The sequence below is a fragment of the Palaemon carinicauda genome, chromosome 18 (genome assembly GCF_036898095.1).
Source record: "Palaemon carinicauda isolate YSFRI2023 chromosome 18, ASM3689809v2, whole genome shotgun sequence".
Classification (NCBI taxonomy): domain Eukaryota; kingdom Metazoa; phylum Arthropoda; class Malacostraca; order Decapoda; family Palaemonidae; genus Palaemon; species Palaemon carinicauda.
Genome location: NC_090742.1, coordinates 60,708,438 through 60,813,437, shown reverse-complemented (window position 1 = coordinate 60,813,437; position 105,000 = coordinate 60,708,438). Strand labels below are relative to the sequence as shown.

General features: G+C 38.2%; 2 protein-coding genes across 5 annotated transcripts in view; one reads left to right on the top strand and one right to left on the bottom strand.

Moving 5' to 3' along the window:
• LOC137657083 (troponin C, isotype gamma-like) overlaps positions 1 to 10,358 on the top strand; it is a 35,614-nt gene extending 25,256 nt beyond the window's left edge. Inside the window, exons 1-6 of one of the 2 annotated variants that reach the window (XM_068391447.1) lie at positions 1 to 128; positions 1,899 to 1,923; positions 7,152 to 7,295; positions 7,807 to 7,926; positions 8,849 to 8,980; positions 10,117 to 10,358. The exon at positions 1 to 128 is cut by the window's left edge and continues 29 nt beyond it. In XM_068391447.1, the coding sequence (XP_068247548.1) occupies positions 1,902 to 1,923; positions 7,152 to 7,295; positions 7,807 to 7,926; positions 8,849 to 8,980; positions 10,117 to 10,145 (447 nt within the window). In that variant the 5' untranslated portion in view covers positions 1 to 128; positions 1,899 to 1,901 and the 3' untranslated portion in view covers positions 10,146 to 10,358. The remainder of the gene's footprint in view (positions 129 to 1,898; positions 1,924 to 7,151; positions 7,296 to 7,806; positions 7,927 to 8,848; positions 8,981 to 10,116) is intronic. The other variant, XM_068391448.1, reaches the window with a different exon arrangement.
• Positions 10,359 to 42,201: 31,843 nt separating this feature from the next.
• l(1)G0289 (lethal (1) G0289) lies at positions 42,202 to 102,965 on the bottom strand. Of its 3 annotated transcripts, XM_068392416.1 has the most exons (13): positions 102,856 to 102,965; positions 90,895 to 91,022; positions 86,005 to 86,310; positions 82,163 to 82,365; positions 77,976 to 78,099; positions 76,530 to 76,722; positions 69,310 to 69,383; positions 67,564 to 67,699; positions 67,032 to 67,186; positions 66,291 to 66,507; positions 55,290 to 55,382; positions 50,786 to 50,922; positions 42,202 to 44,562 (listed from the first exon to the last, which is right to left on the bottom strand). In XM_068392416.1, exons 1-13 carry the CDS (start codon positions 102,938 to 102,940, stop codon positions 44,485 to 44,487), a joined length of 1,929 nt encoding a protein of 642 aa, XP_068248517.1. In that variant the 5' UTR covers positions 102,941 to 102,965; the 3' UTR covers positions 42,202 to 44,484. The 3 variants fall into 3 exon arrangements, with proteins under 3 accessions (XP_068248517.1, XP_068248518.1, XP_068248519.1); XM_068392417.1 differs by lacking the exon at positions 55,290 to 55,382; XM_068392418.1 differs by lacking the exon at positions 86,005 to 86,310.
• Between the last annotated feature and the right edge of the window lie 2,035 nt (positions 102,966 to 105,000).

The window sequence follows — 105,000 nt, the reverse complement described above, 5'->3', positions numbered from 1 at the left end:
GGGTCCTATCTCAGTTGGAGCTCATGCAGGGCTGAGATCGGGAGCGAGAGAAACAGTCACTTGCGGATTTGCCAACGGACGTCCAAGTCTCTCATTCAGAAGAAAAGACAAAGACCACATAAATACCAGTATGTTTTAAATTGTTTTTTTTTTATGTGTCTTAGTGTTGTGTTTCTGCAGTTACTTTGATTTCCTTTGCCAGTGACCTAATATTTCAGGCTCCAATAGTATTCTGTGAGCAGTTGAATATAAATGCTTAGCTCTCTTAATGGCATAGTGGTATAACAGCGCCCATCTAGCAATTTTACTGTCTATTTACTGGTGTCCAATTTAATTTTCTGTGAAGCTTTTGGATTCCCAATGAGATGGGTTAGAGTCGGGTTTAAGTCTTGAAGAAGTGGACATTTTGCATTTATCATACAATGCCTCTGTTCTGGAATCTCCTGGAAGAGTGGTTTGGAAATTGAACACGTTCGTATACTGCTTATTTTGGGTTTAAATCCAACCCTCCACTGAAGCCGAGTGAACTACTTCTCGGGCGGGTCCATATTAATCATCTAACGAAACATTTTAATTATAACTTATACAATTCCTTGATTGTAGCATCTTCCAAATCATATGATCTTGTGAAATGTAATGTCTTTAGTTTCTTCTTAAATTCAATTGCTCCCTTTAGATCCTTCATTTCAGTTGGCAGTTTATTATAATGTTTAGGCGCACAGTAGCTAAAAGCCCTTTCACCAAATTTACTATTTGTCACTCATGTGTCTTATGGTAACATTTGTTTCTAGTTCTAGTTTGATCAGGCATTCTTTTAGATATTTTGGTTCAGTATCTTAAACGTTAGTAAGAGTAGCTTGTATTCAGTTCTCGCCTTTACCGGCAGCCAGTGTAATTTAATTAGTGCAGGGGTAATTCGATCCATATTGTGTACTGCCTTGGTGTATATATACACACACACATACACACACCTTATTCCCCTTAAAGGGTATTGATACCAGAAGCTTTCAGCCTTCTGGTATCTCAACGAGCTAGTAGGAGTGAGGTTGCTGGTACCCATTTTACAGCTGGGGTGACTTGTGAGCGATAGTCTGGGATCGAACGCGATCCTAGAGATTCACAGCATTGAATATATACCGTGCATACACACATATATAGGTATACTGTATATATAAAGGTTAGACATGAATAAATTAAAGCAAGAAAGGTAGTGGAGTATAAGTTATAGATTGGTAGGAGATTGATATTGTCTACGGAAGCCATTGTTTTAATGTAGGTATAGACTTCTAAGCGAGCTGTTCTTTATATGTGTAGTGTTGAATTTAAATGAAAAAAGAAAAGGGGATCTTTTGAAAAGAATTACGGGTGAGAGGTGAAAGAAATGAGTACCATTCTTAAGTATAAGAAGGTAGGATTAGAGGTTGAAGATTTTTGTAGGGGACATTCATCACAACTCATCAGTTTAAGTATGAATGGGATAGTGGTTATTGCGTTAATTTTCTCTGATGCCACCCCCATTTGTGGGATGACATGTCAACCATGTAATCTTTCGACAGCTAATTTTTTTTCTGTACAAAATAGTTTTCATAATCTAATTCAGAGATGAATTATTTTATCAACATGATTTCATACATAATCAATTTCTTTTTTTGCCTCTCATTTTATTATTATTATTATTATTATTATTATTATTATTACTTGGTAAGCTACAACCCTAGTTGGAAAAGCAGGATGCTAAATGCCAGCGGCTCCAACAGGGAAAATAGCCCAGTAAGGAAAAAAACTATTTTAGGAAGAGTAACATTAAAATAAATACCTCCTATATAAACTGTAAAAACCTCAACAAAACAAGAGAAACCCCATTTTTACATATCTAATAAATATATTACTCATTTCAGGTCATGGATGGTGAACAGACAGCGAGTGAGTATATGTTTCTCCAGCTTATTTTCGCGTGTGTTTTTATCAGTGTTGTGAAAGGGGGTTGATTTATTGAGCCAGTCCATCCTAATATAGACGAAGAACGATGGTTGGTTGCCAAGGCCTTGTTTATAGAATGTTGGCGGATAGAAACTTTAGCGTTTGTCATCAAGAGAAGAATAAGAGTTTTTGCTGTGTGACTCGTCAAAACAGTCGAGATTTGGAGCTTTTGTTTTATACTTTTAACTTCATAAAAGAGACAACGAGAAGATGAAACCTTATTTGCTGCATAAGCTCCTAATAATTTAATGATTTATCTCTAAGTTTAGGTTTGTTATATAAAGCATGACCAAGAATTTCATGCTAAAACTGCCTGATTGTCGTATGGGACATTTCAAGGAGCCAAATTTGGATGAGAGCACATATATAGTCCATTTCTTTTAGCGATGCATATTTGCACTGACTCCCAGCGGTGCCCCTTTAGCTCGGAAAAGCTTCCTGATCGCTGATTGGTTAGAATTATCTTGTCCAACCAATCAGCGATCAGGAAACTTTTCCGAGCTAAAAGGACACCGCTGCGAGTTGGTGCAAATATGCATCGCTAAAAGAAATAGACTATAGTTATAAGTTGTATATTATTTTTCCCAGAATCTCTTAGATTTTTCCCCCTTGGAAACGTAGCAGGAATGAGTGGTTTCCTCTGGAATTAGTATTTGTAGAATTATGTTGTAATAATTAGCAATAATTTCTAGTAATTATTATTAGCTTAAATAGTTATCACCATCTATATCAGCTTCAGAAGATCATTTTTCTGATACAATATATTAATGTTTGTGCATGAAATTATTTTAAGTAGCAGAATGTTAGTAATTAGATGGGTATTACAGTATTTTGATAGAGTAATATTAGTCATGTTGAATTTAGTGAAATGTCCAGTGTAGTTTTTAAGTAGATACAACATTGGCGAAGACCTCTGATCAACGACTGTCCTCCAAAATCAATTTCTGGGTAAGAGTCCGTGCAGGCACAAACTTGGCTTGTTTAATCTGAAAAGAAACAATTTTATACATATGTTTAATTTATTTTTTTTAGCTAAAATTAACAGAATCAAAATCGGGCATTAAATTATCATCAGTTTTAATTCTGTTAAGGCGTTTTTTTTTTATATACGTCTAAAGTTAGTTAAATTTTCGTTCAATGTCCTTTATATATATATATATATATATATATATATATATATATATATATATATATATATATATTGTATGTATATATATGTATATTATATATATATATATATATATATATATATATATATATATATATATATATATATTTATATATATATATTTTATATATATATGTATATATATATATATTGTATATATATATATATATATATATTGTATATATATATACATATATATATATATATATATATATATATATATATATATATATATATATATATATACATCTTATATATATCTTATATTTCTTTAATAGTCATGGTGAAGATTTTAAGTTTTTATCTTTTAAGAAGGATTTTAAGCTAATTTTTAACTTTTATCACTTTTAAAAACTTCAAAATATGACAACTTAAGATGCTTAAATTTAGCAAAAAGCATTATTGGAAACACGTCGGATAACCAGAGGTCTTCCAAAGAATTTGAAAAGCATGGATATCTAAACGGATCGTGCAACTTATTTCAGCTGTACTACCACGGGGTTACCCAACGCAATGCTCCCGCTGGAGTATGAAGCCCCCGGGGTGAGGGCTGGAATGCTCAAAAGGGTCGCTTTTGTGAGCTATTTAGGGACTGCGCACGCCTCGATAAGTTGAAGATTAAAATCTAGTTGTTTGAATCTACAATAGATTAATATTATCATTACTATAGTCCATTTCTTTTAGCGATGCATATTTGCACCGACTCGCAGCGGTCAGCGATCCGGAAACTTTTCCGAGCTAAAAGGGCACCGCTGCGAGTCTGTGCAAATATGCATCGCTAAAAGAAATGCACTATAGTCAAGCTGCAACACCAGTTGAAAAAAAGGGGAGAATGCTACTAGCCCAAGTGCCTCAGTACGGAAAACAGCTCAGTACGGAAAAGATATCGAGAAGTAGGGAATAAAATTCTAATAATCTATAAAATTACATTTAAGATTAATAAGAAATTGAAATAAGTAGATGCCTGATTTTAAACTGGGGTTCTAGTGCCACTTACAAAATTCTTTGCTGGCATACGGATACCGGGATACAATTCCTGTTTAGTTCATTGCAGGGTGAACTACTCAAATGAGGTGTTTATGACATGTTTTTTTATTTTTTCAAGTTAACGTTAATTTTGATAATTAGAAAAAGTCGAGAGGGTCAATTTAGTAATAATGTTCGTGTTATCATTCGCTCAGTAGTCTACGCTTGTTTAAAAACCCTGGCTATATATACAGTATACTTTGGAGTCGTATTCCTGCTCATAGTCGTAATATTCTTAGCCATTTACAATTCAGTATTGGTGAACGAACTAAAGGTTCCAATATGTGAATCTAGATCATAAGCTGCTGCTGTACGGAAACAACTAATACTCGCGTTCAGGGCTGCAACAGCAGACGAAATAATTTTCATCTTGGTAATATTCTTCCCAACATGCAATACATTAAGATGTAATGTGATCTTTTGATTATTAAAACATACAGCGAAATGGGTCGTATCAGTAAGTGTCTGTTAACAGAAAAGGATTTTCCCCTAGTTTGTAGAAGTTAGCGAATAGAACTAATGGGATCCCAATCTATTAATGGTCATTGAAGAGCATCCTTCTTTAGGAATTATAATGCCGAAATCATCACTGGCTAATATGAAGAAGTCGCCTGTCGCCAAGAAAAAATGACCACCCTTCCTTTGCGCATGAATTAAAATAGACCCTCCTGAGCCCTGTCAGAAGCGCTTTGAATGTGATATATCTTCCTGATGAGCCAAAGCACGTCTCCTCTCAGCCTTAACATTATTTGCTAAGACCCTTCTTCATAACCAGTGAAGAGACGGTTGTTCTAAATTTAACCGGTCGCCCGTCAGAATGCCGTCAAATAGGTCAGTCGCCTCATGACAAATTGCTAGCTTGGGATTCCGTATGCGATGGAACGATGATTCATTGTTGGAGAATGTTTATGTAATTGAGAATTCTTTCATTTATATCTTAGATCGCAGGGAATATAATCGTCCTATTATAATCTATTGAATTTTAAAGGAAATAATGTACTGTAATTAGTTGTCTTTCGAAATTTCTTAATAAGTGTGGTTGCATTCGTAAACTACATAGATTTTAATCTCATTTATATGATCTTGGAAAATAGAAAATAAATAATTGCCTTCTCTAATTCTGAAAAAAATTAGCAGTAAAAAAATAAATTATTATTAGTATTACTAGCTAAGCTACAACCCCAGTTGGAGAACCAGGATGTTATAAGCCCAAGGGCTCCTACAAGGAAAAATAGTCCAGAAAATTTTGATAACCCCCAAAAATATAACGTACAAAAACACACACTGGTGATATATGATCCGATATTCATAGCCCCCTTCTTCGTCATATGAGAGCGCGCAGTCCCTAATACAGCCATTGATCCTGAAGCCCAGGAGTAGCCACAGCAGATGTTAATAGTTGTGAGTATGTCATTTCTAGCGAAGGCTCTCTCTTTCTTGGCTATTTATAGCGAGTGACTCCAACGCCAAATCTGACGGTGGCGGGATGTCGCCAAGGCTTATTATTAACCTTTTTTTATGATTTCTCGATATTTTTCCCATGTGTCTTTATTTCTTTAATTTTATATGATTGAATGTTATTTATTTTGCCTTTTGGAGATTTTATTCTTATTTGACATAATAATTTGTTTTCTTAATTTCCATTATTCAATCTGATTTACTTTTTGAAGTGGCATTAAGGTTATTTTCAATATTATGTTTATTTCAGTAAGCATGATTTGGTTGAGCAATTTATTTTCGATGACTGTGTATTATAATGCCCTAAATATCTTTAGTTATGTTTTCATTAATTTATTGATATATAAGCCAGCTCTCTCTCTCTCTCTCTCTCTCTCTCTCTCTCTCTCTCTCTCTCTCTCTCTCTCTCTCTCTCTCTCTCTCTGTTGTATATATATATATATATATATATATGTATATATGTACATATATATATATATGTATATATATAATATATATGTGTATAAATATATATATATATATTACATATATATTATATATATTTTATATATATATATATATATATATATATATATATATATATATATGTGTGTACTTCTTTGTTAACACCAAAAATCCACTGTTATCTATCACTGGCAATCACAGCTAATATAATTATCTAACCGTATTTATCCTATTACGACATATAACTGCAACACGATAGTTCTATCTGTCACCTGTAATATCTCATAAATCCGCATAACATTGCAACAACATCAACAACCACAACCTACATAGAAGTCTGGTTTCCTTTACCTTGGGGAGGGTGGGAGAAAGGGAATGGTCTTCTCTATAAATATTCATTTAGGGGGGAGGTGGGAAGAGGAGTATAGGTTGGCCAAGGGGACCAGCCCCCTTTCCACAGCCTCATGAAGTCAGGTTATATGAGGGGAAGTCTAGCCATTCAACTTCAAAGCAGATGACCCCCTCTCTCTCTCTCTCTCTCTCTCTCTCTCTCTCTCTCTCTCTCTCTCTCTCTCTCTCTCTCTCTCTCTCTCTCTCTCTCTCTCTCTCTCTTTCCTGTTTCAGTGGTGTGTCTCATGACAAACCGGTATTTTATATATATATATAAATATATATATATATATATATATATATATATATATATATATATTATATATAATATATGTATAAATATACATATATATTATACATTTACGTATATTTATATATATACACGTATATTTATATATATATATATATATATATATATATATATACATACATATATATATATATATGTAATGTATGTATGTATGTATGTATGTATGTGTATGTATGTATGTATATGTATACACACACACACACATATATATATATATATATATATATATATATATATATATATATATATATATATATATATATATAACCGAATATAAAAAAAGGGAAAAGAACTGAAAGGAACTTTAGTCACACACACGCAAAAAAAAAAAGAACCAGCCAATCAATTAACCCTGCATTTGCTCTTTCGCATAAGCCATGCGCAAGGTTTTCCAGATGTTCGACCAGGGCAAGACTGGCTTCGTGGAATGCAGCAAGTTCGTCAACATACTGAACACCTTGGGCCAGGCCTTCGACGAGGACGAGCTGAAGGCGAGAATCGCTGAGAATGACCCAAATAGTGAGTGATTGGAAACGTTCTTGGTGGAATTTTTGGTTAGATATCAAAAAGGGTTTCTATTGTGGTGTCCACTGTTCTATAGGTATATTTTTTCCTAGTGTTGCTGTTCTAAGTGGATGTAAGGGTATATTTACTTCTTATACTGCATTTCATAGCTTATGTATTATAGCCACGAAAGGAAAAATGAAAAGACTTGATTGGAGGTAGTGCTTTCGTCCATTAGGGACATCAACAGTCTCAACAATGAGAATACATATACAAAGACATCGTATTTATACAGGAGAAAGGGATCCAACAGCTGTCAATTTCTTAATAATTCCGGAAAAGTCAGATTTTAGATAAAAGGATAATACTGGATTAGTTTATATATTTTTGACTGCATAGAGTGTGAATACACAATTTTAACTAGTTTTTAGAGTAAAGAAATTCCTCAATCCTCTTCCGAAGATATATGTTATATTGCTTTTTCTACGTAAACAATTGTGAATGTGTCTTTCTAATTGCATTGCAGAGGAAGGAAAGGTAGACTTCGACAAGTTCTGTTCCATTGTAATGCCCTTCCTTGAGGAGGACGATGACGAGGCGATGCACGAAGAGTTGAAAGAGGCCTTCAGGCTCTACGACAAAGGAGGTAATTCAGAAATAAACTTCGTTCATTCCAGGTTGCTGAGTTTTACGACACTGTTGTTGACCTGTGCCCCTAGGATGAAGAATTCTTTCCTCTTCTCTCATTAGTAATAACATTGTAAAATAGAAGATATCTTGCACATCGCTTATATATATATATATATATATATATATATATATATATATATATATATATATATATATATATATATATATATATATATATATATATATATATACTGTACATGTGTATATATAATATATATATATATATATATATATATATATATATACATATACATATAATGTATATATATCATCAGTCATTACTAGTAAATTCCAGGACAAAGTCCTCAGATACGCCCTTCCATTCGCATCTGTTTTTACAGTCTTTGTGCTAGTCTATACCCTTAGATTTTCGTAGCTCGTCAATCCATCATCTTCTCTTACTTCAGCGCGCTTCTTTTGCATTATGAATTTTCTCCCTAAGGAAATTAGCTAGTAAAAGTGTTCACCTCTCAGTGATCCCCAAAGTATTTTAGCATGATGCTGGTCCAATTGTCATATGTATAGTTTTGTAAAATCGTGCATATTGCTTATTGGTTAGAATTAGTCTCTTGATGTTCGTTATACATTTTGTTTATGAATTATTTCCTGTATTGGTTAGATTTAGTCTCTTGATGTTCGTTATACATTTTTCATAATTCTGACCATTCTTTGCTTTCTGATCTTCCCGGACAGTATCATCCTGTTCATATTTTTTATATTAATAGCCATGTCTTCTCCATCTTAAGGCTCAATACTACATAGAATGACAGAAGTTTTATTCCAGCTGTTACCAAATTGTGGAATGATCTTCCTAATCACAAAGTTGAATTGTTAGAGCTTAGAAATCGCTAAATTCTTCTTCTCGCGCTCTCCTGCAGGCGATGGGTACATCACCACGGGTACGCTGAAGGAGATTCTCAGAGAACTGGACAACAAGCTGACGGAGGAAGACCTGGACGGCATCATTGACGAAATTGACGAGGACGGCTCCGGTACTGTGGACTTCGACGGTACGTTTCTGTTTTGACTTCACGTAGCATAGATGACTTTAGTTTCTCTTCCTCTTGTTTTGTTAAAGTTTTCATAGTTTAAATATGAAATATTTGTTTTGGTGTTGTTACTGTTCTGGAAATATTTTATTTTTCTTCATTTCCTTTCCTCACTGAGCTATTTTCCCTGTTGGGGCCCCTGGGCTTATATCATCCTGCTTTTCCAACTAGGGTTGTATCTTAGGATTTGATAATAATAATAATAGGACTTCGGTATTTCTATACCAAAGTAGATATTTAATACGTTTAACCTTTACTTTTATATAAAGTTTATATAACAAATATCTGTTTTAATGTTGTTAATGTTTTTTAAAATATTTTATTTTAATTTTTCATTACTTCTTATATCGTTTATTTATTTCCTTATTTCTTTTCCCCACTCGGCTATTTTAGTGTTTTTAGAATATTTTATTTTGATTTTTCATTACTTATATCGTTTATTTGTTTCCTTATTTCTTTTCCTCACTGGGCTATTTTTCCCTGTTGGAGCCCTTGGCCTTATAGCATCTTGCTTTTCTAACTTGGGTTGTAGCTTAGCTAGTAATAATAATAATAATAATGATAATAATAATAATAATACATTTTTATGTGTTAATCATTTTATATTCATTATATTATCCACTTGGTTAGAATTCGAAGTAACTTTCGGGTAACTTAGTTTTTCAGATTCGTTTTTGTAGTTTTTTCCTTATTGAATTTTCTTGTTTACTTTCAGTTTGTTATTTAGCTTATTTTGATATATATTTTTATATTTTGTATTCTTGCGGCAGACTTTTTTTTTCTTTTTTTTTTCTTCTTAGCTTCATTATAAGAACATATTTTATTTATTATGCAATTCGTTTAATCTGTTTAACCTAATTTTTTAATTCACTCAGATTATTTTCAGTTTTTTATTATTATTAAACTTATTTTTTTTTTATTTCTTTCTATTTTAACATTTTTTCTTAATTGCAGTTTCTTTTTTATTTTTTTCATATGTGCAATATTTTTTTTTCATTTTCTATTTTAGAATTTTTTCTTTAATGTAATTTCTTTTTTATCTTTTTTTTTCATATGTGCAATAGCTCCTTATAAAGATTCAGTTTATTTCATTACAGAATTCATGGAGATGATGACTGGCGAGTAAATGCGAAGACACTTATCCGAATGCAAAGAGCCTTCTTCCAGGTTCTCCGGCTGGGTAATTTGTCCTTTGCATCGGCTCTCCTTCTCAGTCAGCGCACATCTCTTCTTTTTCTTCTCTCGACTTAATTTTTCCCTTCCGTTCTATTTAAAGTAACACATTGATTGTGGCTGTTGTTGTACAAGAATTTCTCTAAATAAAGTTTATATTTCTGAATGAGTTTCAATGAATTTTCTTTTGGGGGAGGTAAGCATTAGAAGTTGTGGTGGTGGTGGTTGTAGTGGTTGTAGTTATAGTATTGGTAGACCCAATGGTTGTTGAAGTGGTAGCATAAAATGTGGTGGTGGTACTATTAGTAATAGTAGTAGTAGTAGTCTAGTATTTGAGGCTTTGGCAGTATTAGTGATAATAATGGTCATGGTAATATTGATAGTTAATGTTGGTGGTGTTAGGGTGGCCATTTCCATGGTCCCCCCCCCAAAAAAAAAAGGACATTTTTTTTCTTTTTCTTTTTTTACAACAATTTTTAACCTAAATTAAACATGATAATTGAAGTTGAAATATAAAATGTATAATATATATATATATATATATATATATATATATATATATATATATATATATATATATATATATATATATATATATATATATATATATATATATATATTATACACCCAAAAGCAGGACAAATTGGAGTCCTTGAGGTGAAGCAGGACTGAGGACAGATTGTTCAAAAACTGGAGTGTCCTTCGTAAAAGGTCCTAGGACGACTGGTCACTCTAGGTGTTAGACTTCGGCTTTTGATTAAAAAAGAAACACGTAATTTTCTTAATTTTTTTGAATGAAGCTTTGTATTTATTTTGAAAAGGCAAAACGACAAAGCCACCGTTGAATACCGTGTTTTTTCCAATCAACGTATGCAAAGGCAATCTAATACTGTATATCCTTATCATTGTTGCTCTCTGGTGCAAGGAAAAATTAGTCTAGTTATGTTGATTACTATAAATCTGATATAAATAATAGTCAAAGAATTTCATTCTAGGTAGATTTGATCATAACTGTTTAAGATTCAACGCGTAATTTTTATCAGTTTGGATGCTCTAGGAAATGACTTCTTAAAAAGGAAGTAAATATAAAATCCGATGTTATACAAGTGTCTCAAGAAGGCTACTATTGTGAAAATCGAACTTCTGCTACCTGTGGTAAATTCAGCTACTGCAGCTTCATTATCCATGATCACTAGAGATTGGGGTTGGTTGGGGAGGCAGCCATTACCTGGCCCTCCCTGGTCCTAGATTGATGGAGATTTGGCTTGAAGGCTGATCATATATGTACATTGTTAGTTTCTAGGACATTGTCCTGTCCATTACCTCTGCCATTCATGGGCTGCTTCTTCTTTAGATAGCCAAAATACAAATCTCTCAAATTTGAAGCTATTTGAGACACTGAATGGCCTTCGTGACCTTGCACCGGGCTGTATATAAATTCATTAAAAAAATCGTAACTCTTACAGTCATATAGCCCAAATATGTCTAGGAAGTTTAAAAACAGGGGAGTCATATAGCCCAAATATGTCTAGGAAGTTTAAAAACAGGGGAGTCATATAGCCCAAATATGTCTAGGAAGTTTAAAAACAGGGGTGTCATATAGCCCAAATATGTCTAGGAAGTTTAAAAACAGGGGACATTAAATTTAGACAATAATAAGACGAGACTACGAAAAGGACGTTAACAATTATTTATGTACAACTGAAGGATTTGAAGCAGACCTAGGTATTTTGGGAAGTTTTTAATGTTTTTTTATGTCGAAAGGAACACATTTTTGGTGTATGTATGATAATACTAATAAATTGAAATCAGTAAGCATTTAATTTGTGCTAGAGCGTAAAGTATGTTAGATTAGTTCTGATATGGTACCTGAAAAAAGGAGTTGGTCTGATATGTGTGCAAAGGATATAATTGATACAGAGATGTTTAGTTCATAATACTGTATGGTAGGAAAATGAAAGCAAGCTAATAAAAGAGGAATGAAAAAAAGTAAAATGGTGGAGACATTTTATATATATATATATATATATATATATATATATATATATATATACATATATATATATATATATATATATATATATATATGTATATATATATATATATATATATATATATATATACATATATATATATACATATATATATATATATATATATATATATATATATATATATATATATATATATATACATATATATATATATATATACATATATATATATATATATATATATATATATACATATATATATATATATATATACATATATATATATATATATATATATACATATATATATATATATATATATATATATATATATATATATATATATATATATATATATATATATATATATATATATATATATATATATATATATATATATATATATATATATATATATATATATATATATATATATATACATATATATATATATATATATATACATATATATATATATATATATATATATATATATATATATATATATATATATATATATAGCGTTTATATTAAAGTAAAATATAGCTACACATAAACAAACTATTTGAATACTCTACCGAATAGGGTACGGTAATTATTCGTCATAAACAGTGTTGCCAGATGGGTTAGTCTAAAAATCCCCAAAACTCATGATAAAAAAAAAATCCTCAAAATAACCCCAAAATCCCAATTTCTTCAATTATATCTTCTGATCCTGTAGGCTTTACTAACATAGAAATTATTCCCTAATCTTCATATAAGTGCAAGTAAACTAAATGCAACAACATAAATGTTTACTCATCTTTGTACCGAATATCCCCATCAGACACCCCAAGTCTAGGGATAAATCCCCATTTCTGGCAACATTGGCAAAGACAATGCCTTTGCCCTCCATGGAGTTTCTGGTATTTAATACTTTTTATCTACCAACCAATTACCAAGTGTCACCCGGTAAAGTTTGGTTACAAAGTTTGAAGTTTGAACAACACGAGCCACTCAAACAAGAAACTTAATCTGTAAATAAGCTTTTGTTTCTTGCCATGATTCTGCATGAGGTAAGATGTATCTGTGGCGAGAACAATGGTTTTGTTATAAATACCGACCGAGCAGCCATACATGGTTTTATTATAGATACGGACCGAGCAACCAAACAGGGTTTTATTATAGATATGAGCAACCAAACGTTGGTTTTATTATAGATTTGGACCGAGCAACCAAACATAGTTTTATTATAAATACGGACCGAGCAAATCAAACTTGGTTTTATTATAGATGCGGACAGAACAACCAAACATGGTTTTTTTTATAAATACGGACCGAACAAACCAAACTTGGTTGTATTATAGATACGGACCGAGCAACCAAACATGGTTTTATTATAGATACGGACCGAGCAACCAAACATGGTTTTCATTATAGATACGGACCGAGCAACCAAACATGGTTTTATTATAGATATTGTGGCGAAATTTCACCGGTTTATACAAAATAGCCCGTTAGACTGGGCTGAATCACAAGGTCTGAGGGACAAACTTCACAAAACCCTCGGGGAAGTAATTAGAATATGGTTATATTTTAACAAATTTTATTACAAAAATAATAATCTAATACGAAAGAAACATGAAAAATTAACCTTTACTTGACATACAAGAACATGTGACCGAAAAAAAACTATGTCCACTTCGGACTCAAGATATTAACAAAATTAATTGAACATTTATAAAGTTATCTCGATAAACCTCTTACCGAGACCTTTAGAGTTACTTAACACAATAACACTGATCCCCTGGCACAAGGATCGACAAAATATTTATAGATACAAACTTTACAACAACTCTATCAAGACCTACACGGAAACCGACCTGGGTACACTAGGCGTGGGGAGAGAGAACAATTAGATAGGACTTACTGTCATTGGGGACGTCGGATCAAAGAGGGCAAGCAAGCCTTGCAACTTCCGACGTCACTTTTTTGGCGCGATTTGTCCTGAACCTAAATTTCTAGATTGGATTTTTTTATCATGTTACAATAGAATGACGTTATTTTTCCTAATTTTAAGTTACTAGTAATTGATTTCATTAGTCTCAGCGCCTTCCCTACCAGGCGGTTTCTCTTTTTGGTCTAAACATTCTCGTCTTGAACGACATTCATTCGCCCGCGAGTCCTCTCCTTTCCCTCCAATTTGACGTAGTCGTAGGCGGAGTCAAATGGCGGGAATTTCGATTGATCAGGTCGAAATTCCCGACATCCTCCACGCCCCAAAATAAGGAGCGATGAAACGTCGGTCAATTGGATGGAGCTAGACTCGGGGTGGGGGAGTGACTTACTCCGAGACTCTGTTAGGCTCGCTGCGTAGCGCTCCGCAACGACTCGAACAGAGTACGCACAATATACAACAGCAATGTTACCCCGGGGTAATAAACACAATCAATAATATACATAGTCATACAACAGTTCAAATTAGGCAATGGGCCTAGCAATTCTAATGCACTCGTGTATAATACACATAAGGAACAGCAGAAATCAGTGATAATGTACACACACATTTTACAGAATTCAAATGGCAAGCAATTAGGCAATGGGCCTAAAACAAACAGAAAATGGCAATGGAAATGCACACAATTCAAATGCAAAGGCAATTAGGCAATGAGCCTAAAATAATCAGAAATGGCAGAAATGCATACATAACAATTTAAGTGCAAAGGCAGTTAGGCAATGGGCCTAAGACAATTCAGAAAATGGCAGAAATGCATACATAACTATTCAAGTGCAAAGGCAATTAGGCAATGGGCCTAAGACAATTCAGAAAATGGCAGAAATGCATACATAACTATTCAAGTGCAAAGGCAATTAGGCAATGGGCCTAAGACAATTCAGAAAATGGCAGAAATGCATACATAACAATTCAAGTGCAAAGGCAATTAGGCAATGGGCCTAAGACAATCCAGCAAATGGCAGAAATGCATACATAACAATTCAAGTTCAAAGGCAATTAGGCAATGGGCCTAAGACAATCAGAAAATGGCAGAAATGCATACATAACAATTCAAGTGCAAAGGCAATTAGGCAATGGGCCTAAGACAATCCAGCAAATGGCAGAAATGCATACATAACAATTCAAGTGCAAAGGCAATTAGGCAATGGGCCTAAGACAATCCAGCAAATGGCAGAAATGCATACATTACAATTCAAATGCAAAGGCAATTAGGCAATGGGCCTAAGACAATCAGAAAATGGCAGAAATGCATACATAACAATTCAAATTCAGTCTGTCTCAACTCACAATAATCGAGACTTCTATAGCGCTGCTACATGCAGGCTGTTACTTAATGGAGTACAAGAGGGAGGGGTTGGTTCTGTGCAACGCTCGGTCTGTACGCACGAGAGACCATCCCGTCCCCGTTCTCCACCCCCTACGCACTTCCAACCTCCGCAGATTCACGCACACCTCACAAACTCCACCCTCCCTACCTTCCAGATAGGACACGCCCCTTTTCCACTCATTGTTTACAGCTACGTTTATATCCCGTCACCTTTCAGCAGACAGTCCATTAGTTCTCGCTGTTTCGCGGCAGCCCTTCTCAATGGGCGTGCAGAACGTCTTTGTGCGTTCGTCTGCTCTGATTCTGTTTCATTTTCATTTTCATTTTCACTTCTTTCACTAACTGCATAGTTCTCACCTTTCTCGTCGTTGTCGTCCATTCCTGTGGCTGGTTGTTGAGTTGTCGTAGCTGTTGCCATACCCTGGTCTTCCCCAGACGTCTCCGCTATCCCTGGCATTCCGGCTGTCGAACTGTACGCGCCCTCTTCTCCGTCATCGCCGTCGTCGTCGTCTTCTCCTCCATCGTCATCCTCAGAGGGGGCTATTTCTAGGGGAACCAGGTGGCTGACAGCTCGCAGCGATTCGACACCCTCAAACAACACTTTCGCCGAACGCTCGACTCCGTCGTCGTCAGGATACGTCTCCACGACACGTCCCAGAGGCCAAGTCGCTCTTTTCTTATTCTCCTGCTTAACTAGCACGATGTCTCCGGGGTGCAGCTTGGAGGGTTCCCCGGGCCGACAGTCGTGCCGGGCTCTCAAGGCACTCAAGTATTCTCTTCTCCATCGTTCTCTGAATGTTCTTAATGAATCTGTCAATCTTATGTAACGATCACGTAGCTTCCGAGAGGTGAAGGTTGCGTTGAGATGGTCGTCCGGTAAGATTGGTGCCATGAGGTGGACTTGGTGTCCTCTTATCAAATGGGAGGGGGTGAGGACTTCATCCTCGCGCTCGTCACCGCTGTACCTGTACATAAGCGGTCGATTATTCACCACTGCTTCTGCTTCTTTCACGAGGGTTAGCACGTGGGCGTCCGGCAGGTACTTCTTTCCGAGGGCTATCTGGAGGGTCCGTTTCGTTACTCCTATCAAACGCTCGAAGAACCCACCTTTCCAAGGTGCACGGGGCGTCTGAAACCGCCACATTATGCCAGTTTTCCTCAGGAACTGCTGGACTTCATCTTCTTCATAGAGTCCCTGCAGGAGGTGGCTGGCAGCCTTGAAGGTTTGATGGTTATCGGACATGATGAGCTGTGGGGCACCGTGGGTGGCACTAAACCGTCTAAGTGCCAACACGAATTCTTCTGCTTCCAAAGAGGGACAGAAGTCAAGGTACACGGCTCTGCTAGCCATGCAGGTTATGATAAGTACGTATATATCTTGGCCGTGTCTCTGTTTGAATCGCTGCTGTGTGGTCCACTCCGACCGCCGTGAAGGGTTTTGTGAGGGTGATCCTTTCCTTTGGCAGGGGGGGTGGTGGTGGCTGTCTCGTTAGAGGCTGGAAGGCTAGCTTGCATTCAGGGCATTGCCGCACGGTTCGCTTCGCAATGTAACGTAGACCCGCCACCCAACATTTCTGTCGAAAGATACCTATTAGAGTATTCACCCCACAATGCAAATGTAACTGATGTAAATAATTTAAATACATCCTACATGGGACACTCGTCCCCTGGTGCAGATGAGATTATCTACTAAAACTAAATTCAATTGTCTGACAAAATTAGCAACTTATCGAGGGGGTCTGACTCCGCCCTCTAAGTAGGCATAAACAGTAGGCAAATAATGTTTTTGCTCTAATTGTACAACAATACTGAACGGATGCCGTTCTATCTTAGCAAACTTTAAAACTAGTCTGGCTACTCTTAACAAGAATTGGAACCCTACTTCCCCTTTCAGGATGTCCCAAATCTCGCCTGTGGGGGTAGGACACATCTCCTCCCTCAACTCCTGCACCGCCGCTACTACGTGAGTTTGATGTAGTGGATCTTCCTCCTTGTAAGGAACAGGCTTTCCCGTGGTCCTGAGGAATTCTGGACCGTTCCTCCACAGGGAGTTAGCTTGCAATTGTTGAGCCGTTTCACCTCGGGATAGGATATCGGCAGGGTTCTGATGACCAGGGACATGGTTCAGACTGAAACTACAAACCTGCTGAATAAAAATAATTTCCGCCACTCTGTTAGAAACAAACACATTTTTATTAGACCTGGCATCGGGAGATGCTACCCATGCCAACGTTACCTTACTGTCGGTCCACATTACTATTTCTCGTGAATCGATCAGTTCCTTGAGCGTTCTTGCTAGTCTGCTGCCTAACAACAAGGCCAGTAGCTCTAGCTTAGGGATCGTCAGCTTGCTCATCCCTTTCGGAGTGATCCGGGTCTTACTAGTTACCAGACTTACCCGATTGCATTCGTCCCTAGTATATGCCACTGCTCCATATGCCTTACTGCTGGCATCGGTGAACACATGAAGTTGTAAGCCCCTTCTTCCTATCGATCTTTGAAAGGTGATGTCGCTCACCGCTTTCAAATCATTCAACAATTCACTTGCCTCTTTAGCCCTTTCTTCTCCTAACACATCATCCCAACCTACATTATCCTCCCATAGTTGTTGAAGGAAAAGCTTTCCCCTTACAAATAATGGGCTTATCAAACCTATCGGATCATAAATGGAGACTAATAGGGAAAGTACCCTACGCTTCGTAGGCACCCATCCCTCCCCCAACTCACAGATCCTTTTACTTTCTTTCACACACAATCTGTCCATGTCCCGGGCCCATCGCAGCCCGAGCACGTTCACACTCACAGGCTCACTCCACTGTTTCTCGCTATCGAAGGCCAAGTGATTGCTGGCCCACCATTCTAAGGGCATACCCGCCCCTTTTAAGATGTTATGAACAGACACATACTCTCGCCTCATATGTTCTAAATCTTCAAACGTGGCTAGATAGTTATCGACATAAAAGGATTTTACTAAATCTGGGCGCCCTTCCTCTTTAAAATGACAATTTAATATCTGTTGTAGCAAAAATGGACTAGCTGTGATGCCGAACACCACGACTCTAAAGGCGAAGGTAAGCGCTCGACCAGCTGCCTCGCGCCACAGAAATCGTGTGTATTTGGCATCACGAGGATCTAACAAAACACGATGGAATGCTTTACTTATGTCGGCTAACATGGCATATCGGTTCAACCTAAACCTTATAATTAAACTATATGCTACCTCTACCAAATTGGGCCCAGGTAAGAGACATTCATTCAATGACTTGCAACCCTTTGACTTGGCCGAGGCATTGAACACGATTCTAAGGGGTGTGGTACGGCTGTCTTTCTTAACACCAAAGTGTGGCATGTAATAACCTTCCACTACGGGATTTTTCACCTCTGATATAAAACCTGCTTCGATATATTTATCTATCACTCCCTGATATTGTTCAAAATATTTCCTATCCTTTCGGAATTTGGTCTGCAACGACTCTAACTGCGCCACAGCGTTACGATAATTTGTTTCTGGCCTAGCATCCGACCTGAATGGTAGGCTAACCTGATATCCCTCAGGTTTTCTTACAACACTTTGCGATACCTTTCGCACGGCCTCGGCCTCGCAAACAGTGCATTGCTCAGATGGGGCGATGCCAACACGGTCTAATCGCCACCACTCATCTACATCATACAGATATGGCTCGTCCGGGATTCTGCACACTCTCAACGTTCTTGCTTGTTCGACCTTTTCCCCTTGGAACAGCCACTGTGGCACCTTCCCGTACGGGGACCTACCATTATGCGTCAAGAAAAGATTTATCCCATCTACCTTTTCAACACCTATGATCCATATACCAAAGGCACTTCCCCCAACTTTGGGGGGTAGCCGACAACAACAAGAAACAAAACAAAAAAGGGGACCTCTACTCTCTACGTTCCTCCAGCCTAACCAGGGACTCAGCCGAGTTCAGCTGGTACTGCTAGGGTGCCACAGCCCAACCTCCCACATTTCCACCACAGATGAAGCTTCATACTGCTGAGTCCCCTACTGCTGCTACCTCCGCGGTCATCTAAGGCACCGGAGGAAGCAGCAGGGCCTACCGGAACTGCGTCACAATCGCTCGCCATTCATTCCTATTTCTCGCACGCTCTTTTGCCTCTCTCACATCTATCCTCCTATCACCCAGAGCTTTCTTCACACCATCCATCCACCCAAACCTTGGCCTTCCTCTTGTACTTCTCCCATCAACTCTTGCATTCATCACCTTCTTTAGCAGACAGCCATTTTCCATTCTCTCAACATGGCCAAACCACCTCAACACATTCATATCCACTCTAGCCGCTAACTCATTTCTTACACCCGTTCTCACCCTCACCACTTCGTTCCTAACCCTATCTACTCGAGATACACCAGCCATACTCCTCAGACACTTCATCTCAAACACATTCAATTTCTGTCTCTCCATCACTTTCATTCCCCACAACTCCGATCCATACATCACAGTTGGTACAATCACTCTCTCATATAGAACTCTCTTTACATTCATGCCCAACCCTCTATTTTTAAATATTTAACTTAGCCGGTGAATATATAATAGCTGCAACTCTGTTGCTCGACAGACAAAAAACAGTAAAAACTCGCCAGCGATCGCTATACAGGTTGCGGGTGTGCCCACCAGCGCCAACTGTCGGCCAGATACCACTCTCGATGTAAACAAAGACTCAATTTCTTCTCTGTCGACGTGTCGACAAGACGTACTTTACTCGCTGTTGAAACCTGGAGTTTTTTCCCATCATATTTGGTGAAGTACTTTATTTTGGTTTGAGCTTTCGCAGTACAGGTGTTTTTCTTAAAATAAATCCTTGAACTCTTTTTTGGATCGGATTAATTGTTGATGACTTAGATCGTTTTTTGGAATTTTCCCTTGACCAATTCAAAATGGCTGACCTTTCACAAGTTCCCAAGTTCAGAAAATGTAATGCTAGGGACTGTCATAGGCATCTTCCAAAAGCTTCTCTCGACCCTCACACTGTTTGTTCCAATTGTCGGGGTAAAACCTGTCAATTGGAAGATCGGTGTGAGGAATGTGTGGGCCTTTCGGAATTCGATTTTATCGAATTTGAGAAGTATACACGCAGACTAGAGAGAGATAGGGTAAGGAGAAGCTCTTCTAGGTCGGTAGATTTTTCCTCTCCACATGCCCCTGAACCTAATCCTTCCCCTGTAGTGGTTGTTCCTAACCCCCCTCCTAGCACTCAGGAACCATCGATGGCAGACATGATGCGTGCTATCCATGCCTTGGGGGAGAGAGTTGAGGCCCTTGCAAGTGACCGCAATCAACTCATGGCGGACGTAAAGGAACTAAAGTGCCAAAGTGCTGCGGCGGAAAGTGTTAAAGTGCCTAGTGTTTCTCAAAGTGTTGTGAACAGTGTTGCACTTGAGGGTTCGTCTGTTCGTGCCTGTCGTCCTCCTAGTCCGGGACCTCTTGCAAGCCCAAGCCCAGGGGAGAAGCAATGTCGTACGACTCATGGGTTCGAGAGGCCTTGATCAGCGAACAGACGTTCCCTCTATGGTATCAGGCGTATCTCCCCAAGATCGCCCCTACCAACGTAAGACGAGAGAGCCCATTTTTACCTCGTCGTCCGAAGGTGTTTCTCGTAAGAAACCTTGGACCAAGGTCTCACGACCTTTGAAGCGTAAGTCGGTCCCTTCAGGACAAGTCCAACGTCCCGGTTGTAGCCACTGGGTCAGTTCGGACTCGTTGCCGTCATCTGATGACTGCTCGCCGACTAAGAGAGGCAAAGCGGTGCCGCCTCAGTCGCTCACCCCGTCTGTTGCCGCACCTGCTGCCGTAGACCCTAAATGGGTGTTGCTGCAGGACATGCAGTACAAGCTTGCGTCCTTGATGGAGGACTTCAATGCGGAGAAGGTTGCTGCTGAACCTTCTGGCCAACAACCATCCAAACGGTCTGTTGTGCGTCCTGTTGACGCTGAGGTAGCTTTCTCGCGTCTACCAGTTGGGGTTGTACCTCCACCGATGCGACCCAGTGTGGATTGCCAGCCGCACGTTGACGTTAGGCGACGCACGGAGGTGGTTGTTGACGTTCAGGACGTTCATCAACCATCAGAGGTGACTTGTTTTGACGTGGTGCGTCAACCTCCGCAACCCGGTATGGTGTTGACTGCACAACCCAGACGGTCTAAACAGTCTCGGGTGGACGCTGTGTGTCCTCGCGCACCCATGGTTGTTGACAGTTCCCAGACTGTGCAGCAGTTCCATGACGCTGCGTCCGGCTCCGTCACGCATGCACCAGTGCGACCGGACTCGGCGAGCCAAACGTTGCCCACTCCTTTGCCGTTTCCTCATCAGTTATCGGATGAGGAACTATCAGATGAGGACGTTGCTGAACCACAAGAGGATCAACCTTCAGAACTTGACGAGCCTAAGGCAACTCAACCATCATTGGACTTTAGAAAAGTCATGGCTGTATTTAAGGAGTTGTTCCCTGACCACTTTGTTTCTGTGGCTCCTCGTTCGCCGCCGTCAGAGTTTGTATTAGGCGTGCCTGCTACCGCACCTGCCTTTACTAAACTCGTTCTCTCTCGCTCATCCAAGAGAGCTTTGCGGCTGTTGGGAGATTGGTTAGAGACCAAGAAGAGTTTAGGAAAGACAGCATTTGCCTTTCCCCCATCTAAACTCTCGTCTAGATCGAGCGTCTGGTATGCCACGGGAGAAGTTCTCGGCTTGGGAGTTCCTGCCTCTGCCCAGGGCGACTTCTCAAGTCTTGTAGACTCTCCCCGCCGCCTTGCCATGAGACGCTCGAAGATTTGTTGGTCACCATCGGACCTGGACCACCTTCTTAAAGGAATATTTAGGGCTTTCGAAGTCTTTAACTTCCTAGACTGGTGCTTAGGAGCCCTGAGCAGGAAAATCTCTTCTGCAGATAAGGATGTTTCCTTGCTCATTATGTCCTGCATGGACAAGGCCGTCCGTGATGGGTCCAACGAGCTTGCCGCATCTTTCACGTCCGGAGTCCTGAAGAAGCGAGAGTCTCTATGTTCTTTCCTGTCTGCTGGAGTGACGCCATGCCAAAGATCTGAGCTACTCTTTGCTCCCCTTTCCAAGTGCCTGTTTCCTGAAGTCTTGGTAAAGGAAATTGCCTTGTCTTTAGTTCAGAAGGACACCCACGATCTAGTTGCGTCCTCGGCTCGCAAAGCTCCCCCTTTGCCTACATTGTCTGCTAGACCAAGGATAGACACTCCAGCGTCTCGCTTTATTCCGCCCTTTCGTGGCAGAGCCTCCAGCAGGGGAGGTGCTCGTGCCGAAGGGAAGCGAGGGAAGAGGAAAGGATCCAAGTCCTCTAAGGGCAGAGTCTGACTGCCCGCAACTTCAGACAGCAGTAGGAGCCAGACTCAAGAACTTCTGGCAAGCCTGGGAGAAGAGAGGCGCAGATCAACAATCTGTGAGGTTACTCAGAGAGGGGTACAAAATCCCTTTTGTACGCAAACCCCCTCTAGCGACGCCCCCCATCGATCTCTCTCCCAGGTACAGAGAGGAAGAAAAGAGACAAGCCCTGAAACTGGAAGTGTCTCTTTTGCTAGAGAAGGGAGCGGTGGTCAAAGTCTCGGACCTTCAATCACCGGGGTTTTACAACCGTCTCTTCCTAGTATCAAAGAAGACAGGAGGTTGGAGACCGGTGCTAGACGTCAGTGCTCTGAATGTCTTTGTCACAAAGACGAAGTTTTCCATGGAGACCACAAAGTCAGTCTTAGCAGCGGTCAGAAAGGAAGACTGGATGGTCTCGCTAGACCTAAGGGACGCCTACTTCCACATCCCCATTCACTCAGACTCCCAACCTTTTCTGAGATTCGTCTTCGAAGATGTGGTTTACCAGTTTCGGGCCCTGTGCTTTGGCCTAAGCACAGCTCCTCTCGTATTTACGAGGCTGATGAGGAATGTGGCCAAATTCCTCCACTTATCGGACATCCGAGCCTCCCTTTATTTGGACGACTGGCTTCTCAGAGCCTCTTCCAGTCGTCGCTGTCTGAAGGATCTCAAGTGGACTCTAGATCTGACCAAGGAATTGGGACTCCTAGTCAATTTGGAAAAGTCGCAGCTGGTCCCATCCCAAACAATTCTGTATTTAGGGATGGAGATTCACAGTCAAGCTTTTCGGGCTTTTCCGTCGGCCCCCAGAATAGATCAAGCCCTGCTCTCCATCCAGAAGATGCTGAAGAAGGAACGCTGCTCAGTCAGGCTGTGGATGAGTCTGGTAGGGACGCTGTCATCCCTGGAGCAATTTGTATCACTAGGAAGACTACACCTCCGTCCTCTTCAATTCCATCTGGCTTTTCACTGGAAAAAGGACAAGACGCTAGAGGCGGTCTCGATCCCGGTTTCCGGAAAGATAAAGTCTTGTCTGACTTGGTGGAAGGACAATATCAACCTAAGAGAGGGTCTTCCCCTGGCTGTTCAGATACCCAACCACGTTCTCTTCTCGGACGCATCGGACTTGGGCTGGGGCGCGACGCTGGACGGTCGGGAATGCTCAGGTCTGTGGAACTCAAGTCAGAGGAGCATGCATATCAACTGAAAGGAGCTGTTGGCAGTTCATCTGGCCTTGAAAAGCTTCGAGTATCTCCTTCGAGGCAAAGTGGTGGAAGTAAACTCGGACAACACCACGGCCTTGGCGTACATCGCCAAACAAGGAGGTACCCACTCACTGACGTTGTACGAGATCGCAAGGGACCTGCTCATCTGGTCAAAAGGTCGAGGCATCTCCCTAGTAACGAGGTTCATCCAGGGCGACTTGAACGTCCTAGCAGATTGTCTCAGTCGGAAAGGGCAAGTAATTCCAACCGAATGGACCCTCCACAAGGATGTGTGCAAGAGACTTTGGGCCACTTGGGGCCAACCAACCATAGATCTCTTTGCAACCTCGCTGACCAAGAGGCTTCCAATCTATTGCTCTCCAGTCCCGGACCCAGCAGCAATACATATAGATGCCTTCCTCCTAGATTGGTCACATCTGGATCTCTACGCATTCCCACCATTCAAGATTGTCAACAAGGTACTGCAGAAGTTCGCCTCTCACGAAGGGACAAGGTTGACGTTAGTTGCTCCCCTCTGGCCCGCGAGAGAATGGTTCACCGAGGTACTTCGATGGTTAGTAGACGTTCCCAGAAGTCTTCCTCTAAGAGTAGACCTTCTACGTCAGCCACACGTAAAGAAGGTACACCAAAGCCTCCACGCTCTTCGTCTGACTGCCTTCAGACTATCGAAAGACTCTCAAGAGCTAGAGGTTTTTCGAAAGAGGCAGCCAGTGCGATTGCTAGAGCAAGGAGAGCGTCTACCATTAGAGTCTACCAATCGAAGTGGGAAGTCTTCCGAGACTGGTGCAAGTCAGTTTCTGTATCCTCGACCAGTACCTCTGTAGCCCAAATAGCTGATTTTCTCTTATACCTGAGAAAAGGACGATCCCTTTCAGCTCCCACTATCAAGGGCTACAGAAGCATGTTGGCATCGGTCTTCCGGCATAGAGGCTTAGATCTTTCCAACAATAAAGATCTGCAAGACCTCCTTAAGTCTTTTGAGACCACTAAGGAGCGTCGTTTGGCTACTCCTGGGTGGAATTTAGACGTGGTACTAAGATTCCTCATGTCAGACAGGTTTGAGCCTTTACAGTCAGCCTCCCTGAAAGATCTCACTCTTAAGACTCTTTTCCTGGTATGCTTAGCCTCGGCTAAAAGAGTCAGTGAGATTCATGCCTTCAGCAAGAACATCGGATTTTCGTCGGAAAAAGCTACTTGTTCGCTGCAACTTGGTTTTCTAGCCAAAAATGAGCTACCTTCTCGGCCTTGGCCTAAATCTTTCGATATTCCCAGCTTATCGGAGATCGTAGGCAATGAACTAGAAAGAGTCTTATGCCCTGTTAGAGCTCTTAAGTTCTATTTAGATCGTACTAAACCTTTACGAGGCCAATCTGAAGCTTTATGGTGTTCAGTTAAGAAACCATCCTTGCCTATGTCAAAGAATGCTTTGTCATACTTTATCAGATTGTTAATACGAGAAGCTCATTCACATTTGAGTGAGGAAGACCGATCTTTGCTTAAGGTTAAGACGCACGAAGTTAGAGCTGTAGCAACTTCCGTGGCCTTTAAGCAAAATAGATCTCTGCAAAGTATAATGGACGCAACCTATTGGAGAAGCAAGTCAGTGTTCGCGTCATTTTACTTGAAAGATGTCCAGTCTCTTTACGAGAACTGCTACACACTGGGACCATTCGTAGCAGCGAGTGCAGTAGTGGGTGAGGGCTCAACCACTACAATTCCCTATTCCATATCCTTTTAATCTGTCTCTTGAAATGTTTTTAATGTTGTTTTTATGGGTTGTCCGGAAGGCTAAGAAGCCTTTCGCATCCTGGTTGATTTGGCGGGTGGTCAAAGTCATTTCTTGAGAGCGTCCAGATTAGGGGTTTGATGAGGTCCTGTTGTATGGGTTGCAGCCCTTGATACTTCAGCTCCTAGGGGTCTGTCAGCATCCTAAGAGGATCGCGAGGCTCCGTAAGGAAGACGAACTTACAAGGCAGAGTAATCGTCTAAGTCGACTTCCTTACCAGGTACCTATTTATTTTGTTTTTGTTATATTGATAACTTCCAAAATGAAATAAAAACTCTTAGCTTGTACGATGTAAACATATTTAACTGGTCTCTACCCACCTCCTTGGGTGTGAATCAGCTATTATATATTCACCGGCTAAGTTAAATATTTAAAAATGATATTTTAATTATAAAATAAATTTTTGAATATACTTACCCGGTGAATATATAAATTAAACGACCCTCCCTTCCTCCCCAATAGAGACGCAGTGGGATGAGAAGAAATTGGGTCTTTGTTTACATCGAGAGTGGTATCTGGCCGACAGTTGGCGCTGGTGGGCACACCCGCAACCTGTATAGCGATCGCTGGCGAGTTTTTACTGTTTTTTGTCTGTCGAGCAACAGAGTTGCAGCTATTATATATTCACCGGGTAAGTATATTCAAAAATTTATTTTATAATTAAAATATCATTTTTTACTACTCCCTTAACTGCCCCCAACACTTTGCAACCTTCATTCACTCTCTGACGTACATCTGCTTCCACTCCACCATTTGCTGCAACAACAGACCTCAAGTACTTAAACTGATCCACCTCCTCAAGTAACTCTCCATTCAACATGACATTCAACCTTGCACCACCTTCCCTTCTCGTACATCTCATAACCTTACTCTTACCCACATTAACTCTCAACTTCCTTCTCTCACACACCCTTCCAAATTCTGTCACTAGTCGGTCAAGCTTCTCTTCTGTGTCTGCTACCAGTACAGTATCATCCGCGAACAACAGCTGATTTACCTCCCATTCATGATCATTCTCGCCTACCAGTTTTAATCCTCGTCCAAGCACTCGAGCATTCACCTCTCTCACCACTCCATCAACATACAAGTTAAACAACCACGGCGACATCACACATCCCTGTCTCAGCCCCACTCTCACCGGAAACCAATCGCTCACTTCATTTCCTATTCTAACACATGCTTTACTACCTTTGTAGAAACTTTTCACTGCTTGCAACAACCTACCACCAACTCCATATAACCTCATCACATTCCACATTGCTTCCCTATCAACTCTATCATATGCTTTCTCCAGATCCATAAACGCAACATACACCTCCTTACCTTTTGCTAAATATTTCTCGCATATCTGCCTAACTGTAAAAATCTGATTCATACAACCCCTACCTCTTCTAAAACCACCCTGTACTTCCAAGATTGCATTCTCTGTTTTATCCTTAATCCTATTAATCAGTACTCTACCATACACTTTTCCAACTACACTCAACAAACTAATACCTCTTGAATTACAACACTCATGCACATCTCCCTTACCCTTATATAGTGGTACTATACATGCACAGACCCAATCTACTGGTACCAATGACAACATAAAACACACATTAAACAATCTCACCAACCATTCAAGTACAGTCACACCCCCTTCCTTCAACATCTCAGCTTTCACACCATCCATACCAGATGCTTTTCTTACTCTCGTTTCATCTAGTGCTCTCCTCACCTATGATAAAATAGCTAAAATAATCAGCACCCTTGGTCAACAGATGCTGTCTGACCTTTACATAACCAACGTTATGTATCGGGACGTCCACGTGTTCGTGTGCCACCAACTTCATACGCACGATTCTTTTCCCCATTTCAACCCTGCAACTTACTACATCGTATTGTCTGCTTATTTCCTCGGAACCAAAAGGAGCTATATTCAAGGATACTCTTCCTACCACCGGTAGGCCTAATTGACGGGCAATTTTTGCTGAGATGAAGCTCCTCTGGCTTCCTGAGTCAAGAAATAAGCAGACTCGCTTACTACCTTGCCTTTGTTGAATACCTGCCATGGCTGTTGGCAAGATAGTGTATGGGAGGTCCACATCAGACATCTGCGCGATCTTTGCGCTTGTGCATGGTTTAGATTCTACTTTAACTTTGGATGGACGGGGAGCAGTTTGGTTCTGCGCAGGCGTCGCATTTACTACGGGGCGGGACGTTGTTGATTGACTATTACTACTATGACTAGTGGTTGATTGCGGTCTTCCCGCATCGCAAATTGCAGTGTGATGGTTAGCATTACAGTTTCTACAGGAATTTGAAACGGGACAATTATCGCTACGATGGCCTGATTTCGTGCAATTAGAACAAAGACCCCTTTTTAGCAAAATGCGACGTCTAGCAGCTACGTCAGTCACTTGGCGACATCCGTGAGGCGGATGCCGTTCGCTACAAAATGGGCAGGAATTATGGTGGATGGGATGGGTTTTCGGTCTTACACTACTGGCTGGTCTTTGTCACTCTCAAGACTGTCGCCTCTCTGCAACGCATCGTCTTCTAACATTCTCACAATAAAATCTATTGCCTCAAAAAACTCGTCCAACGTATAGTCGCATTTCCTCAAATGCTCTACCACTTTGCGGTATAGTTTTCCCTCTGAAAGTTTTTGATTAATGAGGCTCATGACCATGCCCTGGCCTAAGTCATTGGTACTAAGTCTTTTGATTTGTTCAATAATGATGGTCAACTCAAAACGGAACCTTTTGAGTTCTACTGGGTTTAGTGACGGCACAAAGATGTTGGCTAATTTACGGTGCAGAATCACGAGTGTCTGATGCACGTTGCCATACTGCTTATCTAATAGGTCTAATGCTACACTATAGTTCGCGGCAGTTACACTTAGAGATTTGATGATCCTAAGCGGCTCTTTGCCCAACGTCCCCAATAAATATGTGAATTTAGACACTTCGTCTATATCAGCTCTTCGATCCACGTGGATCGTGAATAGTTCACGGTACGATGCGTACTCTTGCACTTCCCCTTCAAACGTGGGGAGAGGCAGCGGCTTCAACCTGGGGAGGGCAACATTCCCCGTTGAAGGGCCTTTCACTTTATCTATTCTATTATACAATAGAGTGGAAGCACGTGTCGCTTCACCTAACATATGCCTAATTCGGGCTTCGATATTAGATTCTAATTTAACGCGCTGGCTTTTGTATAGCTCTTTAAGCTGTCGGACCTCTGCCTGCAACTCCGTTACCAAATTCTGGTAAACGGACTCGGAGTAGGTCTCTATCAGCGCCCTTTGCGTTTCGCTTAGTAAATCCTCCAGTAGGCCCATCGACGCCTCGATATGAACGATCGTGGACACAGCCATCTTAATTAACTTTACTTTACGTTTGGGGGGGTTTGGCAAGGCAAGGAAAGGAAGGTATTGTTACTTCTCTCCCACCCTTAAAAGCTCATATTCTAATTACTCCCGTTCGGCTCTGGGAAGCACTTGTGATCCGGTTCGAAGGACCAAATGTGGCGAAATTTCACCGGTTTATACAAAATAGCCCGATAGACTGGGCTGAATCACAAGGTCTGAGGGACAAACTTCACAAAACCCTCGGGGAAGTAATTAGAATATGGTTATATTTTAACAAATTTTGTTACAAAAATAATAATCTAATACGAAAGAAACATGAAAAATTAACCTTTACTTGACATACAAGAACATGTGACCGAAAAAAAACTATGTCCACTTCGGACTCAAGATATTAACAAAATTAATTGAACATTTATAAAGTTATCTCGATAAACCTCTTACCGAGACCTTTAGAGTTACTTTACACAATAACACTGATCCCCTGGCACAAGGATCGACAAAATATTTACAGATACAAACTTTACAACAACTCTATCAAGACCTACACGGAAACCGACCTGGGTACACTAGGCGTGGGGAGAGAGAACAATTAGATAGGACTTACTGTCATTGGGGACGTCGGATCAAAGAGGGCGAGCAAGCCTTGCAACTTCTGACGTCACTTTTTTGGCGCGATTTGTCCTGAACCTAAATTTCTAGATTGGATTTTTTTATCATGTTACAATAGAATGACGTTATTTTTCCTAATTTTAAGTTACTAGTAATTGATTTCATTAGTCTCAGCACCTTCCCTACCAGGCGGTTTCTCTTTTTGGTTCTAAACATTCTCGTCTTGAACGACATTCATTCGCCCGCGAGTCCACTCCTTTCCCTCCAATTTGACGTAGTCGTAGGCGGAGTCAAATGGCAGGAATTTTGATTGATCAGGTCGAAATTCCCGACAGATATGGACGAGCAACCAAACGTTGGTTTTATTATAGATACGGACCAAGCAACCAAACATGGTTTTTTTTTATAAATACGGACCGAGCAAACCAAACTTGGTTGTATTATAGATACGGACCGAGCAACCAAACATGGTTTTATTATAGATACGGACCGAGCAACCAAACATGGTTTTATTATAGATATGGACGAGCAACCAAACGTTGGTTTTATTATAGATACGGACCGAGCAACCAAACATGGTTTTATTATAAATACGGACCGAGCAAACCAAACTAGGTTGTATTATAGATACAGACCGAGCATCCAAACATGGTTTTATTATAGATACGGACCGAGCAACCAAACATGGTTTTATTATAGATATGGACGAGCAACCAAACGTTGGTTTTATTATAGATACGGACCGAGCAACCAAACATGGTTTTTTTATAAATACGGACCGAGCAAATCAAACTTGGTTTTATTATAGATACGGACCGAGCAACCAAACATGGTTTTATTATAGATATGGACGAGCAACCAAACGTTGGTTTTATCATAGATACGGACCGAGCAACCAAACATGGTTTTTTTATATATACGGACGGAGCAACCAAACATGGTTTTATTATAGATACGGACCGAGCAGCCAAACGTTGGTTTTATTATAAATACGGACCGAGCAGCCAAACATGGTTTTATTATAGATACGGACCGAGCAGCCAAACATGGTTTTATTATAGATACGGACCGAGCAGCCAAACATGGTTTTATTATAGATACGGACCGAGCAGCCAAACATGGTTTTATTATAGATACGTTCCGAGCAGCCAAACATGGTTTTTTTATATATACGGACCGAGCAACCAAACATGGTTTTATTATAGATACGAATCGAGCAACCAAACTTTGTTTTATTATAGATACGGACCGAGTAACCAAACATGGTTTTATCATAGATACGAACCGAGCAACTAAACATGGTTTTATTATACAGTAGGTACTAACTGAGCAACCAAACATGGTTTTATTATACATACGAACCGAGCAATTAAACATGGTTTTGTTATAGATACAGACCGAGCAACCAAACATGCTTTTGTTTTAGATATGGACCGAGCAACCAAACATGGTTTTATTATAGGCCTAGGTACCAACTGAGCAACCAAACATGGTTTTATTATATATACGGACCGAGCAACCAAACATGGTTTTATTATAGATACGAACCGAGCAACCAAACATAGTTTTATTATAGATACGAACCGAGCAATGTGTTTGGATGTTTGTAGAATGTGGATATACAGAAGTTAAGACATCACAGTCACAACACCCCTGTGACTTACGTTTCGTCGTCCCGGTCATAAAAGTAAGTCATTAATTTCTTTAATTTTAATGTGTTAGTTTTACTAGTTTTTTAGCATGCGCAGCTCAACATTACCGCTTGCCAATACATAAGAGCTTGATGTTTTATTTTCATGCGAGCGGAGCGAGCCAATGGCGGAAAAAGAACCATTATATTTAATGTTGTTAATGTTAGCGTAACATTGCTAATGTTAGCATGTGCAGCTCAACATTATCGCTTGCCAATACATATATATGTTCTTGATGTTTTTGTTTTCTGGTGAGCGAAGCGAACTCGAATTGGAACAAGACCCATTATATTTAAACATTTTAACAGAAAATATATGTTTTCCTCAAGTAAATAACGTGATTCAACTGGTTTTCATCTTCATTTCAACTGTAACAACAATAACCAGTTCGGCTACTTGAAGTTAGTGGAACTGGTTGTTCTGTTTGTTTGCGGTTGAAATGAACGTAAAATTCAGTTAAATCACGTTATTTACCATAGGAAAACGTATATTTTCTGTTCGAAATGATAATCTGTAATACAGTAAAACTTTACCTAGCATAATAAGGATCATGGGTATTAACCCACATTGGATTTTAGTGTTATTGAACTGACCCAGGATGTCAAATTGTTTTAACTTATTAATTGGAGTCTGATGTTACAGGATGACTACTGTAGTAGCAATAGCACCGGAACGACAGGCCATTGTGGAAGCCTCAAATTACACTTAACAAGTGTTCTAGTTATAGTTTTAGACTTATGAAATTTGCCGCAATACTGCTTATAATGTCGATCTGAATGTAGACATAGGACACTAAATTTCGGTAAAATTATAGTTACGGAAGGAAAAACATTTTGAACAGAAAAAGTTTTTCCTTTGGTAATAATTTTAGTTCACTAAAAATAAACCAAATAAACCAAAAACCCGTTAGACTGTCTAAGAACGGAGATATTTTTTTAGAAATCTAATGGTTTTTTCTCCGCCATGCGCTCGCTTCGCTCTAGGAAAAAGAAAAACATCAATCTCCTATGTACATGTAAGGGGTACATGCTGAGCTGCTCGCGCTAACCCCATTGGTTATTATTTCTTAGGTAGTTAAGTTTTTATTTGCAGTGAAAATAAGTGTCATTTTCAAAGAAAACTTGACATTTTTCAATAGGAATCATCTGTCTTTAAATAGAAAAGCTTTTTCTGTCCGTATCGATAATAAAACCTATATTTCTAATGGAAGAACACTGTTGTTAAGAAAAAATATCAAAGTTTCTGAATTATTACATAAAATAAGGCTGTTTACAACCCTCACAAGTGTCGGCCATGAATAAATTGAGGATTTTTTTATTTGAAACGAATCCCCTAAGCACATTTTTTAACAACTTACGAAAATCCAATAAAAATTGTTGATTAAGATATATGTGGAATCTGATTGGGCAATTTCAGGTGAGGCTTAGTCAAATTTGTCAGAGGTAGAAATGGGTAAAGTGCAACGCATATGTAAACAGGTCGTAGCTCATCCTTCGAAAACTGCCAAAAGCCACAAGCCAATAATAATGCAAGTTTGTGCTGTCTGCTAAAGAAGGTGATGAATGCAAGAGTTGATGGGAGAAGTACAAGAGGAAGGCCAAGGTTTGGATGGATGGATGGAGTGAAGAAAGCACTGGGTGATAGGAGGATAGATGTGAGAGAGGCAAGAGAGCATGCTAGAAATAGGAATGAATGGCGAGCGATTGTGACGCAGTTCCGGTAGGCCCTGCTGCTTCCTCCGGTGCCTTAGATGACCGCGGAGGTAGCAGCACTAGGGGATTCAGCGTTATGAAGCTTCATCTGTGGTGGATAACGGGGGAGGGTGGGCTGTGGCACCCTAGCAGTGCCAGCTGAACTCGGTTCAGTCCCTTGTTAGGCTGGGAGGAACATAGAGAGTAGAGGTCCCCTTTTTGTTTTTGTTTCATTTGTTGATGTCGGCTACCCCCCAAAATTGGAGGAAGTGCCTTGGTATATGGCTGGATGTGATATATAAAATACAGTGCATGGCACGTTATTGTGTAGGGTTGTGAGGCCCACTGGAAATGTCCTTCCCTGGCATTCTGCTGGATGGTTGTTCAAGTCCTGCTCAAGCTTGATAGTTTCTTGTAGCTTCTGTGACCTCACCATCCTTTTGAGGTAAGGATGGCAGATTCAGGGAAGCCTATAGGTCTACCTGCTGAGTATCATCAGGTATTGCCTGGCCCTCCCTGGTCCTAGCTTGAATGGAGAGGGGCCTTGGGTGCTGATCATATGTATACATGGTCAGTCTGTAAGGCATTGTCTTGCTAGCGAGGGCAGTGTCAGTGTCCCTTGCCTCTACCATTCCTTAGTGGCCTTTAAACCTTTTAGATGTCCTTTAAACTAGCACACATTGTGGCATTATCATTTGTGGTGATAGAGATTTGTAGATAAGAAATTTAGGTAGGTAGTCTATCATGATAAAGCACATTTTGTGTAGCTTGTTCTTACACTTCTTTTTTTACTAATGCTATATTGTTGTGGATTTCATAGGCATTATTGATTCTGGTTATGTTTGCATAGGTTGGGATTTGTTGGTAATGTAACTAAGATGAGAATATATTACTTAATTTGCATCTTTAATTAATCATTTTACTTTGGGCAGGTTTTATTCACACAGTAGTGTTTTTTTGGTTAACTTGAACTTAGAATTATGACCTTTCATTTTTCTTTTGCTTTTAAACTTGGCCAACTGTGATAAAATAGTCTGTGCTTATTTTGTCACTGACCATGCATGTACTGTACTTGGTTACAGTAATTTCCTTTGGATTACTCTCAATCAAGTTACTTTTTGTGCTATTGACAAGTGATTTAAAGTGATTTATGGATTTTTTTTTTTTTTTTAACTAAAATAAATCTTAGCATGAAAAGTAACTTGACTAAGCGCATTCGAAGGGAATTACTGTTGCCAAGTACATACATGGTCAGCTGTAAAGTAAAGTCTACTGTATTATTTCTATGGAACTCCCCTAAAGTTTATAACACTTTTCTCCCGAAGTCTGATTTAATACCTACGTTTACCCTAAAGCTAAAATTGTTCTGAATCTCGATACAAACCTTATGCTCTTTGCATAGGAGTATTATTTTGGCGATAGCCGAAACATGCCATTAAAGATTTTGTGAGTGGCAACTACCCTCCGCTAATTTGTGGGTGTAGATCAACTACCCCGCTCACACAAGCACTAGTAAACAAACTTCACTTTTTTTTTATTCCGGCTTGGTAGAGTAAAGACATACCGAAGTCTATGTCTCCCGTCAAAACCTTCTAATCGATTTATAATTGAAAACAATTGGCCCAAAGTTTTAAAAGCTCTTTGTTCTTACACTAATAAAAACCCTTCGCTATTTATAGAGATATTATATTTCTGGTAAAGCTGAAACTAGCCATAAGACTTTTAGCGAGGTAACTACACCCACTACTAGTTAGTGGGGGGGGGGGGGGGGTTCCAAGGGGAAGTGCCTATCACCCTGCTTACACACAAACACATACACACACCTGTGTTCTATCGTCACTTTTTACTTTTGGCTTGATGAGAATAGATGTTCGTGTGTCTCTCTGCCCAAATTTGTCAGGCCTTTGACTTTTTTTTTACTCCCTGTGTTTTACAGTATATATATTTAAACATTCATGTAATGTTGATATATATATGTAAAAAAAATTTATCATTACAGTGTGAGTGTTTCTGTTTTCGTGTAGGCCTAAGTGTGGAAGTTTTTTTTAGTTTTTACAACGCCGCTCTCCTATGAGGATGGCAGCAGGCGAAGGAAGTGTGCAGTCCTTAGTACGTTTCTGTTCTCTCGGGGGACACCTTTCCTGTCCGGGGATTAAGTTTTCCTCCCCAGGGAATATTTTTTTCATTCTTTTTAGTTTTTCCTCAGTGCTAGTGATGCTGTACTTCTTCGTTTGGCTAAGTCAGCCGACGTAAGAAGAGCAGAGCCAATTCGTCCTGTGGAATCTGCTGCCCTGTCACAGCCTTGTTCTCCTGCGCCTCTGGCAGCTCCTGATGAGCAAGCTTTACATCGGCCTTTCCCACACTAGGGTTTGGTCCCTTCCAAGAGTGGTATAGTGTTTGCAACACACACTGCTTCTGCTTCTTCAGTCCTCATGCTCAGGCATAGGAACAAGGGCGGTGGCAGTCTGGGTTCCTTCGGAAGTTCGAGTCGGGGAATCTCCTCTGGGTAAACCCAGAAACTAACTTTGGCTACTTTTCACAGGTAGAAATCGACGCCGACCTTCAACTTAAACAATGCTTGTTGACGGGAAGCTGAGAGTGCAGACCGGAGTTCCACCTCCAGGTGTTGGACAACTTTTCCCTTCCGAGGGAGAGTTAACCTCCACCATATGTTGGGCTGCTTTCCATTCTGAGGGAGAACTTCCCTTAATCAGCTTCTGTCCAACAACCTTCCTGCTTGCGGGGAAAATTGCTGACAAAAACATCAAAGAGCTGCAGACTCGTCGCCAAAGACTGTGCTCTCCCCCTTGCTGAACCGACACTTCCTTCGGGGAGGGAGCAAAGTCCGAGGCAATTTTCTCCTGCAGGAGGTCATCTCGTTCTCGAGTGAGACAACCCCCTTCCCCCGAGACCCCTTAACTGAGACCTTCCAGATGCTACCCTGCCTCTCCACTGCTGCCCTCCCCTTCGGAGCATGCCTCCCCTGCAGAGGATCCTTGCCACCGATGACGAGCGAATTCTTCTCCTCCTCGCCGGCATGCTGTTGACGACAGAAGTCCTCACCATTACAAGGATCGTCTATACTACTATTCCAGACATATTCCTTCTCCTAGGAGACGTCTCTCCAAGGAATGTCTCTTCTTTTAAGGACCGATGATCTTCTCACACTTCTTTAAGACCTTTACCATCGTCTCACACTCGCCATGTGATCATCACTTGCAATCTGCTCGTTATTATTACTCTTCTCGTGATCGTCTTTTGCCACCTTGTGGTTGCTCACCAGCTCATGACCTTCATTCTCAAGCTCTCCACCATAGGTCAGATCATGTTAGTCAGTCGCCTTCTCTTCAGCGTTCACCAACTAACTTGTCGTTAGCTAGCTACTTCAATCTCCAGCTGCTAATAGTTCGCCATCTTTCAAGCGTTCGCTTGCTCGGTGTTGTTCACCAACTTGTCAGCTTCTTGGCGTTCGCCAGCCTCTGGGCGTTTCCCATCACCTCGTCTCCCGTCTGCATGCCATCGCCCGTCAGCTGTTTCTGGTTTCCAGCAACCTCTGCCAGCTCCTGACAGCTTCCTCTAGTAATGAACCTTTCATGAACAGCTCTTCCTGCTTGCAGTTAGAATCGCCGACAGCCATCAAAGAATCTCGGAAGACTTGACCCTAAGTGTGTTTTTCTCCTACTTCGTTCAAGGGACTTCTCTGGTAAGGATCGCAGATCTCTTCTGGTTGTAATCCTCACTACAAGTAAGCGCTCTGCTCTTCCCAGCGAGACCCTCCTTCTCTTTTCATCTTACGCAGAGCACTCTGTCGCTATGGCTTCTTCGATCGCTTTTAGAGTATCTTAGGAATTCACCTCATCTAGATGACACAGAACTTCAACGATGTGCCAGGTAATCTTCGGTTTCTACGAGTGGTACTACTTCAGTAGTGCTTACCACGACATGCAGTTGAGGGAGTTTAGCACTCTCTCCCTTCCTAGTACCCAACCAAGCACTCTCCTACAATAAGGGAGGTAAAAGCGCAAGTGTCAACCTTGGTGCTTAATACCTCACTTGCCGCTGGGAACTTGTTTCGCACAAGTACAGTGCTATCGGTTTCACAATGCATTCATCTTCTTCATCGGCTCTTCAGTTCTCGTCAGTGCTCTCAAATGTTCATCCCACGCGAATATTTCATCGGACCACGATCACTACTATTACTACTAGTGCCGTGTGGCTAAGGGACTAGCCTCCCTATCCCTTCTTTTTGGTAACTTTTGGTATTTAGTTACCTTACAAGTTGACATCTTCATTGAATAATAAGAGCTTTGTTAGTTGCTCGTGCACTCTCACCTATACGCCGCCACCAGGCAGGAAGCACGTAGTTCTACACAGTGGTTGCCACAATAGAAGTCTTCCGACCACTCGCCCGTATGATGACTGAACAAATCTTGTGAACATAATCCTTGTGGGTTATTTCCTTCTCCTCTCTCCACAAGTTCGAAGACTTGTCGGATCTCTGGCACGGTTCTTGGGCCTATTCTTTGGATTCTCTCCTCGGCCCTTCTTGCCTGCATCAGGAGACATAAACCCCTAGGGTTACAGTATTCTCCTTTTCCTTCCCACTGTTCCAGGGAATTGAATTCAGTGGGTTTCTCCTCCAGAGAAGCATACTCGACCAACCCTCCTCTGTCTTGTCCTTCAACACTGACGATGACACCCTACTGCAGCCTGAGTTTGCCCAGTCAGTGACCATGCCACGTTGAAAATGCTGCTTCTCGTCCGATCAGCGGTCAAGCAAAGTTGGGTCTGGTCAGTACCTTGGATGGGTTACTGCCTGGGAACACCAGATGCTGTGGCATCAGTAGATGTTATCTGAGTGATAGCTCACTTTTCTTTTCCTCGTAGGTTTTCCCTGTTGGAGGTCCCCCCCTACAAGTTTGGAGTTCGCAGCTCTTTTCAACAGGGATAGAGAATTCGCAGACCAACTACACACTTGTCCATCTTCTTCCCACCTGTGGTGTGAGGGCGATTGTCTCTACCTACGTGATCCGAACATACTGTCAGATGCCCGTCTCAGGTGTTACGTCTCTTGGCAAAACAGTGTGGAGAAAGATGATGAAAGTCTCAGCCTTCTACGAGACACTTTTGTCAGTAGTAATTACAGTTTCACTTGGGTTTGTCAAATCCACATCAGACTCCTTCAAATCCAACCTCTTCTCGGGCACGAGGGATTCTCCCCTCCCCCCTTTTTCTTGTCTCTCTACGGGACCTTGGCAGGAGATGGACCTGAGAAGTCAGTTGACAAGTCGACCTCCTCAGCCCTTCCCCGTATTTCTGTAGTTCTTTACACCCAGGGATAAAGTCCCATTTGCGATCAAAGTGAAGGTGTTAATAGCTGCTTTTTTCTACCACTGGTAATACCCGCAACAGTTCTTGACACTTTGTTAAAAGTTTTCAATAGGCGTATTGGTTTCCGGTGAGAGTGGGGCTGAGACAAGGATGTGTGATGTCGCCATGGTTGCTTAACTTGTATGTTGATGGAGTGGTGAGAGAGGTGAATGCTCGAGTGCTTGGATGAGGATTGAAACTGGTAGACGAGAATAATCATGAAATGGAAGTAAATCAGTTGTTGTTTGCAGATGATACTGTACTGGTTGCGGACTCGGAAGAGAGGCTTGGCCGATTAGTGACTGAATTTGGAAGGGTATGTGAGAGAGGGAAGTTGAGTTAATGCGGGTAAGAGTAAGGTTATGAGATGAACGAGAAGGGAAGGTGGTGCAAGGTTAAATATCATGTTGAATGGAGAGTTACTTGAGGAGGTGGATCAGTTTAAGTACTTGGGGTATGTTGTTGCAGCAAATGGTGGAGTGGAAGCAGATGTACGTCAGAGTGAATGAAGGATGCAAAGTGTTGGGAGCAGTCAAGGGAGTGGTAAAAAATAGAGGGTTGGGCATGAATGTAGAGAGATTTCTGTATGAGAAAGTGATTGTACCAATTGTGATGTATGGATCGGAGTTGTGGGGAATGAAAGTGATGGAGACAGAAATTGAATATGTTTAACATGAGATGAAGTTTTTAAGGAGTATGGCTGGTGATGAGTAGATAGGGTTAGGAACGAAGTAGTGAGGGTGAGAATAGGTGTAACAAATGAGTTAGAAGCTAGAGTGGATATGAATGTGGTGAGGTGGTTTGGTCATGTTGAGTGAATGGAAAATGGCTGTCTGCTAAAGGTGATCAATGCAAGAGTTGATGGGAGAAGTACAAGAGGAAGGCCAAGGTTTGGGTGGATGGATGAAGTGAAGAAAGCTCTGGGTGATAGGAGGATATGTGTGTAAGGGGCAAGAGAGAATGCTAGAAATAGGAATGAATGGCAAGCGATTGTGACGCAGTTCTGGTAGGCCCTGCTGCTTCCTCCAGTCATCTTGGATGGCCGCGGAGGTAGCAGCAGTAGGGGATTAGGATTCAGCATTGTGAAGCTTCATCTGTGGTGGATAAGGGGGGAGGGTAGGCTGTGGCAACCTAGCAGTACCATCCGAACTCGGTTGAGTCTTTTGTTAGGCTGGGAGGAATGTAGAGAGGAAAGGTACATTTTTTTTCATTTGTTTGATGTCAGCTACCCCCTTTATTGGGGGAAGTGCCTTGGTATGTGTATGTATGCCTGTGTAAACTGATTTCTTATATGTAAGGAACTACAGGTTTGTATTATTAGGAAAAATAAAAATTTTATATTTGTCACTCTTTGTACTCTTCCAACTGTTTAGCTGTTGTCTTCCTTTTCACTACAATTAGAGGTGGTGGTACTGGAATTGTTTATAATTTTGGCATATATCATACTGTACTGTACATAGTTTGAAATGAGAGTTACCTTACATTTTTTTTTTTTTTTTTTTTTACAGAAAAACATGGGAGTTTTTGTTCAGTCGGCCAAGTCGGAAGGGAAGAATGTAATTGTTATGACACACCACAAGTAGTGTAGCGGTTTAAAGGGAATAGACGTGATGAGGTAAGTAGAACATAGTGTAGCTTTAATAAAACAAATTTCCAATAGGTTATGTTTATTGGTGTTTGTTATAGGCATCAGTCAACACTGTGATAATTATAGAGGCAAATATTTGTGCTAACCAGTCAATAGTATTATGCACAAGCGTGCTTCGATTGCCATTACAGTCATAAAAGCACCTATTAACCCTATTTAACTAAGATACATTTTCAAAAGCCAAATTTCCTTATACAGCTTTATATTGGACAGATACGTAAAAAGGTAGACAATTTAAAAACCATAATTTGAATAGAAACGCATTAACATCTAACACTCATTTACTGTGGTATATAAAATATTATAAAAGCTACTATCATATATTATCATATAAAATAGAAAAGGGACTTCAAAATCTCATTACTAATTCATTACAAATGGTAATAAAATGTTCATTACGCTCAAATTCCAGCATCCCCAACCCCATGAATAGAACACTGGTGAATTACAGATTTTTAGAAAAAATTCAACAATTAAGTTTTAAATCTCATATTATAAAAAATGACTTTCCCAAAATTTTCACTTATGAAGTAACAAGACAATCCCAGATCATAAGAATTAACTGCCAAATACTACCATTATCCACAAAGTTCACCAAAAAATAAAAAGCTTAGAATTGATATTGGCTCCCTTTAATGTGGGATATGTTATAAGTATACTGTATAACTGTTCTCTTCAATAGTTATATTTCAATTTTATGTACAGCAATATTTTTAAACCACTGTTGGGATGGAATACACTACATTTTATCACAGAAACCTTTATTGCATAACCATATCCTATCTAATTGAACGATACACCATTTATTGAGTAAATAACCAGATACTACTGTATATCATCAATATTTACTTTAATTTTTCATTGACAAAGATTAATAATAATTTACCATTACCTTATTAAGGGTCAAACCACTATGTTTTGGCTTCTTATGGTTTATGTATATATTCAATTATGATGGGGCTTTGTATAAAACAATTGTATGATTAAATACCTCCAGATTTAAAGCTGATCATTATGTGTTGTTTTCATTCCTACAAAGAACGAAAAGGGGAAAAAATACCAGATTGGGTAAATTTCATTATTGCACATAACTTCTCAAGATTTCAATATATAAAATGTGACACGAGACCTATCCTTGCCTTTCAAGAAGCATAGATTGCTAAACAAACATGCTTACCGAGCTAGCAATCAATATAGGTATCTACTATTTGCACATACTGTATACAGTTTAGTAAATATTGAGATTCAAAAGATGCGATGCATTACTGCTATTTGTTCTTACGTGAGTTCATAAATATTGAGATTCAAAAGATACCTTGTACTATGAATGTAATATGATTTCAATACTTTTTTATTATATACTTCAAAGTAAAATAAACTAACTGCATTACTCAATGTGGCCTACAGGAAAAAAAGTAACTTGATAATCAACACAATGCCGTCTTCAAATTTGTATTGTATAATAGTCTTTTCATGTACAGTAGTGCAGAGTAAAATTACTACTTGTAACTAAGGTAAGGCATATCTATACTGCATAAGCATCTCATTAACAGTTCAACAAAATAACTAAGCCTTTCCTGAGCTGTACAATAGAAATTTGACAAGTGCAAATACCACGATGTTGAATACAAGGGCTACCAAGTTATATATATCTGTTGATAATTGTTAATAGCATAATACGAAGAAAGCAAGTCACTTAAATGAACTGAATGAAATGATGTAATGTTAATGAAAAATTAGGTAACATAATCACCCACATAAATGTATCACATCAAAGACTTGCACTAAATGTGTAAAGACACACATTTACATAGCTTGTAAAAGTGACTTACAACAAACCTAACTAAATACATAGGTTCCCAAAATTATTAAGACATTTTGCGATACAATGTACCACACACACAAAAAAAAAAAAAAAAAAAAAAAAAAAAAAAAAAAAAAAAAAAAGAAAGACTTTCAAGTCTCAAGTTGAACACCTGTAATTTTAGAATGTAACAATTGCAATACTATATACACTATAGCTTAAAAGAAAAAAAACTCTTCAATGCAGGTTGATTGTCAAACCGGCAAAGTTTACTATTTATCAAAATTTCTAACTCGGACTTTCTCACATATAAAATTTAGTTCCCAAATTGACAAAAATGCGGAAAAACTCGCTGCTGTCTATAACGAGTTGATAAGAATGTAATGATGTTAAAACTCAATTTCAGCAACATTTGCACAGATCATGCTACCCTCGTGGCTAAACTGCCAGCATCCATTTAGATGGTCTGATAATTAAAACTTTCCTGTGCACTCTGCTTCGTTATAGGATATTTTCCAGAATTGAAAATGTGAAATTGTAACTATGCTTCAATCTGTACAATTACAATCACACTAAACTAAATCTTAAAAAATTGTTCACATTCTGAAACCGTTTCAAATGAAATACTATACTGCGCTTCGAAAACTAAAAGTCAACACGGAGTAATCATACTTTCAGTTTGACAATGATGTGATATATAAATGATTCATGTGAATCTGTATGCATGTGAATACTTTAATGAAATGGTAAGGGTGAATTAAACGTGCTTACACGCACAAATATACAATTAAATCATCTTATATATAAATACAGAACATATCTCGTCAAAATGAAGAACAAAAATATCTCAACCACACTTTTGGTGAAGATATGCAAGTTCTTTAATGGGAATTAACAATCCAAACCTTGAGATGAAACTTGAAAAATTCTACACAACTTAAATGATGGATACATATTTTGAGAAAATCACTTCTAAAACAAAATTTTGCTACAGTCTCTTCCATTATTATACTCTAATTAAACTGCAATATGCAACCACCATAAAATTCTCAAAATTCATAAGATAATACACTACTAAAGCCACATTCACCAAGTCCCCCTATCAAGCCTGTATCAATTAAATTCTTGAAAGAGAAAACTATGTGGCATTCAAGTTACATTATCATTAATTAATATTAATGCAAAAATATCAGCTAGCTTACAAGCAAGTTAAATGAAAATCATCAAAACAATCATGAGGTACAGAAAATAATATGGAAAATGTAGTGTAAATGGAAAAAAAATTAAAAAGCATTAAAAGTTAAAACTTAAAAGTTCTTAAACACAAATAAGAGTTTAAGAATGCCTCTTACAAAACAATTCAATCATTACCTTTTAAAATTGGAATCCCATTGTTCTTAAGAGTTTATAAAAATATAAAACTTTTAACATTGCATCAGATCTATACAATAAGATACATGCAAAAAAAAAGATTGTAAAACAAGAACTGTGTACGGCTAAGGTTTTTGGATGGAAAATTAAGGCACTTATGTTCGTCTATCACCCATATAAATTTTAAGTCGTATTCTTCTAAACATTGATAGATTTTCTCTGTCAGGACATCATAAGTCCAGATTTTAAAATGACGAAAGGTGCATGACTGAACCTCCGCTTTACAACAATGGAACCCATTATCCTTTACCTTTTTCCCCTTAAGAAGGCCTAAGTTATGTACTGTAAAATATATCACAAAGTAACAAAATATGTTATTATAATTATAATATGTATCTTCATTACATAACTAGAAATTTCAAGCACATACAGTACTTTGTTACATTAAAAACACGAGGTGATTATGAAAAATTAACAAAGGCAGAGATTGTGCCTTTTCACAGAAAATGTTGACCTTACCAAACTATAAAGTTCATTACTGTATGCACTGGAAGTTCATAACTTTATACAAGACCTAACAAGTTTCAAAATATTGCAAGTTTTGTAATCAAATAAAGTTAATGCTAATCCAGAATTTAATATTTACAATCAACAAGTCAAGGGACTATATAGATGCTTCACAATCATGTATGTGTCACGACACCGTATTTTACATGCAATACATTACCTATTGACATTACTTTACATTCAGGCATTTTCTATTGTTTACAAATCCCCTCTATGCAAATTTTTTTTAAATGAATAAATAGCAAAGGTACTTTACTGATGTGCTTCCCTATATAGAGATATATATGTATGATATACAACTATTCATTAATCTTCAATACCCAGAAAATGTATGGTAATAATATACAGAATTGATAAATTTTTCTTTACCAGATATACTGTATAGTATATCTTCATACTTAAGCTTCTTGTTATTTTTCCTGATAATCACTTACCCAAAAATAAGGCAAGGCGTCTGTAGAAAAAGTTTCCTATTTTCAACCGTGTATTCTCACATGTGTATACTATGTATTGAAGCAGCTGTGTAGCGTGCCTCACCTCTTTTCCAGGACCAGGTGCTTGGACGATACTGTAGATTTAGAGGAAATAAATTGGATTAATGCTTCATAATGATTTTATAATTCAATAGGAGCCCAATCTAACTTGGTTTTGTTGTTTGAAAAAGACTTTCCTATTACCAATCCAGTCCAATCCTCCACTATCTCCAACTGTTGTATATGCATTACAAAATCCATAAGGAAGACAAACAATACAGGTATCAGCATAGGAAAAATACAAAACTACTTTCAAATTTGACATTTGTTCCTACACAAATACAAACCGTTGTTCTTTACATAGGAGACTCGCCTATATGTGGATGGAAGTCCATTCAAGACACTGAAAACTTTGCCCTTGGATTGACAGATCCGAGCTTAAGGAAGGTTGTGATGTGTATTCTGACACCTCTTTAACCTGTTGGTTTGACAATACCAGAGAGGTTGACGACCCTTCCAATAAGGGTCAGAACCACTCTGTAACTCTATCTAGGCTATGTATAAACAATAGGTTTGTGGTTATAGACACAGAGTCATGAACAACTCAACTATCCCTCGCATACACTGAGATCAAGGCAACCTAGCTCCCCTCGCCAGGAGATTGGACACGCAAAATGGGGCTTACCTGTAGGCGATGGAGTCGGCTAGCAAGGCCTTGGATGCTGTACCCTGAGGGGGGGGGGGGGGGGATGAAGAAAAGGCCAGTCATGCCATTACGTTCATCCTGGGCTATTGAGTATTGTTGGAAAGAGCACCAGCCAGCCGTTGAAATACTACCGCTAGATATTTATTGGGTCCTTTGACTGGCCAGACTACTACATTGGATCCTTCTTCTGTTTACGGCTCATTTTCATTTTGCCTGCACGTACACCGAATAGTCTGGCCTATTCTTTACATATTCTCCTCTCATACACCTGACTCACTCAAGGGGTTAACCACAACAATGTAATTGTTCAGTGGTTACTTTCCTCTTGGTAAGGGTGGAAAAGACTTTATAGCTATGGTAAGTAGCTCTTCTAGGAGAAGGTCACTCCAAATTCAAACTATTGTTCTCTGGTTTTGGACAGTGCCATAGGCTGTGTACCACGGTCTTTCACTGTCTTGGGGTAGAGTTCTCTTGCTTGAGGGTACACTTGGGCACTATTCCATCTTATTTCTCTTCCTCTTGTTGTTTTAAAACTTTTTTTACTTTAAATATTAAATATTTATTTTACTTTAAATATTAAATATTTATTTTAATGCTGTTGCAGTTTTAAAAATATAATTATTAATTACTTTTCTGTAGCTTCCTTATTTCCTTTCCTCACTGGGCTATTTTCCCTGTTGTAACCCTTGGGCTTCTAGCATTCTGCTTTTCCAACTAGGGTAGCAGCTTAGCAAGTAATAATAATAATAATAATAATAAATAATAATAATAAATAATAATGATAATAATATTCTAACCTCTACCAACTGCTAATTATCTTGTAAATTTATCTGTAAGGGAGCTAAGGCAGTGAGACCACTTACACCACATAACCCAGAGAAAACATATCTAGGGACCTGAGCATCACGTCTTTCAGGTGGTGGGTGGTGAAGGTCGTTTGTTGTTTCCACGCGGCCGCTTTCAACAACTGCACCACAGAAAAGTTCCTTCTGAATGCTAAGGAAATGCCGATGACCATAACGCGTTGAGCTCTTGAGTTGTCTTCGCTGTTGACTAGACGAAGGATTAATGGCAGGGCCAATGACCTGCCTAATCCAGGAGGAAACAGTGGTTTTGACTATCCTTCTCTTGCCCCTGCCTGTGTTGACAAGTAGAAGCTTGTGTAGGTGACCTCCTCTGATACACTTGAGATAGAGCTGTAGCTATCTCAAAGGACGTACAGTAGTAACAGTTGATCAGTATCATTGGTTACCTCCCGTAGACTCGCAATCTGGAAAGGCCCAAACTTAAATTTTTGCTTACAGTACAGTACAGCCAGATTTTCAGTCTTAACAATAAAAACAGGTACAAAACTGAGCGTAACCTGCTCTCATACGCTTGAATGACCGTTGTCGTAGGAGAGACCGTGCAACTCGCTGACCCTCTTTGCAGAGGCCCAGACAAGGAGAAAGACCATTTCAAGGGTCAAGTCACAGTTTGACACTTGAGTCAACAGTTCGTAATCCTTTCAGGGAACATAAGACTAACTACATTCCAAGGAAGGGGTCTTTCTTCTGATGCTAAGATAACTCAAATCTCCATATTATGAACATAAATAATTTTGCAAAGAGGAAACATCATCCCCTTTTCATTCTAAAGTTCTGGTTTAAAGCTGAGTGATAGCCTTTCACTGCTGAGACTGATCAGAGTTTTTCCCTTCGGAGATACAACAAAAATTCTGCAATTAGGGGTATAGTGGCCCACTTTGCCTGATAGAGCACCTCCTGAGGTATCCAGATATCCGTTTCGCCACTGGTTGCATAGACCCTCTGAGTGAGGAAATGCTTGATAACTTCCAGTTTTGAAGTCTTAGGGATATGACTGCCCTGCCATAGATCTTTGCATGAGGTAGACTTAAAAGGTCTCTAAGGGGGTAGCTCCCTTGGGACCCCTGTTAGCAGCAGCAGCAGCAGTGTCCAGTTACCACTGAATGTTTGCCATAGCAGACCTAATAGCGTCATCAATAGATTGGAAGATGATTTGCCCTTGTTGAAGAGCCTTGGGATCAGGCAGAACAGGTGAAACATGTAGATGTACGTCTAGGTTGTCACAAGGATGTTGGAATACATCCAAGAATGCTGCCTGCAGAACCGGTACTAGAGAGCAGTACATCAACAGTTTGCGATTCAGAGACGTAGCAGTGATCGCCACAAAGTCAGATTTTGGTTGCTATCCAAGTACCCGAAGACCATTCAGATGCAACTATCAGAGTTCTCCTGCTCAGATTGTATGCCAAGACGTCCTTTCTACCCGCAATGAACCAGGCTGTAAGGGAGATCTGTTTGTCTTCTGTCCATTGCAGAATCTTCTCGACAGCTACATGGCAGAGCTGCTGTGAAAAGGTGCCTCCTTATTTGTTCAAGTATGTCACTACAGTCGTAATGTCACTCATCAATCCTACCAAGTGATCTAAATATTGTAGGGCTAGTAAGGTTGCCTTACACTCTAGGAGGTTTATGTGGAATTGCCGAACGGAATCGGGCCAATGACCGGAGCCATGTGCTGTTGCATGCGAGCCCCAATCCTTCTCTTGATGCATCTGTGAAGACTGTCAAATCTGGAGGAGGAGAAAGAAGATCTACCCCTTAAAGAAGGTTGGAGTCTTGCATCCATCAACTTTTTAAGTCTTTCTTTTACTATAATCCTACTGGAATGAACACTTCCAGAGGATCACTGCTTTGAGACCATAAGATCTTTAGCAGCCAGTGAAGTGACAAAGCGTTTCAAGAGGCATTGTCACCAGCGGGCTGGTAGAGAGCCTCTCACGAGAGAGGGTGAAGCCACTTCCTTGAACCTTCTGATTCTGCTTTAAGATGAAAACAGCTTCCCTAATCAGGTGTTTGTTTGCATTTCTAGATATATCAGGTCTTGTTTGGGCTTCAGCAATGACTTCTGGAAGTTTACCATGACCCACAAATTGTAGCAAAACTTGAGAAGCAAGCCTCGGTGTAAGAGAAGGGTCTCCACCGAGTATGCCAGAATCAGTCAGTCTTCCAAATAACGGAGTAGACGAACGCCGTTGGTGTGGGTTCAGGCTAAAACGAGTAAACAACCTTATAAACACTTGTGATGCTGTCGCATGCCGAAGAATAGCACTCAACACTGGTACACCCTGTCGTGCAGTCAAAATATTAGATACTTTCTTTATCCTTGATGTTTCAGGATCTGGAAGTACAGTACGTATCTTTCAGGTTCAACGTGACCATGATGTCCCCCTATCTGACCTTGGCTGTGGACTCCACCCTCCAGACACTTTTACAAGAAAGAGAGTGACCTTCTATAACATGGTCTGGACTTCCGTCTGAAAGGTAATGTCCTCCGCTGATCCCTTCGCAAAGGACAACGATCTCGTAACAGGAAGAGCTGATGAACAAGATGACGTAACCCAATCCTGCCACCTGCGTCTCAGGCATCACCACCAATGGAAATGCCGGGGAAGGATGTCCTCATCTAGCAGGTCTCCCTACCCTGACAATGTTATTCTTCCCGGCATTCAATTACCTAGATAGGTTTCTGGAATTCTTATGCGCTTATTGCTGTGCAGGAGGAGCTTTTGGCATAACTGGTGCTGAAGAGTAAGTCTGGGATATTATTGCCTCGAATAAGTGTCATGATTCGCTTTTCTCCATTTCTCCACAGCAGCCTTGAAGTCTTCAATAGTGAATAAAGACAGGCTGGATAGGGGGAGTTACTGAGCTGGAGGATCTTTCTCTTCAGTATTTGTCTGCGGAACTTGGAAAGGATGGCATCTCTGCTCTTCAAGACCAGTTGTCTCACTGGTTGGCAGTATTATGGGCTAAGAACTATCTCCCTGGCTACAGACAACACAATGTTCTTATAGATCTGACCCGGGTCTGATAAGTCTTCTGCGTTAGCCAGATAGTACATCCAAGAAGAGGCTTGAAGGGTCGCCTTCACCAACTTCTCTATGTTCAAGGTATCAGAAGCTGAAAACACTACCAGTTGTGCCTCTAGCTACTCTGCTGACAAGCCCTGGGAAAAGACCATCACTGCCGTGTCTAAAGGCAGGGGAGAATTTTTGTCCTTAAGGATGCCATAATATTTCCTCTGCCTCACAAATTGGGGAGGAAATAGCCTAGACAAGTTTTTCTCACAGATTACCCTTTTTTATAGATACAGCCACTAATTTGGACCAAGGAAGCTCTAATCCTAACTTCTTGGGCCTAGGGTTTTTGTTCCCCCAATTCCATTGACTATCCAGATCCAGGACAGGACAGTAATTGAAGGATGGAGTTTGACTCGCCCTGCTCGGTGATCAGAGCCTTAGGGCTGGCTGGTGCTGACAATGCACCTGCCAAACAACTCTTATCATAATAATCACGTTCTAAATCTACCTCCCAAACCAGACCCAGCTGAACCTGGGGTGGGGAAAAGTTGTTATCGGGTACCTCAGTAGGGGAACGAGGCCTAGGAGGAGCCTCCTGAGTTATAGGGGCCGACATAGTAGCGACTGTAGAACAGGGTCGTCAACAACTTTTCTAGATTAAGTCGTACCCTTCTGGGACTTGCCTGCGAAGGAGGCTTACATACTGCTGGCCTTCTTCTGAGGAGCCTCTTGCGATTGAGAAGTCTCTAGAGACTGCAAAGTCTGCAAGGGCTCTGTGGAGGCAACAGAGTCCTGGGGGCAGAATGGAAGAGGCAAGTGTAGTAGTCTCAATGGGCAACAGCCTATGAGACTCGACAATCCAGATCTCAATCCCCTACTGGTTCTAGGGAGAAGCGTGTCTCCAGAGGCAGAATATCTATATGGGAGCTGATGTCACCAGCCCCCAAAATCACTTGGGGGGAGGGGGTCGGTCCTCCTGCTCTGACACCTGGGGTCAGAGGGAGCCATAAAAGTTCCCTGGAGACACTATTGTCATCAAAGGATTAGCGACCAGATCAGGATGAACTGACGAAGCCGTAGTCTTTACAGGAACAGCGGAGATGGACACGGCTGGTTTCACAATCTCCTGAATTCATAGGGAATCAGGATTCCAAGAAAGTGCAGCAGACTGAGTAGATACGGTTGTTCCTGTGCATGTGTAACGCCTGTGCGAGATATCATCTAGCATCAAAGTGATCACTGGCAACGAACGAGTCGTGGTAACTTAAGAGTCTGTGCACTCACCAGAGGTTTGTGCTTGGTAATCTCACAATGCTAATACTATTACATAATCACAAAATAACACTCAATCTCATTGATACTTTTTCCGTGAAATTGACGAAAATAAAAAAAAAAAAAAATTAAGGTTTTGGTGTAATCAAGCTCAGGTTATTGCTACTAACCACCAGATTGTCAATTCCGTACTCGAGACCTAAGCCTATTGTAAAAAAAAAAGAATACTGAAAATTTTTAGCTTTACGTTAAACATCGATATAAAACCAAGCTTTGAGAGAAATGCATCATGAACATCAAGGAAGTTTCATAAAAATATTTTTCTATTAAAGAATAACTACAGTGCCTAGAAATAATTGACTTATAGTTGTAAGCAGTAAAAACGTTAAGGTGAAGAGAGATTTCATGGTACTTCAGGCCAGTAAACAAATATAAATACTGTGATAGTACTTACCCTAATGAGGATCTGTCCTGAGGTTGAATGTGGATAGAAATAGGCATAGGCAACCCATCCACCAACACCTAAAACTAGCCCAAGTAGGAATATCATTGCCACTACTCCTCCAACACTACTCTGACCCTCATCAGCAACTGAAATAAGACAGGATTTCATTAAACAATGAAAACAAATAACCAAATGGACACAAGTCCAACATAAAAATAATTAAACTTTATATATCATTCATCTACTAGCTTTATAAATATGCACTCAAAAACCCCAAAAATTATATAAATAGGGTTTGAACAGGATTCCACACCAATCGAATAAAACATTGAACTTTCATAAATTTGTCAAATATCTGTAAAGGAGGCAGAATTTTCAAAGCATGTTGAATTAACTACAATAGTGTAATTCAAGCATACAGTATTTTAATGCAGTAGATGCATACAAATCATATTCCTTTCACATATATACAGTATTTATTTCTTTTGCTATTGAGGCTAAGGGGATTGGCAACCCAGTATCTATGGACTGGGCCAAGCATATAAAGAAAAAAAAATATAAAATAGAAATATTCTTAACCCTTTTACCCCCAAAGGACGTACTGATATGTTTCACAAAAGCCATCCCTTTATCCCCATGGACGTACCAGTACGTCCTTGCAAAAAAATGCTATGAAATTTTCTTTTTTTTTTTATACATTTTTGATAATTTTTTGAGGAAATAAAGGCATTTTCCAAGAGAATGAGACCAACCTGACCTCTCTATGACTAATATTAAGGCTGTTAGAGCAATTTAAAAAATATATATACTGCAAAATGTGCTGGGAAAAAATAACCCCCTGGGGGTTAAGGGTTGAAAATTTCCAAATAGCCTGGGGGTAAAAGGGTTAATTAACCCAAATAAAAATGAAAGACCTGCCTATTTTTCCCCATCAGGGAGATTCAACAGTACTAATTATTACATGTTTTTTGCAACAACCGAGAAATAAAAATACCGAAACAAAATCACAGTTGAGCGAGGGTTGTTCTTAATACTTTTCAGAACTTCTCTGTAATTAGTGTGGAATCAATTAGTGTGTCAGCTAAGTAATACAAGCAGTTGTAACACCAGTTACAAAAAAACCGTAACATTTACGAAAACAGGTCAACACATTTGTCAAGATAAGGCTGCAATTTAGCTTCATATGTTTGTCATGAAATCATTTTCTTAAATAGTGAATATTATTAGTTCATACTTGTTGAATTTATAAAAATTACACGAAAAAAAAAAATACAATATTCAAGTATTCACATGAACATCCCTGCAATTTGTTTTTAGCATGACTAGACAACAAAAGCATTTTATCTACAAGAAAAGCTATATAAAATACACAATGCATAATTAACGGTCATATTGCAAAGAGCAGTAGGCAGTAAAAAAAAATATCTAGTCCACTTTGATGACATTCTAGAATAATACACAGAGGGCATCATATTTTATGTACATGCATACTTGTCTCTGATAACACTGTATCTTGACCTTATTGAGATTTACTGCCTCTTACACATACGTTACATTTATAAAGCTGTACCACCGTACAACAAATGTTTCCTTAGACCACACCAAAGCACGATTACATTCTCCTTCATTAACACTTACAAGTAACACGTCCACATTTGCATGAATAAGTTGGAGCAATCTAATGCTTCAAAAAACGATTTTCCCAGCAGTAATTTCCCTTCATGACAAATGAAAAGCTAGTGGTAACCTAATAACCAAAATATTTAATAAGAAAAAAAAAATAATTTTAATTCTATGAACTCTAGAACTACATATGACTGTTCAGTACAGGGTATAAGCTATTATCATATTAAATTCTGTAGTCCAGAATAGCCCAATGTTAATAAGATTGCATAAGAATTCCTGCTAGCTTACAAGGGCCGAACTTCCTTCCTTTGAGCTACACTACAAAACCGCTAAACAATCTAATTGCATCACAATCAACTAGTCCTGTAAAAGCATAATTATACTCCACTGTATGCTAAAAAGACAAGTTCCTTGAAAATAAAACTGGTAAATTTACACTTTAAAATATCCATAATTAGGTTAGTTTATTTTTACAAGCTCCTAATAAGCTGTCGTTCAGAGCACACAAAAAATACCTCCCAAACTCCCTTTCATAACACAAATTTTTATGCATCTAAGTTATGTCCAGAGACTTGACAGACATCGGCAGGAAAATTTGACGAATGACCAACGTTTATCATAAAATGCCATTTTTATAAAACAGTATTAAATTAATTCAATGGCTTTTTATCTTCACAATAATATACTTAAACAAAACCCTTACAATCAACAAAACAATCCACATACGATCAGACACTGAAAAAGCTACGCAGGATAAATTGAGGAACTAGTCCTCCCATTCCATGAAAATGTTTGGGCCATTTACCAACTGGTTTTGATAGATTATATTGTATTAATAAGAGAAAACATAAGACTAGTTGTAGAACTCAAAAAAAAATCTGGTGGAAAGTGAGAAAAAGTATTGCTCTTTCTCCACACTAAATTTCTCAACTAGTGGTTGGCAAGTATTTTGATGTTTTAAAGAATCTCTTGTCAACCGTATTTGAGAAAATCTACATGCAAAACAGAATGGACACAAGGATAGGCTCAATAACTAATTGTTGTCTATTCAGTACAAAAAGACATTTAAATCTGGGTTAGTTAATAATAGGAAACTGACTAATTATGAAAAAAAATATAATGAAAAAACTACCTATTTTAAAGGCTGATTCAACTCCCACATATAAGTCTGAAGTATTGTCTATCTTTTTTGGAGGATACAGCTTGAATCAAATCTTTGAAGAAATTAAAGTTACACAGGAGACAAAAATTACTGGGAAAGGAGGAAAGCCAGGGATAATTCATACAGGACAGGAATATAGCATCACAGAACATCAACTGTAGTTCTGCAAGTATAGGTTTGTAGTCAAAATGAAAATCAGGAAGTGTGGGTACAAGAACCTTCAAATAGAATCTTACTAAAGATCTTTAAGAAAAAGAGAAACCGATAGATTTTCCCTCCTCAGGAAATAGAGAACAAACACCAAAAAGGTATAAAATTGATGGTTTTAATTGCGTACTGCCTTGTGGAAGTGCAATCTGAACTTCTTGTATTCGTGTGTATTGAGCAAGTTATTAGAGTACAGTACTGAAGTAAGGACGAGCAATTGAAAGTTGTCAAGACTAACCTTGAAGTGCTAGTTTCTCTACAAGCTCCTTACAGAATGGTGTTACATTACATAGCAATGATAACTCATTCCAACTATTTGTTTATCACATTTACTGTGCTAAATAAAATTGAGTTTATATCATTTGTTAAAACAATGATTACTTTTCCGATGCACATTTTGAAATAAAAGCGAAGGAAAAGTATACATTAGAAATAAGACCTGCCATGGTGTATTAACAAAATTTACTTGCAATGAAATTTCTTGAAGGTTTAGTGAAAAATGAACTGAGAAGCTTTCATATAAAGTATTTAGTCCTTTCAAGAAACAAATGAAAGTAGACTAACAATGAAGACTGATTAACAACAAAATGACTACCTTCCAAAACCATGCCTAATTTTCAACAGCCCAAAAATAATTTGTATAAATTTGGCCCATATAAAATTATGAAGGATGTTCACTTTTCAAGTAAACTATTATCCAAAAAGGTTCTTTGGTACGCAGCTTATGTAAATTACTTGTGTAATTATTCTAATAACCAAAAATTAAAAACTAGTAATTCTCAAGTAAACTTTAAATCCATCTTTCAATGGTACTCTAACAATTACAAGATATTTACTGGAAATGAAAACAAGGGTACCAAAGATCAAAGCATTTCAATTCAGTGGTTTCGTTAAACTAACCAATACTAAAAATAATCAAGATCAAAATCCAAAACATATAAACCTTGGATAACTATCCATTTTACAGGTCTGGAAAAAGAATGATTGATCAATAACCTCAATGGATGATGATTGCATACAGACATGAAATTCAACAAACACTTCTTTACATCTAGGAGTTTTACTTTTCTTTGCTACAGTACTAAAGTACCGTTACACTTAGAACTAATATAGTGCCATGCCTTTGATGCCACATTTGAGCTACCAAAAAAAAAGGTGACTTTAAAACATTCACAGATGCACATTATATCCAGCGAGTCATCTTCAATGGTTGGGCGAGCTTAAAAAGAAATTGGGTTAAATCTTATATTTTAGTTCCTCTCTAATCATTCCGTGGTAAAAAATTATTTTCTCACTAACAAAATATATTAGAAAATAGTGTTTCTACAATAAAATAAACTTCTGGTAAGCTGTGAAAAAAACATGCTATTTGTTATGAAATGAAAATTACTAAAACCATTTCAGAATCCATATATACAAACATACATACATGCAAAAATGGGGTAATTGAAAAAGGGACAAGCAATCAAGGCAAGACAAGCTGGTGCAAGTAATACATCTGCATGCACCAAACTCTACCTCTCCCAGATGTGTGAGCTAGTGTTTCAGGCTCGCCATCAGTAACTATCCCTTCTTTGTATTCCGAAGCATCCAAGCCTGAGGAACCAGGAGCTGGTTGGGTTTTGGAAATTGGGGATAAAAAAGAAGGTAAATCAGTGTCCAAGGAATTTAGTGGTGCATTATTCTGAGTATCATTTGGATTTGCTAAGTGGGGATCAACACTATTAGGGACAACAGGAGTCAAGTTGGGAGGCAAGGAAGTACTGTTTGGGGAAGAAGAAATGTTGCTGCTTTTACTGCTCTTGTTGCTGCTGCTGCTGCTTCTGTCACTGGTGCTTCTGTCAGTAGCAGAAGATATACCTGAGCCTGTGAGGAGAAAGACAGCCAGTTCCTAACTTTAATTTCAAGCCATTTCTCCAGTCTACCTGATAACATTAAAACAAAGTTACAAGACAAGAGAGATTTTACCTTATTGATATTTTCCGTTTTGTCTTTATGAAAAACCATTATCCTGACATTCACAGAAAAGACAGAGAAGCTACAGTTGATACATTTTCAAAAAGCTTCGACATCAACATTTCTTCCATTTGCTAAACATAAATCCCTACTTGCCATTCTACCAAGTTTATTTAAAGCTTTTTCAACTAATCTTTGATCCAAGATGTAACCAGCAACAAGAAAAGATTTACCTTCAATATGTCAAGACAGTATAAAGTAGGCTGCAAATTTTCACATTCTGCAGTTCAAATTTGACTAGCGCATCATTTTAACAGACATTATCTATCTCGCCATAAAACAGCAGTACAGTACAATATCATCACACGCAACTAGAAAGAATGCTATCCAATCTCTACATTTTGCTTCTTCCTTGCATCTTTTTATTTTTTTTTATTCACTATTGAATCTGATCTGTTAAAATAAAGCTAGGCTCCTTCCCTAAGACTACCCATCACTACCACCTACAAGAATTTCATAAATTTAAAACATGAAAAAGCCTTATTGAAAAATGAGAAAATTAGTGCCACATAAAAATTATTTGTACAACAATCGAGTTGTATGTTCTTGCGCCTAAAATACTATCCACGATCAACATTTTCGTATCTGAGGCTAATCTTTGGACAATAATTACCCCATTTCTATCCTGGATTAGTATCTTCATTCACTTAAGCAAACGATAAGTGCCTGGCCTTGTCTAAGAGCCTCACTTACACATGCAGGTGAACAACAGGTTTTGAATTTAATCTTCTCTCTCTCCTTCCTAAATCCTCCTTTGCTAAACAAATAAACAAGAGACCCAAAATTATGCAATTCTGCTGTAAATAAACCGTATTTCCTCTACAATATATCTAAAAACCACAGAACAACTACATCTCCAGGATCTTCAGTGATTACTGTTTACAAGTGAATTTTGATGTTAATGCAGCATTTGGCTAGCATGTACTTGATTTCTTGGGACTTGAGACCCTTTTTATTTCTTGTCTAATGAATGCAATTCACATAGTGTATTTTATCTAAAGTGAATTTTGGTGTCAGAAGAGTATCATACAAAAATGCCTAGAATTTGATAATGACCGCTCCAAAATTTTTTTAGTCTTAAGAGATTTCTCTGTTAAATTTTATACCTGGTGAAAAATACTTTAAAACCAGACAGAAAGAATTCATCGAGACATTTTGGAGGATTCTCAAAGCAGGATATCATGAAAACAATTATATCCACATGCAAAGTTGAATACCCACAGTAGCAAAGTTTGCCTTGAGTGCTCAAACATTATTCTAGCAATCCCTAGCTCTATGAACACAAAATAAATCTGCAAATACTAACGATACAAAAGTACTTCTATATAATTCACAAAAACATTCCACACTGAGGAGCATTTAGTGCTATATGCATCACACTTTAGATGACTATTCATGTTCTTTCCTCTGTCCCTAAGTTCCACTGTATTTTCTGTTTTTTAATTTTCTTTGATTCCCTCTGTTCTCTTTCAACTTTCAAATTCGAACCTTGCCTTACTCTATTCTCAAATCTCATTTAAAAACAAAACATCTGGACAAAGTCTATTAAAAGAAAAAAAAAAATTGTTATTCAGTAGTCTCATTAAAATCACAAATTTTTATAGTAATTTGTATTTTTCTTACCTATGTATGTATACAAACATGAGTGCCCTTTAATAGGAGTATGCTTTTAGCGAAGCTGGATACAGAAGTTAAAACTCATAAAGAGGTGGCAGTAATTACCTGGAAGGTGGCGGGCCACTGAACTCGCACTTTGACCTAGTGGAAAAATTATACCAACTATTCGCCCTTTAATAGGAGACCTATCTTTAGGAGGGAGGGAGTCCCTATAACCAAATTTGGTCATGTACAGGAGTGAAAGTGCCAACTCCTGTCAACTTTCTAATGACCTAGGGAGATGATGTATGTATTAGGATGGTATTACGGGGGACTGGTACACTTAAGTAAGAACACACATCCGTATGGCAGATGTGTTGTCTGTATGTACTGTATGGTCATTTATGAGAAATGTATTTCCATAGATTTCAAAAGATTCTATATAACATTTATGTAAAGAAAAACTGCCCTATTATGCAGCTTACCTGGCTCTAGTGTCCGGTCCAGCAAATAAAAGAATGACTGTTGCTAACCAAGAAAGGTTTTACCTCTCATTCAAGAACCTTGTGACCCCCATCTCGGACAAGATGTTTCTTGTTCCATTAAGGAGCTAGCTTTGCCACAAGATCTGACGAGCAACTACCATCGGGTCCAGAATAAATGTATCCTGGGTTCCTGAGAGCAGGAATAGATCTGATGTCTGACTGTGCACTTGAATCCAGGATGGTCCTTTTGTCTCCTCACTTGAAGGAAAAGCACGGCTGATTATCCCATGAAGCCATAAAGAAAAAGTGTTCCAGGATCTCTTCTTATTCCTTCCATTCCTTCAGAATGACTTGAGATAAAATAAAAGTTATGCCGTTTTCTTACTTTGCCAGGGCTAGGCTAGTAGAGGACAGTCTCAAAGGTCGAACCCATATCTTCCGGCCATCCCACGGGCTCAAGTGAGTCAACTTGAGAGACATGAGAACTCGCAATATCTTCCATGTGGCTTTAACTCCCTAACAGAACCAGACTGTCTCCCCACGAGTTGTTGATTCTAGCAGAGACCAGACCTAAGTGTTAGTAAAAAAAAAAACTTGGATCAAGGACTGAGCGGCATTCTTCACCAGAGAAATTCAGGAGCTTCCCCGACAATGATAGAAAACAGCTGGTCTAGATACAATGCCGTGTGGGGCCTCCTGGGAGCAATCAGGCTAACGTCGAGCCTTGAGGTTGTCAACAGACTGTTGTATACTTGGGAAAATGGGTGGAAAGATACAAGCGTCTAGAATTTTCAGGATATTGAACGGAGTCCTGAAACATGGTGATGGTGAAACCCAAAGAGTAAGAAACCTTAACACAAAACAAAAGTGTATGGATTATATTCGACTCCTAAATCGTGTCCTTGTCGACTGAGCGTGTCTGCTTGAACTTATTCTGCCTGGATGAACCTTGCAAACCACTCTACTACATTTTGACTTCCTAAGAGTGCACCTGCTTTCTAACTTGTTAAGGGTCTTTGAAACAGGGGGCCCTTTTGACAATGTAAGTCACAAACAGAAGTGTTGTTCATTCATCAACACTAATGAGTGCTTTACCAAACTCGTTTGGAAAGCTTGTAAAGTAGCAAGGTTACAGTCCATGCATTTGTGGAAGGCTGAAAAGCAGTTAAGTTTCTTCTGTGAATCATAACCCTGCGACGGAGGTTGGATACTCAGGTGGGCTCCCATCCCTCCTTGGATACATTTGTGGACAGCAGGTTTCCTGGGGTCGAGGAGTTCCTACGATGAGACTCTTTATGCAGCTACCAGGGTAGTGGTCCTTTATTCCTATCCCAACAGATCTAAAATGTTAAGAGAACGCTAGTTGCCGACTAATAATACTTCAAGAACTATTTGAGCAATCACTGGGGAGCCACCAGTGAGGAACTAACCTCTCCGTCAACAAAAGTCTTAAAATAACCCACTGTGGATCCAGATTTTTTTGGTACGAACAATTGCTCTATTTGCTTTGTTACAATCGTCCAATGAAACTTTCCCCCAAAACAATTATCCATTGGTAGCGGTAAAAGGAAGGAAGTTTACCTTAACACTGAAGGAATTCAAGCAGAGGAACCTCTTGTGTTGTGTTTCGAAATCCATACGAACTATTTCTGATATAACAAGACTCGTAGATCATGATAAAAGGATGCAAGTCCGACTCAATCCTGAAGCAATTCTAATGTAGGAGGGTCGAATGAGGCAATAATCGAGATCCTTCCGTACACAAAACGACGTTCAAGAAAAGACTAGCGAACAGAGAAACAAAGAGGACTTCTTTCGTATGACTGCTTGCTGTCTCCATCTTGAATGGTACTGTATCTGTGGATCAATAGTTCAAAGTAGAGAGATCGATGACAGGTCTCCAATTCCCACTTGTCATCTCCATCCAGAAAAGTCACCTGCAGGAGTCCTGGGAGCTTTCTACGACACTTTCAAACATGTTTTTCTGCCGTTGCCTCCACTTCTAACACCACCCTCCCGCTAACTACTGTCCCCATGTTTCAAGCTTTAACAGTCATATAAACTTCACTAAAGGCATACTCCTATTAAGGGAAGAAGGCTTATATTCATGTACGAACAAATAATTGATAATACAGGTAACTGTTACAACCCACCACATTAAATTTGGGGATAGCAAAGAAAGAATTGAACCTGACTAATCTTTTTAGTACAGTGAAACAAGTCTTCCTCAACAATAAGAATTGATTACATAAAATATTTCAAGTACTGTATCAATATGAAAAATCAATATTTTGTGATTTCTAAACTGTAAAATTGTATACAGAACGACAAATATAATCACAGAAAAGGCTATCCTGGAATAAAAAAATATTTTAAAATAATACGATACCGTAGAATGAAAATATTTAAAAAATAAAATCTAAATATTCTACAAGATTGCTTTTGGTAAATGGTGGGCAGATATTACTGATTGAAAAACATGCAAATCTTCCCTAAGCTTAAATGTAATTAATGTTTCCCATTCTTCTCAGGGATCAGTCGATCAAGTTACACTACCTTTTTTCCTAAAACTGACATCAAATCTCATTTAACTGGTTCTTTTAAATGTATTTCTGTTAAACACTCTATATGAAATACTTGCCTAGTACAGTACTGTACCCTATACTCAAAACTGCTTGGTAATTATGGCATCTGTAAATTTATGTCAAAGCATCATCAGAAGTACTTTATTAACTGTACCCTTGTTCCAAACTGTTCACATAACATCATGTAAAAAATTGCCACAATTTAAACAACCATACTATTGTACTCCTGCAATTATGGTACATGAACACCCAAGTACATGGCAGTGGAATATGTGCAGTAAAAAAAAAAAAAAAAAAAATTACACAATTTACTTTCTGGAATGTTTTAAAATAAAGATTGCCTAAAAAACTTAGCAGCAGGAAAAACAACCACATTGCATTTCAAGTGCCCTGTTTTACGGAGTTACATACAAAATATATTTAACAAGGTATTTACTTACTGCTGACCCATAGTATGAGAAGACACGGTAAATCCTTAACTATTCAACCTACAAAAATTCTTGGATAACTAATAAAACCGATAATCCAATCCGATTATGCAAAATTATACTAAGGCAAAAATGATTTTAACCCTTTTAACCCCCATGGAAGTACTGGTAATTTCACAAAACTCATCCCTTCACCCCCATGGACGTACTGGTATGTCCTTGCAAAAAACTGCTTTTTACATTTTTTTTGCATATTTTTGATAATTTTATGAGAAACTTAAGGCCTTTTCCAAAATAATGAGACCAACCTGACCTTTCTATGACAAAAATTTAGGCTGTTAGAGCAATTTTTGAAAAATATGTTTCAAAATGTGCTTAAAAAGAAAACGCCTGGGGGTTAAAGGTTGGGAAGTTCCAAATAGCTTGGGGGTAAAAGGGTTAAAGAGAATCTCTCATTAATATCAAGGAAATTTTGGAGCAATTCACTAAGGATAAAAATTAAAATCTTGTAGAGTTAATCCACAACCTTGCAATATTCCTTCCCAACTATGCAATACATATAACTTTTATTTGTTTCATAATGTTTTGTTTTCTTTGTAAAGCTGAATAATTTTACTTTCTTGGAATACAAATAAAACCAAAAACAAGAATAAAAATTAACCCCCAGGTCAATCAAAAGCATAAATTTAACTATAAATTGGAAATAATAATAACAAAAAAAAATGTAACAAACCTATTTCAGGATTTTTTTCTATTACAGTCATTTAATATTGTAATCTCAAATAGTTAATCGTATAATAATTCTTTCATATAAATAAAATCTACTGGCTTGTAAAAACATTCCCAATAAATCTTCGATGACTTGACAATCCACAAAGTCAGGATTAGCAACACCTTGGCCAGTGCAAATGATCACCACAACTCTCAAGCGTTTAATCAAACAAGAATACATTGTAAAAGTAATACCTGTTTTTATAAAAAAGAGATAAATTTATATATTTATTATATTATGATTTATTTACCAAGTTTAGCCATCAACCATCTGGTTAGCTAATGACTCCTTTTTGGTATTTCAGATTGGTATGACGCCAAGCACGCAGTAGGGCTCCAAAAATAAGGAACTGTTAACCATAAAAAAGAAAACCGTGTAACTATGCTCCCCTGAGAATTGTCTGGTTAACCTGTGGTCCTTAAGTGGTACTTGGGTTTAGTGTGAGGTGTGACACTTCAATTTGATTTTCTGGTCGGTGTGCTGCAGTTTTACTACTAGCTCTCAAATAATACAGACCCTTTTGTAAGGGGTTCACTTACATTAATATTATAGTCAATGAATGACTGCAAACTTTGTAAAATTTACTTTGTTGTGAGCAGGCTTGACCAATGGAGAAAACCAACGCAAATGGACCTATTGCCCAAGAACATAGCTATCTTGCATGGTGCAAGTAAGGATTAAATGTTGACTGTTCTTTTGCGGTTGCTGTAAATATTCCGTAATTGGAACTTGCTTTAAACTTCTGAGTTAGAACTAATATAGTGTTGTGAAAGTTTGAGTACAGATTTATGTAAAAAAAAACTAGTTTGTGGTGTTTAGTATCAGCTCGTTTCCTTTAGGATGCTGATTCAGACAACTATGGCTTCTATGTTTTCTTAACGGAAAGATTCTTTAATGCTGTGGTAAATGGCAACTTGCTATTATTAGCTAAGAGTTCATTGCTGTAATAGGGAATCTGTTCATTGGTATGGGACTTAATAATAACTCAATTGTTTCTGTTATTTGCAAACAGCCAGTGTGCTTTGTGTCAATGCTTAAGAGATAGTTAAGTTGTATGGTTGATATATGTCTTAATACGCTATCTTTATGTTATTACCTTCGCCAACAAAGTTGGAAGGAGGTTATGTTTTACACCCCTGTTTGTGTGTGTGTGAGTGAACACCTTCCTGGCCACCATTTTAATCAAGGAGTAATGAAACTTTCAGGGATTAACTATTATTTAAATAGCTGGAAAGGAGTAAATTTTGGCAGGTCAAGGTCATAGTTAAGCAATATTTCCAATTCACATAATCAGCCATAAGTTTGGACATCGTTATCACAGAGACTTCAAACTTGGTTCAAATGGAAATTAATACATGTTAAGTTTGAAGCTCAAGGTCGAGTTCCATGGTCAAGATTAAATTCCAGTCATCAAACATACGGCCACAATTTTAATCATAATGAAACTTGCAGGGATTTTAAACTGTTAAGTAGAGCTGGAAATGATTAGATTTAAAAAAAGTCAAGGTCATGGACGAGCAAAACGTCCATATCACGTAATCAGCCATAAGTTTGGATATCCTTGTCACAGAGACTTCAAACTAGGTTTACATTTGAGTATGGAAATCCACACCAATTAATATATGTTAAGGTCAAGGTCAAGATATACTGTAAGCTGCCACGACGGAGGTCTCTGCTCTGCTGAGTCCCCCTCTAGTTTATTAGTGTATTTTTTTTATTTGCCATGTAAATATGCCCACTCTGTTTCGTGGGTGTGTACATTTACAAGGATAACCTATGGTTCTGCAAGATTTTGTCAAAAGTGTCCTGATTTTTGTTTTTAAATAGCTGGTCAGTATAGACCCAATATAGGTGTGGATTTTTTTTCCGGGTATCTTCATTATCTTTTTTTTCTACTTATAGGACAATTTTTTTTTTATCCTTTTTTATGAAGTTTTAGAAAAAAAAAAAGTTTATATTACAATCTTTTATTTACCTTTCACTTAAACTGTCCTTTTCTTCAGCTACAGTATACTGTAAATCTAGTTGGATAATTTTAAGTAATTATTTAATGCAATATTTGCACAGAGAAGATTGTACTAAAAGATCGCCATTCTTCGATTGGTACCCTTCCACAGAACCGAATTAAAAGGTGGTGCCTAGTGTTCATATTTATTTAATTTTTCTGGGACCAATCCATTTAAATGTATTGCATTTGGGGTGGGGTTGGCATCCCGCAAAGTCAGTCTGCGTGACGCATCCAGCCGCAGTCCGCCAACTACTACATCATCTCATAAGCATTCACCTCACATAGATCCCAAGTTTTTAGTTTATAATATAAACAAATAAGCAAGGGTATGCATTACACTGTTCTTTATGCCAGAAGGGAAGTTTGTCTTTCTACATCAGAAACAAAATATTGATTATCTTCTAGGTTTTTTATACATAACATGTTTGTCTAAAACAGGCACATATGCATTTCAGCAACAGTCATTTGGAATCTAATTCTTCAACCATGGACTCCTTTTCTCTTGGCACACTTTCATTAATTTCTCACGCTGATTAAGTACCTCAAAACTTTACTTTCTTGTCTTGAAAGTGAATCATTTTAAAGAAGACTCATTATGAAAGACTGCTAACTGATACTTTTTAACCTGCGACCGACTGCCACTTGGAATACGCAACTGTCAAATGACTATCTAGTGTAATTTATTAAGAAATAAGTAAGAAATTCTGTCTAAAGTTACCCAGCTCCAAGAACTATTTGACAACATTTTAAATGCTTTAATTACACGCTCAAAATACCTAACACTACAAAATTAGAATTCAGTCACCAGAAGACTTTTCCCTCATATATAGTCATGTACTCTATACAGTAAACCCTCAGCTATTTTGGATGATCTGTTCTAGGACACCCCCCCCCCTCCCCCCGACAATTGATAAAACCACAAAGTAGATACAGTACAGAAATCTACGGCAAATTTTTTTTTCATCATTATCAACGTTTCATATTTTTTTTTATAAACTTGAACCTTTTATGAACCTGTTAAACACTTGAACAAATTTTAAAACTAAACCTTACTTTTACTGTACACACATTCGTACATATACTGTACATAAATTAAACCATTAAAATCTGATCATTCATCAACGTATGTACTGCTCGGCCAGGCTATGCTTTTGTCCAAACTATATGTCCATTTTACTAATGTTTCACTTAAGTGTATCCAATAATAACACATGTAATATGTCTCATCCCTGTTATGGATGCATGATATAATCTTAAAAGTTTTTAGCTTTGTGGTGCTTGATTACAAAGCTTAGGAAATGAATGACTTTTTCCAATTCTTGAAGTAGTTTTTGTGCAAAAAAAAAAAAAAAAAAAAAAAAAAAAATATTACTGTAGTAATATATATCTTTCATATTCTACTTAACATCATTTATAACAAAAACGGTAATTGTTTACTATCGTATGAAATTGAAAAGCAAGCAAAACAGCTCCTGTTATCCAAATCGGTTGTTCATAACAAAACAGCTGTTATTTGTTCGGTTGTTTACAGGCCTATGTGTTATTAAAGACTCTTATCGTCTTCAGCTTTTTCAACTTATTGAACAAGAAGTTGGGATTAAAGAGGTGGAGACAAATAGAATTTCATCATTTCATCTCCTACGCCTATTGAGGCAAAGGGCCTCCTCAGTTAGAGTTTGCCACTTGTCTCTATCTTGATCCTTTAATTCAATACTTCTCCAATTATCATCTACCTCATGGAAAAGAACTTGCATGATACAAAATAAACGATTAATACTATTTTTTTTTTTTATGTGAAAATTTGGGAGTCACAATATGCAAGATTGAAAGTTACAAGAGTATATACAGTGTTGTTGTATTTTACTTCAATTTTTAGGTCCAAAAATTACTATTTATAATAAAGAATAATCAAAATATGAAAAATATAAAACTTATCTGCCCTCACAAACCCGGGACATAAATAGGAGTCTGCGATATACACTTACATACATTTATAAATCTACGATGTACTGATGGACCAATATAGTGAGGACATATATTTATAAATCTACGATGTACTGATGGACCAATATAGTGAGGACATATATTTATAAATCTACGATGTACTGATGGACCAATATAGTGAGGACATATATTTATAAATCTACGATGTACTGATGGACCAATATAGTGAGGGATTGCCGTAAACAGTACTGTTCATTTCAAAGAACCTTGAAACACAAACTGGTTCATAATCAAAGTATAGTTTAATGCAAACACTGTCATCTTCTAGATTGGCAGGGCTCATCCATAAGATTAATTCTTGATTAATGGATTGAAATTTGTTGACAGGATGAAAATTAAAAAAGCTAAAAGCAATGCAGTTGGGGGAGGGGACAGGGACAAACACACACTTGAAAAACCCTCAGTAAAGTCCCGCGCATGCCTCGCAAAGTGCACAGCAGGCGGAATCCTATTATGGGGTACTTCAGCAATGAACCCTACACCACCTGCCATGCAGATTACAGTAATGTTGCCGACATTAGATGAGGCTAAAAAAAAAAAAAAAAAAACATTCAAGACCAGTAGTAGTCATCAAAAAGTCATACAAACTGCCATTAGAAATAAGATCAGTAACTAATCAACGCACCTTTAGAGTAAGGTTCGACGCTGGCGTTCTGTCCAAATGTATCGATGCCGGCATTCCTCGATGGATTGTTTGGAGCTGGGTAGGTCGGCGGTGGGGGTAGGACAGCGCACTTCTCTACATCTTGGAGGCTCAAGTTCTCACATCCTTGACTTAGCCAATCTTGACGGTAACGATCCAAACCTGTGCTACATCTGCCTATCTTATTACACCAATTACACTGAAACAAAGGATAAAAAATTTAATAAAGTTAATATAAACTGCATAATTAAATATACGGTATCAATCTACAATCATTTTCTTGGCCAGTTACAGTATATCTTATGTTGACTACAATTTTGTTATTAATAGTATCAATTCTATTAATTCTTTTACCCCCCAAAGGACGTACTGGTACGTTTCACAAAAGCCATCCCTATACCCCCATGGACGTACCGGTACGTCCTTGCAAAAAAAAAATGCTATAGAATTTTTTATTTTCATATTTTTGATAAATTTTTGAGAAAATTCAGGCCTTTTCCAAGAGAATGAGACCAACCTGACCTCTCTATGACAAAAATTAAGCCTGTTAGAGCAATTTAAAAAAAATATACACCAAAATGTGCTGGGAAAAAAATAACCCCCTGGGGGTTAAGAGTTGGAAATTTCCAAAGAGCCTGAGGGTAAAAGGGTTAAAGGCCTAAAAGGTAATCAACAGTACCATAATTCAAAATTAAGAATGAAAAACACCTGTCCTACCCTTACCTGGAAACTTATCTTTGTTGACAAACATTCATCACAAGTGTTCAAAGTCATGCACGTTGGTAAAGCCTTGAAGAGTATAGCAGTCCAATTGCCTACCGTGAAAGTCTTCTTCATGTCGATCTTGTGGTATTCGTAAATAGTTTTTCGACGTACATCTGAAAGGTACAAAGTTGTATGTAGTACTCGATTGTGAAATAATTTACACTGCACAATTGTGAAAAATTATTTTCATGAAGATATCTATTTTTAGAGAAATCATAAACAACTACAATTTAATACAATTTTTATACTTCTACCGTCATGTAACAGGTGCCATAAAAAATCTGAAGTATCTTCAAAAACCTTAATACACTTAATGATAAGCACGTAATTTAAATAATGTCAAATTCAAAACTATTGTAATTAAACATACATTAAAAAAAAAAAGAGAGAGAGAGAGAGAGAGAGAGAGAGAGAGAGAGCGAGAGAGAGAGAGAGAGAGAGAGAGAGAGAGAGAGAGAGAGAGAGAGAGAGAGAGTATATATATACTTACAAAAGATGGTACGATCTACTATGTATGCATCAGACAGTCCAACTTTCACTGGATGCTCGTCATCATGAATGCTTGTGACAGTAACTGGTATCTGTTTGTAGATAAATGTGATGTCTCCTGTCCGATGCAATGTTGCCTGTCAATAAAAAAAATTATATATTTTAGCTTCAACCAAAAATATAAAAAATTCTAACCATCATTTCTATAATTAAGTACAGCGCAGTCCAACTACCTCATCCGGAGCGAAACGATACACAGATTCAGTTATATACGGCTAACAAATTGGTAGTATTATGGAAAATATACAAAAATTCTCACAACAGTGGAACTAATTATTGGCAAAAATTTCAAACTGCATGCCATTCATCCACTTGTATTCACCAATCAAGCTAGCTCAGACAGGAGCTCCACACAAATATTGTAATGTGTATATAGTTGAAGGACAGGTGCTGTTAGAAAAGGGTACTAAGTAAACACGTGACAGTTCTCTTTGGCAAGAGAACAAACAAAATCAAAGGTTAAAATAAAAGAATCCTGTATTTAGAATCAGTCACGCAGTCAAAATTGAATTAAAGAAAAGTTATCCCCATTATCATCAGGTAAGGATGCCTGGAAATGCTTCGTCCCAATCAGCAGGTCATGTTTGTAGTTGAAGAACATTACCAGAGTTCACTTGTTCAGGGAACAAATTACATTTTCAATGCCTACACTATGATCAATCGAGCCTTCAACAACATGGGTATTGTATCATAATCATTATGAATTTCGGTATCAACAAGGAAGAATAGAGGAATTAGGAAGTAGAGAATCACTGAATGCATACAGAACAGTGCATACTATTTTTATAATGCAGCACACTAGAAAGTTAAACCAATACAGTACATTTATCTTGATTTGTTTAATCAATTTCTAAACTAATGATACATATAAATACTGTACATGTAACCCTTATAATGTTTTAAACGGCAAAAGCGAGAGGTGGAAGCAAATGTTAATTTTTCTGCATTACTGAAATATATCAAATAGTGCGGTGCTGTACAATATGAATATTATTTGCATATATCAGTAGTATTACTTTAGTACTTAATAATACATTTGCTAGTACTATGTGCAATTTTTAATTTTACATCAGCAAAATTCGTAATAACTGTGGATAAGGAGGTTGGACTGTACCAGCATACAAGACTAACATTGTCAAAATTGGTTGTGCTTAACCCATTTACCCCCAAAGGACGTACTGGTACGTTTCACAAAAGCCATCCCTTTACCCCCATGGACGTACCGGTACATCCTTGCAAAAATATGCTATAAAATTTTTTTTTCATATTTTTTAGAATTTTTAGAGAAAATTCAGGCATTTTCCAAGAGAATGAGACTAACCTGACCTCTCTATGACAAAAATTAAGGCTGTTAGAGCAATTTAAAAAAAAACATACTGCAAAATGTGCTGGGAAAAAAATAACCCCCTGGGGGTTAAGGGTTGGAAATCTCCAAAAATCCTGGGGGTAAAAGGGTTAAGTCATCAAATCTTTTATCGCACAAATCAACAAATATGGAGTGAAAAAACTACCATAGACAGCAAATACAGATCATTGGGGAACATTTTATGGAATACAGTACTTCCATATCAAAACGACCGGAAACATGCAAGAAAAAACTTCAAAAGCATAAGGTTTGTGTAGGATACCCACTATGAAATACTGACAAGATATACTTTAGGGCATTAAACATTTCCTTACTCCATACCTGGAAGGTAAATGTTCCAGCATCTTGATGATCTTTCAACTTTACTTTATCCCACTGAACAGTGAATGCCGTACCTGGAAAGATAATATATTGAAAGCATTAATGAATAAAAAGGGAAGGAAGTAAAACTACTTAAACAAAAATTTTCACCTTTTCTCAAAACAATAAGCAATAAGTGCTTAAACGACAACTGAAAAAATTTTGGTGGTTATAAAGACAAAAATTCACTGTACACTACTGTACTTATAATAAATGTGTAATGCAACAAATTCTTTATAAAAACATTTCCTTTAAATACATGGCTGTATTGCACTTTGGCTGACAGTATCTGTGCCTAATAAAACAGAAGCTGCAAAACATTGTTAAAAGTGTCTTCCTTAAATCACGGGCAACAGCGTATTCAAAATTCATAATGCAAAGTATTAAACAAGCCAGGATAAGCAGCAAAAATAGATCTACATCCTCTTTCAAAGAGTAAATATCCACCCTACCCTTTATTGAGTAAATTCTAATTATTTCCTGATAACAAAAGCCAAGTCTAAGCAAGTACATATCATTTGCATCCAGGATGATATCAATTGCAGTAATATTTGAAAACAAAACCTTTCACAGCAATAAATTCAGGAAATATGCGGTAGATAACTATCGGTGGAAAGGAATCTGCAGCAATATCTATACTACCGATCAAATATTGCTTCAAGGGGATGTATATAAAAGCAATAACATTTGAAAACTAAATCTTTCACAGCAATAAATTCAGGAAATATGCAGTAGATAACTAACGGTGGAAAGGAATCTGCAGTGATATTTACACTCCCGATCAAATATTGCTTCAAGGGAATGTAATAAAGGAGCCAAAATATATTAGTGTAAAAGAAATCTTGGAGCAATAATGGATGCACTTTGAACAGGACATGGAAGGATCACTACAGAATACATTACATAATCTCGCTACTGAATTAAGGGAACTTCAGAAGTTGAAAAATGTTGCAAATGCTTTGATAAAGAACAGGACATCATAAGACTTTTCATAATGTGATGGATCTATCTTACTATTGTTAATGATCTCAAAATAATTTATATAGTTTTCATTACTTTTCACATATTCATTTATTTCTAAATTTCTGTTCCTCACTGGGCTACTTTCCTTGCTGGAGCCCTAGGGCTTATAGTATCCTGCTTTTCCAATTATTGTAGGGTTGTAGCTTAGCTAATGTCTAAAAAGTTAGCATGAATAAGAAGCAATTTACTATAAGCATATTGCTAAGCAATCACTGATGAACTAGCAATATTACAATACGACATTGCATTCATAAACAAAAAGCTGGGACCAGAATAATGAAAGGAATAAAAATCATGTAAAGCAAGAAAACAAAGGGGGCACTACAAACTGAAAAGTTCTAAGGACTAAAATATAGTATTCTAGAGTGTTGGTGACTTCCTATTTGAGTACTACTTTCTATATGCCTTGTAGAACACTGTTTACTTCACAACAGAATTCTAGAGATAAATTTAATCATTATGATACTTTCCTGAAAGCCACAATGCCAACACCTTCAAAGGAGCAAGCTTCTCGATCTTAGAAATAAAAGAAGGAGTTTTCTCTCTCCATCCTATACTCATTCTCTCCTTGAGACCAGCATAATGAGAGTAAGAAACTACACTAGGCAGTAAAGTGAAGCAAACAAGCTTAGTATATTATATTTTAAAAGTAGTGAAAGACCTTTATCAACCCTGTTAAATCTCTTTGAACCTTAGTAGATGGGAGGAGGGGAGGAAATGTGGGACTCACAGGTATTATAATTCAGTATACAGTGTCTCATTTATTTTATCAATAAGAATCGAGATATCTCTTCTTATAAATTTAATACTATACCATGTTTGCCTTGATATTTTGAATTATCAAAGGAATCTTCTCCTTTTCCTAAAACATTCTCAGAAAAAGACCTTTCTTGGGAGGATAACCAAATCTATGAACTTCCAGTATAGTTTGGAATAAAAGATATAATATGCAATTCCTACCTAGGAATTCAAAGCTCCTTACCAAACCATAAGAGTTTTGAAAAAGTCCATGAGAAAATACCATGAAAACTATTAAAACTAAGGATATACAGAATATGTATACAAGTACAATATACTGTAGAGTATAATACTTAGATTAACACATCCTGCAGGTTTTACAGGACCAGAATTCCAACAATCTTATAAGCAAAGTAAATTGAAATACTCTGTCATATCTTTATCCAAACAACTAGAGCATTCTGCTCATCTACTGTATGTGAGTTATGTCTTCTAATCTCGGACAATTGGCACAATACAGTAATAACAAATTGAAGTACTTTCTATTTTACCTAACAATACATACCGTACCTTGAGCTTTTTATAGGGAGTATACTTTCGGTGAAGATGAAACTAGCCATGCGACTTTTAGCAAGATATAACCACCTACTACTACTTAGCAGGGGGGGGGGTTAGCGGGGATACTACTAGCCACTCCGTTAAAACACACACCTGCGCTATACCATCACTTTTGACTGCAGGCAGAACTTGCAGGGGGATAGGTGACGGCAGGACAAATATATACAAAGAGCTTTCAAGGTATGTATCATTAGGAAAAATAAAAATTACTTCCAAATTTATTATTTGTTCAAACACTCCTTAAAAACCCTTCGCTTTTCATAACAAATGACTCTCCCTTAGGTGAGCGGAAGTCCTGATCAACTGGCTGGCTTTCGAACCTGCGTGTGCCCCCGTGCTTTGCAAGAGTTTAATAGAACACCCCCCCGACACTTCGCTAAATTCTTACGTATATGCGTGTTAACAGCCTGGGCACTCATGGTGATGTGTGATAACAAAACAATGTGACTTGTCCAGGTAAAAATTAATGGAATAGGAAAACTCCAACGACTTGAAATTAGACATTGCCTGACTCCCACCTTTCTGGGAGGCCGGGGACAACAAATATATATCTCATATCAGGTTGCACAAGGGAAAATGGTTCACACCTGCAGACGGAGGAGGCCAGCTTGCAGCGTACCAAAGGTAATGTACCCCAAGAGAGGGGAAGATGAAGAAAGAAGAAGCCAGTCACCCTAGCCTTCATCCCAGACTAATCCCAGGTAACATATGCCCTCAACCCACTGCTATTTGTCCCACAAGGGAGCTTGAGGTGTTTAGACATGTGGGTTATGTCTTGCCAGTAGTGAGCTGTAAATGTCGTCCGACGCTTCCAAACACCAGCTTGCAGTACCTACGCCACAAAGTAGTACTGTTGCATTCTAGGATATCCTACTGCCCCTAGCATTACGAGGTCTGGGTCTAAGCCCTTGCGGGAGAGATAGAGGATTCAAGGAGTGATCTATCACCAGTTGAATCTATGTGATCGTATTCCCCGTGACTCTCTTTTTAACCATTCCCGTGCAAACAAACATTATGTTAACATGTGAGCGAGCTCACGTGGTTCATTTGAGGTAAGACCTCAGAGCCTTCCCAGGCCATAGTAACCCTTGATCTGAATCATCAGTTACAGAACAAAGAGACTCCATCCAAAAGTGGCTGCCTCTTAAAACCGCTACAGCCGGATTTTGAGTCTTACCAACAGGTATGCTCGAAACACAGTAAAGAGAGACTTATGTGTGCACTCAGAGCCAAAATCAAAAGTGATGGTATAGAACAGGTACGTGTGTGCGTGAGCTGGTAATATCCCCCGCTAACTAGTGGTAGTTGGTTACACCTCGCTAAAAATCATATGGCTAGTTTCAGCTTCGCCGAAAATATATTCCCTATAAAGAGCGAAAGTGTTTGTATGGAGTGTCAGAACAAATACACTTTAAAAGCAAAAGACATATCTTGCTAATCATCAAAATACTAAAAGCATAAAATGCAATCCCAACAATTTGGAATAAAACTGGGGATCTAAACAACAAAGATGATACGAATCACTAAGCTTATTTGCTTCCCATCTGCTGCATGGGGAGGTTTCTTACTCTCGGTATGAATCCTATTTCATGTCCGCTGGTCCCCCGAAGGGAAGAAATATAAAGTTTTTTTATTTCTTAAGGTAAATAAGCTTGCACATCGAAGATGTTAGGTATGTGACTAGCAGATAAAAATCAAAATAATCAATGTTCTATTGCTAAAACCTATCAGCCATGACTACAAGGCTTCCTATCTTTTTATTTTCTTTCATTCCCTCTTCTTTCTTTCCACTAACTGACCAACTTTGACTCATCTCTTATATGGCTTCACATCTCTTTAGAATAAATCCTTCCAGTGATTACTAGGAATCTATTAGTGTGACTGTGGTCTTACTAAATTGCTATACTGTATTATTAAGTGGTTAGTGCACTATTTCAAAATTCAGTATTTGTGTTATCTAACCCTTTTACCCCCAAAGGACGTACTGGTACGTTTCACAAAACTCATCCCTTTACCCCCATGGACGTACCGGTACGTCCTTGCAAAAAAATGCTATAAAATTTTTTTTTTCATATTTTTGATAATTTTTTGAGAAAATTCAGGCATTTTCCAAGAGAAGGAGACCAACCTGACCTCTCTATGACAAAAATTAAGGCTGTTAGAGCAATTTAAAAAATATATACTGCAAAATGTGGTGGCGAAAAAATAACCCCTTGGGGGTTAAGGGTTGGAAATTTCCAAAGAGCCTGGGGGTAAAAGGGCTAATGTGAACTACCTACTGAACAAACTAGAAAATAGTTTTGGAAAAATATTTAATCATATCACTTCATTTTCTATTGATGTATAAACACTTACATTGTGCATTGGCTGATATCAAGACTAAGTACTGTGCAAGAATACATCAACCCTTAACATTATGAGTCTAATACTGCTGTTAAACAGTTTATCAGCCTGAATAATAATAACGCCCAAGCTCCTTACACGCATATCTGAAACAATTGCTTTGATGGTCTACCCATCCATCAAAATCTAAATAAGAAAAATTGAAACAAAGGGTTATGAACATTCCTACAGTATTTTTTCTAAACTGCTTTGCCAACTATTCTTTTTTCTAAACTGCTTTGCCAACTCTTCTTTTTTTCTAAACTGCTTTGCCAACATTTCCAACTAACAGTATCTTTTAACAGGTACATCAGCAAGTAAAGCGAAAGAATGTTTAAGAAACATTCAGATAGAGCAGTGGCTGGTTTAAATACTTTGAGAAGAACTGGTACCCAGTGTTGTGCGATTTGGTGAGAGCGCGAGCTCTGTTGTGAAGGCATCAGATTACAGTTTTCAAATTCGAAAGGTTCTTCCTGGATTCCAAGTATTACATGCCACAGCAAGTCTTTTATTGAAGAAGAACGTTCTTTACTGCCGAGAGAGCAATTTCCAGTCACAAGCCCATGAAAGATCATATAACCCTCCTGTTCTTTGCTAATGCCAGAGAAGATTGCAAAATAAAACCTCTCCTGGTGCATCACTCAGAGAAACTAAGACCTAAAATTCCAGAAGCAGGAACTGAACATTATGTGGAGGTCAAACAACAAGGCTTATGTGACCCGTATTTTGTTTGTGGAATGGGTTACTGTGGTCAAAAAGTAAATTTTTGAGCAAGAACCTTGTTACTTGCGAACAATCCTCTAACCATTGAGGATGACCTGATGGAAGAATTAAAATTCATAAACATCTAATTCCTTCAAACCAACACCACTCCAATTCTCCGACCCATGGATCAGCAAGTGATCTCTAAAAAAACGGTACTTAAAAGGTAATCTTCCATCAATGTTTCGAGGTCACCAAAGGGATCAAAGCTCTCACAGAGTTTTGTTAGAACATTTCCATATTGTAAGCTACCTCTAAATGATTGACAAAGCCTGGGAAGGTGTCACCAAGAGAACCTTTTGAAGGGTTCTAACCCAATTTTGAAGGGTTCTAACCCAAGCAAGGGAAGGCAGTTGATAAAAGTGTGTCCTTGTGATAAACAATAGGCAAGGAGAACAGGGACGACAATAACAATCTTCTAGATGAGCATAACATGCAGATGACAACATAGGAGCTATTAGAGTTGCATAAGGAGCAGCAACAGAAGTTAGTTGAAGCTACCTCAAAATGATTGATAAAGCCTGGGAAGGTGTCACCAAGAGAACCTTTTGAAGGGTTCTAACCCAAGCAAGGGAAGGCAGTTGATAATGAAATTGTGTCCTTGGGATAGACAAATGGCAAGAACAGGGACGACATTAACAATCTTCTGGATGAGCATAACATGCAGATGACAACATAGGAGCTATTGGAGTTGCATAAGGAGCAGCAACAGGAGTTAGTCGAGGAGATTTCACCGGAGGAGGAGGAGGGATAGTGACAAACGTCTCACTTTGAGTGAAGTGAGGGAAATGTTGAAAAGTGGAGAAACCCCAAAAATTTTGTAGAAACACATCACCTATATAAAACTTCAGCAGGGCGAGCAGCAAATCTATTTACAGACATTGCAATGATGGATTTCTGTACCCTTTTGACAGAAAAACAAAGTGTCATTTGGTAAAAGTTGACTGTTAAACTTGAAAAACGACGACAAAGTGTCAAAAAAAAAAAAAATAAATAAATAAATTAAGAGATCCAGTTAGTTTCAAAAGAGAATATTTTACCCAAAGTTCTAATTGAGGGAGATTTTCCCCACAAGCAGTAACCCTCTCCTCCCTTCTCGTTTCCCTTACGCCACCCACGACTCTCCTCGAAGGTAACGTGAGTTAATTTGTCAATACTGTATCTACATTTTTCATGATGAAATATTAATGTGTATTTCTTTTTTAAGTTAAGGGTCATAATTTGGTCTTTACATAACATTTCAAACCTTTAAAAATGAGTATTTGTGAGTACCAATGGACATGTGGAACACATCAATGGATTTTCCTTCAATTTCTTTAGGGAAAAATAATTTTGGTTTACAAGATTGTTCCCGGACCAGATTACTGTAATGTATACTGGTATAAAGAGATACCACAATTAAAACTACCAAATTGAAAAATGGAACACATAAAAGTTCCCTTTGGCAAAAGAACACGGCAAAATAAAATTAATGAGAAAAGGCTCCTTATCGAAGAATAGTTTAAATCAAAGAAAAGTTTCCTCAATTTTATCAGTTAAGGGCGCAGAGATGCTCTACCCCAATCCAAGGGGATTGACACTGACCTTAAAGTACTCCAAACCTCTTACCATATGCCACAGAAACCCAAAAGCACTTTTAAAACATGTGAGACACTTACCGTTGTCAGCATATTTCACACAGGCATCTTCGGACACCGACGTATCAAAGTTAGCCATTAACGGGGCTATGTACTGGGTTGCTGCAAGCCACGTGTGGACAAAATCCCCAGTGAAAAGAAAACCTCCAGTGGCTATTGTTATATTTCTTAACATATGGCCATAGAATGGAAAATCAAACTTGAGGGTAACAGTCTGCCAAAAACAAAATTCATAAGGCATAAGATACAAAAAAAAAAGAAAAACAATTACTGATATACTTGGTAACTGAATGGCATCTAAAACTTAATAAAATAAGATTAACATGATGCAACTGAACACTGTAAGGGTACTGTACTCAAAACTAATACATTGTATAATCTTATATGATGCTTTATACACAGGAAATTAAACAGTAATGCATGGCAATGGGGGGAAACAAAATGACTAATTATTCTAGGACTACATAGCTGAAAGGCTAAATGACAAAAAAAAAACAGGCAGTCTCATGCCGAATAAAAGGAAATCACAAGGTAGATGAGCTTCCTGTAAGTATTGACACCAAGCTCTAATTCATTGAGGCACAAAAGAGATATCTAAACATAGTACTCTGTATAAAATAAGGGCATAGTATGCACCAATAAAGGTTACCAAGTAATTCTAATAAATATAAGTAAATTTCATTCGAATACAAAATGACAGTGGGATAGGCAAAATGAATGACCATGTGTAACTGAGGTCCTATACAAAAAATTGTACACAAAAATATAACTTGGAATAGAGAAAACACTATAACCTTTTCACCCCCAAAGGACGTACTGGTACGTTTCACACAACACATCCCTTTACCCCCATGGACGTACTGGTACGTCCTTGCAAATATCCACCATTCAAATTTTTTTTTTTGCATATTTTTGATAATTTTTTGAGAAACTTCAGGCATTTTCCAAGAGAATGAGACCAACCTGACCTCTCTATGACAAAAATTAAGGCTGTTAGAGCAATTCAAAAAATATATATGGTAAAATGTGCTTGAAAAAAAAATAACCCCTGGGGGTTAAGGGTTGGATATTTCCTAATAGCCTGGGGGTAAAAGGGTTAAGCACAATTTCTCACTTAAAATTTATTTGTTACTTTACTATTGCTTTTCCAAACAGAGCTTGTAGCAATCTCCTCTAACAATAGAGGTCGTAGCTTGACTAGTAATAACAATAATAATACACAGTACATCCTTTTCGTGATTAAAATCTAAGAAATTCTAGTGCAAATAATTATCTTTACATTCTCCCAAATATAACTAAAGATATTTTAATCGCGTACTTGGGAATACACGAGTCCTAAACTGCAATACAGGTTCAACATGTTTAGAGGTACTCCTTTGGCCTAACAATAAATGAATTTAAAAATAACTAAATAGAACCCTTAGCTTTCAACAGAAATATTTAGAAAAGACGATCATTCGCACTCACCGCAGCCCTCCGATGTGAATCCGAAAGCATCTCATTCTTAATTACTACTTCTTCACTCAGGGTGTCCAAGTTGACCCAGTACTGTTGAGCAATTCTATCGGCTACAGTTAGAGAAGTGTAGTACCTAAAAGGAAGAAATAGAATAGAATTTTTATTATGTTCCCTCTGCATTCCTTGGAACACCTCTCATTATTGCCATTGTATTAGCTGTCAAGCCCCCTGTGGCCGCGAGGGTATAAAAACAATTATAATAGCGCCAACATATCACTGCATGTCATAAGAGGCGACTAAAAGGGACGGGACGAGAGGGGGCTGGGAACCCCCTCTCCTGTACTATAATCCTGTGACACATCAAAGAAGTGGAGCTGGGGGGAGAGTGACTGCTCCCCGCACTCTAGTTTTGGGGTATTTGAATGTGCGTGGATGTAGTACGATAGAGAGTAAAAGATGTGAGATTGGAAGTATGTTTAGGAATAGAAGGATGGATATATTGGCTTTGTGTGAGACAAAGATAAAAGGGAAAGGTGAAGTGATGTTTGGTGAAATGTCTGGTAGAGTGTCTGAGATTGAAAGGGGAAGAGCAAGAGAAGGTGTGGCTTTATATCTGAGTGAATGGATGACAGGTAAAGTAGTGGAATGGAAGGAGATATCATCTAGGTTAATGTGGGTAAAAGTTAGGTTGGGTGGGGAATGTTGGGCTTTTGTCAGCGCGCATGGGCCAGGTTGTGAGGAAAGGGAAGAAGACCGGAATGAGTTCTGGAATGAATTAACTAGGTGTGTAGAAGGACTGGGTATAAGGAATTATGTAGTTGTCATGGGTGACTTAAATGCTGGGCGCTGGAGAAGTAGAGGATGTCATTGGGAAGTATGGTGTACCAGGTGAAAATGAGAGTGGTGAGAGACTGGTATATATGTGTTGAGCAAGAGATGGTGTTAAGTTCTGGCTTTTTCAAAAAGAAAGATAAAAATAAGTATACATGGGTAAGAGTGGCAAATGGAAGAGTGATAGAAAGGGCATTAATGGATTGTGTGTTGATAACTAAAAGAATGTTTGGAAGATTGAAAGACGTGCATGTGTTTAGGGGTATGGCTAATTGTATGTCTGATCATTTTTTGGTGGAAGGAAAATTAGTTGTATCAAAAGAGTGGGGGAGTAGAGTAGGTGGATGTAAAAGGGAGCTAGTGAGGGTTGAAGAGCTAATAAAACCGGGGGTAAACAGTAAATATCAAGAAAGGTTGAAAATGGCATATGACGAAGTGAAAGTAAGAGAAATGGGTAATTTAGAGAAGGAGTGGAAGTTAGTAAAAGAAAATTTTGTTGGGATTGCAAGTGAGGTGTGTGGCAAGAAGTTTGTTGGAGGCAGCATGAGGAAGGGCAGTGAATGGTGGAATGAAGAAGTGAAGGTAAAAGTGGAAGAGAAAAAGAGGGCTTTTGAAGAATGGCTGCAGAGTAATAGTGTACAGGAGTATGAAAGATATAAAGAGAAAAATTTGGAAGTAAAGTGCAAGGTAAGTGAGGCAAAGAGGGCTGCTGACAGGAGTTGGGGTCAGGGATTGGGTCATTCATATGAAGAGAATAAGAAGAAGTTTTGGAAAGAAGTGAAAAGAGTAAGGAAGGCTGGTTCAAGAATTGAAGAGACAGAGAAAGATGGAAATGGAAGGTTGTTAAAAGGAGAGGAGGCAAGGAAAAGGTGGGCGGAATATTTTGAAAGTTTACTGAATGTTGAGGATAATAGGGAGGCAGATATAATTGCTGTTGCAGGTGTTGAGGTGCTGGTGATGGGAGATGAGAATGAGAGAGAGATTACAAGAGAGGAAGAGAGGAGAGCACTAGATGAAATGAGAGTAGGAAAAGCATCTGGTAAGGATGGTGTGAGAGCTGAGATGTTGCAGGAAGGGGGTGCGACTGTACTTGAATGGTTGGTGAGATTGTTTAATATGTGTTTTGTGTTGTCAATGGTACCAATAAAATGGGTTTGTGCGTGTATTGTACCACTATATAAGGGTAAGGGAGATGTGCAAGAATGTTGTAATTCAAGGGGTATTAGTTTGTTGAGTGTGGTGGGAAAAGTGTATGATAGAGTACTGATTAATAGGATTAAGGATAAAACAGAGAATGCCATACTAGGAGTACATGGTGGTTTTAGAAGAGGTAGGGGTTGTATGAATCAGATTTTTACAGTTAGGCAGATATGCGAGAAATATTTAGCAAAAGGTAAGGAGGTGTATGTTGCGTTTATGGATCTGGAGAAAGCGTATGATAGAGTTGATAGGGAAGCAATGTGGAATGTGATGAGGTTATATGGAGTTGGTGGAAGGTTGTTGCAAGCAGTGAAAAGTTTCTACAAAGGTAGTAAAGCATGTGTTTAGGATAGGAAATGAAGTGAGCGATTGGTTTCCGGTGAGAGTGGGGCTGAGACAGAGATGTGTGATGTCGCCGTGGTTGTTTAACTTGTATGTTGATGGAGTGGTGAGAGAGGTGAATGCTCGAGTGCTTGGACGAGGATTGAAACTGGTAGACGAGAATGACCATTAATGGGAGGTAAATCAGTTGTTGTTTGCGGATGATACTGTACTGGTTGCAGACGCGGAAGGGAAGCTTGGCCGATTAGTGACAGAATTTGGATGGGTGTGTGAGAGCAGGAAGTTGAGTGTTAATGTGGGTAAGAGTAAGGTTATGAGATGTACGAGAAGGGAGGGTGGTGCGAGATTGAATGTCGTGTTGAATGGAGAGTTACTTGAGGAGATGGATCAGTTTAAGTACTTGGGGTCTGTTGCTGCAGCAAATGGTGGAGTGGAAGCAGATGTAGGTCAGCGAGTGAATGAAGGATGCAAAGTGTTGGGGGCAGTTAAGGGAGTAGTAAAAAATAGAGGGTTGGGCATAAATGTAAAGAGAGTTCTGTATGAGAAAGTGATTGTACCAACTGTGATGTATGGATCGGAGTTGTGGGGAATGAAAGTGACGGAGAGAGAGAAATTGAATGTGTTTAAGATGAAATGTCTAAGGAGTATGGCTGGTGTATCTCGAGTAGATAGGGTTAGGAACGAAGTAGTGAGAAATGAGTTAGCAGCTAGAGTGGACATGAATGTGTTGAGATGGTTTGGCCATGTTGAGAATGGAAAATGGTTGTCTGCTAAAGAAGGTGATGAATGCAAGAGTTGATGGGAGAAGTACAAGAGGAAGGCCAAGGTTTAGATGGATGGATGGATGGAGTGAGGGAAACTCAAGGTGATAAGAGGCTAGATGTCAGAGAGGCAAGAGAGCGTGCTAGAAATAGGAATGAATGGCGAGCGATTGTGACGCAGTTCCGGTAGGCTCTGCTGCTTCCTCCGGTGCCTTGGAAGACCGCGGAGGCAGCAGCAGTAGGGTATTCAGCGTTATGAAGCTTCATCTGTGGTGGATAACGGGGGAGGGTGGGTTGTGGCACCCCTAACAGTACCAGCCGAACTCGATCGAGTCCCTTGTCAGGATGGGAGAAACGTAGAGAGGAGAGGTCCCCTTTTCTGTTTCATTAGTTTGATGTCGGCTACCCCATGGGGAAGTGCCTTGGTATATGTATGTATTAACTGTCAAATATTTAGTTACCAAAATCTTGGGAGTTTAAGGACTTGAAACTATCTAAAACACACCAAATTATTTTCTTACTTAAAAATTTCTCTCTCTGGGTGCTATATAAAATTTGAACTTTCTTTAAAATATATGTTTTTTTTTCATATTTTAAATATACTTTTGTTAAATCTCAAGAGTTGAATTTGACACTGGGCCGATTACTGGTTAGATTAATCTAATCCCGCTCCCGTCTATATTTTTTGGTTGTTCACCCTTTTACCCCCAAAGGAAGTACTGGTACGTTTCACAAAAGTCATCCCTTTACCCCCATGGACGTACCGGTACGTCCTTGCAAAAAAATGCTATAAAAATTAGTTTTTCATATTTTTTGATAATTTTTTGAGAAAATTCAGGCATTTTCCTAGAGAATGAGACAAACGTGACCTCTCTATGACAAAAATTAAGGCTGTTAGAGCAATTTAAATAAAATATACTGCAAAATGTGCTGGGAAAAAAATAACCCCCTGGGGGTTAAGGGTTGGTAATTTCCAAATACCCCGGGGGTAAAAGGGTTAATAAAAGGTCTATAAAATTTTGAGGCTAATCTGGATCCACTACATAAGGAAAACAATCTTACCGATGATGATCTATCGTGGTATTCTTAGTTTTATAATCCGTGATGGGTTGAAACTCATCATTTCCACTGTCCGGGTCTATTTCATCATCATCATCAAGCGGCTGAGTGTTTACACTTTTGACGGTGGCATCCGTTGCACCTGTATCAGTGTCGTTTTTTGGAATGTCTGGTGTGGCCGTAGATTTAGATTCCAAATCGACTGGCTGTGGATCATTAGAAAAACAATGCATTAACTTTGTATATTAAAAACTTTTCTATTTTCAACCCAAGTTATAACAAAATAATTAGCAACATCTTTTAAAAATCAACAAAATAATTAGCAACATCTTTTAAAAATCTATATAAAAGCACCTCACGTTTTAAGTCCTCCAAAAACTTGTAAGCGTCGCCAAACAAGCAAGCAGTACTTTATCTTACAATTCAGTAATAGAGATTTAATACAATTAGAGTAACGTACCCCAGACATAAAAACACAAACTCCTAAATTACTATAACTACTATTTCTCTAATAAAAAGGTTATTTACATTTTCTAAGAGCCTCTGGTAAATTTCTTTCAAGACCAACTAATCTCTATTCCGCAACAGATTCCCTGATTATACAAGGGACTATCATCAGTTATTCAACAGAAGGTACAAGCTATTTCTAAAATTATACAGTACTTGATATTTAACACTTTTACCCCCAAAGGATGTACTGGTATAGTTCACAAAAGCCATCCTTTTACCCCCATGGACGTACCGGTACGTCCTTGCAAAAAAATGCTATAAAAATTTTTTTTTCATATTTTTGATAATTTTTTTTTTAAAAATTCAGGCATTTTTCAAGAGAATGAGACCAACCTGACCTCTCTATGACAAAAATTAAGGTTTTTAGAGCAATTTAAAAAAAATATACCGCAAAATGTGCTTGGAAAAAAATAACCCCCTGGGGGTTAAGGGTTGGAAATTTCCAAATAGCCTGGGGGTAAAAGGGTTAATATAAAAAGCATCAAGATGCTTTGAAGTCCTTTAGTGGTGTGGACAATACTCAAATAAGAATAACTCTAAGACAAAAATCAATGAGCTACAGCATACATTGCAACAGGAGAGAGACTATAGTCAATTTCTTTTAGCGATGCAGATTTGCACCGACTCGCAGCGGTGCCCTTTTAGCTCGGAAAAGTTTCCTGATCGCTGATTGGTTGGACGGGATAATTCTAACCAATCAGCGATCAGGAAACTTTTCAGGACTAAAAGGGCACCGCTGCGAGTCGGTGCACATCTGCATCGCTAAAAGAAATGGACTATAGACACTCAACTAACAGGCAATTCACGACTTTTCCTCTAAAACAGCATACGCATACTTCAGAATACATCAGCTTTCCAATCTATGGGGTAGAGTTTCAGCAAGTGCGGCAAACTTTGTCCATCACGCTGCGGACCGTAAGCGTGTTTTACTCCATACCCTTCAACTGATCCCTTTGGTATTCCCCAATTCAGCAGTCCATACTTCATCTATGAATCATCGCTATAATCTTCACCTTTCAGAGAACATTTTCTTCGAGTTAGCCCTATGTAAATTGAGTAGTCTCAAACTACTCTACCACAATAATTTCATCTTTTCTAACCTCTACTACAGGAAATTATTTCAAGTATACATACAACCTAATATCAAGACCACAACCACCAAAACACATGCATGTACTTAAAGAGTCAACCAAATTAATTCACTCCAATACACATGCTATGAAACCCTATTTAAAAGAAGCCTAACACAAGTTCTGTAGGCTAGCAATAAATGGATGCTTGCAAATTGGTTTTATGTAAGCTTTTGTAAGGCATAGTAACAATAAACTAGAAGATTTACAAATTGAGAGAAAAATTATATCAGGGGATGGAAAAGTGTATAAAGTTTCCTATCAGTGGAACTTCAAAAGTTCAAACTTGCAGCAAATGTTTTTATGTTGTTCAGGCTAACCCAAGTCTTTTTATAGTTTATATATCATTAAGATTTAGAGCCAAATTTAACAGCTAACCATGAATTTTTGAAGGAATTAGTATATTCAATAGAAATTCTATTTACAATAAAATTATAACCTTAATAATTAAATGATACAATAAAAGCCAGTAATAAAAAAATCCCTTACCAAAAAATATTAAGACCACATGTATCCCAAAGGAAAGAATTCAAAGGTAGCAACAACTCTGACACCAAAAAAATATGCCTTTTTATCCATTACAATTTCGATGGACCACATCACATTATCCCAAACAACATAAACATCACTAATATCACCATTACATAGGTTCACACTGCTAAAATGATGCCAAAAAAGGAAAACCACTAACTTCTCTTACATACGGTTTGAGATACTACTGCTAGAGAGTTATGGGGTCCTTTGATTGGCCAGACAGTACTACATAGGACTCTTCTCTCTGGTTACGGTTCTTTCCCTTTGCCTACACAGACACCGAATAGTCTGGTTATTCTTTACAGATTCTCCTCTGTCCTCATACACCTGACCACACTGAGATTGCCAAACAATTCTTCTTCACCCAAGGGTTAACTACTGTACTGTAATTGTTCAGTGACTACTTTCCTCTTGGTAAGGGTAGAAGAGACTCTTCAGCTATGGTAAGCAGCTCTTCTAGGAGGACACTCCAAAATCAAACCATTGTTCTCTAGTCTTGGGTAGTGCCATAGCCTCTGCACCATGGTCTTCCACTGTCTTGGGTTAGAGTTCTCTTGCTTGAGGGTACACTCAAGCACACTATTCTATCTTATTTCTCTTCCTCTTGTTTGGTTAAAGTTTTTTTTAGTCTACTGTATATCGGAGATATTTATTTTAATATTGTTACTCTTTTAAAATATTGTATTTTCCTATTTTCCTTTCCTCACTGGGCTATTTTCCCTGTTGGAGCCCCTGGGCTTATAGCATCCTGCTTTTCCAACTAGGGTTGTAGCTTAGCTAATAATAATAATATGAAGTAATCATAAGAGTACAATTTTCTTTAAGCTATGAAATCAGACTAATAGTTATCTGGCACCTATAAGAATTATAACCAAATGATAAACCCTAAATAATTATCAAGTAGTTAATCAAGAATTGCTCCCATTTCCAATAGTAGGATTCAACCTAATGGATTTGATTTTAATTGATATGTGATAATTGGATATGAATAAAGTTAGACATTAGTCAAGTCAGTGGAGATACAATAGGACGTTTCAAAAAGACCTCTTGTATTTTCTACAGCTTACTTAGCTGGGAAAGCTATAACGGACAGGTACAGAAGTACTAATCCTGTAATTGGTTAGAACGTCAGTTAATTTAATTGTTAAATAATTTTCGCTGAAGTTTAAGCTATCATCATCCTCTCAAAAAAAATATGAAGACTTCCAATTCCCTAAAGGATTAAGTTGTATGTTTATCCCACCTTTATTGTCAAACCTAAAAGAAACCACTCTATTCCTCTTAAAACGAAGGCTAACGCTAGGTATGTATTACTCCCAAGATAATTACTGCTAGAGCATAATCGTAACTTAACATAAATGTATGAAAATTCACAGTACAGTATAAACGTTAAATAGCCAACCTGTAAAAGAAATTAACATTCATTATATAATAGAGTATTCTACCATAAGAGAAGAAAAGACCACAACCAACATAACACTAAATAATCTATACTTGTTTATCAGGTTCTACTAATTAGCAAAAACAGCTAGCTAAAACCATGATCAGTAAATCCTACTCAACATCCACAGTTCTCAACACCCTACAGAAACAAAGTGCTCATCCTTACCAAAGACAAAAGAACCACAATGAATGAATATGAAAAACTACATTACTACAACAGTAACCCACCATTGCCCCTCCCGTGACATTCTCTGAACTAGCTCCTTCCGTAGAAGAGACGACAGCCGGAGAATCATCGTTACTAATCGGGACAGGATTGGTGGTAGGTGAGGAGGTGGTAGTAGTAGTGATGGATGTGGTGGTAGTAGTAGTTGTGGTAGTAGCACTAGTATCATTATTGGATGTTTTGACACTAGAGGGGGTTTCTACTGATAGACTATCGTCACTAGTCACTGTCTTCAGTAGCAGCTTGCTCTTTGCAGAAGAAACCTTGCTAACTTTGGTATTTTTTGCAGGAACGGTCGGCTTCTTCCCCTGCAAGTTTTTGCATAATGTTAGCAAGCAGATTATTATTGTGAATTAGTAGCAGCACTATGGCAAGTTAGGGAGTGCTATTTATTTTTTTTTAGGCAACACAAAATCATGATTGTTGGGCTCTACAGATGTCAGGCCATCAATTAATTTCAGAGCTCAATAGGCTAAACATCAAAAGGGTATACTACTTGACAATAAAGGCAATTGCTAAAAAATTTTGAGAACATGTATGAGGAAAATGGCAATATGCAGTAACAATGATAACATTCACTACAGAAATCAGAAACAGATTATGTATATGTGATTCAGTAAGGAGGAATGAAAAATAAGAAAGATGAGCGACATACGTAATTATGACCTATAGTACGAAAATACAACATTAAAAAGTACTAATGACATGCACAAAAATGTAAGTACAGTACAGTATTCAACTTTTTTTTAGACAATCCATAGTCAGGTATCAACATTATCACATTGTCAAATCAGGAACCATACATTATTACAGAAACGTTACTCATGCAATTTTCATTTAGTATTATCAGGACCAAATACATGCTAAAAGAAAAGAACTCAAAAATTACTAATATCCTGAACCTGAAGTGGAAATTCTCAAACAACTTTTTATCATTTTGATAAATAAATACAATATGTACACAACTGAACATTGCCAAACCACAAAGAAATGCAACAGATTTTCATTGAGTAGGTAGCAGGTACTTTGTACAATTGCTGACATGCAGGTAAATATATTACAGGTAAAGAATACCACAGGGATGGACTTTAGAAAATGTAAAGTAAAAAAAAAATCAGTTCATTACAAAGTGAAAATGTAGTTAGTTTAATCCACAACACAATAAACATCATAAATTCAAAAAGTAATTTGTGTTTTTCCCAACGACACAAACCTTCGTCCTTTAACAAAAGATTGATTCAAGCACAACTGAACCTCAGCAGTTAGAACTTACCGAGTGTTTGGCAATAGCTGATAATTAGAGGCTGGTACCAGGGAAGACCGGGCCCCTTTGCCATTGCACTTAATCACTTTAATTGCACCTAGGATTTGGGGGAAAGTGATGGCAGGAATCAGGTTTGTCTAGTTAAGACCGCCTTGCTAAAATCCCAGGATTGCTGATGTATGATCTGGTAATGTGCGGAGAATAGCATCCTAGACACCTCACGAACCAGGGTCGTAAGTAACTGTCGGGTTCACGGCTTGCAACAGCAAGACTAAATATTTCTTCAACTAGTAAGTCTATCAAATCAGGCATTAAAGAATTTGATAGATTTGCCTGTACATATCCATCTTCCCCCTCATAGGGAGGATGGGGGAACGAACATATCTATTTAACAGCAATATAAAGGTGGGCTATGGCACCCTAGCAGTACCAGCTGAACTCGGTTGAGTCCCTTGTTAGGCTGGAGGAACGTAGAGAGTAGAGGTCCCCTTTTTGTTTTGTTTCATTGTTGATGTCGGCTACCCCCCAAAATTGGGGGAAGTGCCTTGGTATATGTATGTATGTATAGAAGCTGCTCGCAAAAGATGAGGCTTACATCCTTTCAGCTACATAGGATTCCAACAGCTACACCCCAAAGGGAGGGGAAGCAGAGAATAAAAGGGCCAGATACTTTCACTCTCGACCTAGAATTACATCGCACTGAAACCGATACCTCGCAAAGAGACCAATGGGGAGGGGTCAGAGGGCAGAGTATCGAGGTTGAAAGAAGAGGTTTAGCCGATTTCTATGATTTCAAGGATGAGCCCAATGGAAAAGTTGTGCTTAGCCTCTTCCTCCTGCTTCTTACCATACACCTGCCACTGGGAGGGTGACCACTCCCTACATTCCTCAAAAGGGGGAATCGAAGCGGCACACAAGCCCCATGCAAGAAGGGCACAAAGTACGAGGCTCTACCTCCCTACTGGTACTAGGTGCCACATTTTTCAGTCTCACAGGGAGAGAAAGTAAAGATATATAAAAGTCAAATTTGAAGAGATGCTGATAACATGTCGGTGTTAATCGGCAGCTGAAATCAAAGCAACTGTCCAGTTAAGGGGGACGGAATTTACCCGTAACCGCCCGGTAATTACCAGCGACTGCCCTCACCTCGTCGTATTACTGCAGAGTTCCGGCTGCGCTTGAATCGGTCTCCTATTATAGAAACAAGGTTTGTATTCCTATAGAAACAAGGTTTATATTACTGTAGAAACAAAGAGCATGAACACTGACAATTTTCTAGTCTTATTGAGATATTATTACACAGCAACTTGATCATTAAGAAGTTTTTATATACAGGGGAAATGCTATTGCATAACCAGCAACTAGGGGGGCACTCAGTAGAGTGCAGACCTGCGCCATGCCAGCTTATTTCTCAACATGTATCAAATATGAACCAAGTTTGAAGTCTCTGTGATAACAGTGTCCAAACTTATGGCTGATTTCGTGAATTGGACATTTTGCTTCACCGTGACCCTGACCTTACCCAATTTAATAATTTCAGGCTTTTTACATAACAGTTAATCCTTCCAAGTTTCATTACTCAAAAATTCAAATTGTGGAAAGGAAGCTGTTCACAGACAAGCAAATACGCATAAATTACAAACTGGGTAAAACAACCTCCTTCCAACTACGTTGGCAGAGGTAACAGTGATATCTTAAACTTTCAAAATGACTAGACTTGGTACTAAGTCAAGGAAAGCACTCCTTCCATCCTACCCAAATTTCCTAGTTTCAAAACAATGATCTAACTATCAGGAGTTTGTAACTCGTACAGGACACCCAGGACAACTGAATATTTCAGTTGTCGTTAGCAAAACCATATTGATCTATTCACAGTTATCCTCTCCACCCAAGCTAGGATCAAGGAGGGCTAGGCAATGACTGCTGATGCCTCAGCAGATAGACATATAGGTTCCCCTAAAACCCCCTTCCTCAGTCCCCAAGAATGGCAAGGTTGCAGCGACTAAAGGAACAAACGAGTTTGAGCAGGACTCAAACCCAAATCTGGCGATCACCAGTCGGGACATTATCGTATTACCACCATAAATTTGAGCTGAATGAAGCAATCTTAAATGAGTAATGCGCATTGAACAAAATAAAAAACTATCTTCACTTCCTATGCAAATTGATTCAAGAATATTTCAATGCTAGCTTATCTTACAAGAAAAAGGAGATTTAACACTGACACAATTAACATGCTATGGGTACACTGACTTGCATTTTGTAGTGTATATAAATATGCTTACATGCCTTAAGACAATAAAACCATATCTTAATAAAAAAAACCACTAAACAACTATAAATTCAAAATAACTTACGCAGTATTATAATTGGCTTCATTCAATTTAACCCTTTAAAATCGATTTTGATTACTGCACTTATCAAAAGTTCAAACTTGCAGCAAATGTTTTTATGTTTAACAATCTGACATGTCTCTTTTATAATTTATATATGAAAATTCTGTTTTAATGCCATTACTATTAAAATATTTCATTTTAATGTTCATTGCTTCTCTTTTAGTATATTTTCCTTACTTCCTTTCCTCACAGGGCTATTTTCCCCTACTGAAGCCCTTGAGCTTGTAGCATCCTGCTTTTCCAACTAGGGTTGTAGCTTGGCAAGTATTAATAATAATAATAATAATAAAATAACAATAATATCAGCTGTACCAAGAAACTTTGTGGTTTCTTTAAGAAATTATCTTAAGAGAACAACATTTAAACAAAAATCACCACTCCGGCATTGAACACAATTGCTCACCATGTGACTTCATACGGAGATGACATCTTAAAAGATGACATGCAATAAATAAAAACTGTGTCACTTGAATGGTCATGACAGCTGAGAGCATAATTTCATCATTATTACAGCCATGATTAATAAGCACAAACAGACATACTGTATCACATTCGGTGAAAACATCTGATAGACAATAGTTCATGTTAATGATGAAAGGCTACATAATGTTCCAGCTCATAAGTTAAAAAAAAACAAACACGATGATAAAATGAAAATAGGCTATATTCACTAGGCTGACATTGCAAGATACAAAAAGCTTACTAAAAAGATAATATTTCAGTAGAGTCCCACCCAGCGCTATTACCGCTTGCCAGTACATAGGAGCTTGATTCTTGTTTTTCGCAAGCGAAGTGAGCGCATGGCGGAGAAAAAACCATTAAACTAGATCAAAATATCATCAAAATCCAATGGTTTTCACTCAGACGTGCCCTTGCTTTGCTAGTGAAAACAGAAAAGCATCAAGCTTCTATGTACTGGAAGATGCAAAATACATCGGAAGATGCATTAGCAACTCTCTGGTGGATATACAAGGGGCCTCACACTGAGGGACCTGGGGGAACCCAAACAAAAAATAAGGCAATAAGCGGTAATGGCACTGGGTGGGACTCTACCGAAATATCACCATAAAAAAACGCAACGTGAAAAACAAAAGGAGATACAGTATAGCTGAAAACTAAGGCAAATCACACTCCAAGGCCATGTGAAAATGCAAGCATCAATTATGTAAGCTGGACATATAAAACACACAAAAAAATATAAAAAAAAAAAACAGAAATATAAGACGACTAACCGTAGATATCGGCTTCTCTCCATCCTTATCCTTGAGATTTTCTTCTCGTCTTAAACGTATGAGCGGTCTATCACCCCATTCTCCTGGTATACCTAGCTCCCCCTCATACGAAAAATACTTTTCGGCAGCTGAAAACAAAAAGGTCATGAAAATAAAGATGAAATTAAGTACCTGTAAATAGTAAACAAGATGTGTTCATAACATCAAAACCAAAAGTCATTCACCATTGTTACTTTCACTACAAAAGCAAAACTTTAAGCATATGTAGTGAAATAAAATTCTAAGGCAAATCAAAATTTTATTTTTTTGCAATGGAAAATAATTTAATTTTTAACTAATTCGTATTTTTCCTACCTATATAAACCTGAGTATTTTTCAGCAATGAGCTGGACAGCTGTTGAATGGTTTTAACCCTTTTACCCCCAAGCTATTTGGAACTTTCCAACCCTTAACCCCCAGGCATTTTCTTTTTCAAGCACATTTTGCAATATATTTTATTTTAATTGCTCTAACAGCCTTAATTTTCATCATAGAGAGGTCAGGTTGGTCTCATTCTTTTGGAAAATGCCTGAAGTTTCTCATAAAGTTATCAAAAATATGCAAAAAAATGTAAATAGCAATTTTTTGCAACGACGTACCAGTACGTCCATGGGGGTGAAGGGATGAGTTTTGTGAAACGTACCAGTACGTCTATTGGGGGTAAAGGGATGAGTTTTGCGAAACGTACCAGTACGTCCATTGGGGGCAAAAGGGTTAACAAGCAGTTAAGTGACTCAGGAAACAAGGCAAAGAGCCCTGTCCCTTACCTGTTAAAAGTCTCTTCACTTATGACCTTTTGGCTAAGGAATAAGATGGGTGGTCGAGGATTAAAGTAGTTAAGTATAAACTAAAGGACCCAAGTTTGCATAAATAGAAACAAATGCAAACTACTTTAAAAATATGTGATGTTCCTTTGCAAAATACAAAGTATTATTATTATTATTAAATGCTAAGCTACAACCCTAGTTGGAAAAGCAGTATACTATAAGCCCAGGGGCCCCAACAGGTAAAATAGCCCAGTGAGGAAACAAAACAAGGAAAAATAAAATATTCTAAGAACAGAAAAAACATTGAAATAAATATCTCCAATATAAACTATAAAAACTTCAACAAAACAAGAGGAAGAGAAACTAGATAGAACAGTGTGCCCGAGTGTACGCTCAAGCAAGTATTTCAAGTAATGAGACTTTTAGCATCTTGCTATTCCAACTAGGGTTGTAGCTTGGCTAGTAATAATAATAATAATAATAATTGGTAGGTCAGAAATCAGCCTAAAACCCCACTGGTAGGTTCTTTATCTTCCCTGGAAATGGTCCTTTATGAGTGAGGGAGATTACTTCAGCAACCTCCTACCTGTCTATCACTGGAATTAATACACTGATAGGGCCTGGATTGTCCGAGAAGATCGACATATGGTCAAAGGAGGGATCCCTTCCTCTGAAGTTGATAGCTGTCTGGACAGACAGTACTACATTGGATCCTTCTCTCTGGTTACGGTTCACTTTCCCTTTGCTTACTCATGCACTGCATACTCCGGCCTATTCTTTACAGATTCTCCTCTGTCTTCATACATCTGCCAAAACTGAGATTACCAAACAATTCTTCTTCACCCAAGGATTTAACTACTGCACTGTAAATGGTCTGTGGCTACTTTCCTCTTGGTAAGGGTAGAAGAGACACTTTAGCAATGGTAAGCAGCTCTTCTAGGAGAACACACCAAAATCAAACCATTGTTCTCTTAGTCTTGGGTAGTGACATAGCCTCTGTACCATGGTCTTCCACTGTCTTGGGTTAGAGTTCTCTTGCTTGAGGGTACACTTGGGCACACTATTCTATCTAATTTCTCTTCCTCTTGTTTTGTTAAATTATTTAAAGTTTATATATGAAATATTTATTTCAATGTTGTTACTGTTCTAAAATATTTTATTGTTCCTTGTTTCCTTTCCTCACTGGGCTATTTTCCCTGTTGGGGCCCCTGGGTTTATAGCATCCTGCTTTTCCAATTAGGGTTGTAGCTTAGCAATTAATAATAATATACATGGTATATGATGACCAAAATGTTAGTACTGTATATATTCCACCATCCTCCCTCTCGTTCAGGGAGGATGGAGGAGAACTTCTTTAGGTTCTAAAGAAATAAGCTCAGAAATGTAGTTTACCAGCATCGAGTTAGATCTAGCGAGTAACACTTCAACTAATTCATCCTTAAGATAGGGGCAAAATGAATGGAGAAGTGCTAGTCATTCTGCCTACATTCTAGAAGTTACCATCTAGCTAAGCCACTAGTTGAGCAGCCACCACAAGCCCTAGCGCAAAGGCATCAAAGAACTTGTGGATACCCCTGTAGAATAAAAGCTATGAAAGTGGTCTGTTGCATACATACCCTAACCTTAAACATTCGGCCTAGGTGCCACAAACACTCTTACCTAATGGTTAACATTGCCAGTTCTCCAAAAAATATCTCTTCTTGGTAACTTGAAAAAATTAACAGACAACTTAAGAGCTTAGAAATCAGCGGTATTTATAAAAGCAAAAAAATTACAAATTGCTAATGTAATTTGTATTTGTCCTAATAATTGTATACAAAGCTTCATTCTTTACTTAAAAGGAGATGATAACAGTATATGCTGGAATATGGCAGTTAAAAACTTTAACAAGGTGTAAACAATCAGTAGGTAGTTTACTAGTTGGTAACCAGGCGGTAACAGGTGCCCTACCAGCTCACTCACAGATCTTCAATTTGATTGCAGCAAGGACTTACTCAGGGGTTGATGCTAGCAGGTAAGTTTGAGAAAATGACTCGGGGTTTGTATAGCTAAGGTAAAACACAAATTTACTTATAGGAGATTCATTATAAAGTGGGTGGAAGTCCCCATTCCAAGTGGTTGGAACTTTACCCAGGAGCTCGTGACTCCTACTTAGGTCGAAGAGTCGGGGTTCCTTACACCTCATGAACCACATATGCATGTGGAGGATCACAGCCCGTGTCTGAAAGCAATAGAGCTTGAGTGACAACTCTGTGTTGAAAGCCTGGCAAAGGTGATGGGTTTGAAGTTGTAGCAACAAAGCTATTTAAAAAAGTTGTAGGTTTGCTTGGATACATCACTCTCTCCCTCGTAAGGAGTGTGAGGGAAAAAGACTCGCTTGTGTAACCTTAGCCCCTGACGTAAAGTTGCTTGTCCTGTAAGAGGAGCTCAAGTAGTTAGATCACCTACAGAGAAGCTACGACAGGTTGAAGCATAAATCTGTAACCTCGCCATCCTTGTGAGCTATGGATGGGAGGTTTGAGTCATCAGCAGCCATTGTCTGACCCTCCTTGGTCCTATCTTGGGTGGAGAGGGAGGCTTGGGCACTGATCATATGTATATATGGCCAGTCTCTGGGGCATTGTCCTGCCTGATAGAGCAATGTCACTGTCCCTTGCCTCTGCCATTCATGAGTGGCCTTTAACCTTGTGGTACATCCCACAGTTAATGGGCTGTAAAGGTTGTCCGTCTTTTCCAGAAACCTGCCTGAAGAACCTGGGCCACAGAGAAGGTACGGTGAAAAGCAGCGAGGTGCTAAAACCTCGTAATGTCAAGAGCTCTAACCTGAATTCCTAGCCTCAGACAATAATGATTTAGAGATCCCCTCTCTTAGCCAGAATGTTCTTGGTTATTTTGTACTGACAAAGAGATGTTGCAGGTGCAGTCTGACTGACCTTGTATATTTAGCCCTCAATGCCCTTACAGGACAGAGTAACAGATTATCAGGATTCTCGGTTACCTTACGTGGAATCACAACCTGAAAAGATGAAAATATATGATTGTTAGACAATGGGTTCCGGATTTTGGCAACAAACCAAGGGACGAAGCCAAGAAAGACCTTCCTCCATCCCTTTGAATGGGTGATGTCGAAATAGTCTATGAAGTTCCCAAACTCACTTATCCGAAGGTAATGAGAGCAAGAATGACGTTTTCAGGGTAAGATTCCTGTCTATGGCTTGTTTAAACAGTTCATATGGGGCCCCCTTAAAGGAATGTAAGACCTCGACTAATTCTGACTGGAGGGCAGGGCTGCTCATAGCTCCATATGAGCATAGAGTTCCTCTGAAGAAGAAATGTCTATTCTTCTAGGTCTAAAGACTAGACTCAAAGCAGTGATGGTCTTTCACAGCGGAAAAGGATCCCCACCTGTTGTGCCTTACCTGCAGAGGACCCTTCTACAGGCAGGAATCTCCTTGTGACGAGTGTCAGGAGTAGTCACCCTCCCAGTAATTTCGTATAGCAGGAGAAGGAAGAAAAGGTTCAAAAGGGATTCTATCTCTGAGGTTATCTTTCAAGTTGAAGAAATCCCAACCTCATCCCCATACCGCCGGTATGCTTCCCTTTGACCCTTCGCCGTCGTTTTCCTCTAGAAGCCAAACGGAGAAGATTGGTAGCCCCTTAACTTAAGGCCAAGTCTCGAGGCTGAAGACCTTCCCATTTCCCTTAGGGGAATGGGAGGGTTTCCCCCTCTGGAGGAGGCCTCATCCTTTGTGAGTTGCATGGACCTCCTACATCTGCAAGCAAGAAGGAACTATGTCCCTCCAGCTTTATTATCTAGCGGTAAGGTAATGCAACGCTGTTCCGACACCCCAGGGTAAGACTGTACATCAGCAGGCAGACCCTCAGCAAACAATCACTATCACGCTGGATAGAAAAAGATTAATAACCCAAAATCTCCAGCCATTGGAAGAATGTCTGTTCTAACTAATGGTGAATTCAGAGAGAGTGCTTAGTGAGCAAGCAGGAAGGCGGGACTTTCCGGTTCCCACCAGGTAACTATCAGCCATCTGTTTACACCTTGTTATAAAAGTCTAACTGCCGTATTCTCCAGCTTTGCTGATATTCTCTTCTAGGTAAAGGACGAGGGTTAGCATTTAAGCCAGAACAAATGTTGGATAAATTTGGTCAACATGGTGGAACCAGCACACTGAAACAGGATAAGCACCCTCCAAGATAGCCACTTCCAAAACGGGACAATAACGATGGTTTTGAAAATGAATACCTAACAGTAAGATAAAGAAACAGATATGGAAAAGGCAACCTTTTGATAACCATCCAGGTATCCATGGCCTTTCTATAACTTGTGAAGTTGGGCTTGGCAATCTTTGCAAGTCTTTAGTTGAGGTCTGATGTAAGATATCTTAATCATGTTGCAGAAGAGCCTTGTCTGCCTTCATTTTTTCCACCAATTTACAGTATTTCAGCAAAACTAGGTTTACCACTTCACTAGTCATGCAGTAAAAAATCTTAAAATTTTATAAGTAATTTACATTTCTCCTGACTATACAAACCCTTATCCTTTAAATACAAATGAACAACAGCATCAACGATCCACTTCTCCTGCATGGCCCGATTACCCATTATTTTCCCAGCCATGGCCTCGACCAGCCAAACTATTCCTGCGACCTGAACCCACCTTTGTGTTTTCTCTTAGCAAGTGTTTTTGTGTTTCGGTTATTTTCATGGATGAACCATAGGAGATGAGGTTATGCCCTGGCTATGACGATCAAGGGTGTGGGACTTCCAAGAGTCAACACGAGGTTGACCCCCATTTGACTTGCACCCCATGTCCGGAATTTAAGAACTGACGAGAGGAATAATGGATGCACTATGGTAGAAGGATAAAAGAAGGCGAAGAGGGATCGCTTGCCTACCAAAACGGCAGCAGACAGCCAAACCTAACCCTTCAACTCCAGGCTCTCTTTTCACGTTTGCATCTTCCTATACAGATGCAGTGGGAGGTTGGTATAATAATGCTAGGCCCTATGCATCAGCACATAGGGCACAAGGTGAGACAACCCGCAGGTCTTCATTGGTGGCACATCAGCCATTTTCTTAGTCCTGTACTACAAGCATATTATAGAATGTAGCATTATTTCTGTCCTTACTCTCACATCTACCACTAATCTCTTGTCTACTTACCACTGACCCTACTCTCTACAAAAAGGTCACATAAATCAATTAATATATCCAACATGAAGCTGCAAACTCTGTGGTTGCTACACCTTAAACTTTACATGAGTAGCATAGTAAAAACTGTCCTATCCTTACAATAACGTCCAGTTTCCCAGAAGTTATCCTCCACTTTTCAAATTGTTGGAGTAGGACCTAACTCTTTACTTGTAAAGTTAATGCTGTATATACCAGTTTAAAGCAACTATGGAGTAATACTGTAATGGTTTAAAGCACATACATTTTATAATCTCTCAATGTGGATTATGAAGATCCACATAAAAGCAATTGTTTTTTAAATCAAAATGAGACATCTCTCCTACAATTCACAGAAATTATTTAACCATTTTTAATATATATAATTAACATTTCCAAATTACTTTTAAATACTAATTTAGTCTTGATATTTCAAAGAAAATCCCTCAAACGTAAAATGAGAAATTCAAGAATTTTCTTAATTTACCTGAGGGAGAAAGATATTTATTTACTATGCCTGATCTCTAATATACATTGCTTTCCCACTAAAACAAAACACTGTATTTCAGAAAAAGTGGTTAACTGGCGTAGGCATTACCAAGACAAGATCTACTTGCAACATATACTTAATTCACGCACAATATTCTAACAGGAAGAAAGGGCAATATACAGTAACTTTTAGAATCAAAGATATCTCAAAGGATAAGGCAAAACATTACATCCACGACACATTCAAATGATTGAAGACATTAAGGCTTTCAAGAGGAAACTGAAGACTTCTTTTGTGAGTCCTTTGACAGTGACGATTTAACAGTAAATGAGCAATATGCGATATGAAATGTTGAATACTCTGAACGAATAAGATTAAATGACAGTGGAGGTCCTGCAGAGATAGGGGTCCCCTATTGTAAGGGACCGGAAAACAGAAAGTACGTAAGTGAAAAATAAATATTAATATAAAGTAGTTTAACAAAACGCACTGCTAGACTCGCAGAGCTCGCCTTGAGTTTATCTTCAACGAGAATTGCAACTGTAACAAAAAGTTAATGAAATTCAAAAGTGACATAACAAATGGCCACATAAAGAAAATGGGGAAAATCTCCAGAGAAGCGATATGCTTTTCTGCGTTGGCTTTTTATGATCATCATCATTATTATTATTTGCTAAGCTACAACCCCAGTTGGAAAAGCAGGATGCTATAAGCTCAAGGGTTCCAACAGGGAAAATAGTCCAGTGAGGAAAGGATATTATGAAAAACTAAAAGAGAAGTTTAAGAATATCAAAATATATCTTTCATATATAAAATATAAAAACTTGAAAATAAATACAGGATAAAACTTAAAAATAAAAAGATAGAATAGTGTGCCCGAGTGTATTCTTAAGCAAGAGATCTCTAACCCAAGATAGCGGAAGACCATGGTACAGAGGCTATGGTACTACCAAAGACTAGAGAACAATGGTTTGATTTTGGAGTGTCCTTCTCTAAAAAGAGCTGCTTACAATAGCTAAAGTCTCTCTTCTACCCTTACCAAGAGGAAAACAGCCACTGAACAATTACAGTGCAGTAGTTAACCCCTTCATCGTTAGTCATTTCTGATACTAATAATAACTACACTATTGATTCTGGATAGTGACCCTTGAACATCTGAGATTGAGAGAAGCTATTTCATTGCAGTTTCCCCTTATCCACATTCATCAGCTTTGTTTATCTCGGTGGGTTTCACTTTGTGATTGTCCAATACTGTAGTTTCCAAACTGGGGGTAATTAACCCAGAAGTTTTATTCCAGCTGTGACCAAGTTGTGGAATGATCTTCCTAATCGGGTGGTTGAATCAGTAGAACTTCAAAAGTTCAAAGTTGGAGCAAATGTTTTTTTGTTGACCAGGCGGACATGAGTCTTTTTATAGTTTATTTATGACATATTTGTTTTTTATGTTAATATTTTATATATGACATGTCTGTTTTGACGTTGTTACTTATTTTAGAATGATTTATTGTTAATTTGTTCTCTTCATTTATTTATTTCCTTTCCTCACTGGGCTATTTTTCCCTGTTGGAGCCCCTGGCCTTATAGCATCTTGCTTTTCCAACTAGGGTTGTAGCTTGGATAGTAATAATAATAATAATAATACTGGGGGAGTAACTAGCCAGTCTCTATAAGTAATTCTACTATACTATACTTTTAGAAAGTGCCTAGGTACCTCCCTGAGTAACTTTCAGCAAATCAATTAATTAATAAATAATTCTGAGGTAAATAGATTATTTTCTATCACAATTATGCAAGTTATACCAACAACATTCATTTTCTTAAATCCCAAAAGGAAAATAATTTTATCAATTGCTGTCTCCAGCGAGTGTTCAGCAGTTGATCATGTAATTTTGCTTCCAGGTTCTTTTAACTGTATTATAACTTCACATAGCTGAAGAGTAATCGGGTAAGGGTAACGCTGATCTATCATACCACTGCCAGAGGTAACAAGCTATAATAATGTAGTTTGAGAACCACTGGTTCAATACATAAGGAGTTGAATATATTGACGAGTGTATGGAATTCGGATCACAAGGCCTGGCATTATGGTTGGCAGGAAAATGCATTGCATAGTTTGAAAGTTATAACTAATAAAGTTTGAGAACCAAAGGTTTAATACATCATAAGGAGTTGAATATAGCGACGAGTGTATGGAATTCGGATCACAAGGACTGGCATTACGGTTGACGAGAAAATGCATTGCATAGTTTGAAAGTTATAACTAATAAAGATTGAGAACCGCTGGTTTAATACATCATAAGGAGTTGAATACTGTATATTGACGAGTGTATGAAATTCGGATCACAAGGCCTGACATTACGTTTGGCGAGAAAACGCATTGCATAGTTTGAAAGTTATCACTAATAAAGTTTGAGAACCACTGGTTTAATACATCATAAGGAGTTGAATATATCGACGAGTGTATGGAATTCGGATCAAAAGGCCTGACATTACAGTTGGCGAGAAAACGCATTGCATAGTTTGAAAGTTATAACTAATAAAGTTTGAGAACCGCTGGTTTAATACATCATAAGGAGTTGAATATATCGACCAGTGTATGGAATTCGGATCACAAGAACTGGCACTACGGTTGGAGAGAAAATGTAGTACCGTGTTTGAAAGTTGAAACCATCTTGGAAGAAAGGAAGTGATAATGAAGATGTTAACCCTTTTACCCCCAGGCTTTTTGGAAATTTCCAACCCTTAACCCCCAAGGGGTTACTTTTTTTCCAGCACATTTTGGTGTATATTTCTTTTAAATTGCTATAACAGCCTTAATTTTTGTCATAGAGAGGTCAGGTTGGTCTCATTCTCTTGGTAAATGTCTGAATTTTCTCAAAAAATTATCAAAAATATGAAAAAAATAATTTTTATGGCATTTTTTTGCAAGGACGTACCGGTACGTCCATGGGGGTAAAGGGATGGCTTTTGTGAAACGTACCAGTACGTCCTTTGGGGGTAAAAGGGTTAAAGGCTAAAATGTGAAGGGATGCTGCAAAACCTTTCAGTAATACCAATAGTGAACGGCATGAGGTGCACTGCTAGCACTAACACCCAAGGGACCAGAAATCATAGCAAAAAAACACCCTTTGGAATGATAGCCTACCGGTTCTGTTATAGTTACGGAACAAGATGAAAAAAGTCTTTAGTTTATATAAAAAAAATCTGTTTTAATGTTGTTATTGTTATTGTCTCTAAATTATTTTATTCTAATTGTTCATTACTTCTTATATCATTTATTTATTTCCTATCCTCACTGCGCTAATTTTCCCTGTTGAAGCCCTTGGGCTTATAGCATCTTGCTTTTCCAACTAGGGTTGTAGATTAGTTAGTAATAATAATACAGTACTAGAAAACAGATGTTTCCTATAGAAAAACATCAGTTTTCATCGAAAATGACACTTATATCCACTGCAAATAAAAACTTAATCATCTAAGAAATAATAATCAACGGGGTTAGCGTCGCAGCTCAGCATGTACTGCTTGCCGATACATAGGAGTTCGAGGTTTTTCTCTTTCTGCAAGCGAAATGAACGCACAGTGAAACAAAAACCATTAGATTTCTAAAAAATATCCCCCATTCTTAGATGGTCTAACAGGTTTTGGTTTATACTCTGTTGAATTGAAGGTCAAAGTCTGTGAAAGCACATTATTTACTAGAGGAAAATGTTGTTGCGTCCATTACTATAATTGTACGAGCTTACCTTTGGCTTACTTGGGATTTAAACAGTCTTTCCTTAATTAAAAAAAAGCCCAACTTTTAAAATATATTTTGCTCATCTTGGCACAAAAATGAATTTGGATAATACAAATGAAAATAATGTATTTGCAAAGATTTACAGATGGTGGTATAAGGTAGATACGACTTGGGAACATTCAAAAACATAATACTGTAGTAAGGAGCTTTTGTTTATCAGCGGCCAGTTCATCGCGTGTGGATTAAAAATGGACACCAACTAACCTAAACTTTCCCCCCTACCCTGACCTACAAGCCGTTTCCTTACCTAACGGGGGTAGGGGGGAGGCTAACACCCGATTACACTGCCGTATTCTAAGTTACCCGTAATCATACATACAGGGGCCGCTATCATATATACACCCCTGTAGTAACATTCTACGCGATAGGACCAGTATAGCAGTCCTTAAAGTAAAGAAATTAAGGGGTGTCTGTATGATAGCGGCCACCTGTATGTACAACGGCAGCTGACTTAGAATACGGCAGGGTAAGGTGGGTCACAGGGGGAAGTTAGCCCCCGTATTAGGTAAGTAGGTATGGACACGACGGTAGACTTGTAGGTAAAGTTAGGGGGGGGGGAGCTTAGGTTAGTGTCCCTTTTTTTTAAAGCACGAACTTGGAACTGGCCGCCGATATACAAAGGCTCCGAAATTAATATATGAAGCTGCTATAATTAATATTACCATCATGAACAATGGAAAATCTTCATTGTGACATCACTTAATTTCTAGGTAAGCTGGTCTTGGCAAAAAAAAAAACACTTTTTAATGTATTTCGATTAGAAAAACATAAGGTTTTCACAAAACCTAACAAAAATTATATCATTGGCATATTAATGCTATTTTTTTTCTTTTATATAAAAGCAAACCAACCTTTTTCCAGTGAACTGGCCTAGGCAAAATACTTTTTAAATTGTATATCTTTAATTAAAAAAATATAATCTTTTAGCAAGATCTAACAAAGATTATATTAATAGCAATTGTTTTCTTTATATAATGCAAAAAAAAATTTCAGTCTGGCTTTGGCACAATGGTTTTTATATTGCATTTATTCGATTAGGAAAATATAAGCTTTTCCCAAAACCAAAATGAAAAATTATATTGGAATACTGATGTTATTTTCTTCTTTATACAAAAGCAAAACTTTTTGAGGGATACATAATAGGAAAACGTCAGAGTTTCGAGAAGAAAGAGGAATTTAGCAAGGTCTAACCTGGCCTAAGCTGAGGCGAGGGTCAACCATTACTCAAAAAAAAATTACATATATATAAATATAACCTTTTCTAGCTTTAATTCTTCAACTTAAGCATGAAAATTTCAACAAAACACCCAAAAGGTGTGGTCATATGAGAGAGAGAGAGAGAGAGAGAGAGAGAGAGAGAGAGAGAGAGAGAGAGAGAGAGAGAGAGAGAGATATTCACACAAACTTTTTTTGCTTTAATTCTTCAACTTGGGCATGAAAATTTCGACAAAACACCCAAAAGGTGTGGTCATATGAGAGAGAGAGAGAGAGAGAGAGAGAGAGAGAGAGAGAGAGAGAGAGAGAGAGAGGAGAGAGGAGAGAGAGAGAGAGAGAGAGAATATTCACACATCAAAACAACGCACGATGGACACTACTTCATAAATTCACGCCTTTCACTTCACTCAGCCGTATTTTCAGCCATTTCAATGAATTGCTGAGGTTTTAATACATTTTTCACTCACCATCTATGTGCGCATAAGACGTATTTAATATAAAAATCACTAAAATGGAGAGCAACGACACGACACGACACCACTGACCCGCCATGTTAACTGAGTCACTGACGTCACGGGCAGTGTTGCCAGGTTTTCTAAATGAGAAAAATGCCAACTTCGAATCAAACGTGGCTTAAAAGGGCCTACTCATTCGTAGAAAAAAGGCCAAAAATATAATATGAAAGGACCAACTTTTTTTATCGTGATATTACTAAAGGTCAATCAATTTAAAAAAGGCCAAGTTTGAGGTTTTTGGCCTGAATAAAAGCCAACCTGGCAACCCTAGTCACGGGACGTTCGGGCCTTTGATTACGACACTGGCTTCGACTTAGGATTCTTCTTAATCATCACCCCCCCCCCATTAACCCCCCTCCCCCCTTTCTCCATTACTCACATTACTCATTTATGAATAATGATGTCTCATAATAGTTATCACCCTTCTTATCCGCAATATACCTTCCTATTACATGCCAGACTCTTCTAATCAAATTAATTTTAGATATCTCCAATTGGGATGCTATCTTCCTGAAAGGTGAGATTTATAAGGAAATTCGTGTCCTGCTAAGTTCAGAAACATGTCTAGTGACTCAAGTCCTTTTTAACAGTTACCGACTGATGTTACGTCCTAGATGTCTCCCATAGATAACTGCAGACTATAACAGGAAAAGGTCATTTGGCTGAAGTACCGGAGTCGACATCCACATCACAGGAAGTGACTCGTCAACATTCGGACACGGTAGTCAACTTAAAGTCAAGTGAACCATTTGGCTTACAAATTAAAAAGAGCTGCCGTAATACCACATTAATTAGATTATCATCAGTAACACACCTTCCTCCTTCGCTTAACCCTCTATCTCACGTGATAATTGTCATGGGAGGATTGGATAAATCTAAGGTTTAAATGAGAGGTGATGAACTCTCCGAAAAAAACTATATTTAAAACCTATGATGAAGTTTCCTTCTTTGTACCTGAGCTACACCTGTCAGTTTTGTTTCCGATTTTTTATTTTTTTCGATTTTCTCTCTCTTGTTTGATCATCTTTTTGAGTCAAACTATAATGGAATGTCTATAATTTTAGAAATTTTATGTCGTTTTACCTATTACTAATTGTTTGATATCCTGAGCGTAAATGTTTTTATTCATCTCGTTTGGTCACTTTCACTTTCACTCCATGATTAGTCATTCATTTGTCACTGGAATTGGGAACCGGAATTGGGAACTGGAATACATTGAAGTAGGAATTCATTCATTATTGAAACTGGAATGCATTGTAGTAGGAATTAATTCTGTATATGGCCGTGATGTAGTCTCATTGTTTATATACGTCTTCTCTGTTACTGGCGAAGGTTACCTTTTCAGGTTTAAGTGGAAAAAACAAGTAGCCTACAGTAGATCTAGAATCTATATTACATACAGGTAGCTAATTGCCCTTGTAATTGTTTAGAAAGCATTGTTTATTGTTAGTGTGGGAGTTAAAGCATGAATGTGACAGTAACAGTTATGGATTTCGTTTGATTAGGTCGGCCCCTGAGCGAAATAATCATTTATTGATATATATATATATATATATATATATATATATATATATATATATATATATATATATATATAAAGTATATATAAACACATATATATAAAGTATATATAATACATATATATATATATATATATATATATATATATATATATATATTTATATATATATATAAAGTATATATAAACACATATATATAAAGTATATATAATACATATATATATATATATATATATATATATATATATACATATATATATATATATATATATATGTATATATATAAACCTTTAAAAACACTCGTTTTGTTTCCTGATTCAGTAGAAAAATTAAATTTGGTAGGTAGACTCTGATCTGATCGCTCACAGCAAACCAATCTAGTATGGGTAGGCCTGACTAGTACAGCTTTGCTGATTATGGCGATACACAAAACCTTTCTCCGCGTTAATGTATATCCATTTAATGTGTGTATGTGTATGTCAGGAATTATAATGCTTAGTAACATTAAATGCGCAGTATACACGCAATTGCGTCTATGTTTCTTTGTTGTCTAATTGACTCTATTCTCTACAATGAT